Genomic DNA, 140,062 nt, shown 5'->3' with positions numbered 1-140,062 from the left:
GCCGAGTAATTGGCTTTTCATATCACATGATCACATTTCATTCATATGACAAGCCCTATGAATTATTATCCCGTTTGCAGATGAGGCAAGTAGGGCTCCTAGGAATTAAATCCTTCAACACTAACTTGTACTGCTTCATACTAAATGTGCCTCTCTGACCATCTCTGCCAAGGTTTCTGAGAAGCGCCCTTTATTTCTGTTGTTTTTGTTTCTCTGCAACTCTATCACGTTATCTTAGCTCATGAATTCCTTGACCATCTCTGGGAGACACAGAGTTTATGGAAATATTGAGAGAACAAAAGTGAATTTTCTGGCTGGGCACGGTGGCTCACGCCTGTAAGTCCAGCACTTTGGGAAGCTGAGGCAGGCAGGTCACTTGAGGTCAGGAGTTCAAGATATATACTTCAACTCACACATACATATGTGTAGAGATTTTAGTCTTAGTAGAGCTTTTCAACTTTTTCATTCATTCCCCAGATATATTTAGCACAGTATCCGAGGTGCTTAGGGAATATGTGTGAGCAAAACTGATGGCCCTGCCTCATGGAGAGTATATTCTAGAGTGGGATAAGGAAGAAAACGAACAGGCCTGGCGCAGTGGCTCAAGTCTGTAATTCCAGCACTTTGGGAGGCTGAGCTGGGCGGATCACTTGAGGTCAGGAGTTTGAGACCAGCCTGGCCGATATGGTGAAATCCCATTTCTACCAAAAAAAAAAAAAAAAATACAAAAATTAGTCAAGCATGGTGGTGCACACCTGTAATCCCAGCTACTTGGGAGGCTGAGGCAGAATTGCTTGAACCTGGGAGGTGGAGGTTGCAGTGAACAGAGATTGTGCCACTGCACTCCAGCCTGAGTGACAGAGACTCTGTCTCAGGAAAAAAAAAAAAAAAAGTAATTCTCTTCAAATAAATTTTAAGCATTGGGATCCATATTTAAATTTGCTGCTCTCTGCTGGAATTTTTTTGGGAAAAATCTCTTTCCTGGATAGACAGTTAAACATTCACCCTTTATATTAATAGATCTTTATGAGTCTAAAAATTACAGTGTAAGGAGAGGCAGAAACTGTTCTTACTTTTTAGTTGACAGTTTCCAGAATTCACCAAAAATATGCTAAATTATTATTTTGAGATGAAGTCTCGCTCTGTTGCTCAGGCTGGAGTGCAGTGGCACACTATCAGCTCACTGCAACCTCCACCTCCCAGGTTCAAGCAATTCTCCTGTCTCAGCCACCCAAGTAGCTGGGATTACAGGCATGTGCCACCACGCCCAGCTAATTTTTGTATTTTTAGTAGAGATGTGGTTTCACCGTGTTGGTCAGGCTGGTCTCAAACTCCTGACCTCAGGTGATCCACTGGGCTCAGCCTCCCAAAGTGCTGGGATTACAAGTGTGAGCCAGTTCGCCCAGACTATGCTAAATTATTAATAGGGTGACAGAAGACTTGCTTCAGTGATCAGCCTTTTTTTTTTTTTCTTGCTATAAAACTTTCTTTTTTTTTTTGAGACAGGGTCTCACAGGGTCACCCAGGGTGGAGTGCAGTGGTGCAGACTCGACTTCCTGGGCTCAAGCAATCCTCTTGCCTCAGCCTTCCAAGTACCTGGTACTACAGATGTGTGCCACCAGCCTGGCTAATTTTTTTTTTTTTTTTTTTGTAGTGATGGAGTCCTACTATATTTCCCAGGCTGGTTTTGAACTCCTAGGCTCAAGCAATCCTCCTGCCTTGGCCTCCCAAAGTGCCGGAATCACAGGCGTGAGCCACCATGCCCGGCTAATAAACTTCGGATGGACATTTCCCCTCCTCAGGGTCCAGGTTTTGAATGTGAAATATGAGGAGATTGGACAGGATCCTCTGTAAGGCCCTTCCAGCCCTAACACTCTGTGATGTGTGACTCAAAGTTTGTGGGGTTCATGTGAGCTCTACAAATATGAGCAAAGGAGAAAACATGCTTCCTCAGTCAACATCTTGACTGAAGAATCACCAGAACGTTAGATAAATAGTTAGAGATGGGGCTTTCATTGTAATCTTACAATGCTTTAGGGAAATAAGCATTGCATACCTACTGCAGCTTTGGGGAACTTGGGCTTTAAATTATCATATAGCATGTTCACAAAACATCACAAAACATTAGTAAAGAGAAAAGAATTCAGATAAAACTGAACCTTATTTTTTTTCAGCCTAACTCTTGTTTTCTTTGCTGGAATACTAGTAATGCTGAAGTATTTATTTGTATTCAGTTACAAATTACATGTTACAATTAATGATGTAGGAATATTTTGTGCTTATGTAGCAATTTCTAACAAAATGTTTTCTATTGCAGTAGTGCCTTGGTAAAGTTTTTATAAATGAGTTTTTACAAAGGTATGTATTATGGAACTAGGGAAAATAAAGTCCTGAGACTTGAAATAATTTACTCCAAACCACAAGAGATAGGAGTCAGATTAAATACCTACAATGACAGTTGTCTCTTTTATTCTAGGTTCTTCCTCAGCCTGTTATTGGCTCTAGTTAACAGGGAAAGGGAAGTCCTAGAAAAGTCATTTATTGAATTTGTAGTCCTATGGCAAGGTTACTAATGTAACAAGAAAAAAAAAAGAATTTACCCTACTTTTAACAACCCCAAAGGGCAGCTAGGACTCGGCAGTTGAACAACCTTCTTTAAAACAAGCGTTTTTGTTTTGTTTTGTTTTGTTTTGAGACAGAGTCTCGCTGTGTTGCCCAGGCTGGAGTGCAATGGTGCTATCTTGGCTCACTGCAACCTCCACCTCCCGGGTTCAAGTGATTCTCCTGCCTCAGCCTCCAGAGGTGGGATTATAGGCACCCACCACCACGCCCAGCTAAGTTTTGTATTTTTAGTAGAGATAGGGTTTCACCATGTAGGCCAGCCTGGTCTCAAACTCCTGACCTCAGGTGATCTGCCTGCCTCGGCCTCCCAAACAGCTGGGATTACAGGCATGAGCCACCTGCGCCCAGCCTACAATAAGCATTTTTTAAGATTTATGCATTTCAGCCAGGTGAGGTGGCTCATTTCTGTCATCTCAACACTTTGGGGGCCAGGGTGGGCAGATTGCTTAAGTCCAGGAGTTCGAGACCAGCCTGGGGCAACATGGCAAAACCCTGTCTCTGCGAAAATTTTAAAAAAATTAGCTGGACATGGTGGTGTGTGCCTGTTGTCCAGCTATTTGGAAGGCTTTAGTGGGAGGATCACTTGAGCCTGGGAGGCTGAGGCTGCAGTAAGCCAAGATCTTGCAACTGCACTCCAGCCTGGGGGGAAAACTGAGACCCTGTTCCACCCAAAATAAATAAAATTATGTATTTTAAGGCAGTTTGTTTTTTCTCCTTTCTTACGCCTTGTACGTACAGAATAGCAGGACATTATTTTCTAGGTAACATGTTATTTTCTTTTATGGGATAAACAGTCCTTGGATCCTTTAACTTTTACTTATTTCTCTTTTATCCCACAAATGTTTGCTGTCTTTACAACTTTCCTACAAATTCTTTAGAAGTTCTCTTCCTCCCTGATCTGAGCTGTGTTTTGGATGACTTCCCCTTTGGCATGGATTAGTATGTGAAATGCTAGCTCCGTTCTGGGAGGTTACCATAGAAGATTGACTTTCATCTCTGAAATTACACATTTTCTTTCCACTGAGATTTGACTTGTTCTGATCTGCTTTACATTTCCTAAAAATAAAGTGCTGTGGCACTGCCTCCTCGGTGACTAACTGAAACAACTGAACTGGTTCCTTTGCCCTGTATTCCCACCCTGTATCCCTACACCCACGACTTCTTACTCAAGCTCTTGCTAATCATTATTTCCTGGAACTAACCACCATTCCCTTGCCCCCTTCCCCCATTCCCTTAGGATACACAGATAAAATTCTCTTGGAGGAAATTAAAAGGAACTACTCATATTCTTCAATTGTCTACAGTATTATTCTAATAAGTGGACTATATCATAGAGTCTGAAAAACTTTTCTATTTATAGTAACATTAATACATTTATTCATGTACTGAAAAAGCACTTGGGCAGCCCAAAGTGGAAGACCCCTGAAGGTTTTCTTTCCCTGTGACTAACTTCTTGCCACCAAGCAAGACAATGGGGAATCTGTTTAGGGACTGTGAATCTCAGGATAATATTTTCCCTTTTACTTTTCTGTATCTCCACCTGCCTCCTCCTGCTCCCAGGACACACAGCCAGCCATTATAAAGTACACTAAGTAATTTTTTTTGTACATAATTAAGGCAATAAAATCTGAATACTAGAGAATATCAGTGCATAAATTACAGTTAGGAAACTCAGAGGTAAAACCGGTCTCTTTTTACTCATGTACAGCCGTGTGTCACGTAACAACCAAGATCTGTTCTAAGAAATGCATCCTAGGCAATTTCTTCATTGTGGGAACATCACAGAGTATACATATGCAAACTTAGCTTATTGCTCCAAAGCTAGAAACTTGTGCAGCCTGTTACTGTACTAAATACTTAGGCAATTGTAACTAGATGGTAAGTATTTGTATCTAGGTTGGGCATGGTGGCTCACGCCTGTAATCCCAGCACTTTGGGAGGTTGAGGCAGGCAGATCACTTGAGGTCAGGCGTTTGAGACCAGCCTGGCCTACATGGTGAAACCCCAACTCTATTAAAAATACAAAAATTAGCCAGGTGTGGTGGTGTGTACCTATAATCCCAGCTACTCAAGTGTCTGAGGCACAAGAATCGCTTGAACCCAGGAGGCAGAGGTTGCAGTGAGCCGAGATTGCACCACAGCATTCCAGCCTAGGCGACACAGTGAGACTCCGTCTCAAAACCTATAGTAAAAATACGGTATAAAAGATAAAAGATGGCACACCTATGTAGGGCACTTACCATGAATGGAACTTGCAGGACTGGAAGTTGCTTAGTGAGTCGGTGGTAAGTGAATGTGAAGGTCTAGGACATTTTTAAAAATGTTTCATTTTTGGCTGGGCGCAGTGGCTCACACCTGTAATCCCAGCACTTTGGGAGGCCAAGGCGGGCGGATCGCCTGAGGTCGGGAGTTGGAGACCAGCTTGACCAACACGGAGAAACCCCCTCTCTACTAAAAATACAAAAAAGTTAGCCGGGCGTGGTGGCACATGCCTGTAATCCCAGCTACTCGGGAGGCTGAGGCAGGAGAATTGTTTGAACCTAGGAGGTGGAGGTTGTGGTGAGCCAAGAGTGTGCCATTGCACTCCAGACTGGGCAACAAGAGCAAAACTCTGTCTCAAAAAAAAAAAAAAAAAGAAAAATTCATTTTTGAATTATTTATTTATAGCCAGGCACGATAGCTCATGCCTGTAATCCTAGCACTTTAGGAGGCCAAGGTGCGCTGATCACCTGAGGTCAGGAGTTCAAGACCAGCCTGACCAACATGGTGAAACCCCATCTCTACTAAAAACACAAAAATTAGCCAGGCGTGGTGGTGCACACCTGTAATCCCAGCTACTTGGGAGGCTGAAGCAGGAGAATCGCTTGAACTAGGGAGGTGGAGGTTGCAGTGTGCCCATATCACACCAGTTCACTCCAGCCTGGGCAACAGACTGAGAGTATCTCAAAAAGAAAACAAAAAACAAAACATAAATAGATAATTTTTATAAAAACAGGGTCTCACTCTGTTGCCCAGGCTGCTCACAAACTCCTGGGCTCAAGTGATGCTCCCTCCCTGGCCTCCCAAAGTGCTGGAATTATAGGTGGGAGCCATTGCACCCAGCTGACCTAGGGCATTATTGTATACTACTGTAGACTTTATAAACACTGACACTTAGGCTGCATTAAACTTGAAAACATGTTTCCTTCTTCAATAATTAACTTTAGCTTACTGTAGCTTTAAAAATTTGTAAGGCCAGGTGCTGTGGCTCATGCCTATAATCCTAGCACTTTGGGAGGCTGAGGCGGGCGGATCACTTGAGGTCAGGAGTTCACAATCAGCCTGGCCAACATGGTGAGATCCTGTCTCTACTAAACAGACAAAAGATTAGCCAGACGTGGTGGTGCATGCCTGTAATCTCAGCTACTCAGGAGGCTGAGGCAGGAGAAAAGCTGGAACCTGGGAGGTGGAGGCTGCAGTGAGCCAAGATTGCACCACTGCACTCCAGCCTGGGCAATAGAGTGAGATTCCACTCAAGGAAAAAAAAAAAATTGTAAACTTTATTTTTTTAAACTTTTTGACCCTTGTAATAACACAGCTTAAAACACAAACACATTGTACAGCTGTACAACATTTTTTTTGAAACAGGGTGTCCCTCTGTCACCCAGGCTGGGGTGCACTGGCGTGATCACGACTCACTGTAGCCTCAACTTCCCAGGCTCAGGCAATCCTCTCGCTTCAGCTTCCCGAATGTCTGAGGTTACCGTGTGCGCCACCGTGCTTGGCTAATTTTTTGTATTTTTTTGTAGAGAGAGGGTCTTGCTATGTTGTCCAGGCTGTCTTGAACTCCTGGCCTTGAGCAATCCTCCCGCCTTGGCCTCCCAAAGTGCTGGAATTACAAGCTTAAGCCACCTTGCCTGGCCTGCAACCATAAAATTAAAAAAAAAAAAAAGGCCTCCTCCCAACCCCTTTTCTCAGCCCCTCCACTGCTAGTACCAGTATCTGCATGCTAGGTGTTTATCCCCGGACTGAGGAGTTTAAATGCTTTAACTTATTTATTCTTCATGATAACCCTATGAGGTAGACACTATTGTTACCTCCATTTTACAGGAGAGGAAATGGAGACTGCCTGGTTTTGGAAACTGCCCGGCTTTGGAAACTGCCCTGAGGTCACACAGAAGCCCATGCTGCCTTCAGTCCAGCCGTCTTCTCTGGAATCCCAACCCTTCCCTCAGGAGGTTGGCTTTAAGGCCTTCATTTCTAAACCACTGTCTTTTTTTTTTTTTTTTTTTTGAGATGGAGTGGCTTGATCTGGACTCACTGCAACCTCTGTCCCCTGGGTTCAAGTGATTCTCTTGTCTCAGACTCCCGAGTAGCTGGGATTATAGGCGCCTACCACCATGCCCAGCTAATTTTTGTGTTTTTAGTAGAGACAGGGTTTCATCATATTGGCCAGGCTGGTCTCGAACTCCTGACTTCAGAATCCACCCACCTTGGCCTCCCAAAGTGCTAGGATTACAGGCGTGAGCCACCACTCCTGGCCTAAATTACTGTCTTCTCTCCAAAAACATTAATATAGAACCACTTTTATATCTACAACTTTAATTACATGTTTATTTCCCCAAATCATCAAAATCTGCAGTGGTCCCCAAACCCCTCAGGAGATGCAGTGAAGGAGGGAGGCTGGAATAGGGTTCTAACAGATAAGGGTCTGCACTTGCAGGCCTCCGTTTTTACAACACTTTGCTGTTTTGATCCTCTAGTCCATACACTTTTTTCCTTACCCTCCAGCATATTTTGTTCCAGTGTAGTCAGGAATATAAGCCATTTAGAACCCCTGAAAGGTCTTTGTGTGTTTCTGGTAAAGTTTTCCTCATTTTAAAGTACACAGTTCTCTGTTTTGCTCAGTTGCAGTCCCCACTGACCTTGTAAATGGGTGATATGGAACAGCCTGTAACTACAAAATCAGCTTCTTATCCGGTTCCCTCAGCTGCTCCATTTATTTGTACAGAACCCAAGGGATAGAGCTGGGTTCACACACTGTGGAAAAGAAAAAAAAGAAATAATTTTTGTTCAAAATAAAGAAACAAATTTTAAATTCACGCTGTTCTTTCTCTTTACTCTGCATGAAATGACTGATAATAAACCAAAGTTGTTTCAGAGGGAAAAAAATTATCCTGGAATAGAGATCACCTGACAAGCTACACAGCCTGTTTCCCTGATGCTTACTTGTTCAATTGCATTGGGGGGTTTCATGGCCTTTGCTGAAGGCCAGGAGGGCCTAACCCCAAGCACCCTAGTTTATTTTAGTGTTGTTCATTTGTTCGTTTTTGAGACAGGGTCTCACTCTGTCACCCAGGCTGGAGTGCAGTGGCACCATTGTAGCTCACTTTAGCGTCAACGTCCCAGGCTCAGGTGATCCTCCCACCTCGGCCTCCCAAGTAGCTGGGACTACAGGCACGTGCCACCACACCCACCGGCCTCAGACTCCCCAAATGCTGGGAATACAGATGTCAGCCACCACGCCCTAGCGCCAAGCACATTGCTATGGAAGCCTAAGAAGATAAATCTGACTAGGCGTGGTAGCTCACGCCTGTAATCCTAGCACTTTGGGAGACTGAGGCCGGCGGATCACGTGATGTCAGGAGTTCAAGACCAGCCTGGCCAACATAGTGAAACCCCGTCTCTAATAAAAATATAAAAATCAGCCAGGCATGGTGGCAGGTGCCTGTAATCCCAGCTACTCCAGAGGCTGAGACACGAGAATCGCTTGAACCTGGGAGGCTGAGATTGCACCACTGCACTCCAGCCTGGGTGATAGAGTGAGACTGTCTTGAAAAAAAAAAAAGAAAAAAGATGAATCTACTGGGTAGAGTGGTTCATGCCTGTAATTCCAGCACTTTGGAAGACCAAGGTGGGTGGATCACTTCAGTCCAGAGGTTTGAGACCAGTCTGAGCAACATAGCAAGATCTCTATCAAAGAAATATATATATATTTAAAAAAAAAAAAAAAACTTCAGCTGCTGGGGAAAGTGGTAGTTGGTTTCTTAGCAAGCAACAGAATCATTTTGACCTTTAAAGACAAGGACAAGATAAAACACAAAGGGAAAAGCACTGCAGGGTAAGGAAAGATTAGAATAACAAAATACTGAATTAGAGACTATTCACTGTAAACTCTCAGAGCCATTATAATTACTAGGAATTCTGGCTTATAGTGTGATTAAATAGAGTAAGCTTTGGCAAGGTCCCTAGCTGTATTTTGGGTGAGTTTCTCCACCTGCATTTGGTATGAGGATAAGGCTTGCTCTAAAACAACCTGAGAGGCCAGGTGCGGTGGCTCAAGCCTGTAATCCCAGCACTTTGGGAGGCTGAAGTGGTAGGATCACTTGAACTCAGGAGTTTGAGACCATCCTGGGCAACACAGAGGGACCCCACTTCTACTTAAAAAATAAAAGAAAAAGAAATATATGTATTTTGCCTCTGCACCAAGTTCCTGACACAGAGTTCCTAAATCCCTTGGAACTTCTGGATGATGGAAACATCTTTTGTACTAACAAGGGTCTCTCGGTGGCTTGCTGGATAGCTTCAGGATAGGGTCTGGTCACCAGAAAGACAACGTCATGATTAGAAGCTTGAAAATTTAGCCACATCCCCCATCCTCCAGGGAGGGGAGAAGGACTAGCGATTGAGTTAAAAATTGATCATGCCTACGTGATGAAACCTCCATAAAAATCCCTAAATTACCGGGTTCCCAGAGTTCCCAGGTGGTAAACAAGAACATATCCACTTGCCAGGAGGGTGGTGCACCCCAGCTCCACTATACTACACTCAAAGGACAGAAGCTGCTGCACTCAGGAGCCTTCCAGACCTCACCCTATCTATCTACTCATGTGGCAATTCATTCACTTTTTTTTTTTTTTTTTGAGATGCAGCTCACTCTGTCACCCAGACTAGAGTGCAGTGGCGTGATCTCGGTTCAATGCAGCTTCCACTTCCCAAGTTCAAGTGATTCTCTGCCTCAGTCTCCTGAGTAGCTGGGATTACAGGCGTGCACCACGACACTCAGCTAATTTTTTTTTTTTTCTTGAGATGGAGTTTCGCTTTTGTTGCCCAGGCCGGAGGGCAATGGCATGATCTTGGCTCACTGCAACCTCCGGCTCCCAGGTTCAAGCAATTTTCCTGCTTCGGCTTCCCGAGTAGCTGGGATTACAGGCATGCACCACCATGCCTGGCTAATTTGGTATTTTTAGTAGAGACAGGGTTTCTCCATATTGGTCAGGCTGGTATCGAACTCTCGACCTCAGGTGATCTGCCTGCTTCGGCCTCCCAAAGTGCTGGGATTACTGGCGTGAGTCACCACACCCGGCTCCCCTTCCTGCTTTTACCCTCCCTTCTATCTCTGTAGGGCTCCCCGTCCCTGATTTTATTAATACTAGTCCTATCCACCTGTGCCCAGTTCTGTATTCCTGCTCACAGTCTCTGGGATCTTGCTTCATAATTTAACCCTTTTTCTTGACTTTTTTTTTTTTTTTTTGTATTTTTAATAGAGACCGGGTTTCACCGTGTTAGCCAGGATTGGTCTCGATCTCCTGACCTCATGATCCACCCGCCTTGACCTCTCAAAGTGCTGGGATTACAGGCTTGAGCCACCGCACCCGGCCCACTTTCTTTTGTTTAGACAAATTGGGACTGAACTCTACTTTCAGTACCAGTTTGAGTTACTGTTCAAATAAAATTATAGGCCTCTTTGGGAGGCAGAGGCAGGCAGATCGCTTGAATCCAGGAATTCAAGACCAGCCTGGACGACATAGTGAGACCCTCTCTCTACAAAAAAATTTAAAATTAGCATGGTGTGGTGGTACATACCTGTAGTCCCAGCTACTGGGGAGGCTGAGGTGGGAGGATCGCTTGAGCCCAAGAGTTCAAGTGAGCCGTGTTGGTGCCACTGCACTCCAGCCTGGGCAAGAGTGAAACCCCCTCTCAAAAATAAAATGAATAGCCCTTCCCCATGCCCCTTCCTTTCATGATTTTAATTTTAAGCATCCCACAATCCAACCACAACCTCCCACTTTTTAGCTCTAGGAAACCAATACCCACAACCCTTCTACCTAACTGGGACTTACAAGACATTACACTCCTACGTGTGCACTGTCCTCTATTCCGCTACATCCTCAGGTCTCCTTCCATAGCTTCCACCGTAGCTTATGCCTACCAACTCTCATGCTTTATTTTCTTGTTTGTGCTCACTTAGCAAAACCGAATAACCTGATTAAATCTACCTCTGCCTACTCCATGCCTGCAGGCATGGCTGTGGTATGCTGACAGTTCCATTTAAAATTCATAACTACTAACCTCCAGTGGGCTTATATTGCTCAGCAGTCATCCGGAATTTCCCTTAATTTTTCATTTTCCCACTCTCCTAAAAGTCTTTTTTGTTTATTTGTTTGTTTTGTTTTTAAGACAGGGTCTGGCTCTGCTGCCCAGGCTGGAGTGCAGTGGTGCTGCCATCTCGGCTCACTGCAACCTCCATCTCCTGGATTCAAGGAATTCTCCTGCCTCAGCCTCCCAAAGTGGCTGGGAGTACAGAGGCCCACCACACTTGACTAATTTTTGTTTTTGTTTTTGTTTTGAGATGGAGTTTCACTCTTGTTGCCCCAGGCTGGAGTGCAATGGCATGATCTTGGCTCACCGCAACCTCTGCCTCCCAGGTTCAAATGATTCTCCTACCTCAGCCTCCCAAGTAGCTGGGACTACAGGCGCCTGCCACCACGCCCGGCTAACCTTTTGTATTTTTTTAGTAGAGACAGGGTTTCATCATGTTAGCAAGGATGGTCTCGATTTCCTGACCTAGTGATCCACCTGCCTCGGCCTCCCAAGGTGCTGAGATTGCAGGCGTGAGCCACTGCGCCCGGCCAATTTTTGTATTTTTAGTAGAGATGGGGTTTCACCATGTTGGCCAGGCTCTAAAAGTCATTTTGTAATATCTTCTTCACTACCCTCAACTTCCCCTAAACCTTCTCCTTATTCTCACTCTCAGTTCATGACTTTTCACCCTTATTCACTGAGAAAATAGAAACAGTCAGAAAAGAATGTCCCCAAGTCCCTACTGCTATGTTTTCCTTGTTAAAATATAATTTTGAAAAAGTTAAGATTATGACTGTCATACAAATATAGAATAAACACCAAGTTTTATTAACTAAAGGAAGCAGTAAAATGGTCAAGCTGGTGAAAAGAGCACTTGAAGAGCAGGAGGAAAGACACTTAAAACTTTATTAGAATAAAATTTCTAGGCCGGGCGCGGTGGCTCACGCCTGTAATCCCAGCACTTTGGGAGGCCGAGGCGGGCGGATCACAAGGTCAGGAGATCGAGACCATGGTGAAACCCCGTCTCTACAAAAAATAGAAAAAATTAGCCGGGCGCGGTGGCAGGCGCCTGTAGTCCCAGCTACTTGGGAGGCTGAGGCAGGAGAATGGCGTGAACCCGGGAGGCGGAGCTTGCAGTGAGCCGAGATTGCGCCACTGCACTCCAGCCTGGGCGACAGAGCGAGACTCCGTCTCAAAAAAAAAAAAAAAAAAAAAAAAAGAATAAAATTTCTAGGTAGGTACAAAACTGGTTAATGCCTTACAGAGCAAAAACATCCTAACCTGTGCATCTAGTTTCTGCCACCTAGCATCATATTCTGGAGTTTAATCTATATGGTAGCATGCATCCATACTTCATTCCTTCTTACTGCTGAACAGTATTGCATTGTATGGAGATAGCATATTTTATTTATCCATTCACCAGCTGACAGACTCAGAATGTTTGCTGTTGGTTTTTCTTGGAAGCCCTTTTTCTGGTTAAGGATATTCCCTTCTATTCCTAGTTCGTTGAGATTTTATCATGAATGGGTTGGATTTTGTCAAATGTTTTTTCTGCATCAATTGAGATGATCATGTAGCTTTTGTCCTTTATTACTATTGTATATTACATTAATTGATTTTAGAATTTAAATCAACCATGCATCCTTGGAATAAATACAGCTTGGTCATGATTTACAATCTTTTTTTTTTTTAATACCGAGTCTTGCTCTGTCGCCCAAGCTAAAGTGCAGTGGTGCCATCTCAGCTCACTACAACCTCCACCTCTTGGGCTCAAGCGATTCTCCTGCCCCAATCTCCAAAGTGGCTGTGATTAAAGGTGCCTGCCACCACCCAGCTAATTTTTGTATTTTTAGCAGAGACAGGGGTTTCACAATGTTGGCCAGGCTAGTCTTGAACTGCTCACCTCAAGTGATCCATCCGTCTCGGCCTCCCAAAGTGCTGGGATTACAAGGTGAGCCACCAGGCCTGCCCTATAATCTCTTTTATATGTTGCTGGATTTGGTTTGCAGAGGACTTTTGCATCAATATTTATAAGGATATTGATATACGCTTTTCTTTACAGTGTCTTTATCTGGTTTTAGTATCAGAATAATATTGAATTTATAGAATAAATTGGGAAGTGTTCCTCCTCTATTTTCTGAAATAATTTGTTGAATATTTGTATTGTTGGTTCTTTAAATATTTAATGGAATTTACCAATGAAGCCATCTGGGCTGGGCTCTTGTGGGAAGATTATTAGATTGTTTTGGTTTGCTTATTTATTTGTTTTTGAGACAGGGTCTCACTCTGTTGCCTCAGGCTGGAGTGCAGTGGTACAATCTTAGCTCACTGCAACCTCCACCTCCCTGGTTCAAGTAATTGTCCTACCTCAGCCTCCCAAGTAGCTGGGACTACAGGTGTGTGCCACCTCACCTGGGTAATTTTTGTACATTTTGGTAGAGATGGAGGTTTCGCCATAATGCCCAGGCTGGTCTTGAACTCCTGACCTCAAGTGATCTACCTGCCTTGGCCTCCCAAAGTGCTGGGATTACAGGTGTTAGCCACCATGCCTAGCTGGAAGATTGTTTTTTAAATTCATTTTTTTAAACCACTTGATATAGGTATGTTTGGATATCCTATTTCTTCTTGAGTTGGTCTTGATAATTTGTGCCTTTCTAGGGATTTTTCATTTCATTAAATTGCCTAATTTACTGGTATAAAGTTTTTTATATTATACTTTTTGTGTGTGTATGGTAGAGATGGGGTTTCACTGTTACCCAGGCTGTTCTGGAACTCCTGGGCTCAAGCAGTCTGCCCACCTCAGCCTCCCAAAGTGTTGGGATTATAGTCATGAGCCACCACGCCTGGCCCCATAATATAGTTTTATACTTTTTAACTTTTGTAGGGCAGAGATTGATGTCCTCTCTTTCATTCTAGATATTGGTAATTTGTGTCTTCTTTTTCTTTAAAAAAATTTACTACTATTATTTTTTGAGATGGAGTTTCACTCTGTCGCCCAGGTTGCAGTGCAGTGGCACGATCTTGGCTCACTGCAACCTTCCACCTCCTAGGTTCAAGTGATTCTCCCACCTCAGCCTCCTGAGTAACTGGGATTACAGGCGCCCGCCACCACACCCAGCTAATTTTTGTATTTGTAGTAGAGATGGGGTTTCACCACGTTGGGCCAGGCTGGTCTCAAACTCCTGACCTCAAGTGATCCACCTACCTCGGCCTCCCAAAGTGTTGGAATTACAGGCATGAACCACCATGCCCGGCCTTTTTTTAAAAATTTTTTTCCCTTGGTTAATCTTTTTTTTTTTTTTTTTTTTTTTGGAGACAGTGTCTTGCTGTATTGCCTGCCAGAGTGCAGTGGCGTGACCTCAGCTCACTGCAGCCTCAACCTCTCAGGCTCAAGCAATTCTCCTATCTCATGAGCATCCTCACCCAAGTAGCTGGGGCTACAGGCATGTGCCACCTTGACTAGCTAATTTTTGTATTTTTTTGGTAGAGACGGTGTTCACCATGTTCCCCAGGCTGGTCTCCAACTCCTGGGCTCAAGTGATCCACCTGCCTCTGCTTCCCAAAGTGCTAGGATTGTAGGTATGAGCCACCACGCCCAGCCATTGTTATTTTTTCAAAGAAACAACTTTTTGTTCCTTGGTTTTCTATATTGCTGTTTTCTGTTTCATTGATTTCTGCTCTAATCTTTATTTCCTCTTTTTTGCACACCTTGGGTTTAGTTTGATCTTTTATTTATTTATTTATTTATTTAGAGACAGAGTTTCCCTCTTGTTGACCAGGCTGGAGTGCAGTGGCGTGATCTCAGCTCACCACTGTCAGGCCTCTGAGCCTAAGCTAAGCCTTCATATCCCCAGCGACCTGCACGAATACATCCAGATGGCCTGAAGCAACTGAAGATCCACAGAAGTGAAAATAGCTTAACTGACATTCCACCATTGTGATTTGTTTCTGCCCCACCTTAACTGATCAATGTTCTTTATAATCTCCCCCACCCTTAAGAAGTTTCTTTGTAATTCTCCCCACCCTTGAGAATGTACTTTGTGAGATCCACTGCCTATCCCAAAACCTATAAGAACTAATGATAATCCCACCACCCTTTGCTGACTCAGCCCGCCTGCACCCAGGTGAAATAAACAGCCACGTTCCTCACACAGAGCCTGTTTGGTGATATCTTCACATGGACACGTGAAACAACCACAACCTCTGCCTCCCGGGTTCAAGCGATTCTCCTGCCTCCACCTCCCGAGTACCTGGGATTACAGGCATGCGCCACCACACCCGGCTAATTTTGTATTTTTACTAGAGACGGGGTTTGTCTATGTTGGTCAGGCTGGTCTCAAACTCCCAACATCAGGTGATCGGCCTGCCACGGCCTCCCTAAGTGCTGGGATTACAGGTATAGGCCACCGAGCCCAGCCTTCTTTATATTTTCTTAAGGTAGAAGCTTAATTTGATTTGAGACCTTTCTTTTCTTCTTATATACCTGTGTTCCTCTGAGCACTTCTAGCTGCTTCCCATAAATTCTGATATGTTGTATTTTCATTTTTACTCAGTTCAAAATATTTTAAGATTTCCCTTGTGATATGGTTTTTGACCTGTAGGCTATTTAGAAGTCTGTTTTATTTCCAAATACATAGGGATTTCCCAGATTTCTTTCTGTTGTTGATTTTTAACTTTTTTTTTTTTTTTTTTGAGACAGAGTTTCACTGTTGTTGCCCAGGCTGAAGTGCAATGACCTGGTCTCAGCTCACTGTAAGCTCTGCCTCCCGGGTTTGAGTGATTCTCCTGCCTCAGCCTCCTGAGTAGCTGGGATTACAGGTGCCTGCCACCACGTGCAGCTAATTTTTTTTTTTTTTTTTTTTTTTGAGACGGAGTCTTGCTCTGTCGCCCAGGCTGGAGTGCAGTGGCAGGATCTCGGTTCACTGCACACTCCGCCTGCCTGGTTCACGCCATTCTCCTACCTCAGCCTCCCGAGTAGCTGGGACTACAGGCGGCCGCCATCTAGCCCGGCTAGTTTTTTGTATTTTTTAGTGGAGACAGGGTTTCACCGTGTTAGCCAGGATGGTCTCGATCTCCTGACCTCGTGATCCGCCCGTCTCGGCCGCCCAAAGTGCTGGGATTACAGGCTTGAGCCACCGCGCCCGGCCTTTTGTATTTTTAATAGAGACGGGTTTCACCTTGTTGGCCAGGCTGGTTTTGAACTCCTGACCTCAGATGATCTGCTGGCCTCAGTCTCCTAAAGTGCTGGGATTATAGGCGTGAGCCACTTTCTTTTTCTTTCTTTTTTTTTTTTTTTGAGACGGAGTCTTGCTCTGTCGCCCAGACTGGAGTGCAGTGGCATGATCTCGGCTCACTGCAAGCTCCGCCTCCCGGGTTCACGCCATTCTCCTGGCTCAGCCTCCCGAGTAGCTGGGACTACAAGCGCCCGCCACCTCGCCCGGCTAGTTTTTTGTATTTTTTAGTAGAGACGGGGTTTCACCGTGTTAGCCAGGATGGTCTCGATCTCCTGACCTCGTGATCCGCCCGTCTCGGCCTCCCAAAGTGCTGGGATTACAGGCTTGAGCCACCGCGCCCGGCCGCCACTTTCTTTTTCTTTCTTTCTTTTTTTTTATTTTTTATTTTGAGATGGAGTCTTGCTATGTCACCAGGCTGGAGTGTAGTGGCTCTATCTTGGCTCACTGCAACCTCTGCCTCCCAGGTTCAAGCAGTTCTCTTGCCTCAGCCTCTCGGATAGCTGGGACTACAGGTGTGTGCCACCACACCTGGCCAATTTTTTGTATTTTAGTAGAGATGGAGTTTCACCATGTTGGCCAGGATGGTCTCGATCTCCTGCCTACCTCAGCGTCCCAAACTGCTGGGATTACAAGCGTAAGCCACTGCACCTAGCTCTGATTTTACTTTCTTTCTTTCTTTCTTTTTTCTTTTCTTTTTTTTTTTTTTTTTTTTTGAGACGGAGTCTTGTTCTGTCACCCAGGCTGGAGTGCAGTGTCAGGATCTTGGCTCACTGCAACCTCCACCTCCTGGGGTCAAGCAATTCTCCTTCCTCAGCCTCCTGAGTAGCTGGGATTACAGGTGCACACCACCATGCCCGGCTAATTTTTTTGTATTTTAGTAGAGACGAGGTTTCACCATGCTGGCCAGGCTGGTCTTGAACTCCTGACCTCGTGATCTGCCTGCCTTGGCCTCCCAGAGTGCTGGGATTACAGGCGTGAGCCACCGTGCCTAGCCGATTTTACTTTCTAAAGCCTGTTTTTTGCTTTGTTTGTGGGTTTGTCTTTGTTTTTGTTTTGTTTTGTTTTGAGACAGAGTCTTGCTTTGTTGCCCAGGCTGGAGTGCAGTGGTTTGATCTCTGCTCACTGCAACCTCCACCTCCCATGTTCAAGCACCTCTCCTGTGTCAGCCTCTTGAGTACATTTGATCTTAGCCAAAAGGCTGAGAAGCGATCAACCTCCTGAGTAACTGGGTCTACAGGTGCATGCCACCACGCTCAGCTAATTTTTGTATTTTTAGTAGAAACGGGATTTCACCATATTGGTCAGGCTGATCTTGAGCTCCTGACCTCAGGTGATCCACCCACCTCAGCCCCCCAAAGTGCTGGGATTACAGGCGTGAGCCACCAAGTCCGGCGGGTTTGTCTTTCTTTAGAGACTTGCCTGGGTTAAATCTATGAGCTCTGTCTCCCCCCTCCCCACACACTCTGAGGTGTGTAGCTGCTGATCTCTCTGCTCAGTTTCTTTTTCTCTTACTTTTTTTTTTTTCGAGATGGAGTCTCACTCTGTCGCCCAGGCTGGAGTGCAGTGGCACGATCTCAGTTCACTGTAACCTCTGTCTCCTGGGTTCATGCAGTTCTCCTGTGTCAGCCTCCCAAGTAGCTTAGATTACAGGTGCCCACCACCAGGCCCAGCTAATTTTTGTATTTTTAGTAGAGACGGGGTTTCACCATATTGGTCAGGCTGGTCTCGACCTCCTGACCTCAGGTGATCCACCCACGTCGGCCTCCCAAAGTGCTGGGCCACTGTGAGCCACTGTGCCCGGCCTTGTTTTATTTTTTAAGTCTGGCTTTCTAGGAGTTGCCCCCTGTGTCTGAGTAGCCTTTCCTGGTTGACCAATGATGGGGCAGAAATTGTCCTGAAACACCATAAGCCAGTTGGCCTTCCGTCTACTGGTAATGCATTTCTGCATATTTTAGGAAGCACCCAATTCAAAGTTCAGGCCATTTTCTTTTTTTTTTGAAACGGTGTCTCACTCCGTCGCCCAGGCTGGAGTGCAGTGGCGCAATCTTGGCTCTCTGCAAGCTCTGCCTCCCGGGTTCATGCCATCTCCTGGCTCAGCCTCCTGAGTAGCTGGGACTACAGGCACCCGCCACTACACCTGGCTAATTTTTTGTATATTTAGTAGAGATGGGGTTTCACCGTGTTAGCCAGGATGGTCTCGATCTCCTGACCTCATGATCCGCCCACCTCAGCCTCCCAAAGTGCTGGGATTACAGGCGCGAGCCACCGCGCCCGGCCAAGTTCAGGCCATTTTCAATTCTGTCTGGGCTTTTACTTTTATTCGCTGTTGGGTTTTTCCATCACGTTTTCTCTAGGCAGGCTGCCCAGGGTCAGGCAGAAGCATGTGGCAATTAGGCCAGGTGCAGTGGCTCATGCCTGTAATCCTATCACTTTGGGAGGCTGAGGTGGGCAGATATTTGAGATCAGGAATTTGAAACCAGCCTAGCCAACATGGTGAAATCCCGTCTCTACTAAAAAATACAAAAATTAGGTGGGCGTGGTGGTGCGTGCCTGTAGTCCCGGCTACTTGGGAGGCTGAGGTTGCGGGTAGCTGAGATTGCGCCACTGCACTCCAGCCTGGGCGCCAGAGTGAGATTCCATCTCAGAAAGAAAAAAAAAAGAAGTATGTGGCAATCTTAGGCCCTCTGTCTTCTGCTGTAAATGTGTAGAAGTTTAGCCAGGAAGATGCTTGCCCCAGCCAGAACCGTAACCTCAGGTTAGTAGAACCTTTGGTCTTGCCCTGCTCCACACCAAGTAGGCCCTCTTGGAGTGTAGCTGCAAAGCTGGTTGTTATAGCAGTCCCCACTCTGGCAAATTCCCCTTGCTGATGGAGCTGAGGGGACAGCTGAGAATGGCAGCATCCCCAGGCAAGATGCCACAGATTCCCACTGTTATTACAAAAGTTCAACAGTTACTCAAACATAAACGCTTCTCAGATTTTTTTTCATCCAGGTTGGGGTGCAGTGATCAGAGCTCAATTCAGCTTCAAATTCCTAGCCTCAAATAATCCTTCTACCTTAGCCTCCTGAGTAGCTGTGACTACAGGCATGTGCCACCACTGCCTGGCCAATATTTTAATTTTTATTTTTTGTAAAGATGGGAGTCTCACTATGTTGCCCAGGCTGGACTCAGACTCCTGGCCTCAAGTGATCCTCCCACCTTGGCCTCCCAAAGTGCTGGGATTACAGGTGTCAGCCACCACGCCTGGCTGTTTCTCAGATTATTACATGCCTCTGGTCAATTTTCAGAGTGCTGGAAATGGTCATTTTTGTCAAGTTTTTCCACCTTTGTAATTTTTTTTTAGGGAAAGAATTTGCCCATGTCTTCACATTGCCATAGCTGGACGTTTCACCCTCCTCAATAAACATGTGATGAATAAGTGAATAAACCCCTTGTAATTTGTGTTCTGTCTTGACCACTGTACTGAAACTGTCTTATCAAACATTATCAGTTACTTCCCAGGCACTAAAACAGGCTCTGAGTAAGACAGACCTGGGTTGAATTATAGCTCTGCCACTTAGTCATTGTGTACTTGACAAGTATATTTATCTTCTCCAAGTCTTGTTTTTTTCTGTTAAATAGCTAAAATAATAGCTATGGTGTTATTATAAAGTTATTATAAGGAAGGTGTGGTCTGAGCAAGCGTCTGGGAGGATGCTTCAGAGTCCTTTCCCAACATGGTATTTGTCAGGAGGTCTGAGCTCCTGTTCAGACTGTGAGTCTGGGATGGCCCTCGACCTCGTTTTCCATCCTTACACACAGTGGAGACATGACTGGTGGGAATGCAGGGATAAGATCATGAAAACTCTTTGATATTATATCCATTAGACACAAGTATAAGGTATTATTATGCCTTATGATGATGTTCTTTGTGAACTTTAAAGAATCCCCTCTCTGGGATCGCGCCATTGGACTCCAACCTAGGCAACAAGAATGAAACTCCATCTCGGAAAAAAAAAAAAAAAAAACCTCTCTGGGAAAATTTGGTTATAATAGAATTTCTAAAAATAGGGAAGCTACTCAAATTACTTCCCTTAACTTCCTTCTTCCCTGGGCATTTTAACCATTATACTGTAGATATCTTCAAAAGACCAGGACTATAAACGTAAATTCTTCTTAATCACAAGTTTTCCCATTTGTAGATGTTTCTTCGAAGAAGACACAGTCTCCCAAATCAGAAGGGAAACATTCATTTTGTGGTAAAAGATGAAGAAGGAGAAACATGACCAAACAATGTGTGAAATTTGAAAATGAAAATACTGTGGTGAGTGGTGAGGTCATTTAGAGCCCCATTTAGGGCCTTGCTGAAAATTCAGCTGTTTCTGCAGACAATACATGTTTTAAAACAGATTTTTTTTTCTTTGTTTTTTGTTTGTTTGTTTGTTTGTTTGTTTTGAGACAGAGTGTCGTTCTGTCACCAAGGCTGGAGTGCAGTGGCACAATCTGGCTAATTTTTTTTTTTTTTTTAAGATTCTCACTCTCGCTCAGGCTGGAGTGCAGTGCGCGATCTCGGCTCACTGCAACCTCTGCCTCCCGGGTTCAAGCGATTCTCCTGCCTCAGCCTCCTGAGTAGCTGGGACTGCAGGTGTGCACCACCATGCCTGGCTAATTTTTTGTATTTTTAATAGAGACGGTGTTTCACCATGTTGGCCAGGATGGTCTCAATCTCCTGACCTCGTGACCCGCCCACCTTGGCCTCCCAAAGTGCTGGGATTACAGGCATGAGCCACTAGCACCTGGCCCCACATTTTTGTATTTTTAGTAGAGACGGTGTTTCACCATGTTGGCCAGACTGGTCTCAAACTCCTGACCTTAGATGATCTGCCCACCTCGGCCTCCCAAAGTGCTGGGATTATAGGCATGAGTCACTGTGCCTGGCCTAGAACAGCGTTTTAAAAATTGCCCTTTCTCTGTTCTACAGTTCTTCCTCAGTGTCCTTCCTCTATGCACTATTCATGCACGATTCATCTTTCACTATTGTTACTTGTGTGTCCTGTGTCAGTGAGACCACCCGCTCTTTGAGAGCAGGCATGGAACCACCATCCATTCTCTTCATGCTGATACTGTTCCTTGCTATCACCTCAGCCAGCAATTGTGTCCCCCACCCCCTTTTTTTTGAGACAGGGTCTCGCTCCTGTCACCCAGGCTGGAGTGCAGTAGCATGATCATAGCTCACTGCAGCCTCGACTTCCTGGGCTCAAGTGATCCCACCTCAGCCACTCAAGTAGCTAAAACTACAGGTGCATGCCACCACACTCAGCTAATTTTTAAATTATTTGTAGATACAGGATCTCGCTGTGTTGCCCAGACTGGTCTTGACATCCTGACACAAGAGATCCTCCCATCTTGGTCTCCCAAACTCTGGGATTATAGGCATGAGCCACCACGCCTGGCCGAAAGCTTTTCTTTTAATGAGATAGTATTACAGGTCTCACTTTCCAGGTTCTAAACCACCAAATGTACCCTTTCCTTAAAGGGATCTGCCTGAGAATGGTTTGCAATGAGCTGATTTTTCTTTTCCAGCCTCCCCTTCCCAAGTCCTCTTAGCCTTCACAGCAAAAAGATTGAGGCTGTAGTGAACCATGATTGCACCACTGCACTCCTGCCTGGGCAATAGAGCAAGACTCTGTCTCAAAATAAATAAATATATAAAATAATAAAAATCAACAACAAAAAGCTATCCCTCAATCATCCTGAACTATATGTGCTATGTTCCCAAGCAAAGGGATAACTGGAGAAGCATCATGACTGACGGAGGATCTCCTGAGAGCCAAGTAAGAAACACCCACAGGGTAGCACCTGATTTCTTTTTTTTTGGAGTTGGAGTCACACTCTGTCACCCAGGCTGCCAGGCTGTAGGGTAGTGGCATGATCTTGGCTCACTACAACCTCTGTCTCCCAGGTTCAAGCAATTCTCCCGCCTCAGTTTGGCGAGTAGCTGGGTCTACAGGCCTGTGCCACCAGCTATTTTTTGTATTTTTAGTAGAGATGGGATTTTCCCCATGTTGGCCAGGCTGGTCTTGAACTCCCGACCTCAGGTGATCTGCCCACCTCGACCTCCCAAAGTGCTGGGATTACAGGCATGAGCCACTGCACCCGGCCCTCACCCTATTTCATCTTAACAAATTCATGGCAAGCTTCTTAGAACTGGAAGTCACAACCGGGCATGGTGGCTCACACCTATAATCCCAGCACTTCCAGAGGCTGAGGCAGGCAGATCACTTGAGCTAGGAGTTCGAGACCAGCCTGAGCAACATAGCAAAAACCCTGTCTCTATTAAAAATACAAAAATTAGCTGGGCATGGTGGTGCATGCACCTTTAGTCCTAGCTACTCAGGCCACTAAGGTGGGAGGATCAGCTTGAACCTGGAAGGCAGAGGTTGCAATGAGCCGAGATCACACCATTGCACTCCAGCCTGGGCAACAAGAGTAAGACCCAGTCTCAAAACAACAATAACAACAAAACAATTAGAAGTCACAGATAAGCCAGGCGCAGTAGTTCATACGTGTATTCCCAGCACTTTGGGAGGCTGAGGCAGGTGGATTGCTTGAGTCTAGGAGTTTGAGACCAGCCTGGGCAACACAGCGAGACCCTGTCTGTATAAATAACAGCAACAACAAAAAATTAGCTGGAAATTAGCTGGGTGTGATGGTGTGCACCTTCAGTCCCAGCTACTCGGGAGGCTGAGGTGGGAGGATTGCTTGAACCTGGGGAGTTGAGGCTGCAGTGAGCTAGGATTGTGCCACTGCACTCCAGCCTGAGTGACAGAGCAAGACCCCATCTCAAAACAAAATAAAACAACACAAAAACACACAACACAAAACAAAAAAACAAAATAACTCCATTTGACTGCTTGGTTTGGCCATGGGGACTGGTTTTGCTAGTTAAGTGATATTCTCTACAAATGGAATGCACTAGATCTGTGGCTCCAAACCACATTTTTTTCCTCATGCCACCTTGTCTAAGAAGGCTGTAAACTTTTGGCCAGGTGCGGTGGCTCATACCTGTAATCCCAGCACTTTGGGAGGCTGAGACAGGTGGATTGCTTGAGGCCAGGAGTTCAAAACCAGCCTGGCCAACATGGTGAAACCTCATCTCTACCAAAAATACAAAAAATTAGCCAGGTGTGGTGGCAGGCGCCTGTAATCCCAGCTACTCGGGAGGCTGAGGTGGAAGAATTGCTTGAATCTGGGAGGTGGAGGTTGCAGTGAGCTGAGATCACGCCACTGCACTCCAGCAACTGGGCAACAAGAGTGAAACTCTGTCTCAAAAAAAAAAAAAAAAAAGAAAAAGAAAAAGAAAAAAAAGAAAGAAAGAAGGCTCTAAGTTTTGATGAAAATATGTGTAAAGGCTGGGCACGGTGGCTCACACCTGTAATCCTAGCACTTTGGGAGGCTGAGGTGGGCGGATTGCCTGAGCTCAGGAGTTCGCGACCAGCCTGGGTAACACGGTAAAACCCCATCTCTACTAAAATACAAAAAATTAGCCGGGCACCTCGCTGTGCACCTGTAGTCCCAGCTACTCGGGAGGCTGAGGCAGGAGAATTGCTTGAATCCGGGAGGCAGAGGTTGCAGTGAGCTGAGATTGCGTCTTTGTACTTCTAGCCTGGGCGCAGAGCGAGATGAAGGAAGGAAGGAAGGGGAAGGGGAGGAAGGAAGGGGTAAAGCATTTATCGTACACCAGAAATTGCATCAATTGTAACTATTTCAAGTTCTGATGACCACTACCTTAAACTCACACTCACATCATAATCACCCCATCTTACCTCCTGTCAGTCCCTTCAGGCTGAAGCAAACCACATTCATGCTCCTTGTCACTCTTCCAGGTCTATACCTTTGTATGTGGTCCTGCCAGTTCCTCCAATGGAAACACCTTTCCCTCCCATCTCAGTGTTGAATCCTACCTAACATTTGCCTGGTCTGAGGCACTAGTTAGCCACTGGGGGTGCAAAATGAACATGATAATCTTGGCCCCATTCTCATAAAATTTAAGTGTCTGGTATGGAAGACACAGATAAATCATATTATATATGGTATTATAAGAGCTATGATGGGGCCAGGCATGGTGGCTCACGCCTGTAATCCTAGCACTTTGGGAGGCCAAGGCGGGCAGTTCACCTGAGGTCAGTAGTTCAAGACCAGCCTGGCCAACATGATGAAGCCCTGTCTCTACTAAAAATACAAAAATTTGCTGGCGTGGTGGTGCATGCCTGTAGTCCTAGCTACTTGGGAGGCTAAGGCGGGAGAATTGCTTGAACCGGGGAGGCAGAGGTTGCAGTAAGCTGAAATCTCACCACTGCCCTCCAGCCTGGGTGACCGAGTGAGACTCCATCTCAAAAAGAAAAAAAGAGCTATGATGGGCTGGGTGCAGTGGCTAATGCCTGTAATCTCAACACTTTGTGAGGCTGAGGTGGGAGGACCGCTTGAACCCAGGAGTTTAAGACCAGCCTGGACAATGTGGTGAGAGTCCATCTCTACAAAAAAATAATTTAAAAAATTAGTCCAGTGTGGTGGTGCACACCTGTAGTCCCAGCTACTGAGAAGACTGAGGCGGAAGGATCACTTGATCCCAGGAGGTCGAAGTTGCAGTGAGCAGTGTTCGCACCACTGCACTCAAGCATGGGTGACAGAGAGAGACCCTGTCTCAAAAATAAATAAGTAGATAAAAGAGCCAAAATGGGTGCTGCCAACTCACAGCAGGGGCACCCTGTGGGGGTCCAGGAAGTGGCCAGAAAGCCACAACCCTCTGATGAGCCTGACATTTTGTGGAGACAGGAGAGAAGAGGACTGATCTATACTGAAAAAACAAAAATCAGTTGAATTGATATATATATTTATTTTATTTTATTTTATTTTATTTTTTGAGACGGAGTCTCACTTTGTCGCCCAGGCAGGAGTGCAGTGGCGCGATCTCGGCTCACTGCAAGCTCTGCCTCCCGGGTTCACGCCATTCTCCTGCCTCAGACTCCCAAGTAGCTGGAACTACAGGCGCCCATCACCACGCCCGGCTAATTTTTTTGTATGTTTAGTAGAGACGGGGTCTCACTGTGTTAGCCAGGATGGTCTCAATCTCTTGACCTTGTGATCCACCTGCCTCAGTCTCCCAAAGTGCTGGGATTACAGGTGTGAGCCACTGCACCCAGCCAAATTGATATTTTTAAGGCAGTTCCTCTGTGGAATCAGGATTTCAACGTGAGGAACACACTTAACTCTAGGGTCCAGATAGAAACTACTGAATTTAATGTTTCTTGCTTTTTTTTTTTTTTTTTTTTCCCAAAGAATGGTCACATATTCTCAAAAGCCCAATTATAGAACAAGCTGAAAGTCAAGGGAGAGGTCATCTCCAGAAAAATTTTCCCCTTGTTTTTTGCCAAACATAAATATTTGAATCCTGAGCTCAACTGCCAGGGGAGTGGGCAGCCTTTTTATATTGGCTTCACCAAAAATAGTGCTCAGAGAATGCTCTTGGGATGTCTGTGAGGAAAAAGGCAGGTAGAGTGTGTGTGTGTGTGTGTGTGTGTGTGTGTGTGTGTGTGTGTGGCTGTGCTCTGAGGGTGGAGGCACCCTCCTAGCAAACAAGTAACTGAAATAAGCAGAACAACAAGAGAAAACAGCTTCAAGGAATTGCCTTGTGCCACACAAGTGGAAGATCCCACTGCTCCACTTCCCATCCTGGTCCTGTCTCAAGCCAGAGGCCCTCAAAAAACCTTTGCTGAGAGATGCTCGAGTCTGTACTTAATGCCAATATTCAGTGCTGATTTGTTATCAAGCTATTTATTTATTTATTTAGAGATACCATCTCTCTATGTTGCCAGGGCTGGACTCCCAGCTCCTGGGCTCGCCCGATCCTCCTGACTCAGCCTCCCGAGTAGCTGGGACTACAGGAGTAGGCAGCTACATCCAGCTTCAGTCGATTTATTTCTTTTTTTTTCTTTTTGAGACAGAGTCTCACTCTGTCGCCCAGGATGGAGTGCAGTGGTGCAATCTCAGTTCACTGCAACCTCCACCTCACGGGTTCAAGTGATTCTTCTGCCTCAGCCTCCTGAGTAGCTGGGATTACAGGTGCATGCCACCACACCTGGCTAATTTTTGTATTTTTAGTAGAGATGGGGTTTCACCATGTTGGCCAGGCTGGTCTCAAACTCCTGACCTCAGGTGATCTGCCCACTTCAGCCTCCCAAAGTGCTGGGATTACAGGCATGAGCCACCGCATGTGGCTGACTCTACAAATATTAATACATTATGTGACATTATGATGTATATATTTTGGTTTTCCTCCACTATTCCTGGCTTTCAGCTTCTGTAAGCCTTGTCATTTCCTAAGTGACTAGAGCAGTATCTTTTATTAAAGGCCTTTTGTCCTGAGTCTTAAAGCAGTTCAGGAAAAGCTTGAGTAATAAAGGTGGAAGACAGACAATCTTTTGTTATTTTTACCAAACTCTTCAAGACACCTGAGTTTAGGTTAATGAGGTGAAAATCAGGATGGCTACAGGATGGGGATCTGGCTGGCAGGGGAACCAGCCACACTCCCAGAGGGCTGAAACTTCCAGGGAGGGGAGAGGGGCTGAAGGTTAAGCTGATCATCAAATGGACAACGGTTTAATCAATCATTCCTATGTAATGAAGCCTCAGTAAAAAAACAAAAGGGCAGAGTTCAGAGAGCTTCTGAATGGCTGAATGCGTAGAGGTTCCTGGAGAGTGGTGTGCCCAGGGACGGCATGGACGCTTGGTGCCCCTTCCTCCGTACCTTGCCCTATGCCTCTATCTGCTTGTTTATTTGCATCCTTGAAAATAGCCTTTGTAGCCAGGTGTGGTGGCTCATGCTTGAGCCCAGGAGTTCAATACCAGCCTGGGTAACACAGTGAGACCTTGTCTGTAAATACATTATTTATTTATTTATTTATTTATTTATTTATTTATTTATTTGAGACGGAATCTTGGTCTGTCACCCGCGCTGGAGTGCAGTGGCCGGATCTCAGCTCACTGCAAACTCCGCCTCCCGGGTTTACGCCATTCTCCTGCCTCAGCCTCCTGAGTAGCTGGGACTACAGGCGCCCGCCACCTCGCCCGGCTAGTTTTTTGTATTTTTTAGTAGAGACAGGGTTTCACCGTGTTAGCCAGGATGGTCTCGATCTCCTGACCTCGTGATCCGCCCGTCTCGGCCTCCCAAAGTGCTGGGATTACAGGCTTGAGCCACCACGCCCGGCCAACCATTTTTTTAAATATAAAAATAAGAAAAAAAATTAAAAATGAATATCCTTTGTAATAAACCGGTAAACATAAATAAGTGCTTCCTTGAGTTGTGTGAGCCATTCTAGCAAACTAATTGACCCCAAAGAGGAGGTTGTGGGAACCCTCATTTATAGCCGGTAAAAACCACCTGGGGGTTGCAATCAGCATCCTAAGCGGGGCTCAGTCTTGTGGGACTGGGATCAGAGGCTCTCCAGGTAGTGTGAGAATTGAATTAGAGAACACCCAGCTACTATCCTTTGCAGAAAAGAACTGATTGATTGTTGGTGGGGAAAAATTCCCGCACACATTTTGGTGACCAGAGGTCACGGAAGTATTCTGTGTTGATTGTTGAGTGACAGTACAGGAGAAACTAAATTAGTTTTTTCTTATATATTCTCACATTAGCAGAATTGTGGGATATAATAGATGTTACACTAGCCATCAGTATTTCCTATACTAGTCACAATTCGGTACCCAATAACTTCATCTTACTAGTTTTCTGATACAGTCCACTCATGAATTGCCAGAGTGAATTTTTTTTTTTTTTTTTTGAGATGGAATCTCACTCTGTCACCCAGGCTGGAGTGCAGTGGCATAATCTCGGCTTACTGCAACCTCTGCCTCCCAGGCTCAAGCTATTCTCCCGCCTCAGCCTCTTGAGTAGCTGGGATTACAGGCGCCCACCACCATGCCCAGCTAATTTTTGGATTTTTAGTAGAGACGAGTTTTCACAGAGTTGGCCAGGCTGGTCTCAAACTCCTGACCTCAAGTAATCCACATGCTTCAGCCTCCCAAAGTGCTGGGATTATAGGTGTGAGTCACCACATCCAGCCCAAGTTGGATTTTTATCTTATTTTTCTTTCTTCTTTTCTTTCTCTTTCTCTTTCTCTCTCTCTCTCTCTCCCCCTCCTCTCTCTCTCTCTCTCTCTCTCTCTCTCTCCCCTCTTTCTTTCCAGGTGTGAGCCACCACACCCAGCCCAGGTTGGATCTCCCCCTCCCCCTCCCCCTCCCCCTCCCCCTCCCCCTCCCCCTCCCCTCCCCCTCCCCTCCCCCTCCCCTCCCCTCCCCCTCTCCTACCCCTCCCCCTTCCCCCATCCCCTCCCCCGTCCCCTCCCCCCTCCCCCTTCCCTCCCCTCCCCTCCCCCCTCCCCTCCCCCTTCCCTCCCCCTTCCCTCCCCTCCCCTTCCCTTCTTTCCACGAGTTTCGCTCGTTCCCCAGGCTGGAGGGCAATGGCGCGATCTCAACTCACCACAACCTCCACTCCCAGGTTCAAGCAATTCTTCCGCCTCAGCCTCCCGAGTAGCTGGGATAACCGGCACTCGCCACCACTCCCGGCTAATTTTGTATTTTCAGTAGAGATGGAGTTTCTCCATGTTGGTTAGGCTGATATTAAACTCCTGGCCTCAAGTAATCCACCCGCCTCGGCCTCCCAAAGTGCTGGGATTACTGGTGTGAGCCACAACGCCTGGCCCGGATTTTTGTCTTATTTTTCATCTCGTTTTGTTAGTTGTCTATCTTCTTCAAGCACCCATCTAGAAAGTTAACATTTTCTCTATGATCAGCATCATGGTAGAATCAGCAGGTATCATTCACGAGGGCTTAGTTATTGAAGTACCAAAGGATGTCCTTATAAAATATTGACTATACAGTCATGCTTTGCATAATGATGTTTCAGTCAATCGTGGACCTCATTAATGATGGTGGTTCCATAAGATTATATCATAATCTGTACTGTATCAAATACTGTACCTTTTCTGTTTAGCTATGTTTAGATACACGAATACTTATCATGGTGTTAGAATTGCCTACAGTATTCAGTACAGTCACATGCTACATAGTTTTGAAGCCTAGGAGCAATAGGCTATGTTATATAGCCTAGGAGTGTAGAAGACACTACCATTTAGGTTTGTGTATGTGCACTCTATGATGTTTGCACAGTGATGAAATTGCCTAAGGATGCATTTCTCAGAAAGTATCAGTCACTAAATGACACATGACTTATGGGGCAGTCACAGGACATGGACCTCAAGGACTACATAATCAGTGAGGCTCCAGTAGGCTACACTGCTGATAAAGCTATTTCATCTCTTTCAGGAAAACCATCATAATTCATCTCTGAATACAACATTCAGTTTTGTTGGAAAGTAACTATTAAGCTTTGCTGGGTCAGAACTATGCTTGATAACGTTTCCATTACAAATGCTTTCTATCCCTCATACTATATTTTTCCAGGCGGGTGGGCCAACTGCAATCTGCTCTAAAATTCTGCTTTCTACCAGTTCTCCAAACGTTTTCTGATTATGGGCTTTAACAAAGTGCAGTACTGGGGAATGCAGGCTCATGCTGAAGTATGTGTATAAATGTGTTTGCTAATGGGTTTAGACCCTCATGTGGAAAGGGCCCAAAGTCTTCTAAATAGAAAAATCTTCAACTGAATCAGAACTGACTGAGGAGTTTGGAAAATGTTGGCAGGGCTTCGTGATCTTATATCAAACCATGGCAAGGCCACATTTTAACATCTCCCTACTCCCAGATTAATTTCATTTCTGTCACCCTCTTCACCTTGGAAACTCCTCCCATTCAGCAAAATCAGAAGCATTCAGAATAAGTACATTGTGATTTCTGTCCCTGAAACCCGCTGTGTGCACTGATGGAAAGCATAGTTTTAGTTTGTAGTCCTGTGCCCCTGGGCTGGTGGAGGAAATGAAATGAGTTGAGTCTCAGGTTTTCCTCAGAGACCACCAATGTAGCAAATGACGACTCACTGAAGCCCCAGGGCTCCTCAACACAGGCCACTTTCTTGCAGAGAGTCAGGCTGGTCTCTTTATTATTATTATTATTATTATTATTATTATTATTATTAGAGACAGAGTCTCGCTCTGTCGCTCAGGCTGGAGTGCAACTTTCGCCTCCCAGGTTCAAGCAATTCTCTTGCCTCAGCCTCCTGAGTAGCTGGGATTACAGGCGCACACCACCACGCCCAGCTAATTTTTGTATTTTTAGTAGAGACGGGGTTTCACCATGTTGGTCAGGCTGGTCTCAAACTCCTGACTTCCGGTGATCCACTTGCCTTGGCCTCCCAAAGTGCTGGGATTACAGGCGTGAGCCACTGCGCCCAGCTTGGTCCAGCCAAGGTAGCTTATGAATGCTACCTTGGGGCCAAAGAGTCTCTCCTGGACAAAAAATGGGGCCGTCACCTGCAACCCTGACACCTTCCCAGAAAGGGTCTTGCAGCGGCGCGGCGCGTCCAGCAGATGGCGCCCCAGCTGAATTTTCGCGAGCTGTCCTCCAAGCCTGTAGAAAAATCTGGAATAAACAGGAAGGGGATTCTTTTTTTTTTTCCAGCATCCTAATTTTCAACCTATACTGCCTTTTTGTCTTGTCAGAGGCCCTTTTTATTCGAATAAGTTGAAATGCATTTCAGATGTCTAAAAAACTTTTTGATTACGCAATCCCAAATTAATTTTTTTCTTTTTTTTTTTTTTGGCCGGGCGCGGTGGCTCGTCCCTGCAATCCCAGCACTTTGGGACGCCGAGGCGCGCGGATTACGAGGACAGGAATTCGAGACCAGCCTGGCCAAGATGGTGAAACCCCGTCTTTCCTAAAAATACAAAAATTAGCTGGGCGTAGTGGCGGGCGCTTGTAATCCCAAGGCAGGAGAATCGCTTGAACCTGGGAGGCAGAGGTTGCAGTGAGCCGAGATCGCGCCACTGCACTCCAGCCTGGGTAACAAAAGCAAAACTCCGTCTCTCCACCCAAGAGGGAGGTTTTCAAACAGCATTAATTGTCACAAGAGCACAAGAGTTCAGAAACTTTCGCGGGCAGCGCCGTGTGAAGAAACCTCGCTTCTAAACAGCAGGGCGTGGCGGGGACGCGCTCGCGGGGCCGCGGCGGAAGTGGCCTTCGTGGCGGGCTGGGCGGCGGCCGCGGCCCGAAGACAACGCCGCCTGCTGGTCACCGGGGACAGAGCCCTCGGGGCTCGCCAGGGCTGCGGCGCCACGCGGGTGGGAGCCCAGGCCCAGGACCTGGCGCTGTACGTCACCGCCCTAACCAAGGAAGCAAAGTCATGGACACAGCCACAGCCTCCTTTCTGCTCTGCAGAGATACCTGGAGGCCTGCTTTGGTTTGGAGAGCAGTGTTTCAACGAGCTTAACGGTTTTTAACGCTTGCCACAGCTAAACAGGGTGGACTTGATTTTTAGGGTGTCCTTGTTATTTAAGACAATCCTAAAGGAGAATGAAAATTAGAACCTGGTAGGAGACTGCTTTCATTGATTCTATCCTGCTTTAATGGGATTTACAACATATTAAAAGCAGTTATCAGAGGCGAATTGGATAAATGGGCTAGGGGTTGTGTTTCAAGGTGGAGGCGTTTGTCATTTCTGACTGTGGCCCCTTGTTTTTATTCCAGGATCGTTGCAGTGCCATTTCTAAGTCCCTCCTCCTCTCCCTACTTCCCTTTTCTCTGCACCCATTTGACAGGAGCCTCTGCAATCGTCTGCTTATTGCGCGTCACCGTCATCCACTGGGAAAGCCTTGTGGTACCACCTTTCTCCACCTATGGCTGCGGCCCGCAAGAAGATGACGGGTTGCGCTTCTACTCTGGAGCCAGCCCTGTTACCGGGAACTGCAGCCCGCAAGATGATGTCAGAGCGCAGCTTCCCTCTTTTTATGTTGCAGAGTTTATGCTGCCCTGCACTGAGCAGACTCTTTCTCTTACGCAGCCCTGCCTTTCACCTTGCCCAGTGACTCCGGAATAACCTTCCGGACCCTCCCATTTGCAGAGGTTCACTGCTTCAAGCGTCATAATCATTCATCTCCGTTTTTCCTCTAGTGATGAAGGCTCGTGGACGGACCACGGTTCACTCGGTCTAGGAGTCACCCTGTTGATCAGGTTCCTGTTGTCAGACATCAAAATTCCCATCTCCCATCAGGGCACAGCTATGGGGCTCTGGGTCAAAACAGGGCCTTCTCTTTTGTCTGGTAGCACCAGAAACACGGTAATTGGGAATCCATCAGGAATGGAAGGCTCCTTGAAGGCCTGGAGATGGAAGGTTGGGCCCCCAAGTCCTGAAAGGGACCAGTGGGGCTGTAACCTTCACAATCTGGATCCAGCCAGAAGAGCACTGAGAGCTCAGTGTTTGGAGGACAGAAAAGGGCAATGGATGTACAGTAACTTAGTGAATCAGGGACCGGATCCAGGAAGATGCCTGACATTTGTTTATCAGCAGAGAAACAGAAGTAAAGGAGGGGAACGTCCTCCTAAGTGTTACTGTGTCATGAAAGTGTCCTTCAGGGAGAGGCGACATGAACAGGGCAGCTGATAACATTGATACTGTGCAGGCACACATCTCCCCACATTCCCCGGGCTGCTGAACCAAGTGTACCAAATTAATCGCAAGGACACAGCTTTGAGCCTCCCTTGCGGCAGTCCCTGGAGGGAGTCCGCTCAGACAAAGCAAAGCGCGCTCCCGGGGGGAGGGGTGGCCACTTTCTCTTTGTTCTCCCTTGGAAAATGGGCTGTCTCTCAAGTCTCGTAAACCAGCTGCTTTCACTTCTTGTAGAGGGTCAAAGTAAATTAATCACCAATCGTGTTTGGACAGCATAGTTTTGAAGCCCTGAACTCTCTGAAATGCAGGGTCAAACTATTTTTAGATTAAGTTCGTATTCTGAGTTACCCAGCAAAAATTTCAGAAATGTGCCCCACTTTGAAAAAATAAAATAAAATAAAATAAAATAAAAAGAACACCTCCAGAAAAAAAGGTGGTAGAGACAGAGTGTTTGAAATTGTACTTAACCCAAAATCAGCAAGTCATACACATTACACTTAGGGATCGCTTTTTCACAGGGGTATAATTTACTGAGCAGATATCTTTGCCTGCTAAGAAGCCTGTTCAGCAGTAAAAGGGAGAGCTCTCTGAGAAACCTCAACTTTCCACATTATAAGTGATATTTTTTTCTCATAAGAAGGATTTAACATAGCTCCTTTTTAAAAATTCAGAATTGCCTATCCCTGATTTAAGTGGGAGATCAAGACAAAGGGTGCCTGACTTCTGTATCAGGAATAGGCGTGCCACTCCCCAAGCACTCGGAGCATCTGCTGCCCGGGCTGATTCTTAAACGGAAATCCACACGTGGCTTGACAGCTGAAGTGGCCTTTTATGTCCAGTTGGAATTTCATGTTGGGCAGGCTGCACTGAGTTCACGTCCAAACAGAAAATGGGTTCTGTGGGTCAGAGAAAGCTTACTGTGCTGAGAAGGACTAGGTGGACATTTTGTAAATACTATAGGTTTATTTCCTGGGAATTTATCCACAAAAATAAGATTGTTTCATTCCCTTCACACAGCTTCCTCAGGCCCTTTCAGACAGTTTCTACTCTTTGGATTTAATCTGCCTTCTAAATATCTGCTCCTGTTGTGTCCAGAACAAGGGACTGTCTGCACGTTACTGTGGAAGCAAGCTTTGGGTAGCCCGGAGGGCAGCTCCTCCCAATCAGTTCTTGTCTTCCTTCTCTCAGGCTCTCAGGAGGAAGTGAGAGCCACCCCCAGCCAGGAAACCAGCCTAGCATTAGCGTTTAGGGACAGATGATCTAATGGCTCAGGTTCTATAGGTGGACCTTCAGGCAAGCTTCTACAATAATTCTGAAGCTAGACACAGAACATATGAGCAGGTGTCCAAGAATTATAGATGCCTCTGAAAGTAACAGAAGGCCAGGCGCAGTGGTGCACGCCTGTAATCGTAGCCCTTCAGGAGGCTGAGATGGGAGGATCAATTAAGGCCAGGAGTTCAAGACCAGCCTAGTCAACATAGCGAGACTCCATCTATATGTCTATATCTATATCTATATCTATCTATATTTAATGTAGCAGAAATTTAAAGAAAAATAGCCATGGCACGTATGTTCACAGTACTACACTGTGTTCTCTCCAGTGTTAAGGAGATTACATTTAAAATTTGTAAGCACTTTGAGGGCAAGAGCCTGTTTCGCACTTCCTTTATATTTCTCACAGTGCCCAGTAAGGTATTACACATGCAGTGGTCACTCAGGGAATACTTACTTAAAAAAGAAATTAGTGCTGGCTCACACCTGTAATCCCAGCACTTTGGGAGGCTAAGGCGGAAGGATTGCTTGAGCTCAGGAGTTGGAGACCAGTTTGGGCAACACAAGATCCTACATCTACAAAAAATTATTAAAAATTAGCTGGGAGTGGTGGTGCATGCCTGTAGTTAGTCCCAGCTCCTTGGGAGGGTGAGACAGCAGGATCACTTGCGCCCAGGAGTTTGAGGCTGCAGTGAGCTATAATTGCACCACTGCACTCCAGCCTGGGCAACAGAGTGAGACCCTGCCTATAAAAAATAACAATTAAAAAATAATTATGGGCCGGGTGCGGTGGCTCAAGCCTGTAATCCCAGCACTTTGGGAGGCCGAGACAGGCGGATCACGAGGTCAGGAGATCGAGACCATCCTGGCTAACATGGTGAAACCCCATCTCTACTAAAAAATACAAAAAAACTAGCCGGGCGTGGTGGCGGGCGCCTGTAGTCCCAGCTACTGGGGAGGCTGAGGCAGGAGAATGGCGTGAACCCGGGAGGCGGAGCTTGCAGTGAGCCAAGATGGCGCCACTGCACTCCAGAATGGGCGACAGAGCGAGACTCCGTCTCAAAAAAAAAAAAAAATAATAATAATAATAATTATGGACTAACGGAACAACAAACAGCTGTGCTCTGAGATTAAGCCTGTTTTTACTGTCACTTCTGAGGAAACTAGACAGTGATACTTTATAGCCAGAAAATGAAAGTGGGGATAGTGCAACTTTTCTAAATAATAATGACAGCAGCTGACCTTCCTCTATACCAGAAACTATACTAAGTTCTTTTCATACATTATCTCATTTACACCTGACCACACCCCATAGACTTAAGTATTACTATTAGGATTACCCTTATTTTCCAGATGACAAAACATTACCCAAGTCACACCGGTAGTTAAGTATCCACATCAGGACTTGAGTCCAGCTCTCAGTCAGTTTCCAGTGCTTTCAGGCACAGTCCTGCACCAGAACATCTCAAGATGACTTCCATAGCTCCATTTGTTAACCACCCTGCTTTGAGCCTTGCAACCTAATATCTGAAGTGAGAGGGATAGTCCTTCAGAGCAAATGAGCTCAAATAAAATTTAAAAAGCAATACATGATTTGAGAGGGAGAGGGAAAAGGGTCAGCACAGGCACAATTCATAACGGAACATGTCGCAATATGCCTGGGCTTGATGTCTTCTCCTGCACATTTTCTAGTTTAATCCCCCTGGCACCCTGTGGAGTATGTTATTGTTATCTCATGTATAAGGAATAAATGTCTGGAGAACAGCTGGGTTCAAGAAAAAGGTAAACGCTCAAATATTCAGAGGCAGAGAGGGAACGAATCTACTGATAACACTGTACCTGCCCCAGGCCTCTCACTTAGGCTCACAGTGCTGGTGTGGGCGTGTCTCACCTTTCCTTCTTCTCCTATGTTGTTAGTAACACTCCAGCCAGCCAGAAAGCTTGCGCCTGTCTCTACCTGCCCCATAAGTACAAATAGGGTTAAATGTCGACTTGTATGCCATTAAACCATTTCAAAAGCACAGATGAGGTAGAGAGAAAACAGTACAAGTCATGATTCATGAAATGCTGTGTAAGAGTTAAATATAATGAATTAGATTTTAGCATACTGCCAGGTAAAGATTTCCACAAGGCATAGACTGTTCTAAAAAATAAAATAAAATAAAATAAAATAAAATAAAATAAAATAAAATAAAATAAAATAAAAGGCCAGGCATAGTGGCTCACGCCTGTAATCCCAACACTTTGGGAGGCCAAGGCAGGCAGATCACGAGGTCAGGAGTTTGAGACCAGCCTGGCCAACATGGTGAAACCCTGTCTCTACTAAAAATACAAAAGTTAGCAGGGTATGGTGGCACGTGCCTATAGTCCCCGCTACTAGGGAGGCTGAGGCAGGAGAATCGCTTGAACCCAGGCGGCAGAGGTTGCAGTGAGCCTATACTGTGCCATTGCAGTCTGGGCGACAGAGCAAGACTCCATCTCAAAAAATAAAATAAAAAAATAAAATAAATAAAGAAATAAAAAAAGCAAGAATAGAAAACACAACATGGCACAATTTATTCTAAAAAGTCACACAAAACAATGTAATGTGGACACACACATACACCTCTATGCAAACAGGTAGGAAATAGTTGGTTACACCCCAAATTGTTAACAGGTGTTTCTCTGGGGAGAAGACTGGGTTTGGGGTGAAGCGAGCAGTACTGGCAGACTCTTCCTTTGTCTTTTTACAAGATAATTTATTCATATAATGGGTATGTAAAGAAAAAAAGGACAGAAAAGAAACAAGTGATGCTGTTAGAAAATATACCGGGTCCAGTGGCTCACATCTGTAATCCCAGCAGTTTGGGAGCCCGAGGCGGGCGGATCACCTGAGGTCAGAGTTCAAGATCAGCCTGGCCAAGATGGTGAAACCCTGTCTCTACTAAAAATACAAAAATTAGCAGGTCATGATGGTGCACAGCTGTAATCCCAGCTACTCAGGAGGCTGAGGCAGAGAATTGCTTGAACCCGTGAGGCAGAGGTTGCAGTGAGCTGAGATTATGCCACTGCACTCCAGTCTGGGCAACAGGGCAAGACTCTGTGTCAAAAAAAAAAAAAAAAGATAAAGGTTCGCAACATGCAGTAAAGTGGGGAAAGTGATACAAATACACCAAGCTGGCGGGGCGCAGTGGCTCACGCCTGTAATCCCAGCACTTTGGGAGGCCGAGGCGGGAGGATCACGAGGTCAGGAGATCGAGACCACCCTGGCTAACACGGTGAAACCCTGTCTCTACTAAAAATACAAAAAATTAGCCGGGTGTGCTGGCGGGCGCCTGTAGTCCCAGCTACTCGGGAGGCTGTGGCAGGAGAATGGCATGAACCCAGGAGGCGGAGCTTGCAGTGAGCCGAGACTGCGCCTCTGCACTCCAGTCTGGGTGACAGAGCGAGACTCCGTCCTCCCTCCCAAAAAAAAAAAAAAAAAAAAAAAAAACAAATACACCAAGCTGAAATCCATCGCCTCCTTCATGTCCAGGGAAGGCCAATAGATTAGAGGAGTGTCCCCGTGTTGACATTATTAATACTTTAATGATTTTTAAAAATTTAATGTCTCCTGTGTCTACCAGAAATATATTCCTGAGAAGTTCAATAGACTTGGAAGCAGACCACCTGGGTTCAAGGCCCGACTGCCTTTCTCTGTAACCTTGGGCTACTTTCTCAGGGCCTTAGTTTCCTTATCTGCAGAGTGGAGAGGATAGTAACACACTTCACAGGGTGCCCTGAGGATTAAATGAGATAATGCTTAGGAAAGACCATCCAAACCTGGGGGACAGAGACTTGTAAACTGCAGATTGTGTTAGCGCCTACTCTCTTCCCATTCTCTCCATCCCACTTCACAGAATTGTTTTTCCTCACACCTTTAAGATGTCTGAGTATCCCACACTGAAGTAGAGTAGAATTAGTAAACCATTAGTCTTTAGTATAATATTTGCTGATAATAGGCCTCTGTAATTTGAGACTTCAGATTCTGCAGATGCATGGTTTTTAAGCTTCAATAGCCTGTATTCATGCATTTATTTTAAGGGATATGCTCATTTGATTCCATTTATAAAATATGCCTCTTCCCTGTGCAACCCACTTTTGATTCAAAAACTAAAATATCCAAATCAGAGGCCATTTAAAGTATAAGACAAAAATATAATTAACGTGTATTGTATCTTAAAATATGTTTATTTGTGGTCCTAATAAAACTTCAGGCTGCTCTGAAATTTCAAGATTCCAATAATAAGCCTTATAATGAAAAGAATTGCAGAAATAATAAGATAAACACTAATGCCACCAATATAATTAAACATGAAACAAGAAATAGGAACACATTCATAAATATCAGTTGCATGCACACAGTACCATGTCCAAGCCATGCATGATGAAACTATTTACATTACATTACTATTCCAGCCTTACCTTTGAATCACAGCCAGGTTCTCCTCTGCTTTTGCTGAATGTGCATGTGTTAAAAGGCGTAGGGAGCTGAAGAGTCCTGGTGAAGTAAATAAGAATCCAGTTAGAGATGTGCAGTTGGAGTTCAGAAAGGATCCATTTGAAGGATCTAATTCCAAGCACACAAAGCACTCATCCTTCCCGAGCTCCTCCACCCCATTGAACAGGCTGTCATTTTAGAGCTGGGCGCCCATTGTTCACTTTCTTCTACTCTAATTAGATTTGACAGATTGCTCTTTCTGGCTAGACTGGCTGTTGCCAAGAACAGAGAGAAGAGATGAGGCTGACCTTGTCATTGTGCCCTTGGGATCAGGTCCCTGCCCCCTCCTCCATCCAAGTCCACAGATCACTGAAATTGCTCCTTAGCAGCTTCACATCTACTCCTCTTCTCCTCCAGCCTAAGACTGGCAGTCTTAGCACCTCTGAGTTTTCTTACTCTCAATACTATGAGCTTCAAAGCCTAGGTAGGCTGTGGGAGTAGAATAAGTGGTGCTGTTGTATTTTTCATAACAATACTCTGACCCTGGTGTTTTTCTTTTTGAGACAGAGTCTTGCTCTGTTGCCCAGGCTGGAGCACCATGGCAAGATCTCGGCTCATTGCAACCTCCGCATCCCGGGTTCAAGCGATTCTCCTGCCTGAGCCCCCTGAGTAGCTGGGATTACAGGCATGTGCCACCACGCCCAGCTAATTTTTGTATTTTTAGCAGAGACGGGGCTTCACCATGTTGACAACTGGTCTCGAACTCCTGACCTCAGGTCATCCGCCTGCCTTGGCCTTCCAAAGTGCTAGGATTACAGGCATGAGCCACCGCACCCGGCCAGCCTTGGTTTTTTTCTGCAGGCCTATTGGGAAAAACAGACCAGCTTTTCCAAAGGGAAATGTAGCTGCAGTTCCACCCAGGAGCCCGGAAATATTGATCACTTAATGAAGCAGAGCTCAGCAAGGATCCACGGATCTGAAGCAAACCCCGTGCCCCGCTGCCCTGTTTCCTGTCTGTGAAATGTCGCCAAGAACTCCTGAACCTTCACTGTCTCAAACACACATTATATTGGTATTAGGTAAGAACCAGACAATGAAATGATAGAATGGGAAGTGATCTTAGAGATCATCTAGTCTAATAACTTTTCTTGGAAGATTAAAAAACACAGATGAAAAGTGAGAAGTGACATGACAGTGTCATGAAATTAGCTAATAGATGTTTAACACCTGGCACTATACAAATGGCTTCTGATGAGTTTTGTCACAAACCTGCCTTTCTCTAATTTATCCTATGCTTGATAATTAACTATATTGGCCAGGAAAGTACTCTCTTTCTCTGAGGAAAGAATTTTCCTCACCCAAGGACTGTATTTTTATTTTTATTTTTCTTATTTTTTTGAGGTAGAGTCTCACTCTGTTGCCCAGGCTGGAGTGCAGTGGCTCCATCTCGGCTCACTGCAACCTCCACCTCCCAGGTTCAAGCGATTCTCCTGCCTCAACCTCCTGGGTAGCTGGGACTTCAGGTGCCCACCACCATACCCGGCTAATTTTTGTATTTTTAGTAGAGACAGGGTTTCATCATGTTGACCAGGCTGGTCTTGAACTCCTAACCTAAGGTGATCTGCTCACCTCAGCCTCCCAAAGTGCTGGGATTACAGGCGTGAGCCCCCATGCCCAGCCAAAGGACCATATGTTTAGAAATGCTTCCCTGAATTTACTGAGTTTACTGAAAACTCAGTGGCCTTGTACTAGAAACTGAGTCACCAAATGCCACACAACTGTCATAGAAGCACAGGATGGACCTCAACAGGCTGGACGCCTAGGCCCTGCTCTTACACAGGAGTGGCCCTGTCCTTGACCCAGTCCTGGCCACGCCCATGGCCTCAAGAGCTGTGAGCAGGAGCAACCGGTAGGAAGTTCTCCGTGGAACAAATTTAGTGTTTACCGGGTTGTAATATAAACCCATTCATGTACAGTTCGTTCAACTGCTCAAAAGCATTTATTAAAAGCTCATTATTTGCTAAACCCCTGTGGGCTGATAAGCCTACTCCAACGAGTAAGACACCGCCTCAAGGAGCCAGCAGTGTCAACACTTAACATGCAGGGGAGCACTGTGGGGCCACAGTGGGAGGAGGAAATACTGTTTTCCTTAGTTGAGATTCAAGGAATCAGAAAAATGTCAAAGGAAGTGATTCTTGGCTGGGCACAGTGGCTCACGGTTGTAATCCCAGCACTTTGGGAGGCCAAGGTGGGTGGATCACAAGGTTAGAAGTTTGAGACCAGCCTGGGTAAAACCCTGTCTCTACTAAAAATACAAAATATTAGCCGGGTGTGGTGGTGGGCGCCTGTAATCCCAGCTACTCGGGAGGCTGAAGCAGGAGAATCGCTTGAACCAGGGAAGCGGAGCTTGCAGTGAGACAAGATCACGCTATTGCACTCCAGCCTGGGTGACAGTACAAGACAGTGTCTAAAAAAAAAAGGAAGTAAGTAAGTGATTCCTGAGTTGAGCTTTGAGAAATAAGGGATATTTTCCAGGGATGGGAGGAAGGATGCAAGTACATGGCATTGAGATAGATAGTGAGCCTGGTGTTTGCTGGAAAAAAAGGAAGTTTGGGGCTTGCATAGCACCAAAGATGAGATTGGGAATTTAAGTAGAGATCAATGGAAAAACTGTGTGACAAGGGGAGAAAGCTGGATTTTCTCTTGGTAGCTCATGGGAACCACCAAAAAGTTCCAAGACGGGAAATAAAATGATCCAAACTGCATTTTAGAAAGATGGCCTGTAAGCTGGGCGCAGTGGCTCACGCCTGTAATCCCAGCACTTTGGGAGGCTGAGGTGGGATGATTCCTTCCACCCAGGAGTTCAAGACTAGCCTGGACAATGGAGCAAGACCCCATCTCAATTAAAAAAAAAAAAGAAAGAGAGAGAGAAAGAAAAGAAAGAAACAAGGAAGGAAGAAAAGAAAAGGGTCGGGCACAATGGCTCAGCCCTGTAATCCCAGCAATTTGGGAGGCCGAGGCAGGCGGATCATGAGGTCAGGAGATCGAGACCATCCTGGCTAACACAGTGAAACCCCATCTCTACTAAAAATACAAAAAAATTAGCCGGGCATGGTGGCGGGCACCTATGATCCCAGCTACTTGGGAGGCTGAGGCAGGAGAATGGCGTGAACCCGGGAGGTGGAGCTTGCAGTGAGCCGGGATCGCGCCACTGCACTCCAGCCTGGGAGACAGAGCAAGACTGTGTCTCAAAAAAAAAAAAAAAAAAAAAAAGAAAAAGAAAAAGAAAAAAAGAAAGGAAAGGAAAGGGAAAAGAAAAGAAAAAGACGGCTCTGGCTAGGCACGGGGCTCATGCCTGTGATCCCAGTGCTTTGGGAAGCTGAGGCAGGAAGATTACTTGAGCCCAGGAGTTTGAGATCAGCCTGGGCAATACAGTAAGACTCCATCTCTACAAAAATTGTTTTTTAATTAGGTGGGCATGGTGCACCTGTAGTCCCAGCTACTCAGAGGCTAAGGTGGGAAGATTACTTGAGCCCAGGAGGTTGAGGCTACGGTGAACCATGAGTGTACCACTGCACTCCAGCCTTGGCAACAGAGCGAGATCCCTCCTTAGAAAGACAGAAAGAAAGAAAGAAAGAAAGAAAGAAAGAAAGAAAGAAGAAAGAAAGAAAGAAAGAAAGAAAGAAAGAGAGAGAGAGAGAGAGAGAGAGAGAGAGAGAGAGAGAAAGAAAGAAAGAAAGAAAGAAAGAAAGAAAGAAAGAGAGAGAGAGAGAGAGAGAGAGGAGGGAGGGAGGGAGGGAGGGAGGGAGGGAAGGAAGGTGGCTCTGATGGCAGCATGGAAGATAGTTTGGAGGACAGGTGGGAAGGATTCAGCTTGGGGCCATGTATTCTAGGAAATCTTTCCTAAGCTCTCGGGCAGAGCTGTCGGTGCCTTGTCTGGACCTCTGCAGCACCCATCCTCTGACACTTAGCCTATTTGATTTGTTTATATGTCTGCCTCCCTCATTAAAGTACAAATTTCCCAAAGACCAAGACTTATTTCTTTTACATATTTATGTAAAATGCACCTACCATAGCATATGACCCTAGATATGCTTTTATTTATTTATCTTCTATTTTTTGAGACCAGGTCTCACTCTGTTGCCCAGGCTGGAGTGCAGTGCTGCAATCACAGCTCACTGCAGCCTCGACCTCCCAGGCTCAGGAGATCCTCCCACCTCAGCTTCCTGAGTAGTTGGGACTACAGGCACCTGTCACCTCACCCAGATTTTTAAAAATTTTTTGTAGTGACAGGGTCTTGCTGTGTTACCCAGGCTGGTCTTCCTTTCTTTTCTTCTTTAACTGCATTTTTATATGCTATGTTATATGGTTTCTTATGTAATATCCTCACTCTAGTCCTACTGAATTGCAGTGGACATTGTTCCTTGTCACCCCCCAGTTTCTCTCCCTGTACTCTGACAATAGGCCTAATTTTTTTCTGGGAATTCTCTGCTTTTGGTCTTTGCGATCTAATTAGGGCTTCCCCAACCTCTAGCCCCAGGGTGAAGGACAAGCCTTAGGCCTAAATTAGCCAGTCTATCCTAACTAATTGGTTTGAGGTAAGCATGTGCTCTAAACCTTCCTAATCAGATTAAATCTAGAGACTTTCTCCAGAGTTACTGGAGGAGTAGTGTCTCTCTCTCTCTCTCTCTCTCTCTCTCTCTCTCTCTCTGTCTTCCTCCTGGACATGGAGTTAATTAATTAATTGGTGACAGGGCTGCTGCAGCCATTTTGACACCAAAGGGATAAGCCTGTTTGAGAATGAAGCCAATACATTGAGGAAAACCCAGAAAAGTGGAGAGAGACAGAGTCCCAGGGGATGGGAGCAGAGCTCCTCTCTCATCAGCAACTCTCCCTGCTAGTTCGGACACTGTATATTTGGTAATGGTGAGTGTTAATTCATTTACACCTGTGAGGTTTCTTTGTTTTTTCCTTTGTTTTTCTTTTTGTTTTCTGTTTTGGAGACAGGGTCTCACTCTGTTGCCCAGGCTGGAGTGGGGTGGCATAATCACAGCTCATTGCAAGCCTCCACCTGCTGGGTTTAAGTCATCCTCCTGCCTCAGCCTCCTGAGTGACTGGGGCTATAGGCATGCACCATCTTGCCTGGTTATTTATTTATCTATTTTTTGTAGAGACAAGGTCTTACTATTTTGTACAGAATGATCTCAAACTCTTGAGCTCAACCAATCCCAATCCTCTTGCCTTGACCTCCCAAAGTGCTAGAATTACAAGCGTGAGCCATGAGGCCGGCTTATGTTTTGGGTGGAGGCTAAGCTTCGCTCCCTGTCCCCTTTTTTGAGAAGATGTGTGGCAGCTAAAAACAGATAACAAGGTATAGGAACAACGGATTGCTAGTACTAAAGGAGAAAGATCAAAATGTCTGCATTTCCCATGTGAGTGAAAGTTAGGGAGGGAGCTCTAGACTCTTTTTAAAGAATGTGTCTCTTCCCATCTTGTTCAAAGCTTTCAGTAAGCACTCTTTTGTTATATAAAACTCAACCACGTCTATCCAAGCAGTCTCACAAGTTAGGAATTTGACCAGCTGTCCATGAGGAAGTGGGCTAAAAAAATGCCAAGCATTCCTCTCTCCCTCACTCACACACACACTCTCTCTGTCACACACACACTCTCTCTCACACACACACACACACTCTCACACACACACTCTCACCACACTCTCTCACACTCTCTCTCACACACACTCTCTCTCATACACACTCTCTCACACACACACACACTCACTTTCTCTCACACACACACTCTCACACACACACTCTCTCTCACACACTCTCACACACACTCTCTCACACTCTCTCACACACTCTCTCTCACACACACACTCTTACACACACACACACTCTTTCCCCTCACACACTCTCACACACAATCTCTCCCTCACACACTCACACACACTCTCTCCCTCACTCTCACACACACACTCCCTCACTCTCTCACACACACTCTCCCTCACACTCTCACACACACACTCTCTCACACTCTCACACACTCTCACACTCTCTCACACACTCACACACTCTCACACACTCACACACACACACACTCTCACATTCACACACGCACTCTCACACACTCTCACATTCACACACGCACTCTCACACACACTATCACACTCACACACACTCTCTCACACTCACACACTCTCACACACACTCTCACACACTCTCACACACTCACACACACTCACACACTCACACACACACACTCTCACACACACACTCTCTCTGATTTCAGTGCTTAGCAGTACACCACATACATGCTATTTATTCACATAGCTTGTTCCTTATTTTCAGTTATTTGTGTCCTCTCTAAAGTGGGAAGCATTAAGGAAAGCAAACTTCCTAGTTCTTTTTCTTTTTCTTTTTTTTTTTTTTTTTGAGACGGAGTTTCATTCTTGTTGCCCAGGCTGGAGTGCAATGACGTGATCTTGGTTCACTACAACCTCCACCTCCTGGGTTCAAGCAATTCTCCTGCTTCAGCCTCCCAAGTAGCTAGGATTACAGGCACCTGCCACCACGCTTAGGTAATTTTTTGTATTTTTAGTGGAGACAGCGTTTTACCATGCTGGCCAGTCTGGTCTCAAACTCCTGACCTCAGGCAGTTCGCCCGCCTCAGCCTCAGCCTCAGCCTCCCAAAGTGCTGTGATTACAGGCTTGAGCCACCGGGCCAGCCTAGAGTCTTTATTCTTATACTAGCATCCTGCCTCACTGTTTTCCAAATATTTACTATTATTTCCTACTAATATATTTGCAAATGTGTAGTTTAACCATTGGTTATTTAATAACAAAATTATGGACTTGCAAAATCTAGTAGTTATTAGAGAAGCCAGTCACAAAAGATCACATATTGTATGATTCCATTTATATAAAATGTCCAAAAAAGGAAAGTCCTTAGTGACAGAAGTAGATGAGTAGTTACCAGGAGCTAGGAGGAAGGAATAGAAATGGGTACAGGATTTCTTTTGGGAGTGATGAAATCGATTGTGATGATGGCTGTGAAACTCTCTGAATATACTAAAAATAGTTGAATTGTATACTTTCAATAGGTGAATCGCTATAGTATGTGATTTTTACCTCAACAAAGCTATTTAAAAATCTAGTGCTCACTTCCACTTCTTACTGGATTTTGAAAGAGAATTACAAATTCTGGCCAGGTACAGTGGCTCACACCTGTAATCCCAGCATTTTGGGAGGTGGAGGCAGGTGGATCACTCAAGTTCAGGAGTTCAAGACTAGCTTAGACAATGTGGTGAAACCCCATCTCTACAAAAAATACAAAAATTAACCAGGCAGGGTGGTGCACACCTGTAGACCCAGCTACTCAGAGGCTGAGGTGGGAAGATGGCTTGAGCCTGGAAAGTTGAGGCTGCAGTGAGCTGAGATTGCACCACTACCCTCCAGCCTGGTCAACAGAACGAAAGACACTGTCTCAAAGTAAAAATAAAAAATTCACTTCCCCATTTGCCAACATTTCTCTAAAGCAGGTCAGTAGTCTTCAGCTGGGCCCTCTCCCTAACTTAGTTCTCCCTACTTGGGTCCATTTCCCTGCTCTCTGCACCGCCATCAAGAGTTCAATCTGCCCAGAGCTCAACCCTGCAAGTCAGGATTTTCCTCCCTGCACCACCAGACTCTGTGCCTTTGCCAAGATGGTCCCTTCCATTGAACCTGTGTGTTCAGGGCCCTGATTGCATGTCACCTCTTCAAGGGCCTTTTACTTTCCACTTCACTGGGAGTGGTCTGCCATCCAGGGTACAAGAAGTGACATTTCGACCAAATGTTTTGATACCACATAGCAAGGCGTCATCAGTGTTCTAGTCTGGATTCTTTGGGTCTGCATCACCCACCAGTGACCCTTGTCACTAAGTTAATGCCACATTTAATTTTCCTTATTCCAACATCAAAGTCTATATTTTATTTTGTTTGTTTGCTTTTGCTTTCTTCTGCCCATTATTTGATCCTTCCCTTCTTCTTTTTCCCGTCTCCTCACTTCCATTCCCCCCTCAAGCCCTTCCCTTGGTACCTGGGTAATTCTTGCTAAATATTCAGGACTCTGGAAAAATGTCATCTCTTCCAGGAAGGTTACTCTGACACCTCCCCTCACCCTTAGGATGGTGGCTGAACTGAAGTAATGGCAAGAGAAATGTAGAGAAAGAAACAAATTGGAAAAATATTAAGGAGGAAGATTTGGCAGAACTTGCTAATGTGAAATAAAGCCTAAAGATCAAACAAAATCAGCAGTTAATTTGAGATAACAATTTAGAATCATTTCATGTTTTTTCAAGCTTTGTGTCATCTACAATTTTTTTTTTTTTTTTTTTTTTTTTGGAGACAGATTCTTGCTCCGTCATCCAGGCTGGAGTGCAGTGCAGTGGTGTGATCTTGGCTCACTGCAACCTCTGCCTCCCGGGTTCCAGTAATTCTGCTGCTCAGCCTCCCGAGTAGCTGAGACTACAGGCGCGTGCCGCCACGCCTGGCTAATTTTTGTATTTTTAGTAGAGACGGAGTTTCACCATATTGGCCAGGCTGGTCTCGAGCTCCTGACCTCGTGATCTGCCTGCCACGGCCTCCCAAAGTGCTGGGATTACAGGCGTGAGCCACCGCACCTGGCTGTCATCTACAATTTTAATAAGAAAGATAGATCCTCCTGCCAAGCATGTCTTCCTTAAACATTGGTTATAATTTTGCTTTATTGATGGAGGGCCCTTCATGAGTCTTTCTCAGCCTAAATTCTGTCTTGTTTTAAAAGCCTTCCTAGTTGGTCCATCCCTTCCCATCAGCTCCACCCAGCTGTGGTCAGGCTGGCTGCTCCATCCTCCAGGATAAAGTCTTGCTCACTCCTGCTTGTAATGCTTTTGCCACCACCTCACCTGCAGCAGTGCATTCCCTATGCACATCTAAGGGGCCATTTAAGGCTCAACTTCAAGGTTATTCCTCATGAAAGGCTGCTTGCCTGGTCCACGCCTTCCTGTGCCCTCTGAACTTCTGAAGCATTCAATTTAGCACTTAATTATATATGCTCATTTTACATAATATACTGTTGCTTTCATGTGTGTTAGTCATATTTCCCTCAACCAGATTATAAATTTGTTGAGTGCAGGAACCATAATTTATACTTCTTTTTTTTTTTTTTTTTTTTTTTTGAGACGGAGTTTCGCTCTTATTGCCCAGGCTGGAGTGCAATGGCGTGATCTCGGCTCACCACAACCTCCGCCTCCCAGGTTTGAGCGATTCTCCTGCCTCAGCCTCCAGAGTAGCTAGGATTACAGGCATGTGCCACCACGCCTGGCTAATTTTGTATTTTTAGTAGAGACGGGGTTTCTCCATGTTGGTCAGGATGGTCACAAACTCCCAACCTCAGGTGATCTGCCCACCTCAGCCTCCCAAAGTGCTGGGATTACAGGCATGAGCCACCTTGCCTGGCCAATTTATACTTCTTTAAGATCATACGTTCTGGAATCAGACTATGCTCAAATTCTGGCTCTCCTACTTGCTAACTATGTGGCACTGGGCAAATGGTTTAACTTCTCTATGTCTTAGTTCCTAATTCTTTCTTTCTTTCTTTCTTTCTTTCTTTCTTTCTTTCTTTCTTTCTTTCTTTCTTTCTTTCTCTCTCTCTTTCTTTCTTTCTTTCTTTCCTTCCTTCCTTCCTTCTTTCTCTTTCTTTCTTTCCTTCTTTCTTTCTTTCTTTTTTCTTTCTTTCTTTCTTTCTTTCTTTCTTTCTTTCTTTCTTTCTTTCTCTCTCTCTCTCTTTCTTTCTCTTTCTTTCTTTCTTTCTTTCTTTCTTTCTTTCTTTCTTTCTTTCTTTCTTTCTTTCTTTCTTTCTTTCTTTCTTTCTTTCTTTCTTTCTTTCTTTCTTTCTTTCTTTCTTTCTTTCTTTCTTTTTTGAGACAGATTCTTGCTCTGTTGCCCAGGCTGGAGTGCAGTGGTGCAATCTCGGTTCACTGCAAGCTCCGCCTCCTGGGTTCACGCCATTCCCCTGCCTCAGCCTCCCAAGTAGCTGGGACTACAGGCGCCCGCCACCACGCCCGGCTAATTTTTTGTATTTTTAGTAGAGATGGGGTTTCACCATGTTAGCCAGGATGGTCTCGATCTCCTGACCTCCTGATCCGCCTGTCTCGGCCTCCCAAAGAGCTGGGATTACAGGCGTGAGCCACCACGCCCAGTCAACAATAATAATTTTTAAATGTTTATTAGGACAATTTTACTTCCCAATTTTTGAGGAGCATCTCACCATTGCCCCCATGTCTTCACCTGCCTCCTGGAGCCCAGGTGAGGAATCAAGAGGATTGTCTCTCTCACTTCATAAAGACACCAGGAATGAGCATTAGAAAGCAAAATATGAGGCAGAAGGATGACTTGAGGCCAGGAGTTTGAGGTCAGCCTGGGCAACGTAGTGAAACCCCATCTCTACAAAAAATAAAAATAAAAAAAATTAACCAACTATAGTGGCCCACGCCTGCAATCCTAGATACTCTGGAGGCTGAGACTGGAGGATCAGTCCTCCTATCTGCAATGCTAGATACTCAGGAGTCTGAGGTTACAGTGAGCTATGACTGCATCACTGCACTCCAGCCTGAGTGGCAGAGCAAAACCCTGTCTCAAAACAACCAAAAATCCTCTTTTATGTAGTTTTCTGTTTTTGAATGCACGTACCTCAAAATAACAAACATAAATTACTGTACTGGCCTATTGGTAGTTGAGGCAACAAGATGTCTAGCAGAGTACAAGACAAAAATAAAGGAGAGAAGAAGGTAATTAAAGACCCAAGGCCATACTCTAGATGCACACTATTATTATATTTTATATTCTACCAATTACCACGCTTGCCCCTCCCCCTACTCTACAAACTAACCGTCATCAACCAGCTTATCTGGAAGAGCTAAAGCTTTGAGTCCCATGTGGTCCCTGGACTGCATCCTGGCAAAATCCTTATTGCTCAAGTTTCTATGGAGAAAACAAATTATTGTTGTCAGGGAGGAATATGAGACTGCAGAAGCTGACACTACCTGCATGGCCATGGGAGGTATGTGGGATCTACGCCAACATAAAAGATTGTAGAGTCCAGGCACGTTGGCTCACAACTGTAATCCTAGCACTCTATGAGGCCAAGGCGGGCGAATCACCTGAGGTCAGAAGTTCAAGACCAGCTTGGCCAGCATGGTGAAACCCCGTGTCTATTAAAATACAAAAAATTAGCCGGGCATGATAGTAGGTGCCTGTAATCCCAGCTACTCAGGAGGCTGAGACGGGAGAATCGCTTGAACCCAGGTGACGGTGGTTGCAGTGAGCCGAGATCGCACCACTGCACTCCAGCCTGGGTGGCTGAATAAGACTCCATCTCAAAAAAAAAAAAAAAAAAGTTGTAGAATGTGAATTGTTCTGAAAAGAAATTCTATGGGAATATTTCTCCCCTGTTACATTTAAATATTATATTTTCCAAATGAAAGACTGAAAAATAAGAGCTTTTTGGAAAATTGAATTGATTTATTGTCTTAGGATGTGAAGATACAAGACCTGGAGGCTAGAAGGCATTTGCGCAAATTGCAATCCTACCTGCTTTATGGGCCCTTTGTCCACAGCCTCTGAAAGTGAAGGACTAAGGACAAAGGGCCACAGTCATTAGACCAGGTGGGATGCGAGGTGAGATCACGGAGGCCAGGGGTGTCATGAGAAGAATGAGCTTACCTGGTTTCCAGGGTGGTTCCGCCACCACCTGGCTCTGCTTCTTTGGCCTGGTCACTCCACTTTCTGGTCTAAGGTTCCTTGTCAGTAGGATGATCAGTGAGGGACAGGGATGCCATCTCTCAAGCTCTTTCCACACTGGCATTTCATGACTCTGTTGAGTCTAACAAAATCTATGCATTGTTCTGGGCTTTAGGTTACTATTTCCCTCAAAAATCACTCTTTCCCCCTCTTTTCCTTCTCTCCCCCGTGTATGCATACCCTGTCCCTCTCTCCCTCTGACTTTCAGCTCAGAATCTGAAAAATCTTCCCAAGTCTAAATATATTGGTTACAATAATGTGCTTCTTACATATTTTAACCTGGAGGTCTCTGGTAGCCATTTGCTGAAAGCTTGAATTTAAATCTATAGTTGCAAAAAAACAAGGAGGATGATAACACTGAATGTATGGCCATGTAGAGTGATTTCAAGGCAGTTTCCCTAAACAAATTGAACAGTACTTCTGCACAGAGCTGATGAATATACTGCTTCTCTATTTCCTTTCAAATTGCTCCCTAGAATGAGGATCACTCTAAAGTCTCCATAATTGTTCTAAACCACACTGGGTGTTTCCATGCGGTCCTCTGCTGTCATTTCTTAGCAAGCAGTCAGCATAAAAAAGGACTGGGTCAGCTCTCTGTGTGTCACTGCTTGGCAGCACAGCTCCCCTGGGATGTGTCTCCTGGCACTTACCCAGCCTAGCTATCAACAATAAAAGCTTCTCTTTGTGCTTCCAGTAAGTCATAAATAAATTTCTTCAATCCCACCTGCTTTCCGAGAAGAGCTTTTTAACCATGTCCTTTACTTTGGGGTAAAAAAGACAGACAGGGTTGCCGCTTTAGGAGTATAGTTTTAAAATGTCTACTAAGCAATCGCTCCCTTTCATTGTTTCTGACTTCCAACATTTAGATGTGTAATTTGAGTTACAGTCCCTTTAGCTGCCAGGTTCTGAAACTGGACTGCTTTCCCACTTTGTGCTAATCGCCTTTTGAAGCTGTCCAGCCCTAAGTAATCCTCCTGTACAGAAAGTGTTAGCTGAGCAAGGAAGGGTTGATTCTTTGAGCAGCAGGGAAGGCATACCCTCCCCGGAACAGCACCCCTCAAGGGGTGGGGGCAGTGACCTGCCTGAATATGGCTTCAGGAACTCTAATAACTATCCCCAAAAGACGAGAGGGCTAGGATTTTGGCCCCTGGGGGAGTACCAGGCACAAGACCAGCACTAAAAGAAGAACAAGGCTAGTCGTGGTGGCTCATGCCTGTAATCTCAGCACTTTGGGAGACTGAGGTGGGCGGATCGCTTGAGCCCAGGAGTTCGAGACCAGCCTGGGCAACATGGTAAAACGCTGTCTCTACTAAAAATACAAAAATTAGGCCAGGTGAGGTGGCTCACACCTGTAATCCCAGCACTTTGGGAGGCTGAGTCGGGTTAATCACGAGGTCAGTAGTTCAAGACCAGCCTGGCCAAGATAGTGAAACCCCGTCTCTACTAAAAAATACAAAAAAATTAGCCAGGCCTGGTGGCGGCGCCTGTAATCCCAGCTATTCGGGAGGCTGAGGCAGAGAATTGCTTGAACCCCAGAGGTGGAGGTTGCAGTGAGCCAAGATGGCACCACTGCACTCCAGCCTGGGCGACAGAGCGAGACTTCATCTCAAAAAAAAAAATTAGCCAGATGTGGTGGCATGAGCCTATAGTCCCAGCTACCTTGGAGGCAAAGGTGGGAGGATCCCTTGAGCCTGGGAGGTCAAGGCTCCAGTGAGCTGAGATAATGCCACTGCACTCCAGCCTGGGCGACAGAGCAAAACTCAAAAACAAAAAAACAAACAAAAAAACCCTCAAAAAACCAAACAAACAAAAAACCCGGCAAAATAGAGTCCCTATTTAGCCAAAGAAGAAAATAGTTAACCTTGATTGCAGTCCAAACAGGTTGGATTTCTTAAACACCACTCATCAAAAATATCTGAAACATCAGGCCTCATATGACTGTTCTGAGGTAAACATTAATCTTATTTTCCAGCAAGCTGTAGAATGAGGTCAAGCACATTTATTTTCTACCGCAGTCAGTGTTGGAATTAAAGAAATCAGCTGAATCCATTCTCAAAATTACATAAATGAGTTACTTCAGCTGATTCATCATTGAGTTCATATGAGCAACTTGTTTCCTGGGGCATTAAATATTGAAGTACGAATTTTTGCCTCTTACATGCCATGGGCCATGAAGGAGGCCCAGAAGGACTAGATATGAATATTACCAAATAGTCCCCCTTCTGAACTCTGGTCCCTGTAAAAGGAAATAGATTCTCATGTTTGTCTATACTTCCCCTCTCTTGTAATGCCAAACTCTGCAAGAGAACTTTGTGCATATTCCCACAATTCAGATGAGTTTTCTACATTTTAAAAAAATTATAAGCCAGGCATGGTGGCTCCCATCTGTAATCTCAGCACTTTGGGAGGCTGAGGCTAGAGGAGTTCTTGAGCCCAGGAGGTCAAAGGCTGCAGTGAGCCATAACTGTGCCACTACACTCCTGCTGGGCAACAGAAAGAAACCCTGTCTCTAAATATATATATGAATATAAATAATGTAAAAATTTTAAATCATAATTACAGGACCAATATCCATGAACTTCCCATCCCCTTAAGAACTAAAGCATCGGGAACCACATTGTGATGCAGGATTCTTGATGGAGCTCCCCATGCTCCCACCCAGACAGTAGCCCTTTCCTCCCACGCGGAAGAATCAGTGCTTATTCTCTTGCTTTTCTGGATGGTTTTGGTACATTTGTGTGCATGATTGGACAAAGTGTTTAGTTTTGCTTGCCATCTGTATTAGTTTGATATGGCTGCTAGAACAAAGTACCACAAACTGTGTGCCTTAAACAACAGAAATTTATTGTCTCAGTCCTGGAGCCTAGAAGTACAAAAGCAAGGTGTTAGCAGGACTGGTTTGTTCCGAGTGCCGTGAGGGAAGGATCTGTTCCAGGCCTCTCTCTGTGGCTTTTCCGTGGCCGCCTTCCGCCTGTGTCTGTCTACCTTCTGTGCAGGTCTGTATCTCTGTTCAACTTTCCTCTTTATGAGGACACCAGTCATAGTGGATCGAGGCCCACTCTAATGACCTCATTTTAACTTGATTACAGCTCCCTGAAGCTGAGGAAGTCTCTGCAGGGGCCGACTGCTGCGGGCATCTGCCAACAACTCTCCAGTAGCAGGGACAAGTCCCTTAGTAAAGGGGGATCGGGGCAGTGCATCATGGTATCCACAACACTGGCGGTGGTGTCTGCAAAAATGGAGTCTTGCGACTGGGCGCGGTGGCTCACGCCTGTAATCCCAGCACTTTGGAAGGCCGAGGCAGGCGGATCACGAGGTCAGGAGATTGAGATCATCTTTGCTAGCACGGTGAGACCCTGTCTCTACTAAAAATACGCAACATTAGCCCGGCGTGGCGGCGGGTGCCTGTAATCCCAGCTACTCAGGAGGCTGAGGCAGGAGAATGGCGTGAACCCTGGAGGTGGAGCGTGCAGGGAGCCGAGATCACGCCACTGCACTCTAGCCTGGGCGACAGAGACAGACTCTGTCTTTAAAAAAAAAAAAAAAAAAAAATGGAGTCTTGTATGTCTTCTGCAACTTGTTTAAAAAAAAAAATTTTTTTTTAGACGGAATTCCGCTTTCGTTGCCCAGGCTGGAGTGCAGTTGCGTGATCTCGGCTCACTGCAACCGCTGCCTCCTGGGTTCATGTGATTCTCCTGTCTCAGCCTCCCGAGTAGCTGGGATTACAGGCGCCCGCCACCATGCCCAGCTAATTTTTTGTATTTTTAAAAGTAGAGATGGGGTTTCATCATGTTGGCTGGTCTCGAACTCCTGACCTCAGGTGATCCACCACCTCGGCCTCCCAAAGTGCTGGGATTACAGATGTGAGCCATCTCACCCAGTCTTAATCTTTTCTTTTCTTCTCTTCTCTTCTCTTCTCTTCTCTTCTCTTCTCTTCTCTTCTCTTCTCTTCTCTTCTCTTCTCTTCTCTTCTCTTCTCTTCTCTTCTCTTCTCTTCTCTTCTCCTTTCTTTCTTTCTTTCTTTCTTTCTTTCTTTCTTTCTTTCTTTCTTTCTTTCTTTCTTTCTTTCTTTCTTTCCTTCTTTCTCTTTCTTTCTTTCTTTCTTTCTTTTGAGACAGAGCCTCACTGTGGATTGAGTGCAATAGTGAGATCTCGGCTCACTTCAACCTCTGCCTGCGGGGTTCAAGTGATTCTCCTGCCTTAGCTTTCCAAGTATCTGGGATTACAGGTACGCACCATCATGCCTGGCTAATTTTTTTTTTTTGTATTTTTAGTAGAGATGGGGTTTCACCATGTTGGCCAGGCTGGTCTCGAAATCCTGATCTCAGGTGATCTGCCCACCTCGGCCTCCCAAAGTGCTGGGATTACAGGCATGAGCCACCACACTGGCCCCCAATTTTTAAAAAATTAATTAATTAATTAATTAATTAATTTATTTTTGAGACAGGATCTTGCTGTGTTGCCCAAGCTGGGGCACAACGGTGCGATCTTGGCTCACTGCAACCTCTGTCTCCCAGGCTCAAACGATGCTCCAACATCACCATTCCGAGAAGTTGGGATTACAGGCATGCACCATCACACCCAGCTAGTTTTTGTATTTTTTTGTAGAGACAGGATTTCACCATTTTGCCCAGGCTGGTCTCGAACTCCTGGACTCAAAGGAGTCCACTCGCCTCAGCCTCCCAAAGTACTGGGATTACAGGCATGAGCCACCGTGCCCAGCCTCAAACTTTATTAATACTTTCAAACACATTCAAAAGTAGAGAGAAATAATATAACCTGTCTCATTGTTATTATTATTATTATAGTTTTGAATCAGACTTCATATCATTTCACCCTACATTCTTGAGTACCTATCGCCTACAAATATGGACATTTTCTTACATAACCTGAATATAATTGTCATACCTAATAAATTAACAATTTCGTGCTCCATATTCAAATTTCCCTGATTACCTCAAAATAAATTATTTTATAATTGTTTTGTTTGAAAAAGTATCCAAATGAGGAGAACGCTTTTTTTTTTTTTAGACGGAGTCTCTTTATCGCCCAGGCTGGAGTGCAGTGGCGTGATCTTGGCTCACTGCAAGCTCCGCCTCCCGGGTTCACGCTATTCTCCTGCCTCAGCCTCCCGAGTAGCTGAGACTACAGGCGACTGCCACCGCGCCTAAGTTTTTGTACTTTTAGTAGAGATGGGGTTTCACCATGTTAGCCAAGATGGTCTCAATCTCCTGACCTCGTGATCCACCTGCCTTGGCCTCCCAAAGTGCTGGGATTACAGGCATGAGCCACCGCGCCCGGCCTATTTATTTATTTTCAAACAGAATCTCACTGTGTCACTCAGGCTGGAGTGCAATGGCGTGATCTTGGCTCACTGCAACTTCTGCCTCCTGGGTTCAAGTGATTCTCCTGCCTCAGCCTCCTGAGCAGCTGGGACTACAGGTGGGCCCCACCACAGCCCAGCCAATTTTTGCATTTTTAGTAGAGACTAGGTTTCACCATGTTGCTCAGGCTGGTCTCAAACTCCTGACCTCAAGTGGTTTGCCCACCTCGGCTGCCCAAAGTGCTGGGATTACAGGTGTGAGCCATCAAGCCCGGCCTCTTGTCTTTTAATCTAAAGCCATTCCTCTTCCCTTTTTTTAAACCCCCATGCCATTGTCCTGTTGAATAAACTGGGTCAGTTGTTGATATAGTTTGGATATTTGTCCCTGCCCAAATCTCATTCTGTGTTCTCACTTTTAAGTGGGAGCTAAAAGATAAGAACACATGGACACATAGAGGGGAACCATATACACTGGGGCCTACTGGAGGGTGGAGGGTGGGAGGAGGGAGACGATCATGAAAAATAACTAATGGATACTAGGCCTAATATCTGGGCGATGAACTCATCTGTACCACAAACCCCCATGACACATGTTTACCTACGCAACAAACCTGGACGTCCTGCACACGTTCCCCTGCACTTAAAATACAAGTTACAAAATCATCATAATAGCCAGGCACGGTGGCTCTTGCCTGTAATCCTAACACTTTGGGATGCCAAGGCAGGTGGGTCACTTGAGATCAGGGGTTCGATACCAGCCTGGCCAACATGGTGAAACCTCATCTCTACTAAAAATACAAAAATTAGCTGGGTGTGGCAGTGCACATCTGTAATACCAGCTACCCAGGAGGCTGAGGCAGGAGAATTGCTTAAGCCTAGGAAGCGGAGGTTACAGTGAGCCAAAATCTTGCCACTAGCCTCCAGCCTGGGCAAGAGAGTAAGACCCTGTCTCAAATAATAATAATAATAATAATAATAATAATAATAATAATAGGCCAGGCACAGTGCCTCACGCCTGTAATCCCAGCACTTTGGGAGACCGAGGTGGGCGGATCACCTCAGATTGGGAGTTTGAGACCAGCCTGACCAACATGGAGAAACCCGATCTCTACTAAAAATACAAAATTAGCCAGGTGTGGTGGCGCATTCCCGTAATCCCAGCTACTCGAGGGCTGAAGCAAGAGAATCGCTTGAACCCAGGAGGCGGATATTTTGGTGAGCCGGAGATCCCGCCATTGCACTCCAGCCTGGGCAACAAGAGCAAAACTCTGTCTCAAATAAATAAATAAATACAATAATGATAAATAATAATTTAAAAATTAAAAACAAAAATAAAATCTAGGGCAGACATGGTGGCTCATGCCTGTAATCCCAGCACTTTGGGAGGCTGAGGCATCTGGCTAATGTTTTTTGTGTTTTTTTGTTTGTTTGTTTTTTGTTTTTTAGTAGAGATGGGGTTTTACCATGTTGGTCAGGCTTGCCTCGAACTCCTGCCTCAGCCTCACAAAGTGCTGGGATTACAGGCATGAGTTTCTTTCTTTCCTTCCTTCCTTCCTTCCTTCCTTCCTTCCTTCCTTCCTTCCTTCCTTCCTTCCTTCCTTCCTTCCTTCTTTCTTTCCTTCTTTCTTTCCTTCCTTCCTTCCTTCCCTTTCCTTTCTCCTTCCTTCCTTCTTCCTCTCTCTTTGGATCTCAGCTCACTGCAAGCTCCAGCTCCCGGGTTTACGCCATTCTCCTGCCTCAGCCTTCCGAGTAGCTGGGACTACAGGCGCCCGCCACCTCGCCCGGCTAGTTTTTTGTATTTTTTTTAGTAGAGACGGGGTTTCACTGTGTTAGCCAGGATGGTCTCAATCTCCTGACCTCGTGATCTGCCCGTCTCGGCCTCCCAAAGTGCTGGGATTACAGGCTTGAGCCACCGCACCTGGCCTCTTTTCTTTTCTTTTCTTTTCTTTTTTCTTTTCTTTTCTTTTCTTTCTTTCCTTTCCTTCCTTCCCTCCTTCCTTCCTTCCTTTCTTTCTTTTTTTTTGTTTCCTTCTTTCTTTCTTTTCTCTTAGTGAGTTGTGACCAACTTTTAAAAAGTGAAATAAAATAGAATTTTAAAATTAGAGTTCATTGTGTATAACAAGAGTAAGTATTATTTCATTAGGGATACAATATGAATGCAAAATATACTTTTAACAATAGATCAATGGTCAACAAATTTGGAAAAACACTGAACTAGTGGACAGTATATGATCTGTTTTAAAAAATCACTAGAAAAATCTAAATGTGAGTTTAAATCTATATTTAGCATAAAAAATAATACCAGAAGTCCTTAATTAGGATTAGAAGGATTCAAATTTATGCTGCTTGTGTTTGAACTCTGGCTTTATTTACTTGGTGACATTTGGCAAATTACTTAAACTTTTTGTACCTCAATTTTGTCATCTGTAAAATGGGATTAATTATAATATCTATCCCTGAAAGTTATGGTGAAGAATAAATGAGTTGATACAAATGTAATACCTAGAACACAGCCCGGCACATAGTCATAACTTTAAAAATGTTAGTTATTACTATAGATGTTCTCAGTTCATTTAGCAATACAAGTCAAGATTTTAAAATCCTATTTTTCTAATAATTACCATTTAAAGTCAGATCGTAAGGCTTCTCACATGTTGTAACTAAACCAATCATCTACAGATTTCAATAAAGATCCTTTAGGTAATCATCTCAGAATTGAAAAGCTAACTACAAACACTGTAATGAGAAAACTGTGCTATTCCCGCAACCTGCTTTGTGCCTTTTTTTTGTAGGCAATCTGGATATATCCAACCCTATATAGCCTGTCCTGTGTTAGATGGTGAACATAATTTCTAGCAAGTCTTGTGTTTGAGGGCGCTTGCAATACTCCCCCATTTAACGAAAGTTGTATTAGCACACATCACTGAGCAAATGACTTCTTTCATTTATGATTTGAGAAGTCCAGCAAGATGATGCCAGGTGACACAAGGATGAACTATGCTTCACTGAAGTTACACTGATGACATGTTGCTTTTCTTATTTATTTATTTATTTATTTTGAGACAGATCTCTCTGTCTTGCCAAGGCTGGAGTGTAGTGGCACGATCATGGCTCACTGCAGCCTCAACTTCCTGGGCTCAAGGGATCCTCCCATCTCAGCCTCCAGAGGAGCTGGGATTACAGGCACATTGCTCTTTAAGAACTCCTCTCCTAGTGGTTTTCTGGTAAAATGTTTATTTATTTTATTTATTTATTTTGAAATGGAGTCTTGCTCTGTCGCCCAGGCTGGAGTGCAGCAGTGCGATCTTGGCTTACTGCAACCTCCACCTCCCTGGTTCAAGCAATTCCCCTGACTCAGCTTCCCGAGTAGCTGGGATTACAAGCTTGCACAACCATGCCTGGCTATTTTTTTTTTCTTGTATTTTTAGTAGAGAGACGGGGTTTCACCATGTTGGCCAGACTGGTCTCTAACTCCTGACCTCAGCCAGTCTGCCGTCCTTGGCCTGCCAAAGTGCTGGGATTATAGGCGTGAGACACTGCACTAGGCCTTCTGGTAAAATGTTAACTGGCACTGAGAGAGAAAGAAAGGAAAAAGACTTGATTTGTAGCATTTGCCAATTTCCATGATGTAAATGCTTCTGTCATGGCCCATTTCAGCCACCAATGTGATGTCACTGAACACCAAATTGGGAACGGGTGTATACACTTGGTTCTCAGGAGTCTTCCAGGCAGGCGCCAGGACACCACCTGCACGTGACTGTTTCATGTTTTGTGCTCAGTGTGTATGTAAGAAGAAATACATTTTAAAATGGAAAAATATATATATATGTATTAAATATTTCTTTGTTCTAAGAATACCAATTCAATGGATTTTTTGATTTTGCAAAGGGAAAACTAAGATTTTCTTCTGAAATGAACATGTTGAGACAATATGGCTCCAAGGCACTGAACCACGCCTTGAAGAATGTGAAATGCTGCAGTCCCCTAGACAGTTCTTCTAAACACATTATTTTCTAAATTAGAATTCAGGCCACACATGGTCCCTAAAATGGATCTCCTGCTCTTACTAGATAAGAAAAGGAGGGGAGAAGATCAGATGAATGCAGGAAGGCTCTAGGGACAAGTCTTTGCCTCACACTGAAAAAGAACTATCAGGTTGACTGGACTGGCATCACAGAGCCCAGTGGGAACTATCCATCTAAAGACCTCCCCATGGAGGTCTTCTGGATTGAAGCACCTAGAGTTGAGGAAATCCAAGGCTGGGGAATTGTTAGTTCTAGATGATCATCCAGGTAGGGCCCTGTGGGAAGGCCCAGCCCCAGAGTGAACAGGCATTCTGAGTCACCTTTATCCTGTAAGGGGACAGAGGGACTCTAGAGTCTGTGCTCCTCACCTGACACAATACTGTACTGCACATTTAATTCCATGTAGAAAGCTTTCTCTGATACACACAATATGTAAAATAATGGTTAAGGGATGTTGAGAGGTTTATTTAAAACAAATAATAATAATAGGCCAGGCTCAGTGGCTCACGCCTGTAATCCCAGCACTTTGGGAGGCCGAGGTGGGTGGACTACTTGAGGTCAGGTGTGCAAAACCAGCATGGTGCAACCCTGTCTCTACTAAAAATACAAAAATTAGCTGGGCATGGTGGCATGAGTCTGTAGTCCCAGCTACTCCAGAGGTTGAGGCAGAAGAATCGCTTGAATCAGAGAGGCAGAGGTTGCAGTGAGCCAAGATTGCACCATTACACTCCAGCCTGTATTATAGAGTGAGACTCCATCTCATAAATAAATAAATAAATAAATAAATAAATGGTTGAGAGTCAAACACTAAAGCCAGATAGACCTAGGTTTGATTTTTCATTTTGTTACTTATCAGCTATAAGAGATCTTGCTTGGATATACTATTTAATTAATTTATTTATTTAGAGATAGACTTTTGCTCTTGTTGCCCAGGCTGGAGTGCAATGGCACGATCTTAGCTCACAGCAACCTCTGCCTCCTGGGTTCAAGCAATTCTTCTGCCTCAGCCTCCAGAGTAGCTGGGATTACAGGCATGCACCACTTTGCCCAGCCAATTTTGTATTTTTAGTAGAGATGGGGTTTCTCCATGTGGTCAGGCTGGTCTTCAACTCCTGACCTCAGGTGATCCTCCCGTCTTGGCCTCTCAAAGTTCTGGGATTACAGGCGTGAGCCACTACGCCTGGCCATACTATTTAAATTTAAACCTCAGCTTCCTCAACTGAGAAAAATAGTGAATATAACTGTATCTACCTCCTAGAATTATTTTGAGGATAAAATAAATGATTAAATTACATAATAAATATACAGTACTTATGAAGCAGCTATGTGGTCTGGGGTATATACCCTGCGGTACACCCATACCCTAACTGTCTGCCTAAGTGATTTTTTCTTAACTCCTGTATTACTTATAGCCTTCATTAGGTGCTGTAATCACAATAATAAATATCTCAGCTGGACATGGTGGCTCACACCTGTAACCCCAGCACTTTGGGAGGCTGAGGGAGGAGGATCACTTGAGGTCAGGAGTTTAAGACTAGCCTGGGCAACATGGTGAAACTCCAATTCTACTAAAAATACAAGAAATTTGCTGAGCATGGTGGTGCGTGCCTGTAGTCCCAGCTACTCAGGGGTGTTGAGGTCGGAGGATCACTGGAGCCCGGGAAGTTGAGGCTGCAGTGAGCCCTGATTGTGCCACTATACTCTAGTCTGGGCAACAGAGTCTCAATACATACATAAGTAAATATCTCTTCAGATACTTTTTTGGGGTATAGGTACCTGACAGAAGTACATATTTATGTCATCTCAACATTAATCTTTTTTAAATTTCAGCTCAGATTTGCAATTCTTTTCTATTTCAGAGCTGTAACTATCTACCTCTGGGTAGAAAACACACAGGAAACAAAACAAAGTCTGCATTTGTACAGGATGGCATAAGTAAGTTGTATTGATTTGGGGTTCATGTAAGACCCAAAAAATTGAGTTTTGAGAGATGATGTCAGTCGTTTCTGGGGATGACACTGATGTGGATCTTTAATCAGAATATTCTAGACTCTTCTGTGGAAATAGTACCATCATTTGTACCATGGATCTGTGAACACAAAGGTGATCTCAAGTTGTCAGCAAGTGTTGATGCCTTAGAAGTCACCTAATACTGGTGAAATCTTTCTTTTCTCTGCTCTTCATCTGATTTATTTCATTTTAATTATTTTTATTATTTTTATTATTTATTTATTTATTTAATTTTGCGACGGAGTTTCACTCTTATTGCCCAGGCTGGAGTGCAATGGCGTGATCTCAGCTCACCGCAACCTCTGCCTCCTAGGTTCAAGTGATTCTCCTGCCCCCGCCTCCCGAGTAGCTGGGATTACAGGCATGTTCCACCATGCCTGGTTAATTTTGTATTTTTAGTAGATATGGGGTTTTTCCATGTTAGGCTGACCTCAGGTGATCCACCTGCCAAACTCCTGACCTCAGGTGATCCACCTGCCTCAGCCTCCCAAAGTGCTGGGATTACAGGTGTGAGCCACTGTGCCCGGCTGTCTGATTTATTTATTTATTTATTATTTTATTGGTTAAAGCTGATGATGCTAGGATATAAATCTTATTTTAATTAAACCATCACAATGTCCACTCTGCACGGAAAGACTGGCATTCATGAAGAGGAAACTGAAGATGGGCTCTGTGTGAAGCCTCCATTTTACACAGATTTTCACTGAACACAAGATGAACCGTTTGCTGTAAAACCATTGGGGATGACGTGCGCTGGATTTTTTGCAACGATTTTTATCTCTGGTGTTTCTGGCACTGACTAAGGTTTCAGGCAGACAGAGGCACGGAGGACCTAGTGACAATCACTAGGGAGCTTCCTGGTTGCTAGCAACAGTAAATACCATGGAGACACAATGACACAAAGACTCAACCTTTCACATACACACAATGAGACCTGGAGCCTGGTTTCTTATTTCAGATACACAGTCCTTGAGATAGAGCACAAAGGCTGCTTCTCTCTCCCCTTTGTATTAAACGTTTTAAATTGTGTGCAGAAACACATACTGCCCAAGAGCCTGTATGACCATCTTGCTTCTCAGTTTGTCTAAGAACACTTGTATTCTAACCTTCCTCTGTCATTTTTTTACTATTTTGAGGGAGAAACAGAAGAAAATAAGCTTGTTTATCTGACTTGGGGATTTTAAATTATGTGTGACTTTGAAAAACTAATTTGTAAATGCCTGTCTTCTGTAAGAGTTATAATTGATTTCCACTCTTCTGAAAGTATTCAGAAAAACTATCTGAAAGATCTTCTTCTCCAAGCTTTTTCTCTAATTTGTTTTTAGAAAAGGTAGAACCATACCGAATATGAAATACAGCACTGGCAATTTAAGGTTTTTCCATGACTCATTCAAGGAAATTGCATAATAGCCTTTCCCTGCCAAGTTCAGAGACTCTTCTCAAATACCTTGCAATTTTCCTTATTCTATTCCTTTATTCCTCACCCTCATCTCTCTTTCCTTCTTTTCTATGTGCCATTAACTTTTTTCTCTTTTCTCTAAAGCTGTAAAACTCTCTAGGCTATAGTCATGTGATACGCAAGGTGACAACGGAAATTTGAAATACCCCCAACCTTGCTAGTCTGTCTCCTAGCAACTGTATAATACGTTGCTTAGTAACATGGGGGTGAGAGTGAAGTCGCTCTTACAAGTCTAAAAATACTGAAATCATTTAAAAAAGATTAATAGTGGGCTTATTTATTAAAATATACTAAATCTATAAATAGTCTTGCCATGTAAGGGACTTATTTCAGGCTATGCTATCTTGAGTGAACCTCTACATCTCTTATAATCTGTAGACAGTACTAGAATAACAGATTGCTGTTCACATAAGCAGATGAAGGAAAAAATCCACAGTGTTCTCTGACCCTTTCTCTTCTACACATGTATAATCAAAGTTTACATCCACAGGGAAATGGAGAAATGTTTCCTAAATGATCTTTTAGGCTAGGCAGATGAAGAAAAATGCAGCTTTTTCTAACTTCTCTTTTGCCTGTGCATAATCGATTTCTAAATCTAAAGGAAGGAGGATCCAGCATTATCTCCAGATAAGTTTAAAAAAAAAAAAAGAAAATATTTTAAAAAGGGAATATGGAGAGATGTTTCTTAAAATGCTCTTTGAGGCTAGGCTTCACTAGGAGTTGTGTCTTTAGGGTTAACAACCATAAATAAAGTAATTCTCAGTAAATGTATCGAGGGGATATCAGAATTTAGAAATAGCTGAACCACATCAAACATACTAAAATTGTTTAGCTCAGAAATGATACATTATTAATTCTAGGAGAGTATTATTTACTGAATTGGACCTACTGAATCAGACTCTCTGGTGGGGGAACTGGGAATCCATATTTTAACTAGCACCCCAATTACTTCAGCACATTTAGGAAACACTGGTGTACATGATCATTCCAACATATTACAGGGGGATATATTCTATTTTGGTCTTAGATTTATGCTTGTAACACTTGAAGAGGGAGGTTCAAAGCCCGACCTAAATATTCTGCCACGTCCTCCCCTTGATCTAGGCCCTTTGGCTAATAAGACTGGTCAAGGCCGGGCACGGTGGCTCATGCCTGTAATTCCAGCACTTTGGGAGGCCGAGGTGGGTGGATCACCTCAGGTCAGGAGTTCGAGACCAGCCTGGCCAATATGGTAAAACCCCGTCTCTACTAGAAATACAGAAATTAGCTTGGTGTGGTAGTGCACACTTGTATTCCCAGCTACTCCAAAGGCTGAGGCAGGAGAACCGCTTGCACCTGGGAGGCAGAGGTTGCAGTGAGCTGAGATCGTGCCATTGCACTCCAGTCTGGGTGACAGAGTGAGACTCCATCTCCAAAAAAAAAAAAAAAAGACTGGTAAAGCTTCAGAAGGCTCCTCAATTGTTCATTCTGCATACATTTACTAAGACAATTTTGAATTGTAATTGACAGAATTTAGTGATCAGTTAGGATTAACTTAAATGGATTAAAGTACTTAGAATAGTGCCTGGAACACAGTGTTATATGAGGTTATCATGATTATTTATTATTATTATATATATATATATATTTTTTTTTTTAGACAGAGTCTTACTCTGTCACCCAGGCTGGAGTGCAGTGGTGCGATCTCGGGTCATAGCAACCTCTACCTCCCAGGTTGAAGTGATTCTCATGCCTCAGCCTCCCTAATAGCTGAGATTATAGGTGTGAGCCACCACACCGAGCTCATTTTTGTATTTTTTTGTAGAATGGGGGTTTCACCATGTTGGCCAGGCTGGTTTTGAATATCTGACCTCAAGTGATCCACCCACCTCGGCCTCCCAAAGTGCTGGGATTACAAGCATGAGCCACTGCGCCTGGCCGGACGTTATCACTTTAATCTAGCTTCGTAGACCAGAAAGATGGTGACAATGAACTAATATTAAGAACACAGGATCATTGAGAATATAAAATACTGAGGAGAGTGATGGAGAAAAATAACAAATTCCATTTAGATGTACTGAATTTGAGATATCTGCAGGTTATCTGGGGATAAAATCAGTATGAAATATAAGTCTCAAAGATGGAGGTGTATTGTATAAGACATTTTAAAAGTGAATTCTGGGCCGGGCGCGGTGGCTCAAGCCTGTAATCCCAGCACTTTGGGAGGCTGAGACGGGCAGATCACGAGGTCAGGAGATCGAGACCATCCTGGCTATCCTGGTGAAACCCCCGTCTCTACTAAAAAATACAAAAAAAAAAAAAAAAAAAAAAAACTAGCCAGGCGAGGTGGCTGGCGCCTGTAGTCCCACCTACTCGGGAGACTGAGGCAGGAGAATGGCATAAACCCAGGAGGCGGAGCTTGCAGTGAGCTGAGATCTGGCCACTGCACTCCAGCCTGGGCAACAGAGCGAGACTCCATCTCAAAAAAAAAAAAAAAAAAAAAAAGTGAATTCTGACTTGTGTGTGACAAGCTGTATCTAAAATGGATCAGTTCTAATTCCTCAGTGTTTTGATTCGGACAAGACCAATGCATCTGTAAACTTTTGGAGGCACTAAATGGTTTTTTGTTCACTAGTAAATCATTCTCATTTTGGTTTATCTACAGCATGGAATTGAGACAGGGATTTGAGAGAAAAGAGAGAAACCCACATTTGGAAGGTTGGGGGAAGGGACTCTGGAGCCTCTTTTGATTACAATTGAATCCCTGTAGCCTGTGCACCATGGCAACCTTCCCAGTCGGCCACCTCATTTCCATCTGCTTTGGAGAAGGAAGGGGGCGGGACAGAGGTGGTTCGATGTGCATTCTTGTGAGTAGGTGTGAAATGCAACCGAATTATAAATTGTGCTTCATGAAAACTGACATACTCCGTTGTCTTCTCTGTTTCCTTCTCTTTCTTGTCTTCTCCAGATGCCTTTTAGCCTCTTCAAATTTTGTCCCCTTTCCTCAAATGTCAGATTTCATCAGTACGCGTGGCTAAATTACCACTCCAATGTACCACAGCAAAATTACAAATTAAAAAGTGTATCTCAGGACATAAATATTTTGTTTAAAAGAGTGGTCCAGAGGCCGGGCGTGGTGGCTCCTGCCTGAAATCCCAGCACTTTGGGAGGCTGAGGCCGGCTGATTGCTTGAGCCCAGGTGTTCCAGGCCAGCCTGGGCAACATGGAGAAACCCTGTTTCTACAAAGAATACAAAAATTAGCTAGGCATGGTGGTGTGCGCCTGTAGTCCCACCTACTCAGAGGCTGAGGTGTGAGGATGGCTTGAGCCCAGGAGGTCAAGGCTGCAGTGAGCCGTGATCATACCACTGCACTCCAGCCTGGGCAACAAGTTAGACTCTGACACATAAAAAAAAGACGGCTCCAGTAAATAAATGAACATTAATGAGCTACCTCAAAGCATTGTATTCCAATGCCAGAGATTTTTTTTTTTTTTAAATATTACAGGGTTCAGGTATTTATTGTGTTATTTTGTAAGTCTTACTTCTGGAATAGAAATTCATTAATATTTATCTCTGCTATACACACAAAAATCCTTCCCCAAATAGATAAAACTCAGTTACCAGAATGACCACAGATAATTCTTACCATAGTTATCCAGAAAAAAACTATTATTTAGTAATACTGCATTGTTGACCAGATCCTGAGAAAAAGAATGTTAAGCTTTAAATGAAATTCTGAATTCTAGATGTGGAACCATATTCTTACCTAAATTGTTAGCGTTGGAATTTGGCCAAGGTAAATTCAATGGATAGTCTTTGTCTGGATAGCCACACGTAGTAACAGCCAGTTCATTCAGTATATTGATCCATACTAAACCCTAAAATGAAGATAAACTTAAATTCCGTGTATCATTATAATCATGTCCATTCCATTGTTTACGTTTGGAGTTCGAAGTGTGTTTAGCGAGAGAATTTAAGGGAAACTTGATTGCTTGAATATATCCATTTACAATCCAACACGCACCAAGAAGGCAGTGTGCCATGGACAGGTATGCTTATTTCACAAAAGATGCAGAGGCAGTGATGTGGCGTGAGACAGGTGATACCACAGGGAAGTGAGGTTAGGAAATGTGAACTAACAGCACATGGAAAACTGGACCACCAGCTTCCTCTCTGTGTCCGTGTGGCAGCTCCTAGGCTGAACTCTATCTCACAGCACTCGTCACACTGTAATAACAGTTTCTTTCCTTGCACCTTGAGCTCCTCTGGGGCAGGAAACATTTTTTTTTTTTTTTGTCTTTTATGCCAAGCCCTTGCTTTATACTGATTTCCTTGTCACTAAATCCAATGAGCACTCTTCTGTCCTTATTTAACGACTCCTCTGCAGTATTTGGTATTACTCAGCACTCTCTTGACACTCACTCCTTCCTTTGTTTCTGTGACATCAACGTGTTCTGCTTTACAGCCTCCTTCTTTGTTTCCTCTTCTGACACTTCTTTCTCTGGCAGTTCTTTACTGTTTTTATTTTTATTATTGTTTATTATTATTATTATATTTTCTTGGAGACGGAGTCTCGCTCTGTCACCCATGCTGGAGTGCAGTGGTGCGATTTTGGCTTACTACAACCTCCACCTCCTGGGTTCAAGTGATTCTCCTGCCTCAGCCTCCTGAGTAGCTGGGACTACAGGCGCACGCAGCCATGCCCGGCTAGTTTTTTATATTTTAGTAGAGATGGGATTTCACTTTGTTGCCCAGGTTGGTCTCAAACTCCTGAGCTCAGGCAATCCACCTGTCTCGGCCTCCCAAAGTGCTGGGATTACAAGCGTGAGCCATGGTGCCTGGCCTATTATTATTATTATTATTAATTTTTTTTTTTGAGACAAGATCTCGCTCTGTCACCCAGGCTGGAGTGCAGTGGCACCATCACAGCTCACGGCAACCTAGACCTCCTGGGCTCAAGCGATCCTCCCACCTCAGCCTCCTAAGTAGCTGGGACAACAGGCGTGCACCACCACGCCCAGTTAATTTCTTTCTTTTTGGTGGAGATGGGGGTCTTGCTATGTTGCCCAGGTTGTTCTTGAACTCCTGGGCTCAAGCGATCCTTTTGACTCAGCCTCCCAAAGTGCTGAGATTATAGGCATGAGCCACCTCACCCAGCTTATTGTTTTTAATAAATTTTTTTTTTTTTTTTTTTTTTTTGAGACAGAGTCTTGCTCTGTCACCCATGCTGGAGTGCAGTAGCGTGATCTTGGCTCACTGCAAGCTCCGCCTCTCGGGTTCAAGCAATCCTCCTGCCTCAGCCTCTCGAGTAGCTGGGATTACAGGCACTTGCCACCACGCCTGGCTAATGTTTGTATTTTTAGTAGAGACAGGGTTTCACCATGTTGACCAGGCTGGTCTCAAACTCCTGACCTCAGATGATCTACTCACCTTGACCTCCAAAGTGCTGGGATTACAGGCGTGAGCCACCATGCACGACCCCGTTTTTAATTTATTAAATCTGTTTGCAAACCTGGTAAGTCAGCCTGCTAAATATCCCTAAAAGTCCCCAAATCTATCTCATTCCCATTCAGTGACATAACTTGAAATTATGGGTTACAGTTGGAGAATTCTGTTCTCATACTATACCACCAGCTTTATAACCATGCTGTTGTCATTAGACGCCAAATACACATCTCCATCCCCTTCAGTCCTGACCTTTCCCTAAGCAGTCCCAATCTCAGATTCCCAGCAGCCTCTAAGACTTCTGCCCTCAATTCCTTTATCACCTAAATGGTGTAACATTCAGCTTGTTAGATCACATCGACTGAAGTTTCCTGCCCTCAACACCCTCTGCCTCGCACACACACAAATGCATTTTCTGCTTAGACTTGCATCCCTTCTCAACTTCCCTATTCTGTTAACAGCACCACTACCATTTCATTCTCTGAGTCTTCCAGGCTAAAAACTTTAAAGGTTAGGCAGGGCACAGTGGCTCACGCCTGTGATCCCAGCACTTTCAGAGACTGGGGTAGGAGCACTGCTTGAGGCCAAGAGTTTGAGACCAGCCTGAGCAAGAAAAGTGAGATCCCGTCTCTACAAAAAAAACCAAGTGTGGTGGTGTGGGCCTGTAGTCCCAGCTACACAGGAGGCTGAGGTGGGAGGATCACTTGAACCCAGAAGTTTGAGACTGCTGTGAACTATGATTATGCCACTGCTCTCCAGCCTGGGCCCCGCCTCTAAAGAAAGAAAAAAGAACAAAAACACTTTAAGGGCTGATTTTGACTCCTTCCTTTTTACCACATGTCCAACCAATCACCACAAGGATTCTTCCTTCGAATGATGTCTTCTCTTACCCCTTTCTATCCCTTATGATGGCCTGAGACTTTCTGCTTAGATTATTGCAATAACAGTATTGGTCTCCTTCTCCAGTCTCTTTTCCTACTCCAAAAACCAGTCACATTAATTTTATGAAAATGCTGTTCCCTTCATAAATTTTTCACTTTTTTTTTTTTTTTACTTGGTGACAGGGTCTCTCTCACTCTGTTGCCCAAGCTGGAATGCAGTGGCACAATCATCACAGCTCATTGCAGCCTTGACCTCCCAGGGTCAAGCAATCTTCCTGCCTCAGCCTCTCAAGTACCTAGAACCACAGGTGCATGCCACCTTACCCAGCTAATTTTTAAAATTTTTTGTAGAAATGGGGTCTCTCTATGTTGCCCAGACTGGTCTCGAACTCCTGGGCTCAAGCAAGCCTCATGCCTTGGCCTCCCAAAGTGCTGGGAGGCATATATATACATATATATACACACATATATGTATATATATGTATGTATAAAGGCTTCATACTGTGTATGGACTTAATCCCAAACTCCTTCAGACTGAAATTCAAAACATTTTATTAACTAGTTCCACCCTCCCCATATAACACATCACTTACCCACCCTCGAATGCCTTAATCAAGCCAATTTCTTTGTCCTCCCTTATCCAGGCAACAGTTCATTATTATATTGTATCTTTCCTAATGTTATTTTTCCTATTTAGAGTATTTATTCCACTCCCATTCTATTCAAGAGCCACCATTTCTAATAAAATCTTCCATTATAAACATTATACAGGCTCATGCCTGTAATCCTAACACTTTGGGAGGCCAAGGTGGGGGGATTGCCTGAGTTCAGCAGCTCGAGACCAGCCTGGACAACACGGTGAAACCCCATCTCTACTAAAATACAAAAAATTAGCCAGGCATGGCAGTATGTGCCTGTAATCCCAGCTACTCGGGAAGCTGAGGCAGGAGAATCACTTGAACCCAGGAGGCAGAGGTTGCAATGAGCCAAGATAGCGCCATTGCACTCCAGCCTGGGCAACAGCAAGACTCTGTCTCTAAATAAATAAATAAATAAATAAATAAATAAATAAACATTGGTTCAATTTGAGATACCTGAGGAAACAAGATAGAGACTGGAAATTGACTATATGATCTGAGGCTAGGAAGAGATATCAGGAAGTCATCAGGCCGGGCAAGGTGGCTCACACCTGTAATCCCAGTACCTTGGGAGGCAAAAGCAGGTGGATCACCTGAGGTCAGGAATTCAAGACCAGTCTGGCCAGCATGGTGAAACCCAGTCTCTACTAAAAATACAAAAATTAACTGGGCGTGGTGGTGGCACCTGTAATCCCAGCTACTCCGGAGGCTGAGGCAGAAGAATCGCTTGAACCTGGGAGGCAGATTTGCAGTGAGCGGAGATTATGCTATTGCACTCCAGCCTGGGTGACAAGAGTGAAACTCCATCTCAAAAAAAAAAAAAAAAAAAAAAAAGGAAGTCATCAGCAGCAGGCACAGTGGCTCCTACCTGTAATCCCAGCTACTGGGGAGGCTGAGGTAGGAGGATCACGTGAGGCCAGGAGTTTGAGACCAGCCTAGGCAATATAGCAAGACCCTGTCTCTAAAAAAAAATTAAAAGTAAATAAATAAATAAAAGAAGTCATCGGCATATAGGAAGGATTTGAAGCCTTGGGAATGAATGCACTTGCCATCCACTAAAAATGTATGAGACCACATAGAATAAAATGAGGAAAAGGTCTAGAACTGAAGCTTGAGGAATTCCAACATTTGAAGATTAGGGAAAGGAGGACGATCCAGCAGAGACTGACTGGAAACAAAAATGTGGGAGAGAAACCCAGAAAATGTAGAGTTTTTGAGGCTAAGGGAAGAAAGTGTCTTGAAGGAGATAATAATCAACTGTGACAAAGCCTGTCACAGGTCAACAAGAACTACAATGTGTCCAGTGAATTTAACAACTAAGATAGACCAGCCACGGTGGCTCACGCCTGTAATCTCAGCACTTTGGGAGGCTGAGGCAAATTGGTCACTTGAGGCCAGGAGTTCGAGACCAGCCTGGTCAACACGGGGTAACCCTGTCTCTACTAAAAATACAAAAATTAGCTGGGCATGGTGGTGGGCACCTGTAATCCCCGCTACTTGAGAGGCTGAGGCAGGAGAATCATTTGAACCCAGGAGGCAGAGGCTGCAGTGAGCCCATATCACGACACTGCACTTGAGCGAGACTCCATCTCAAAAACAAACAAAAAACAAACATGGAGGCAATTTAGTTTAAAGGAGTGATAGGAGCAGAATCCAGTTTGAAATGGATTTAGGGATGAATAGGAGGTGAAGATGTAAAAAAAAAATGTTCAACAATTCTTGTTTCCCTCATAAGTTATGATACATGGAGTCATGAAATAGATCCTCTCTACTGGGATCTATTGCATGGTCCCTCTCCAAACACACACACGTTCATGTCATTCTCAAACCTATAGGAATGTACGTGTCTTAATTATTCCAATAAATTGGAAGATTCTAGAGAAAAGAGACCATGTTATTACCTCTAGAATCTTCACCACCTAAGATGGTCTTGGGTTTACTCAGTAAATGCTTGCTGATTATAAATGGTAAAATACTTAATTAAATATCTTCTTTTTTAAGACAGAGTCTCATTCTATCACTCAGGCTGGAGTGCAGCAGTATGATCTCAGTTCACTGCAACCTCCGCCTCCCAAGTTCAAGTGATTCTTATGCCTCAGCCTCCACAATAGCTGGGATTACAGGCACGAGCCACCACACCTGGCTGGTGTTTTGTTTTGTTTTGTTTTAGTAGAGGTGGGGTTTCACCATGTTGGCCAGGCTGGTCTCAAACTCCTGACCTCAAATAATCCCCTGCCTCAGCCTCCCAAAGTGCTGGGATTACAGGTGTGAGCCACCGCACCCAAGCTATTTTTTTTTTTTTTTTTTTTGAGACGGAGTCTTGCTCTGTCGCCCAGGCTAGGGTGCAGTGGCCAGATCTCAGCTCACTGCAAGCTCCGCCTCCCGGGTTTACGCCATTCTCCTGCCTCAGCCTCCCGAGTAGCTGGGACTACAGGCGCCCGCCACCCCGCCCGGCTAGTTTTTTGTATTTTTTAGTAGAGATGGGGTTTCACCGTGTTAGCCAGGATGGTCTCGATCTCCTGACCTCATGATCCACCCATCTCGGCCTCCCAAAGTGCTGGGATTACCGAGCTAATTTTTATATTTTTGATAGAGACAGGGTTTCACCATGTTTTCCAGGCTGGTCTCAAACTCCTAAACCTCAGGTGGTCCACCCACCTTGGCCTCCCAAAGTGCTGGGATTACAGGAGTAAACCACCGCTCTGGCTAATATCTTTACATTACTAAGCATGATAATAGGTAATGAAAATCTGCAAAGGCTGGGCACCGTGGCTCACACCTATAATCCCAGCACTTTAGGAGGCTGAGGCAGGTGGATAACCTGAAGTCAGGAATTCAAGACCAGACTGGCCAACATGGCGAAACCCCATCTCTACTAAAAACACAAAAATTAGCCGGGTGTGGTGGCCAGCACCTGTAATCCCAGCTACTCAGGAGGTTGAGGCAGGAGAATCACTTGAATTTGGGAAGCAGAGGTTGCAGTGAGCCGAGATCGTGCCACTGCACTCCAGCCTGGGCGACAGAATGAGACTCCATTTCAAAAAAAAGAAAGAAAGAAAGAGAGAGAGAGAGAGAGAGAGAAAGAAGGAAGGAAGGAAGGAATGAAGGAAGGAAACTGCACAGAGAGCTATTCATTTAACTGAACAAACGTGGAGTATAACATCTACTGTAGTTAGGACTTACATTTTAATGGAGGAGAAATGTAGACATGTAAATAAATGATTAAAATTCTATAAATACTATGAAAAAAGAATGTTTTATGCTAATCTTACTGTGTACAAGAATGAATCCATTAGCAGAATATTTGTACATGTATATTGATGTCAAGTTTTTTTAAAAGGCAATAAAAATAAGAGGTGAACTAGTAAAGAAAAATAGTTCTGCTTTCCACAGTTTGTGTGCTATTAAATCAGATAATAAGGAACAAAAATTATAGATTAGTTAAATCCCCTGATCTTTTGTTTATATATTTGAGATTATCAGTGCTCAAATAGTCTATTTCTGACCTAGGTCCTGTTATATATGCTCAAGCAGAAGGAATAACCCTCATTTACATAAGGAGCAGAATGGCTCTGAGATAGAATTACAAAGAATCAACCACGTGAACCCTCCTCTCTTTTATTTAATCTTGGGAAATTGCATAAAGAAATGAGACTATTGGGTAAATAACATATTTCTTAATTAATCTTTTTATATTGTAAAGAAAATAATATTCAAAGCTCTGCTTCTCATTCCAAAAAGACTTGTACATGTTGCTATGGTCCAATAGTGTCTGATATATTTTATGATTAAAATTGTGAAAGTATTTTGAATGAGCTACTTATTAATCCTTAGGCTTCCTTATGCCATTTAATTCTTATTTTTGTTAAATATATTTCTGGGTTCTGAAAGAAGCATTCAAATACCTAATCCTCCTGTCTCTTCTGAAATTTTCTTTGTGTTTTTTTTTTGTTTTTGTTTTTGTTTTTTTTTTTGCTAAAGAAGTGGAGATAAGATGATGTTGAATATTATTTTTTCCTAGGAAATATGTAACAAGTAGATAAAATGATTTTTGCATTTTGGATATTATTTTTTTCCAGAAAATATTACTGAAGCAAAATTGAACAAGTAAAGCAGAACTGTGGATGGCAGGCTAGAAAAATTCATGGTCGCCATTGTCACACCACAACCTGCAGCAGCTGTATTCTCAAGTCCCTCCCTCCCACGCCCTGCTCAGCCTGCCAGCCTGGCAGGAATGAATGGGCTCCGCAGAGTGCTGTGTGAGTAGTTGCTGCCCACCCTGAAAAATCTGCCGCTGAAAACCAAAAGGAAAAATTATTTGTAAAAAATAAATTTCCAACTTTAGTGGCCAAACTTACTTACCTCTGAAATTTCATCACCAACATCCAGTGGTACGAAATCCAGTGACTCACTCTGCATAGCCCATCGTTGCTGAGAATGGAGCCTTTCTAAATAGCAAGACAATGTTACTCCAATTTATTTCCTAGGGGTGAAAGCAAAGCCTTTTTGTCCCAAGGGGCAACTGAGCAACCACCAGAGTCTCTAGTTGAATAGCAAGGGTGTGAGGCTGGCTAAAATTCCCACAGTCAGAAGCCCACTCGCAGGAGGATATTTACCAAATTGACATAAGAACTGCATAAAAAGGAAATGCAGTTATTGAGCTGATGTTTCACAGTTGTCTGTAGATGGAGGCAACATTGCAAAATAGTCTTCTTTTTACATTATATTATTCTCTTCTTTTTAATTTGGTGTCTTGGTTATTACTATTATTTTGCTTGTTACTTTCCAGACAAAAGTCCAGTGCAGATATGTAACTGCACACATGTAGTACTAACTTCTGAGCTCAATTATTTCTCCTTGTATTTTCCCAATTTTATATCAGGAAAGATGATTCATTCCAAAGGACAATGCACCACACAAAATGTGTTACATAGACTTCTCATAAAGGAATACCTCTAGTAAACTATTATAACTACTCTACGTGCACTTGCTGTTGATTATTGCCATGTTAGAACTATTTGTTCGCTTCTTTATTTAGTATGGTTATTATTTCCATCTTCCAGTTTTATTTAGCTATTCGGGTGTGCGTGTGCCTGCAAAAGAAGCTCTGAAAATAAGTTAGTTGAACCTGAGAAACCATTTTGAATGACTGTATGACTAAATCTTTTTTTTTTAATTAAAAAAAATCACAATTACCCAGACCGTTTTGAGCATTACGCCCATTTTCTCTCCCACTTTATTTTTAAAGCAATTAGAGATGTTGAACCCTAACAAAATGTAGTCGAGTTTAATATACTGCGAGGGAGGGGCTGGCAGTAATTTTCCTTTAAATATTTAATCTGAACATAAATCTGTTATTAAGGGTAGGGGGAAAAAAACCTCACATAGATAATTTTAACTGCATTTTGAGATTTAAGCAACATAAAGTCTTCCAACCCCAGTCCCCTTTCTTCTTCCGCCCCTCCCCGACCCCACCCCATAATGGATGCTCGGCAGAATGCTTCTGCACGGTCTCTTTGTCTAAAGGATGCAAACAGTCTACGGATGCTAGAGAAAAAGGGGTGGGGGAGAGATTACCTCATCCCACGTCGTTTGCACCAATCACCAGTCTCCTGTCCTGGCTTCTCTGGGCAGATTGGGGGTCTGGACCAACAGGAACAGGCCCCGGCCCATCCCCATGGTGACCGAGTTGTATATATGGAGCCGCATCCGCCCATGTGCCGCAGGTTCTCTTACATCGACCGCCTAAGAGTCGCGCTGTAAGAAGCAACAACCTTCTCCTCCTCGTCTCCGCCATCTGCTCGGCAGTCGCGAAGCAGCAACCATGGTGAGAATCGGCTTTGGCTCTTTGTGGCCGTTGGGTGGAGTCAGCGCCCCCAGGCTCTACTTGGAAAACCTTTAAGCTCTTTTCTTTCGTAAGCTCTCTGGGCGAGGGTGGTGGTGTGTTTTGTGAGGTTTAGCTTTACCCCAAATCCTCCAGCTCCACCGCCGCCGCAGTGCGGGTGCAGGAACCCGGCCAGGACTGCGCCCAGGGCGCAGCAGAGCGCTGGGGAGGAACAAAGGCGGCGCCTGGGCGCCTGTGTTGTCCGACAGCCTTTCGGGGTCGCGGGCAGCCCGTCTGCGGCGACCGAGGGGTCTGGGGCGTCCCGGCTGGGTCCAGTGTCTGTGCGCACGGTTTCACAGACGCCGAGGGGCCCCTTTCTGTCTCGCCTCGTTCTCTGGGGACCGGGAGAGGAGGAGGCACCCAAAAAGAGCGGGGGCGTTGGGCGAGCTGGGGGATGTGGGAGGGGGAACGGGAACAAAGCGCAGCCTGGGGTTAGCGTGGGAAGACCCCTCGCGGTCGTTGGCGTTTTGGAAAGATACCCACACATTCCCGGGGAAACATGGTGAGTTTCTACTGGAGCCCCCGGCAGCGGGTGTCAGGGCGGCGTAGGGGCGGGGTTGTTTGTTTCTGGCTTCTATGGCGTTGGAGCCACTGGGCGGGGTTCGCCCTCACTGAACCTCCTCTGTCAGGAGCTGACTTAAAAAAAAACTTTTCATCATTGCGGAACTGTAGGCTCCAAAAGGGTTTTCTTCGCTATTATAATTAAGATGACCTTTTTTTTTTCTCTTGAGCAAAATCACAATTCACTTGACAAACTCTTTAATGTCTGGTCTGAAGTGTGTGTGTGTGTGTGTGTGTGTGTGTGTGCGTGCGTGCTGCTCGTTCAGCGAGGGAGAAAGCCCACTTTGTGAGCCCCAGGGTACCCTGATGGTCGTGTGTGTGTGTGTGTGTGTGCGCGCGCGCGCGCTGCTCGTTCAGCGAGGGAGAAAGCCCACTTTGTGAGCCCCAGGGTACCCTGATGGTCAGGACCAGGGAAACGCCCTTCCCCGCCGCCCCCTCCGCCCCGCCCCCACCACATCAGCGAATAGACAATGAAAGTGGTAGCGCTAAAGACCACAGAGAAGAAAACCTCTATTGGATGCAAAGAATATGAATATTATGTGGTGGGTAGAGAATCTCAGGATTAAAATACTATTTTGTTGTTTTAAATAAATATTTCACTATCGTTCCACTGGGCTTTTATTTTTTGGTACCTTTTCATGTGATGCTTGTTTCTAACTTAGGAACCTGTGTGTGTGTGTGTGTGTGTGTGTGTGTGTTTTAAGATACGGATAATTTTTCAGCTTTTACAGTGGAGAAGATCTGGAAAAACCTTTTTTTTTAAAAAAAGGAATGAAATTGCTACAGACAAAGAAGAATTATACTCCGCATCCCGTTGTCTTTTGTTCTAGTGCATCTTCATTAATTCATTTCAATTCAGGCACATGGTCCCGGGCGGGGTCAGAGGAGGAAAACTGGCAAAACAGCACAATGAGATCATGTAGGCAGTTGCTGGAAATAGAGCTTGCTCTGTTAAATAATGTAGCAGACAGTACAGGCTAGCACCAGGCACAGCAAATACAGCAATGCAGCAATGCAGAAGGCAGAAGCAGACCTTGTCTAAACCCCTTGTATTGATGGATTCTGCAGACAGACTGCAGAAGGGTGTGGCTTCTTGCCTCAGCTGCAGTACAGATGTCCATGTTATAATATCAAGTCAGTCCTATTCAGAAGAAACTTTCATCTTTATTTAAAAGGGAAGAAAGCAGTAAAATTAATCCCAATTAAGTCATAATTGGATTTACTTCATTTTACAAAATTTGTGCTTTGAATACTGAATACTTTTTAAATATGAAAAGTCTTCTATTCAAGCATGGTAGTAGGCATAATGGGCTGGTACCATGTGCTGAACAGGGCCAAGGCGACATCATTATTCAGACCACACCCATATGCAGCATTTGCAGCAGGTCATTTTCCTTAATCTTTGTATCGTGCTAGGGATATGACCTCAAATAATTTTGAAAAATATCTGTATATTATTAGAAATATTTTTAAAAGTTTACTAAAAGTTTGAAATGCTAATACGCCTTAATTTTACAATTTTTTCACTTTTCCTTCCCACAGCGTGAGTGCATCTCCATCCATGTTGGCCAGGCTGGTGTCCAGATTGGCAATGCCTGCTGGGAGCTCTACTGCCTGGAACATGGCATCCAGCCCGATGGTCAGATGCCAAGTGACAAGACCATTGGGGGAGGAGATGATTCCTTCAACACCTTCTTCAGTGAGACTGGCGCTGGCAAGCATGTGCCCCGGGCCGTGTTTGTAGACTTGGAACCCACGGTCATTGGTGAGTTGACCTCAGTAACCCAAGTGAGATCCCAGGATGCTGGGACAGGAGGTCTGTCCTGGGGGCTCCGCTGGTCACTCACCCACTCCCTCCGTCCTTCTCTCCCTCCTTCTCCAGATGAAGTTCGCACTGGCACCTACCGCCAGCTCTTCCACCCTGAGCAGCTCATCACAGGCAAGGAAGATGCTGCCAATAACTATGCCCGAGGGCACTACACCATTGGCAAGGAGATCATTGACCTTGTGTTGGACCGAATTCGTAAGCTGGTATGTTTCTTTTCAAGAATAAAGTAAATTAATGAGCCTAAAGAACACATTTGAAATACTGCTTTTTTTTTTTCAAACACAGAATTGAACTGTTATTTTAATAAAGAGTGGAATGAGTCATTCTTTTGGGGTTTTTATCAGTTAAAATGAACTATTTGGTGTCATTTTGTAAATGTTAATGAGAATTTTTAAAAAAGCATTTGTCAAAATAAGATATAAATCCTGGGAGATGTATGAAAAGTGAAAATATATTTCCTATGATTGTACTACAAAGAACAAAAACTTAACCTTTCCTCTGTTTCTCTCTTTTGTAATAGGCTGACCAGTGCACCGGTCTTCAGGGCTTCTTGGTTTTCCACAGCTTTGGTGGGGGAACTGGTTCTGGGTTCACCTCCCTGCTCATGGAACGTCTCTCAGTTGATTATGGCAAGAAGTCCAAGCTGGAGTTCTCCATTTACCCAGCGCCCCAGGTTTCCACAGCTGTAGTTGAGCCCTACAACTCCATCCTCACCACCCACACCACCCTGGAGCACTCTGATTGTGCCTTCATGGTAGACAATGAGGCCATCTATGACATCTGTCGTAGAAACCTTGATATTGAGCGTCCAACCTATACTAACCTGAATAGGTTAATAGGTCAAATTGTGTCCTCCATCACTGCTTCCCTGAGATTTGATGGAGCCCTGAATGTTGACCTGACAGAATTCCAGACCAACCTGGTACCCTACCCCCGCATCCACTTCCCTCTGGCCACATACGCCCCTGTCATCTCTGCTGAGAAAGCCTACCATGAACAGCTTTCTGTAGCAGAGATCACCAATGCTTGCTTTGAGCCAGCCAACCAGATGGTGAAATGTGACCCTCGCCATGGTAAATACATGGCTTGCTGCCTGTTGTACCGTGGTGATGTGGTTCCCAAAGATGTCAATGCTGCCATTGCCACCATCAAGACCAAGCGTACCATCCAGTTTGTGGATTGGTGCCCCACTGGCTTCAAGGTTGGCATCAACTACCAGCCTCCCACTGTGGTGCCTGGTGGAGACCTGGCCAAGGTACAGAGAGCTGTGTGCATGCTGAGCAACACCACAGCCATTGCTGAGGCCTGGGCTCGCCTGGACCACAAGTTTGACCTGATGTATGCCAAGCGTGCCTTTGTTCACTGGTATGTGGGTGAGGGGATGGAGGAAGGCGAGTTTTCAGAGGCCCGTGAAGACATGGCTGCCCTTGAGAAGGATTATGAGGAGGTTGGTGTGGATTCTGTTGAAGGAGAGGGTGAGGAAGAAGGAGAGGAATACTAAAGTTAAAATGTCACAAAGGTGCTGCTTTTACAGGGAAGCTTATTCTGTTTTAAACGTTGAAAAGTTGTGGTCTGATCAGTTAATTTGTATGTAGCAGTGTATGCTCTTATATACAATTACTGACCTATGCTCTAAAACATGAATGCTTTGTTACAGACCCAAGCTGTCCATTTCTGTGATGGGTTTTGAATAAAGTATTCCCTGTCTTAAATGAATTCAGTCCTGTGTTTTCTATCTGGGTGTCTGAAATTTTATTTAGTGCATTGAGAATAAAGAATAAGTGTTGCCTGTGGTTTATACATATCCTATGACGTGACGTTTGTGTTTTAAAGTATCTTAGTAATTTAAAACTTTTATTTGTGAAACATAAAATGTATATCTAAAGATTACCATCACAGAGCATCATGTACTTTTTTTTTTTTTTTTTTTTTTCGTGAGATGGAGTCTTGCTCTGTTGCCCAGGCTGGAGTGCAGTGGTGTGATCTGGGCTCACTGCAACCTCCATCTCCTGGGTTCAAGAGCTTCTCCTGCCTCAGCCTCCCAAGTAGCTGGGATTATAGGCATCCACCACCACATCTAATTTTTGTATTTTTAGTGGAGACTGGGTTTCACCATGATGGTCAGGCTGGTCTCAAACTCCTGACTTCCAGTGACCCGCTCGCCTCGGCCTCCCAAAGTGCTGGGATTACAGGTGTGAACCACTGTTCCCGGCTCATACTATTCTTAAGTTTTTACCTCATTATTATAATAAAGTTATTTAAACTGCCAGTACTTTTTAGAGTTGAAAGTTGGTAACACATAACCAAAATCTGGTTGGCTGCTGGATCTTATGTAGCTAACATAAAATGGTGAATATTCCAAATGCATCACCTTTTCTTGTGCCCTCTGCTCCTTGGTATGTGTCTACTGCCATTATGCCTCCTCTGCCCAGGGTTTCCAAAACAAATCTCTCCAAGCAAGCAGCCCTATGCTAGACTTAGTTCTTTACCTTCTTTCCAAACCTATTTTAGGCTGAATGTCTTGTTGGAAAAGCCTGATACATTTATTCACTCTAATGTGTTAATTAAATATCTGAAAGTTAATTCTCCAAGTTAATATGGGCCAATAACTTCAAATAATAAAACACTAATAGTGCAATTGCATGCATCAGCGCCAACACATAAAATGTTTTGAACTTAGGATTTGTCCAACAATAGAGCTCTGCTCTAGTCCGACTGACCAAAAGTCTATCTGTTCCCAAGGACAGTAAATTGTTTTCCTACTCTCACATTTTCTGGTTCTGGGATATGTATTAGTTCATTTTCACGTTGCTATGAAGAAATACCTGAGACTGGACAGGGCACCGTGGCTCATGCCTGTAATCCCAGCACTTTGGGAGGCCGAGGCGGGCGGATCATGAGGTCAGGAGATCGGGACCATCCTGGCTAACACTGTGAAACCCTGTCTCTACTAAAAATACAAATTAGCAGGGCATAGTGGTGGGCGCCTGTAGTCCCAGCTACTCAGGAGGCTGAGGCAGGAGAATGGCGTGAACCCGGGAGGCAGAGCTTGCAGTGAGCTGAGATGGCGCCACTGCACTCCAGCCTGGGTGACAGGGCAAGACTCTGCCTCAAAAAAAAAAAAAAGAAAGAAAGAAAGAAAGAAAAAAGAAAAAGGAAATATATGCACCAGGCAAGGTGGCTCACACCTATAATCCCAGCACTTTGGGAGGCTGAAGCAGACAGATCCCCTGAGCTCAGTAGTTCAAGACCAGCTTGGGCAACATAGGGAGACCCCGTCTCAATTCAAAGAAAAAATTTAAAAAAAGAAAACACAAAATATGGAGTATGGTGGCATGTCGCTGTGGTCTTAGCTACTCACAGAGCTGAGGCAGGAGGATCAAGAGTTCAAGCCCAGCCTGGGCAAAATATTGAAACTTTGTCTTCCCCTCCAAAGAAAAACAGTATGGTAGTTCCTCAAAAAATAAAACATAGGATGACCATATGATCCAGCAATTCCACTTCTACATATATACCCCAAAGAACTGAAAGCAGAGACTCAAATAAATATTTGTACACCCATGTTCATGGTAGCATTATTCACAGTAGCCAAAATGTAGAAACAGCCCTATCAATGGACAAATGAATAAACCAAATATGGTATATATTTGCAATGGAATATTGTTCAGCTTTTAAAAAGAATTAAATCCTGACACATATACAACATAAATGAACCTTGAAAACATTATGCTAAATGAAATAAGTCAGAAACAAAAGGATAAATATTGTATGATTCCACTTATATGACATACCTAGATAAGTCGAATTCATAGACAAAAAGCAGAATAGTGATTACCAGAGGTAAGGAGGAAGGAGGTAATAAAGAGTTATGGTTTGTTGTTATTGTTGTTTGAGATGGAGTCCTGCACTGTCACCCAGTGGCATGAGCTCGGCTTACTGCAAACTTCATCTCCTGGGTTCAAGCAATTCTCCTGCCTCAGCCTCCAGAGTAGCTGGGATTACAGGCGCCTGCCACCACGCCTAGCTAATTTTTGTATCTTTACTAGAGAGAGGTTTTGCCATGTTGCCCAGGCTGGTCTCAAACTCCTGACCTCAGGCGATCTGCCCACCTTGGCCTCCCAAAGTGCTGAGATTACAGGCATGAGCCACCAAGCCCAGCAGATAATAATTGTTTAATGGTTACAGAGTTTTTATTTGGGATAATGAAAAAGTTCTGGAGACAGCTAATAGTGACGCTTGCACAACAATCCAAATGTACTTTATGCTGCTACTGAATTATACACTTAAAAATTGCTAAAATGGGCCGGGTGCGGTGGCTCACGCCTGTAATCCCAGCACTCTGGGAGGCCGAGGCAGGCGGATCATGAGGTCAGGAGATCGAGATCATCCTGGCTAACATGGTGAAACCCCTTCTCCACCAAAAATACAAAAAAATTAGCTGGGCGTGGTGGCGGGCGCCTGTAGTCCCAGCTACTGGGGAGGCTGAGGCAGGAGAATGGCGTGAACCCAGGAGGCAGAGCTTGTACTGAGCCGAGATCATGCCACTACACTCCAGCCTGGGTGACAGAGGGAGACTCTGTCTCAATTTAAAAAAAAAAAATTGCTAAAATGGTGCCAGGTGTGATGGTGCCAGACTGTATTATCAGCTACTCCAGCAGGAGGATTGCTTGAGTCCCACTTAAGACCAGGATTTTGAGGCTGTAATGTGCTTTAATTGTGCCTGTGAATAGCTACTGCACTCCAGACTGGGCAACATAGTGAGACACTGACGACTGATTCTAAAAAATATTGTTAAGCCAGGCATGGTGGCTCATGCCTGTAATCCCAGCACTTTGGGAGGCCAAGGTGGGGGGATCACAAGGTCAGGAGTTTGAGACCAGCCTGGCTAATATGGTGAAACCCTGTCTCTACTAAAATAAATAAATAAATAAGCCAGGTGTGGTGGCGGGTGCCTGAAGTCCCAGGACTTGGGAGGCTGAGGCAGGAGAATCACTTGAACTCCAGAGGCAGAGGCTGCAATGAGCCAAGATCGCGCCACTGCACTCCAGCCTGGGTGACAGAGCAAGACTCCGTCTCAAAAAAAACACATTATGTTATAATGGGAACTGTTATTTTTTTAATATATATATATATATATATATATTTTTTTTTTTTTTTGAGACAGGGTCTCACTCTGTCACCCAGGTTGGAGTGCAGTGGCATGATCTCAGCTCACTGCAACCTCAGGCTCAAGTGATCCACCTCAGCCTCCCAAGTAGCTGGGACCATGCCACCATGCCCAGCTAATGTTTTTGTATATTTTCTAGAGGCAGGGTCTCACTGTGTTGCCCAGGCTCGTCTCCAACTCCTGGACTCAAGTGATCCTCCTGCCTCAACCTCCAAAGTGCTAGGATGACAGGTGTGAGCCACCACGCCCAGCCTATTATATACATATCTTACCACAATTGTAGAAACAAACAATGGAAGCATAAATCAAGCACTAAGAAAAATGATTGCCAATGGGGAGAGAACATGATCTAACTGCACTTCTTCTGATGCATTTGTGGTATCATTTAACTATAGAAACGTAACCGTGTTATACAAGACAGAATTAAGTTAAGGTGGAAAAAAACCCTTAAAAATGGAAAACAAGGCCGGGCTCGGTGGCTCAAGCCTGTAATCCCAGCACTTTGGGAGGCCGAGACGGGCGGATCACGAGGTCAAGAGATCGAGACCATCCTGGCTAAGCCGGTGAAACCCCGTCTCTACTAAAAAATACAAAAAAAACCTAGCCGGGCAAGGTGGCGGGCGCCTGTAGTCCCAGCTACTTGGGAGGCTGAGGCTGGAGAATGGCGTAAACCCGGGAGGCGGAGCTTGCAGTGAGCTGAGATCCGGCCACCGCACTCCAGCCTGGGCTACAGAGCGAGACTCCGTCTCAAAAAAAAAAAAAAAAAAAAAAAAAAAATGGAAAACAAAATGAAACAAATATTTAACCAAATATCAGGTTGGTGTCTTAACTACAGAAAGGGGAATTCTCTCTTTCTTTTTTTTCTTTCTTTTTTTTTTTTTTTTGAGACAGGGTCTTACTCTGTTGCCCAGGCTGCAGTGGCATGATCTGGCTCACTGCAACTTCTGCCTCCCAGGTTCAAGCAATCCTCCTGCCTCAGCTTCCAGAGTAGCCAGGACCACAGATCTATGAGCCACCATGCCTGGCTAATTTTTGTATTTTTGTAGAGACAGAGTTTTGCCATGTTGCCCAGGCTGGTCTCCATCTCCTGAGCTCAAGTGATCCTCCCACCTCAGTCTCCCAAAATGTTGGATTACAGGCGTGAGCAAGTGCACCAGCCACCCTAACAATTCTTGAAGTGTGCAGTTCAGTATTGCTAAATATATTCACTTGTTGTGCAACCAATCTCCAGAATGCTTTCATCTTACAAAACTTAAACTCTATACCTGTCAAACAACTTATCATTCTCCCTCTCCACAGCCCCTGGCAAACACCATTCTACTTTGTCTCTATGAATTTCACTATTCTAGGTACCTTACATAAGTAGAATCATACAGTATTTGTCTTTTTTGTGACTGGCTTATTTCACTTAGCACAATGTCCTCGAAGTTCATCCATGTTGTAGTATGTGTCAGAATTTACTTCCTTTTTAAAGCTGAATAATATTATATTGTGTGTATACACAAGATTTTTTTTTTTTTTTTTTTTTTTTTTTTTTTTTACTCATTCATTCATCCATGGACATGGAATTGCTTCCACCTTTTGACTTTTGCGAATAATGCTGCTATGAATATGGGTATACAATGATCTCTTCCAGATCCTGTTTTCAGCTCTTTTGTGTATGTACACAGAAGTAGAATTGCTAGATTTTATTTTCTGAGTGTGTGTGTGGTTTTCTTAAGAAATGAAGTCTCACTCTGTTAGCCAGGCTGGAGTGCAGTGGTGAGATCATAGCTGACTGTAACCTCTAACTGCAGGGCTCAGGTGATCCTCCTGCCTCAGCCTCCTGAGTAGTTTGGACTCCAAGCATGCCACCACACCAGGCTAAGTTTTGCATTTTTTGTAGAGACAGGGTCTTGCTATGTTCCCCAGGTTTATTATTTATTTATTTATTTTTTATAGAAGCCATTCTAATATGAAGTGGTTGTAGTTTTAATTTGCATTTCCCTAATGATTAGTAATGTTGACCATCTTTTTGTTTGCTTATTAGCCATTTGTATATCTTCTTTGGAGAAATGCCTTTTCAAGTTCTCTGCCCATTTTTAAATTGGATTGCTAATATTAAAACACTTTTTTTTTTTTTTTTTTGAGACGGAGTTTTGCTATTGTCGCCCAGGCTGGAGTACAACGGCACAATCTCAGTTCACTGCAACCTCTGCCTCCCGGGTTCAAGTGATTCTCCTGCCTCAGCCTACTGAGTAGCTGGGATTACAGGTGCCCACCACCACGCCCAGCTAATTTTTGTATTTTTAGTAGAGATGGGGTTTCACCATGTTGGCAAGGCTGGTCTCAAACTCCTGACCTCAGGTGATCCACCCGCCTCGACCTCCCAAAGAAATGGGATTATAGAGGTGAGCTACCACACCCGGCCAAAACACTTTATTTTTATATATTTTTTTGAGACAGAGTCTCATTCTGTTGCTTAGGCTAGAGTGCAGTGGTGCTATTTCAGTTGACTGCAGACTTCCCAGGCTCAAGTGATCCTCCCATTTCATCCTCCCAAGTAGCTGGGACTACAGGATCATGCCACCACTCCCAGCTAATTTGTTGTTGTTGTTGTTATTGTTGTTTCTTGTAGAGACAGGGGGTCACCATGTTTCCCAGCCTGTTCTCGAACTCCTGGGCTCAAGCAATTTGCCTGTCTTAGCCTCCCAAAGTGCTAGGATTACAGGTGTGAGGCACCATGACCGGCCAATGTTAAAACATTTTTATCCCACCATTTAATCCATGAGGATACAAGAATACTGAAATTGGTCAGACACGGTGGCTCACGCCTATAATCCCAGCATTTTGGGAGGCTGAGGTGGGTGAATGACCTGAGGTCAGGAGTTCGAGACCAGCCTCGACAATATGGTGAAACTCCATTTCTACTAAAAATACAGAAAAAATTAGTCAGGTGTGGTGGTGGGTGCCTGTAATCCCAACTACTCAGGAGACTGAGACAGAAGAATAGCTTGAACCTGGGAGGCAGAAGTTGCAGTGAGCCGAGATCACACTACTGCACTCCAGCCTAGGCAACAAGAGTGAAACTCTGTCTCAAAAAAGAAAAAAGAAATACAAAAATTAGCCGGGCATAGTGGCGCGTGCCTGTAATCCCAGTTACTCTGGAGGCTGAAGCAGGAGAATCGCTGGAACCTGGGAGGCAGAGGTTGCAGTGAGCCGAGGTTGTACCACTGCAATCCAGCCTGGGCAACAACGCAAGGTTCCATCTCAAGAAAAGAAAAGAAAAAAAAAAAAGAATAGTGGAATAATTAAAATGTAAAAAAATTAACTGCAAAAATTATTTTATCCTAAGACCATTGTAAGTTTTATTTCTCATGTGTACATTATTTCCTTCATATTCAAAAATACAACAACAAATAATGCTGGCTATGGTGCTCATCCTATCCTTTATTATACCTTTAATTGGAATGTAGTTTTTGCCCTTGAGATCCATGTTTTATAAATTTTTTCTGGGCCAGATGTGGGATTACAGGTGTGAGCCTATAATCCCATCACTTTGGGAGGTTGAAGTGGGAGGATCGCTTGAGCCTGGGAGGTTGAGGCTGCAGTGAGCCATGAGTGCACCACTGCACTCCAGCCTGGGCAACAGAGCAAGACCCTGTCTCTAAACAAATATATAAATAAATATTTTTTCTCAATATATGGAAAGTATCTCAATACGAGAATATTTACATTATTTCTATATTATTACAATTTTTAATCAGAACAGATGGTGAATTTCATTGAATGTCTTTTCAGCAATATTTGGAGATTAACATATGACTTTTCCCCTCAACATACTATAATGAGTTATTTTAAAAGATTTCCTAATATTGAATGCTCATTGCATGTCTAATATAAAAAACTTGGGGTTGGGCATGGTGGCTCACGCCTGTAATCCCAGCACTTTGGGAGGCTGAAGTGGGTGGAACGCTTGAGGCTAGAAGTTCAAGACCAGCCTGGGCAACATAGGCAGACCCCAACTCTATTTAAAAAAAATTAGGCCAGGTGTGGTGGCTCACGCCTGTATTCCCAACACTTCGGGAGGCTGAGGAGGCAGATCACCAGGTCAAGAGATTGAGACCATCCTGGACAACATGGTGAGACCCCGTCTCTACTAAAAATACAAAAATTAGCTGAGTGAGGTGGTGTGCGCCTGTTGTCCCAGCTATTCAGGAAGCCAAGGCAGGAGAATCACTTGAATTCAGGAGGTAGAGGTTGCAGTGAACCAAGACTGTGACACTGCACTCCAGCCTGGCGACAGAGCGAGACTCCATCTCAAAAAAAAAAAAAAAAAAAAATAGGGCAGATGCTGTGGCTCACGTCTGGAGGCCAAGGCAGGTGGATCACCTGAGGTCAGGAGTTCGAGAACAGCCTGGCCAACATGGTGAAGCCCCCATCTCTACTAAAGATACAAAAATTAGCCAAGCATGGTGGCACGCACCTGTAATTCCAGTTACTCAGGAGACTGAGACAGGAGAATCGCTTGAACCTGGGAGGTGGAGGTTGCAGTGAGCTGAGATCACACCATCGCACTTCAGCCTGGGTGACATAGCAAGACTCCATCTCAAAAAAAAAAAAAAATTAGCTGGGTGTGGTGGTGCGTACCTGTAGTCTCAGCTACTTGGGAGGCTGAGGCACTAGAATTGCTTGAACCCAGGTGGCCAAGGTTGCAGTGAGCCCAGATCGCGTCATTGCACACCAGCCTGAGTGACAGAGCAAGACTCTGTCTCAAAAAAAAAAAACAAAAAAAACAAACAAACTTGATCATAGTGATTATCCTTCCGATGTGCTGCCAGATTCTTTTAAAACTTTTTAAAATTATTGACTATTTGGTTGATTGATTTTGAGACTATCATAAAACAGCACCAGGTTCTATTTGATGATACAGTTTCACTCTGAACAGCAGTGTATAGGGCTAAGTTTTATACTAGTATTCAATATAGACTGTGGAAGGTACCAGAGTATATCCCATAAAAAAAAGTTATTCCACCAGAAGCCTATATAGTGCACTCCAGGCAAGTAGGCCTTTGATTATCCAACTTAATTCAGAAATAGAATTTCGAGTATCCAAAGCAGCAGTTCATTCTTAATTACTAGAGGTGATGAGAGCAGATATCTTTTACCATTAAGTATGATGTTAGCGGCCGGGCGCGGTGGCTCAAACCTGTAATCCCAGCACTTTGGGAGGCCGAGACGGGCGGATCACGAGGTCAGGAGATCGAGACCATCCTGGCTAACACGGTGAAACCCCGTCTCTACTAAAAATACAAAAAACTAGCCGGGCGAGGTGGCGGGCGCCTGTAGTCCCAGCTACTCCGGAGGCTGAGGCAGGAGAATGGCGTAAACCCGGGAGGCGGAGCTTGCAGTGAGCTGAGATCCGGCCACTGCAGTCCAGCCCGGGCTACAGAGCAAGACTCCGTCTCAAAAAAAAAAAAAAAAAAAAAAAAAAAGTATGATGTTAGCTGTCAGTTTTCACAGACACTCTATCAGATGGAGGAAGTTCTCTAGTTTCCTGGTTTGCTGAGAGGTTGGTTGGTTTGTTTTTGGTAAATGAATGTTAGATTTTGTCAAATTATTTTTCTGTGTGCATCTGTTAAAATGATTATATGAGTTTTCTCCTTTTTTCTCTTGAATATGAAACCAACCTTGCATTCCTGGGATAAACCACAATTGCTTTATAGTTTAAAACAGGGGTTCTTAACTCAGGGCTCAGAAAAGCACAGGTACTTCATAGACAGCTCTCATGGTTTGGGAACTATCCTAAAGCTGTATGCAAAATTCTGTGTGAATATGTTCAAGATAAATTTTCTCCAAAGATAGCTCCTAACCATTCCTTTCATCCCTGTAGGTATAGGCTTACTCTCCCATAGAGAGATGGAATCTGTTCCCCTTTCCTTAAACCCTAGCTGGCTTGTGATGACTTTGACAAATAGAATGTGCAAAAGTGAAGCCGTGCTAGACCCAGGTCAAGCACTTAAGAAGCCTGGCAGTCGGCCGGGCGTGGTGGCTCAAGCCTGTAATCCCAGCACTTTGGGAGGCCGAGACGGGTGGATCACGAGGTCAGGAGATCATCCTGGTTAACACGGTGAAACCCCGTCTCTACTAAAAAATACAAAAAACTAGCCCGGCGAGAAGGCGGGTGCCTGTAGTCCCAGCTACTCGGGAGGCTGAGGCAGGAGAATGGTGTAAACCCGGGAGGCGGAGCTTGCAGTGAGCCGAGATCTGGCCATTGCACTCCAGCCTGGGTGACAGAGCAAGACTCTGTCTCAAAAAAAAAAAAAAAAAAGAAGCCTAGCAGTTGTGTTGTTGTTATTGTTTTATATATATATACACAGAGAGATAGCATCTCACTATGTTAATCAGGCTGGTTTCAAACTCCTGGCCTCGAGTGATCCTCTGCCTTGGCCCCCCAAACTGCTGAGATTACAGGAGTGAGCATCAAGCCCAGCCTGTTTAAAAAAAAGCCACCATTTAATAAACTTGAGCTAGAGTAACAATGGATGAGAGACCATGTGAAGAGAAAGAGAGGACGTGTGAAAAAGAACCACCCCACCCCATCCAACAGCCAGCACAAAGGCCTCACATATGTGAGTGAAACCATCTTGGACACTCCAGACCCAGCTGGGCTCCCAGCTCAGCACACCTGCAGGAGTGAACCAGATGACATACCACATGGAATCATGAGAAATAATAAATGACAGTTTTAATTCAATCAGTTTTGGGTGGTTGGTTGTACAGCAATAGAAAACTGAAACAGGGCTTATATGCACATCTAGAGAGAGAATACTGTATACCGTTTTCTTTTCTTTTCTTTTCTTTTCTTTTTTTTTTAGACGGAGTCTTGCTTTGCGCCCAGGCTGGAGTGCAGTGGCTCTACCTTGGCTCACTGCAAGCTCCGCCTCCCAGGTTCACGCCATTCTCCTGCCTCAGCCTCCCCAGTAGCTGGGACTACAGACACCCGCCACCATGCCCCACTATTTTTTTGTATTTTTTAACAGAGATGGGGTTTCACCATGTTAGCCAGGATGGTCTTGATCTCCTGACCTCATGATCCCCCAACCTTGGCCTCCCAAAGTGCTGGGAATGCAGGCCTGAGCCACTGCGCCCAGCCTACTGTATACTGTTTTCATGAGATTATCCAAAACAATTATAACTACTAACCTAAATAAATGAAAAAATAAAAATTATTTAGGAAATCCCTCATAAATGTATTTGTTTCAGTGTTTTTTTACATTTATTTTTATTTTTTTAGAGACAAGGTCTTCTTGCTCTCTTGCCCAGGCTGGGCTGCAGTGGCAAAATCATCGCTCAATGTAACTTCAAATTTGGGACTTAAGCAATGCTCCCACTTCAGCCCACTGAGTAGCTAGGACTACAGGTGCACACACCCACACCTGGCTAATTAAAAAAAAAAAATCTTTGTAGAGATAGGGTCTAGCTATATTGCTCAGGCTGGTCTCAAATTCTTGGACTCAAGTGGTCCTCCTGCCTTGGCCTCCCAAAAGTGCAGGGATTATAGATGTGAGCCACTGTGCCTGGCTTCAGTGTGTTTTTGATAATTATCAGTACTATATTTAAGATTATATGTAAATTAGCCCAGCACAGTGGCTCACGCCTGTAATCCCAGCACTTTGGCAGGCCAAGTGTGGATCATGGGTGGATCATGAGGTCAGGAGTTCAACACCAGCCTGGTCAAGATAGTGAAACCCTGTTTTTACTGAAAATACAAAAATTAGCTGGGTGTGGTGACACATGCCTGTAGTACCAGCTACATGGGAGGCTGAGGCAGGAAAATCTCTTGAACTGGGGAGATGGAGGCTGCAGCGAGCCAAGATTGCACCACTGCACTCTAGCCTGGGCAACAGAGCAAGACTCTGCCTCCAAAAAAAAAAAAAAAAAAAAAAAAGAATTATATGTAAACAGAGTGTAGCTTTGCATTTGGCAATTAAGTGAAAGATTATATGCTTTATAGAAATATAATGGAAATGGATGCCTAAGATAAAAAATCAGATAATTTATTGGACCATCTTTCCACTGCTCTGAAGCAAGTCGGTAGATTTGAGAAGTAGGCCAAAAGTTTTCACTTAAATATATACATATGAACATGTGAAAATATACATACAAAAATTATATAAAGAAAAGTGAACAAAAGTAGATCCAAAGTTCTATATTTGGTCAAGATATAGTTTCATATGTGAACCAAGTGGATGGATTCACTTACCATAAATGGTGCAGCCATTGTGGAAGTGAGTGTGATTTGCAGCTGAGTTAGAACATAGCTGGTAGAGTGGATCAAAATTGACTGAGGCGGCCAGGCATGGTCGCTCATGCCTGTAGTCCCAGCACTTTGGGAGGCAAAGGCAGGCGGATCACCTGAGGTCGGGAGTTTGAGACCCACCTGACTATCATGGAGAAACCCTGCCTCTACTAAAAATACAAAATTAGCCAGGCGTGGTGGCACATGCCTGTAATCCTAGCTACTCAGGAGGCTGAGGAAGAAGAATCACTTGAACCTGGGAGGCAGAGGTTGCGGTGAGCCGAGATCACGCCATTGCACTCCAGCCTGGGCAATAAGAGCAAAACTCTGTCTCAAAAAAAAAAAAAAAAAAAAAAAATTGACTGAGACTGGGTGCAGTGGCTCATGCCTGTAATCCCAGCACTTTGGGAGGCCTTGTCTCAAAAAAAAAATTTTTTTTAATTGTTTTTTGTTTTTTTAAGACAGCCTCTGCCGCCAGGCTGGAATGCAGTGGTGCGATCTTGGCTCACATCAACCTCCGCCTGCTGGGTTCAAGTGATTCTCCTGGCTCAGCCTCCCAAATAGCTGGGACTACAGGCGCATGCCACCATGCCCAGCTAATTTTTGTATTTTTAGTAGAGATGATGTTTCACCATGTTGGCCAGGATGGTCTCGATCTCTTGACCTTGTGATCCACCCACCTTAGTCTCCCAAAGTGCTGGGATTACAGGCGTAAGTCACTGAGCCTGGCCTTTAATTTTATTTTAGTAGAAATGGGGTTTCACCACGTTGGCCAAGCTAGTCTCAAACTCCTGGCCTCAAGTGATTCACCTGCCTTGGCCTCCCAAAGGGCTGGTATTACAGGTGTGAGCCAATGTGCCCAGTCAAAAATATTTTTTTTTAAATTAGCTGGGTGTGGTGGCACAGCCCTGCAGTCCTAGCTACTCAGATGGCCAAGGCAGGAGGATCCCTTGAGCTCAGGAGTGCAAGGCTGCAGTGAGCCATGATCATATCACTGCACTCCAGCCTAGACGACAGAGCAAGACCCTGTCTCAAAAAAAAAAAAAAAACACAAAAAACAAAACCAAAAAAACCCTGAGACATAGGGCAGGCTTCCATCTGGTGAATGGAGTAAGGAGGTAGGAAACAGCAGTAAAAGAAAATGATACTTGCCATGGATAGTAGCACAAGCCCATAATATCAACATTTTGGGAGACTGAGGCAGGAGTATCGCTTGAGGCCAGGAGTTTGAGACCAGCCTGCACAACATATTAAGACTCAGTCTCTCTAACAAAAAAAAAAAAAAAAAAAATTTTAATTAGCTGTGTGCGGTGGCAGTGCCTGCAGTCCCAGCCACTCAGGAAGCTGAGATAGGAAGATCTATTAAGCCTGGGAGGTCAAGGTACAGTGAGCTATGATTGGCCACTGTACTCCAGCCTGGGCGACACAGCAAGATTCTGTCTCAAAAGAATAAAAAGAAAAAAAGAAAAGAAAAGAAAATGAGAATGACAGTAATATACCACCATTTCCAATCCAACATCAGAAGTAATGAATCAAAAGGTCTAGTATAAAGTTAGGCTCAGTGGCTCATACCTATAATCCCAGCATTTTGGAAAGCTGAAGTGGGAGTATCACTTGGGCCAGAAGTTCGAGACAAGCCTGGGCAACATGGCGAGACCCTATCTCTACAAAAAATAAATCAGCTGAGTGTGGTGGCCTATGCCTATAGTCCCAGCTACTCAGGAGGCTGAGGCAGGAGGAACACGTGAGCCTAAGAGGTCAAGGCTGCAGTGAGCCATGATCACATCATTGCACTCCATCTTGGGTGACAGAGAGGAGACCCTATCTTTTTTTTTTTTTTTTTTTTTTTTTTTTTTGAGACGGAGTCTCGCTCTGTCGCCCAGGCTGGAGTGCAGTGGCCAGATCTCAGCTCACTGCAAGCTCCGCCTCCCGGGTTTACGCCATTCTCCTGCCTCAGCCTCCGGAGTAGCTGGGACTACAGGCGCCCGCCACCTCGCCCGGCTAGTTTTTTGTATTTTTAGTAGAGACGGGGTTTCACCGTGTTAGCCAGGATGGTCTCGATCTCCTGACCTCGTGATCCTCCCGTCTCGGCCTCCCACAGTGCTGGGATTACAGGCTTGAGCCACCGCGCCCAGCCAGGAGACCCTATCTTTAAAAAAAATTAAACGAGGCTGGGCGCGGTGGCTCACACCTGCAATCCTAGCACTTTGGGAGGCCAAGGTGGGCAGATCACAAGGTCAGGAAATCGAGACCATCCTGGCTAACATGGTGAAACCCTGTCTCTACTAAAAATTTTTTTAAAAATCAGCTGGGCGTGGTGGCATGCGCCTGTAGTCCCAGCTACTCAAGAGACTGAGGCAGGAGAATCGCTTGAACCTGGGAGGTAGAGGTTGCAGTAAGCCAAGATCGCGCCACTGCGCTCCAGCCTAGACGGCAGAACAAAACTCCATCTCAAAAAAAAAAAAAAAAAAATTAAATGAATAAAATAAAAATTATAAGAAGGTCCAATGTAATATGGCGAAGAGGAGCTAACCCTAGAGAAAGGAGCTTAAAGAGATCAGACCAGGTATCCAAGAAATAATCAAGGGGAATACATCAGGGACCTAGGCAGAGGCCTGGTAGGCAGACTGACTGGCTCCCACGTTAGGGATTATTTAGGGAAACAACAGCTCAATGCACCTTTGGGTGTTGGGTGTCCAGGATATTGAAGGCCAGATATTTAAGGTCTTTTTGCCTGTTGGTCAGAAACCTCCCACAGTTCCTTGCCGCAAGGGCCTCTCCAAAAAGCAGCAGACAGCAACTGGCTTCCATCAGGACAAGTGAGCAAGACAGCAAAAGAGAGCTGCCAAGATGAAAGTCACAGTCTTTTTGTAATGTAATATCAGAAGTGACATCGCATCACTTTTGTTGTAGCTAATAAGAAGTGAATCATGGCTGGGCACGGTGGCTCACACCTATAATCTCAGCACTTTGGGAGGCCAAGGCAGGTGGATCACCTGAGGTCAGGAGTTCGAGACCAGTCTGGCCAACATAGTGAAACCCTGTCTCTACTAAAATGACAAAAATTAGCCAGGCATCCTGGCACATGCCTGTAATCCCAGCTACTCAGGAGTCTGAAGCAGGAGAATCACTTGAACCCGGGAGGCGGAGGTTGTAGTGAGCCGAGACTGTGCCATTGCACTCCAGTCTAGGCAACAAGAGCAAAACTCTGTATCAAAAAATAATAATAACAACAACAATAATAATAATAATTTAACCAATAAGTACACATGATTACATAGATTCTCTAATTCTTAGAAAAATCACAGATCTTGGATCTAGTTTTATCTTGTCAGGCTTGCAAATTATAAATAAATAAAAGAAGTGCCTCTAAGAGATTCATAACCAAACATAATGCCAAGTCTTGTTTTTCTACAATATATAGTATAAATCTATGTACATAAAATTATATATGTATATATGCCTAGAGAGATGTCTAACAGGATCTTTATCAAATATTAAGAGTACTGGCCAGGCTTGGTGGCTCACACCTGAATCCTAGCACTTTAGGATGCCAAAGCAGGTAGACTGCTTGAGGCCAGGAGTTTGAGACCAGCCTGGGCAACATAGCGAAACCCTGTCTCTATAAAAAATATAAAAATTAGCCAGGCATGGTAGCATGTGCCTGTAGTCCCAGCTACTAAGGAGGCTGAGGTGGGAGGATCTGTTGAGCCCGGAGGTGGAGGCTGCAGTGAGCTGTGAGTGCCACTGCACTCCAGCTTAGGCAACAGAGAAAGATTTAAAAAAAAAAAAAAAAAATGGAGCTGATTGTTTAAGAAGTTATTTTTCCCTGAAGTATTGGCATTTAAACAGGGAAGTTTTAGAAACTAAAGATTCAACATTTTTTTTTTTTTTTTTTTGAAAGGGAGTCTCGCTCTGTCACCCAGGCTGGAGCGCAGTGGCCGGATCTCAGCTCACTGCAAGCTCCGCCTCCCAGGTTTACACCATTCTCCTGCCTCAGCCTCTCGAGTAGCTGGGACTACAGGCACCCGCCACCTTGCCTGGCTAGTTTTTTGTATTTTTTAGTAGAGATGGGGTTTCGCCGTGTTAGCCAGGATGGTCTCGATCTCCTGACCTCGTGAGCCGCCCGTCTCGGCCTCCCAAAGTGCTGGGATTACAGGCTTGAGCCACCGCGCCAGGCCAAGATTCAACTTTTAAAGAAATCTCCAGGAAGAGAATTTCAAGCACCATCTGAGCAAAGATGCAATGTCACTTCTGATATTACATTACAAAAAGACTGTGACTTTCATCTAGAAACTAGTTTCTAGATTAGGCTGTGACATTATATATGTATATATGCTTAGAGAGATGTCTAATAGGATCTTTATCAAATATTAAGAGTATTGGCCAGGCATGGTGGCACACTCCTGTAGTCCCAGCTACTTGGGAGCCTGAAGTGGAAGAATCGCTTGAATCCGGGAGGTGGAGGTTGCAGTGAGCCGAGATCACACCACTGCACTCCAGCCTGGGTGACAGAAACTCCATCTCAAAAAAAATAAAAATAAAAATAAAAAAGTTTTAAAAAAGTTTTTAAAAAGTATACAATTCAATGGCTTTTAGTATATTCAGAGGTGTGTGATCACCACAATTTTAGAACATTTTCATCACCCCCTAAAAAACTCTGTAACCTAGGCAACCACTATCTCTAGGCAACCACTAATCTAGTTTCTGTCTCTATATATTTCCCTATTCCAGACATTTCATGTAGAAGGAAGCATACAATACGCAGGCATTCATAACTGGCTTCTTTCTTCTTTTCCTAATCCATTCAAGTACATCTATTTTGGAAATATTTCCATTTCAATGATCTAAATTGTTATGAGGAACACCACCAGGGCATGAAATTTTAGAATATAGCAATCTCTTTGTATTCTTAGTTGATATACATGCCATATAATATACACACCATAAAATTCACCCTTTAGTGTATAAAGTTTTTAGTATATTCATCAGCTTGTGCAATATCTGTCCTTTTAAAATTTTATATTTGTCTTTTCACTAATTCCAGAATTTAATTTCATCATTCATCAAAAGCTCAAACTCTGCACTCATTAGCAGTCACTCCCCATTATCTCCTTGCACTAGCTCATGGCAAACACAGTAATCCTCTTTCTGTCCCTATGAATTTGCTTATTCCATACATTTTATACAAATAGAATCATGTAATATAGGGCTTCTTTATCTTAACACAGTTTTATTTTTTTATTTTTATTTATTATTTTTTTGAGATGGAGTCTCGCTTTGTCACCCAGGCTGGAGTGCAATTGCACGATCTCAACTCACTGCAACCTCTGCCACTCAGCTTCAAGCAATTCTCCAACCTCAGCCTCCCAAGTAGCTGGAATTACAGGCACGTGCCACTATGCCCAGCTAATTTTTGTATTTTTCGTAGAGATGGAGTTTCACCACATTGGCCAGGCTGGTCTAGAACTACTGACCTCAGGTGATCCGCCTGCCTCGGCCTCCCAAAGTGCTAGGATCATAGGGGCCACTGTGTCGGGCTGAGCACAATGTTTTCAAGGTTCATCTATGTTGTAGAATGTATCAGTACTTCATTTCTTTTTTTGGGGGGCAGGGGCGGGGCGGGATGGAGTCTTGCTCTGTCACTCAGGCTGGAGGGCAGTGGTGGGATCTTGGCTCACTGCAACCTCCGCCTCCCGGGTTCAAGCGATTCTTCTGCCTCAGCCTCCTGAGTAGCTGGACTACAGGGCATGCACAACCATGCCAGGCTAATTTTTGAATTTTTAATAGAGACAGGCTTTCACCATATTGGCCAGGCTGGTCTCAAACTCCTGACCTTGTGATCCGCCCGCCTCTGCCTCCCAAAGTGTTGGGATTACAGGTGTGAGCCACCGCGCCTGGCCAATACTTCCTTTTATTGCCAAATAATATTCCATTATATACATATACATTTTATTAATTGATGGACTGTTTATATTTTTTAGCTATTATGAATAATATTGCTGTTAATTTTTGTGTACATGTTTTTGTGCAGTCATATGTTTTCATTTGAATATATACCTAGAAGTGGAATTGCTGGGTCTTACTACAGCTGTTTAATATTTCATGGAACTGCCAAGCTATTTTTCCAAGTGGTTATATCATTTACATTCCTACTAGTAGTGTAAGAAGGTCCAATTTTTCCACATCCTCACTAAGACTTGTTATTTTCTGTCTTCTTTTATTATAGCCATCCTAGTGGGTGTGAAGTGGTATCTCACTGGGGTTTTGATTTGCATTTTCTGATGGCTAAAGACTTGAGTATCTACTCATGTGCTTATTGGTCATTTGTGTATCTTCTTTGGAGAAGTCTATATTTAGATCCTTTGCCCATTTAAAATTTTTATTTTATGTTTTAAATAGAGATGGGATCTTGGCCGGGCGTGGTGCCTCATGTCTGTAATCCCAGAATTTTGAGAGCCCGAGGCGGGCAGATCACCTGAGGTCAGGAGTTTGAGACCAGCCTAGCCAATATGGTGAAACTCCAGTATCTACTAAAATACAAAAATCAGCCGGGCGCGGTGGCTCAAGCCTGTAATCCCAGCACTTTAGGAGGCCGAGATGGGCGGATCACGAGGTCAGAAGATCGAGACCATCCTGGCTAACACGGTGAAACCCCGTCTCTACTAAAAAATACAAAAAACTAGCCAGGCAAGGTGGCGGGCGCCTGTAGTCCCAGCTACTCGGGAGGCTGAGGCAGGAGAATGGCGTAAACCCAGGAGGCGGAGCTTGCAGTGAGCTGAGATCACGCCACTGCACTCCAGCCTGGGCAACAAAGCGAGACTCCGTCTCAAAAATAAATAAATAAATAAATTGGCCGGGCGCGGTGGCTCAAGCCTGTAATCCCAGCACTTTGGGAGGCCGAGACGGGCAGATCACGAGGTCAGGAGATCGAGACCATCCTGGCTAACACGGTGAAACCCCGTCTCTACTAAAAAATACAAAAAACTAGCCGGGCGAGGTGGCGGGCGCCTGTAGTCCCAGCTACTCGGGAGGCTGAGGCAGGAGAATGGCGGGAACCAGGGAGGCGGAGCTTGCAGTGAGCTGAGATCCGGCCACAGCACTCCAGCCTGGGCGACAGAGCGAGACTCCGTCTCAAATAAATAAATAAATAAATAAATAAATAAATAAATAAATAAAAATAAAAGACATAAATTAGCTGGGTGTGGCGGTATGCACCAGTAATCCCAGCTACTGGGGAGGCTGAGGCTCAAGAATTACTTGAGCCCAGGACCGGGAAGTTGCAGGTTGCAGTGAGCTGAGATTGCACCACTGCACTCCAGCCTGGGTGACAGAGTGAGACTCTTGTCTCCAAAACAAGCAAATAAAAAGAGATGGGGTCTCACTGTGTTGCCCTGGATGGCCTCAAACTCCTGGGCTCAAGTGATCTTCCTGCCTCAGCCTCCCAAGTGCTAGGATTAGAGACGTGAACCACTGCACCCAGCCTAAAATTTCATTATTTGTCTTTTTATTATTGAGTTGTAAGAGTTCTTTATAAGTTTTAGATACAAGTATCTTATATATGTATAGAGAAAAATCCTCTTCAAACTGTTTTTCTACTCTCAAACCACAACAATCATCAAACAGAAGATGACTTCTGTGACCAAATGTGTGTAGGATTTCCCCACACCAAGTAGCAGATACTAGCTGGGTGTCCTCTAATTCAGTTCCTATACTATCACTCAGAGATAGTGTCAGATCCCACAGGTTGAGGGTTCAGTCCCCAAGACTGCCCCACCCCCCAACTCCAACCCCACACACACCAGTCACAAGTTCAGCCTCCAGAACTTCTGACCCACTGGCTTCAAGTTGAGGCTCCCATGACCCCTTCTTTGGGTTCGATTAGTTTGTTGGAGTAGTTCACAACACTGAGGGAGACACATTTACCAGTTTATTATAAAATATATTGCAAAGGATACCAATGAAGAGGGTAGGTAGGATAAGATATGGGCGAAGGGGTATGGAGCTTCCATGCCCTCCCTGGGCCCACCACCCTCCGGTAACCTCCATGTGTTCAGCTGTCTGGAAGCTCACTGAGCCCTGTCGTCTTGGGTTTTTACAGAAGCTTAAAGATATCAGCATTGCTTCTCCCAGGTTATAGGGTGGGACCCTCTCATGGAAGGGTATTAAGACCCACAATCAGGCCAGGCGCGGTGGCTCAAGCCTGTAATCCCAGCACTTTGGGAGGCCGAGACAGGCGGATCACGAGGTCAGGAGATCGAGACCATCCTGGCTAACATGGTGAAACCCCGTCTCTACTAAAAAAAAAAAAATACAAAAAACTAGCCAGGCGAGGTGGCGGGCGCCTGTAGTCCCAGCTACTCGGGAGGCTGAGGCAGGAGAATGGCGTAAACCCAGGAGGCGGAGCTTGCAGTGAGCTGAGATCCGGCCACTGCGCTCCAGCCTGGGCGACAGAGCGAGACTCCGTCTCAAAAAAGAAAAAAAAAAAAAAGACCCACAATAAGAAAGATCGGGAAAGATTTGGCCGGACCTGGTGGCTCACACCTGTAACCCCAGCACTTTGGGAGACTGAGGTGGGCAGATCACCTGAGGCCAGGAGTTCGAGACCAGCTTGGCCAACACAGTGAAACCCCCATCTCTAATAAAAACACACACACAAAATTAGCCAGGGGTGGTGGCGCGCACCTGTAATCCCAGCTACTCAGGAGGCTGAGGCAGGATAATTGCTTGAATCCAGGAGCCAGAGGTTGCAGTGAGCCGAGATCACAACATTGCCCTCCAGTCTGGATGACAGTGAGACCCTGTCTTAAAAAAAGAAAGAAAGAAAGAAAAAATGTCAAGGAAGATTAGCATGAACGGAGGGCAGAAGCAGAAGTTCAGAGGCCTCCCCTGAGGCCCAACACACCCAACATTCTAACAAAAGACTGTAACAATGGATATGGAAGTAATGAGCCAAGAACCATGGATGAAAACCAATATATAACACCACAGATACATGATTTGCAAATATTTTCTTCCATTTTGTGGGTTGTCTTTTTACTTTCTTGATAGTGTGTCCTTTGAAGCAAAGTAGTTTTTAATTGTGATGAAGTCAAATATATCTGTTTTTTCTTTTGTTACGCATGCTTTTGGTGTCATATCTAAGAAGCCTTTGCCTAACTCAACGTCATTAAGATTTACTTCTAGGCCAGGCGTGGTGGCTCATGCCTGTAATCCCAGCACTTTGGGAGGCCAAGGCGGGCAGGTCACTTGAGGTCAGGAGTTCAAAACCAGCCTGGGCAATATGGTGAAACCCTGTCTCTACTAAAAATACAAAAATTAGCTGGGCATGGTGGTGCATGCCTGTAGTCCCAGCTACTTGGGAGGCTGAGGCTGGAGAATCACTTGAACCCAGGAGGTGTAGGTTGCAGTGAGCCGAGATTGTGCCACTGCACTCCAGCTTGAGCAGCAGAGTGAGACTTCGTCTCAAAAAAAAAAAAAAAAACCACAAAAATAAGCCAGGCATGGTGGCATGCACCTGTAATCTCAGTTACTCAGAAGGCTGAGGCAGGAGAATCACTTGAACCCAGGAGGCAGAGGCTGCAGTGAGTTAGAGATTGCGCCATTGCACTCCAACCTGGGCAACAAGAGCGAAATTCCAGTCTCAAAAAAAAAAAAAAAAAGGATCACTTTTAAAAAGAGACAGCAAGAATAGAACAGGGAGAGCAGTAAGAAGTAGATTATTTTAGTGTCTGAGAGAAAGATGCCAGACACTCAGGTTATGTTTTGTTAAGTAGAGCTGACAGGTTTTGCTCATGCATTAGATGATAAATATTAGAGCAGGAGAGTGACAGAGAGGTGTCAAGGATAACTCAGAGGTCTTTGGGCTAAGCAACCGGGTGAATAAAGGTTACATTTACTCAGATGGAGAATCCTGGGAGAAGAAAGGAGCAGTTTGTATGTGTGTGTGGAGTGGTGTGGAGTTCAAGAGTTCTGTTTTGGACATGATAAATTTAGGATGCCTATTAGGCATCCAATCGGAGATGTAGAGTAGGCATCTGGATACGTGTTTCAGACAATAGGCCTGGGTAGAAGATATAAATTTGGGAGCTACCAGTATACGGATATTTAAAGTCATGAGACTAGATGAGTGTACATATTTTCTTTTCTTTTCTTTTTTTTTTTTTGAGACGGAGTTTCACTCTGTCGCCCAGGCTGGAGTGCAGTAGTGCTATCTCGGCTCACTGCAAGTTCCACCTCCCAAGTTCACGCTATTCTCCTGCCTCAGCCTCCCGAGTAGTTGGGACTACAGGTGCCCACCACCACATCTGTTTTTTTTTTGTATTTTTAGTAGAGACGGGGTTTCACTGTGTTAGCCAGGATGGTCTCTATCTCCTGACCTCGTGATCCATCCGCCTCGGCCTCCCATAGTGCTGGGATTACAGGTATGAGGCACCGCGCCAGGCCGAGTGTACATATTTTCTTATGGAATTGGATTATGTGACCATTTCTTTTTTTTTTTTTTTCTTTAGATGGAGTCTCACTCTGTGGCCCAAGCTGGAGTGCAGTAGCTCAACCTTGGCTCACTGCAACCTCTGCCTCCCGGGTTAAAGCAATTCTCGGCCGGGCGTGGTGGCTCACGTCTGTAATCCCAGCACTTTGGGAGGCCGAGGCGGGTGGATCACGAGGTCAGGAGATTGAGACCATCCTGGCTAACATGGTGAAACCCTGTCTCTATTAAAACTGCAAAAAATTAGCTGGGCATGGTGGCGGGCGCCTGTAGTCCCAGCTACCCGGGAGGCTGAGGCAGGAGAATGGCGTGAACCCAGGAGGCAGATCTTGAAGTGAGCCGAGATCGCACCACTGCACTCCAGCCTGGGCGACTGAGCAAGACTCCGTCTCAAAAAAAAAAAGCAATTCTCCTGCCTCAGCCTCCCAAGTAGCTGGCACCTGTAGGTGCCTGCCACCATGCCTGGCTCATTTTTGTACTTTTAGTAGAGACAGGGTTTCACCATGTTGGCCAGGCTGGTCTGAAACTCCTGACCACAAATGATCCACCCACCTTGGCCTCCCAAAGTGCTGGGATTACAGGCATAAGCCACCACGCCCGGCCTATGTGACCATTTCTCTGCATCAGTGTTCTTTACATTTTTGCTTATCACCTAAAAAAAAAAAAAAAAATTCAACTATGTAAATCCAGTCATTTTTAAGTTGATATCTAAAACTCTTCAAGTTAAGTTTAAATAGGGTAAAAGCTGAGGCAGGAGGATCACTTGAGGCCAGGAGTTGAAGACCAGCTGAGACCACATCTCTACAAAACATAAGAAAAAAAGTACCTTTGCCTGTCTTCCCAACTACTCAGGAGGCTGAGGTGGGAGGACCTCTTTAGCCCAGGATATATATGTGTATATATAAATACACATATATAGTATATGTGTGGAGATATATACATATGTAGCGTTAAATAACGTAATTTTAAGCATATTGTGGCCATGCATGGTGGCTCCCACCTGTAATCCCAGCACTTTGTGAGGCCAAGGTGGTAGGATTACTTGAGCCCAGGAGTTTGAGACCAGCCTGGGCAACATAGCAAGACCCCATATCTACAAAAAAATTTAAAATTAGCTGGGCATGGTGGCATGCATCTGTAGTCCCAGCTACTCAGGAGGCTGAGGCAGGACAATCACTTGAACCCAGGGGACAGAGGTTGCAGGGAGCCGAGATCATGCCATCGCACTCCAGCCTGGGTGAAAAAGCGAGACTCCGTTTCGAAAAAAAAAAAAAAAAATTAGCTGGGCACAGTGGTGCATGCCTGTAATCTCAGCTACTCGGGAGGCTGAGGCAGCAGAATTGCTTGAACTCAGGAGGTGGAGGTTGCAGTGGGCTGAGATCGCACCACTGCACTTCAGCCTGGGCAACAAGAGTGAAAATCCGTCTAAAAAAAAACGGTTTGACTTACCATGTTTTTTCTTTTGTTGCTTGTGCTTGTGGTGTCATATCTAAAAAAGCATTGCCTAATCAAAAGTAATAAAAATTTATCTCTGCTTTCTTCTGAGTTTTATAGTTTTAGCTCATATATTTAGGTCTTTGATCCATTTTAATTTTTGTGTATGGTATGAGGTAGGAGTCTCTATTAGTTTCTTAGAGCTGCTTTTAAACCACAAATTGAGTGGCTTAAAACAAACGAAATGTACTGCCTCATAGTTCTGTAGGCTAGAAGTCTGAAATCAAGGCTTTGGCAAGTTTGGTTCCTTCTGGAGGTTCTGAGGGAGAATCCGTCCCATGCCTCTCTTCCAGCTTCTGCTGGTGCTGACAATCCTTGGCATTCCTTACTTACCTTGTAAATACCACTACAATTTCTGCCCGTGTTGTTACCAGGCATTCTCGCTGTGTCTATGTCTTCACACGGCCTTCTTATAAGGATGGTCGTTAGATTTAGGGCCCACTCTAATCCAGTATTTCCCCATTTTAACTAACTACATTTGCAAATATTCTATTTCTAAAGAGGGCCATATTCTGAGGTTGTAAATGGACACTCAATGTTGGATAGGGGGACACTATTCACACAGCAGAGTCCAACTACATTCCTTTGCATGTGAATATCCAGTTGTCCCAGCACCATTTGTAGAAAAGACTGTCCTTCGGAGCACCTTCTTATAGCCTAGCGAGGGTGGAAGTCTAGGCTCCCTACAGAAGTCTTGGTGATATAGGTAGGGGTGGGGTCACAGTTCTTTCTGTAGCACTTGGATGGAGTACAGGAGTTGTTATATAAAGTTTGCTGTCTTGCTAGATTGTCCCTTTCCTGGTTCTTTGGCTAGTGAGCAGGTTTTCATTTTTTGTCTCACCCTTTGGCATTTTTGGATTGTCAGCTTCTTCAGTTCCAAGGCTTCGAGACGTAAGGTAGAAAGAAAACCCAGGAAACTCATCACCATGTTGTTCCTTTGATCCCCAAGATCCTTAGCTTGTCTGCTGCCTTCTCTCCATCTTTCAGTCTTCTTCTTTTTTCTTTTTGAGACAGAGTCTCACTCTGCTGCCCAGGCTGGAGTGCAGCGGTGCGATCTTGGCTCATTGCAACCTCCACCTCCTGGGTTTAAGCAATTCTTCTGCCTCAGCCTCCTGAGTAGCTGGAATTACAGGCACATGCCACCACATATGGCTAATTTTTGTATTTTTAGTAGAGATGGGGTTTCACCATATTGGCCAGGCTGGTCTTTTAACTACTTACCTCAAGAGATCCACCTGCCTCAGTCTTTCAAAGTGCTGGGATTACAGGTGTGAACCATCATGCCCGGCCTTTCTTTCAGTCTTCCTATGTTTGTTTTATATACAACGTCCAGGGTTTTTAGTTGTATTTAGTGGCAGGAATTTGGGAAGTATGTCTACTCCACCTTCCCAGTGCACTGAATTTATAAGGCAATTTAAGTAGAATTAGCATCTTTGTAATCTGATACTTCCAAATACTACATGTGATATATCTCTCAATATATTAATCATAATATCTCTCAATAAAGACACTATTTTCTTGCAGATGTCTTGTTCTTTTGTTGTTGTTATTGTTGTTGGTGTTAGTGTGAAAGAAAATAGAATCTTGGGACCCCAAACTCACTATGCCAAAGGGAAGTTAAGCTTGAGAGCTGAATTACTGCATTCCTTTTGTTGCCAGATAGCTGTAATTTCACAATCCTGTGTCATAGCCTCATTTCTTCTACTCCCTTTTCATATGTAAAATGTCAATTTACTGAGGCTAATCAGAGCCTCACAAGAATGTAACCATTTGCCTCACTACCTACCCTACCTACCTTTTTCCCCCTCCTGCTTGCTCTTTCCCCTTTAAATAATGAAGTTCCCTGCCAGGTATGGTGGCTCACACCTGTAATTCCAGCACTTTGGGAGGCCAAGGTGGGCAGATCACCTGAGGTCAGGAGTTTGAGACTAGCCTGGCCAAAATGGTGAAACCCTGTCTAAAATGGGTTTTGGGAACTCTTAAATTCTAATCGTTTATATGTAAATTTTGCAGACAATTTTTGCATACATGTCATGATGTTACCAGTGGAGGGTGTCCAGGTCCTCGGCATCTTGAACAAAGAATTGGACAAAATGTACAAAGTAAGGAAAGAATGAAGCAACAAAAGCAGAGATTTGTTGAAAATGAAAGTACACTCCACAGGGTGGGAGCAGGCCGAACACAGGGGCTCAAGAGCTCAGTTACAGAATTTTCTGGGGTTTAGGGTGTGGTGGCTCACACCTGTAATCCCAGCACTTTGGGAGGTCAAGGCGGGCGGATCACCTGAGGTCGGGAATTCAAGGCCAGCCTCACCAACACAGAGAAACCCTGTCTCTACTGAAAAATACAAAAATTAGCCAGGCATGGCCCGTGGCGGGCGCCTGTAACCCTGGTTACTCAGGAGGCTGAGGCAGGAGAATCTCTTGAACCCAGGAGGCGGAGGGTGCAGTGAGATGAGATGGCACCATTGCACTCCAGCCTAGGAGTCAGAGCGAGACTGTCTCAAAAAACAACAACAACAAAAAATAAATAAATAAAAAAGAATTTTCTGGGGTTTAAATAACTCTCTAGAGGTTTCCATTGGTTACTTGGTATACACCCTATGTAAATGAAGAGGATACTTTTTGTCATAGCTGAAGTGTTTTCATTTGATTTAGTTCTACGAAGTCCTTGGGTTCCCTGCCTCTAGGCCCTATTCTCCTGCCTCAGTGAGCGGTGCAAGGTTAGAGATAAGCAGGTCGTTGCATGTTTGTGTGTTTCCACAGTGTCAGGTTTTTATTTATGCTATTGCGATCACAAAAGCCAGGAGCTACATGGAGTTCCCAAGGAGGCAATCTCCTCAGTACTGTTAGAGTAGGTAGCTAGTCAGGCATGAGCAGGGCAGGAGAGGGCTCCCTGCACCCACCAGGAATGTCAGGTGACCAATGGTCAGGCAGTTGTCACACTACCTATCTAAAATAATTGGTCACAGCCAGTACCAGGGAGAGGCAGTTTCCTAACAGATAAACACCTGAAATTGGTAATCAGCAGCTTCCATAAGATCTAAGGAACTGGGCGAGGCCTCAAGCATGCACATTAAGAGGCAAAATGGAGGCGTATGACCTTCCAGAGCATTCCACCAGAAAAGGGAAGAAAACCTCAGGTGAGTATGTTTACAACTCCAGTAAACACACTGCGCATGCTCACCTCCCAGGCGCTAGTAGGCCACCGTGCATGTGGGCAGCTCACCGTAAGGGAAGAAAAAAGGGAAAGGGGCACAAAACACTAGAAGTAGGCCAGCATATAAAATCTTAGGTCTGGACCGGGCGCAGTGGCTCATGCCTGTAATCCCAGCACTTTGGGAGGCTGAGGAGGGTGGATCATTTGAGGTCAGGAGTTCAATACCAGCCTGGCCAATATGGTAAAGCCCTATCTCTATTAAAAATATAAAAATTAGGGCCAGGCGCTGTGGCTCACGCCTGTAATCCCAGCACTTTGGGAGGCAGAGGCGAGCAGACCACGAGGTCAGGAGATGGAGACCATCCTGGCTAACACCATCTCTTTAGTAGAGAACCCCCGTCTCTACTAAAAATACAAAAAATTAGCCGGGCATGGTGGCAGGTGCCTGTAGTCCCAGCTACTCAGAAGGCTGAGGCAGGAGAATGGTGTGAACCCAGGAGGTGGAGCTTGCAGTGAGCCAACATCGTGCCACTGCACTCCAGCCTGGGCGACAGAGTGAGACTCTGTCTCGAAAAAACAAACAAACAAAAAAACAAAAATTAGGCCGGGCACGGTCTAATTCCAGCACTTTGGGAGGCCGAGGCGGGCAGATCACGAGGTCAGGAGATCGAGACCATCCTGGCTAACACGTTGGTCTCAAACTCCTGACCTCGGCCTGGGCAACAGAGCGAGACTCCGTCTCAAAATAAATAAATAAATAAAATAAAATAAAATAAAAATAAAAATATTAGCCAGGTGGTAGTGGTGTGTGCCCTGTAATCCCAGCTACTCGCAACACTGAGGCAGGAGAATCGCTTGAGCCTGGGAGGCAGAGGTTGCAGTGAGCTGAGATCGCTCCACTGCAGTCCAGTCTAGGTGACAGAGTGAGACCCTGTCTCAATAAATAAATAAATAAAAAATCCTAGGTCCAAGGTGAAATGGGGCACTTCTCCTTCAAGTTGCCCACTTGGGTCTCTTCCAAGTGTTCTTTCCTTCCTTTCGTTCCTGGTGTAAAGCTTTTTAATAAACTTTTACTCCTGCTTTAAAACTTGCCTCGGTTTCTTCTTCTGCCTTATGCCCCTCAGTAGAATTCTTTCTTCTGAGGAGGCAAGAATTAAGATTGCTTCAGGCCTGTATGGATTCGCTGCTGATGATCTGGATACCTGCCACGGCTAACAGTATTTCCTGTTCACTCAGTAGTCAGAGCTGTGTGCACACAAACCAGTCAATATTGTAAACCATATATAATAGTAAAATTAATCAATATATAAATGTTACAAGTTAAACATTCCACGATAAAGTAACATTTAACATCAAGAGGAGAAAGAGATAGGAGAAAGGGTTAAATAACCAGTCCAGGGGGAGCAAAGAAGAAAAGGAGTTCTGTTTTGGACCAGTTGGTCTGTCAGTCTTGCGAGGAAGAGTCTTTGATGTGGCAGAGCCTTCAGAAGCAGATGCCAAGTTCTTATCACGAGTGACTGACCGCGAGACAATGTCAGTTAAGATGACCATTTCAAGCTGCTGAAGTGCTGAAGGTCTCATCTTTTTTTTTTTTTTGAGACGGAGTTTTGCTCGTTGCCCATGTTGGAGTGCAATGACGCGATCTCGGCTCACTGCAACCTCTGCCTCCCGGGTTCAAGCGATTCTCCTGCCTCAGCCTCCCAAGTTGCTGGGATTACTGGGTGCCCGCCACCATGCCCGACTAATTTTTTGGATTTTGAGTAGAGACCAGGTTTTGTCATGTTGGCCAGGTTGGTCTCGAACTCCTAACTTCAGGTGATCTACTGGTCTCGGCCTCCCAAAGTGTTGGGATTACAGGCGTAAGCCACCCATGCCCGGCTATTTTATTTTATTTTATTTTGACTGAATCTCACTCTGTTGCCAGGCTGGAGTGCAGAGGCGCAATCTCGGCTCACTGTAACCTCTGTCTCCTTGGTTCAACCGATTCTTCTGCCTCAGCTTCCCGAGTAGCTGGGATTACAGGCACTTGCCACCACGTTCGGCTAATTTTTTGTATTTTTAGTAGAGACAGGGTTTCACCATGTTGGCCAGTCTGGTCTCAAACTCCTGACCTCAGGTGATCCGCCCGCCTTGGCCTCCCAAAGTGCTGGGATTACAGGCGTGAGCCATCGGGTCTGCTTTGCCTCATCTTTTATAGTCACAGAACCCTCTAGTGAGAACTGATAGTGGAAGAGCATGCTTGTGTCCTTAACTGGCTGGATGCATCTTTTAAAAAACTTTATTAAGCAAAGCATCTCATCCTTGTTGACAAAATGCCCTATGAAATATAAAATGGGCCAGGCGCGGTGGCTCAAGCCTGTAATCCCAGCACTTTGGGAGGCCGAGACGGGCGGATCACGAGGTCAGGAGATCGAGACCATCCTGGCTAACATGGTGAAACCCCGTCTCTACTAAAAAATACAAAAAACTAGCCGGGCGAGGTGGCGGGCGCCTGTAGTCCCAGCTACTCGGGAGGCTGAGGCAGGAGAATGGCATAAACCTGGCAGGCGGAGCTCACAGTGAGCTGAGATCCAGCCACTGCATTCCAGCCCGGGCGACAGAGCGAGACTCCGTCTCAAAAAAAAAAAAAAAAGAAATATAAAATGGAGGCTGGGAGCGGTGGCTCATGCCTATAATCCCAGCACTTTGGGATGCTGAGGACGTGGATTACCTGAGGTCAGGAGTTTGAGACCAGCCTGGCCAACATGGTGAACCCCCATCTCTACTAAAAATACAAAAAAAATTAGCTAGTCGTCTTTGCGGGCACCCATAATCCCAGCTACTCAGGAGGCTGAGGCAGAATTGCTTGAACCCGGGAGGCAGAGGTTGCAGTGAGCCAAGATCACGCCATTGCACTCCAGCGTGGGTGACAAAAGTGAAACTCTGTCTCAAAAAAATAAAAATAAAAAAATGAATGGCCATGTGCAATGGCTCACACCTGTAATCCCAGGACTTTGGGAGGCCGAGGCGGGCAGATCACGAGGTCAGGAGTTTGAGATCAGCCTGACCAACATGGTGAAACCCCATCTCTACTAAAAATACAAAAATTAGCCAGGCATGTGGCACGCTGTTCAAGAGGCTAAGGCAGGAGAATTGCTTGAATCCAGGAGTTGGAGGTTGCGGTGAGCTGAGATCACGCCATTGCACTCCAGCCTGGGCGACGGAGTGAGATTCTGTCTCAAAAATAAATAAATAAATAAAAATAAAAACATAAATACAAAATGGAGTATTTTTCTAAGATGACATTAGTTATGTCAAGAGTGCACTGTACCATACATAACTATTCTGTAAGGTTTTTTTTCTGACACTAAACACCAATTCTCCAATTCTCTAACACAAATTGGGTGTCAAACAATTAAATTCGATTCTCTTGGCTCAATTCCCTAAAATTGCCCCACTTTAAGTGCCAGTCACAAGTCCCTGTTTGCCACCGAACAGTTATAAATTCAAGAATACCCGCCAACCTCCCTCAGGTTCAATAATGCATTAGAACAATTCACAGAATATAGGAAAACACTTTACTTACATTTAGCAATGCGTAAAGGATATAACTCAGGAACAGCTAAGTGGAAGAGATGCACAGAGAAAAGTATGCCCTGGGTGGCGGTAGAAGGTAGAGGAAATTATGGAGTTTCCACGCCTTCTCCTGGTTGGCACCCTCCTAACACCAATTTTTTCAACAACTATGAAGCTTTCCATACTCTATTATTTAGGGGGTTTCATGGAGCTTTGTTTTCTTTTCTTTTCTTTTCTTTTTTTTGAGACGAAGTCTTGCTCTTGTCCCCCAGTCTGGGGGAGAAGATCTCAGCTCACTGCAACCTCTGCTTCCCAGGTTCAAGCAATTCTCCCGTCTCAGCCTCCCGGGTAGCTGGGATTACAGGTGCCTGACACCACACCCGGCTAATTTTTGTATTTTTAGTAGAGATGGGGTTTCACCATGTTGGCCAGGCTGGTCTCGAACTCCTGACCTCAGGTGATCTGTTGCCTTGGCCTCCCAAAGTGCTGGTACTACAGGTGTGAGTCACCGTGCCTCGCCAGACTTTTCACTATATAAGCATAATTAAGGCTTGACCTTTTGGTGATCAAACTCAATCTCCAGTCACCACTTCCCTCCCTGGAGGTCTTGGGGGATGGGGCTGAAATTTCTAACCCTCTAATCCTGGCTTGGTCTTTTCATTCTGAAGCTACTTAGGCCCTCTTCCTCCATCTCAAGCCCCTCAGAAGCCATCTCAGGCCCCTCAAAAGCCATCTCAGGGTTGGGCATGGTGGCTTACATCAGTAATCCCAGCACTTTGGGAGGCTGAGGCAGGCAGATAACTTAGGCCAGGAGTTCGAGACCAGCCTGGCCAACATGGGGAAACACTGTCTCTACCAAAAATACAAAAATTAGCCGGGCAGGTGGTGCGCACCTATAGTCCCAGCTACTCAGGAGGCTGAGGTACAATAATCACTTGAACTGGGAAGCGGAGGATGCAGTGAGCTAAGATCACTCCACTGCACTTCAGCCTGGGCAATGAGTTTCTTTTGAGATGGTAAAAAATGTTCTGGAATTAGAGTGTGATGATGGTTGCACAAGTCTATAAATGTGTTAAAAATCACTGAACTTGGCTGGGCGTGGTGGCTCACGCTTATAAACCCAGCACTTTGGGAGGCCGAGGTGGGCAGATTACGTGAGGTCAAGAGTTTGAGACCAGCCTGGTCAACATGGTGAAACCCCATCTCTACTAAAAATACAAAAATTAGTTGGGCATTGTGGCACATGCCTGCAATCCCAGCTACTTGGGAGGCTGAGGCAGGAGATTCTCTTGAACCTGGGAGGTGGAGGTTGCTGTGAGCCAAGATTGCGCCATTGCACTCCAGCCTGGGCAACAAGAGCGAGTTTCCATCTCAAATACACAAACAAAAAACAAAATAAAACAAAAAACCACTGAACTTTAGCACTGTCCTGGGTTACAGAAAAAAATTAAAAACAAAACACAAACCCTCCACTGAACTGTACACTTTAAAGGGGTAAATTTTCTTTTTTTTTTCTTCCCCAAGATGAAGTCTTGCTCTGTCACTCAGGCTGGAGTGCAGTGGTGCAACCGCGGCTTACTGCAACCTCCGTCTCTTGGGTTCAAGCAATTATCCTGCCTCAGCCTCCTGAGTAGCTGGGATTATGGGTATGTGCCACCACACCCGGCTAATTTTTTTAATTTTTAGTAGAGATGGGGTTTCACCATGTTGGCCAGGCTGGTCTTGAACTCCTGACCTTGTCATCTGCCCACCTCGGCCTTCCAAAGTGCTGGGATTACAGGTGTGAGCCATCGCGCCCGGCCTAACGGGGTAAATTTTATGTAATCTGAATTAAATCTTCATAAAGGTGTTTAAAAATAAAAACCGGTAAGTAAAGGGCAAAATGAATACTCCTATATCCTACATGAGTCTTAATTCACCATTTTACTTTAGATTGACTTTTTAAACATTAATTCTAAAAGTAATGCAAATAGATTTTTAAAAAACTGTTGGTCAGGCACAATGCCTCATGCCTGTAATTCCAGCACTGTGGGAGACCAAGGCAGTAGCCTGAGGCCAGGAATTTGTGACCAGCCTGGACAACATAGCAAGACCCCTAGCTCTACAAAAAATAATAATAATAATTAGGGCATGGTGGTGCACACTTGTAGCCCTAGCTGCTCAGAAGGATCACTTGAGTGCAGGAGATCAAGGCTACAGTGAGCCATGGTCACACCACTGCACTCTAGCCTGGGGGGACAGAGGGAGACCCTGTATTAAAACAAAGAGAGAGAGAGTGGGGTGGGTAGTGGGGAGAGAAACGAAAGAAACAAAAAGAAAGAAAGGATGGCAGGAAGGGAGGGACAGAGGAAGGGATAGAAGGAGGAAGAAAAGCATTAAATATAAAAAAATAGAGAGGGTCAGGTGCGGTGGCTCAAGCCTACAATCCCAGCACTTTGGGAGGCTGACGCAGCTGGATCACCTGAGATCAGGAGTTCGAGACCAGCCTGGACAACATGGTGAAACCCCGTCTCTACTAAAAAATGCAAAAATTAGCCAGGCGTGGTGGCGCATGCTGTAGTCCTGGCAACAAGGGAGGCTGAGGCAGGAAAATCGCTTGCACCCAGGAGGTGGAGGTTGCAGTCAGCCAAGATCTCACCATTGCACTCCAGCCTGGGTGACAGAGCGAGACTCTGTCTCAAAAAACCAACATAAAAAAAAACCCCTTCTCCTTAATCATCCTTAGTTATTACTGACACTTCATTTTCATTACTTTTCTTTCTTTCTTTATTTTTTTGAGACAAGGTCTCGCTCTGACACCCAGGTTGGGGTGCAGTGGCCCAATCTTGACTCACCGCAGACTCGACTTCATGGGCTCAAGTGATCCTCCTGCCTCAGCTTCCCAAAGTGCTGGGACTACAGACATGAGCCACTGTGTCCGACTGTTTTCATTCCTTTCAAAGTGCCTTTTCACCAGTTCTCATTTTATCCAAGGAAAATTGAGCCTTCCTTTCTTCTTTGTATAGAAATTTTAGATACTCAGATATCTAGATGAGACCTGAGTATCTGTGCAACATGGTAGCTACTAAATACATGCAGCTATTTAATTTTTTTTTTTTTTTTTTGACAGAGTCTCGCTCTGTTGCCAGGCTGCAGTGCAGCGACCTGATCTCGGCTCACTGTAACCTCCACCTCCCGGGTTCAAGCGGTTCCCCCACCTCAGTCACCCAAGCAGCTGGGACTACAGGCGTGCACCACCACACCCAGCTAATTTTTGTATATATTTGTATTATTTAATTTTAAATTAATTATAATCTAATAAAGTAAAATATTCAATTTCTTGTTCACACTAGATACATCTTTTTCTTTTTTTTTTTTTTTTTTTTTTTTGAGATGGAGTCTTGTCCTGTGGCCCACTGCATTCCAGCCTGGACGACAAAGCAAGACCCTGTCTCAAAAACAAACAAAACAAAAAAAACTTCATTGCTAAAAAATGCTAATGATCATCTGAGCCTTCAACTAGTTATAATCTTTTTGCTGGTGGAGGATCTTGCCTTGATGTTAATGGCTGCTGACTGATCAGGGTAGTGATTGCTGAAGGTTAAGGTGGATGGAGCAATTTTTTTTCTTTTTCTTTTTTTTTTGAGATGGAGTCTCACTCTTGTCGCCCATGCTGGAGTGCAATGGTGTGATCTCAGCTCACTGCAACCTCCGCCTCCCAGGTTCAAGCGATTCTCCTGTCTCAGCCTCCCAAGTAGTTGAAAGGTGTAAGCCAGTGTACCCGGTCGCAACTTTTTTTTTTTTTTTTTTTTGAGATGGAACTTCACTCTTATTGCCTAGGCTAGAGTACAATGGTGCAATCTCAGCTCACTGCAAACTCTGCCTCCCAGGTTCAAGTGATTCTTCTGCCTTGGCCTTCCAAGTAGCTGGGATTACAGGCATGTGCTACCATGGCCGGCTAATTTTTTGTATTTAGTAGACGCGGGGTTTTGCCATGTTGGCCAGGCTGGTCTCGAACTCCTGACCTCAGATGATCCACCCGCCTTGGCCTCCCAAAGTGCTAGGATTACAGGCGTGAGCCACTGCGCCTGGCCTGCAGTTTCTTAAAGACAACAGTGACGTCTGCTGCAGTGATTGACTTCCTTTCATTAAAGATTTCTCTATAGCATGTGATGCTATTTGATAGCATTTTACCCACAGTAGAACTTCTTTCAAAATTGGAGTCAATCCTCTTAAACCCTGTTGTTGTTTTATCAACTAAGTTTATGAAATATTTAAGGCCGGGCGCGGTGGCTCAAGCCTGTAATCCCAGCACTCTGGGAGGCCGAGATGGGCGGATCACGAGGTCAGGAGATTGAGACCATCCTGGTTAACATGGCGAAACCCCGCCTCTACTAAAAAATACAAAAAACTAGCCGGGGGAGGTGGCGGGCACCTGTAGTCCCAGCTATTCGGGAGGCTGAGGCAGGAGAATGGCGTAAACCTGGGAGGCGGAGCTTGCAGTGAGCTAAGATCTGGCCACTGCACTCCAGCCTGGGTGACAGAGCAAGACTCCGTCTCAAAAAAAAAAAAAAAGAAAAAGAAAAAAAAAAGAAATATTTAAAATCCTTTGTTGTTGTTTCAATAATGTTCAAGCATCTTCACCAGGAGTAGATTCCATCTCAAGAAACCACCACATGAGCGTAGTGGCTCATGCCTGTAATCCCAGCACTTTGGGAGGCCGAGGCGGGTGGATCACCTGAGGTCAGGAGTTTGAGACCAGCCTGGCCAACATAGCGAAACCCCATCTCTGCTAAAAATACAAAAACTTAGCCGGGCATGGTGGCAGGTGCCTGTAATCCCAGCTGCTTGGTAGGCTAAGGCAAAATAATTGCTTGAACCAGGGAGACAGAGGTTGTAATGAGCCAAGATCGCACCATTGCACTCCAGCCTGAGCGGCAGAGCAAGACTCTGTCTCAAAATAAATAAATAAATAAATAAATAAATAAATAAATAAATAAATAAAAATTACTCTTAGATCCATGGGCTACAGGATGGATGCTGTGTTAAGCAGTCATGAAAGTAACATTAATCTCCCTCCCTGTACGTGGCCATCAGAGCTCCTGGGTGACCAGGCGCATTGTCGATGAGAAGTAACATTTTAAAAGAATCTTTATTTCTGAACAGTAGGTCTCAACAACAGGCTGAAAATACTCAGTAAACCATGTTGTAAATAGGTATGCTGTCATCCAGGTGTTGTTGTTCCATTTATAGAGCATGGGCAGAGTAGACTTAGCATGATACTTCAGGGTCCTGGGATTTTTGGAATGGTAAATGAACACTGGCTTCAACTTAAAATCACCAGCTGCATTAGCCCCCGACAGATTCAGACTGTTCTTTGAAGTTTTGAAGGTAGGCACAGACTTCTCCTTTCTAGTTATGAAAGTCACAGATGACATCTTCTTTCAACGTGAGGTTGTTTTGTCTACATCGAAAATCTTTTTTATTGCTCATTTTTTGTTTGTTTTCTTTTGGAGACAGGGTCTTGCTCTGTTGCCCAGGCTGGAATGCAGTGGCATGATCATAGCTCACTGCAGTCTCAAAACCCTGGGCTCAGGCAATCCACTCACCTCAGCCTGCCAGGTAGCTAGGACTACAGGAAAATGCCACCACACCTGGCTAATTTTTTTATTTTTGTTAAGATTAAAAAATTGCCTTGCTATGTTGCTCAGGCTAGCCTCAAGCAATGCTCTCACCTCAGCCTCCCAAAGTGCTGGGATTAGACATTAGGCACTGTGCCTGGCCAAAAATCTGTTGTTTAGTATAGCCATCTTCATCAATGATCTGAGCTAGAGCTTCTGGATCACTTGCTGCAGCTTCTACATCAGCACTTACTGCTTCGCTTTGCACTTTTACATTATAGAGATGGCTTCTATCCTTAAACTTCACAAGCCAACCTCTGCGAGGTTCAAACTATTCTTCTGCAGCTTCCTCACCTTTCTCAGCCTTCATAGAATTGAGGAGAACTGAGGTCTTGCTCTGGATTAGGCTTTGGCTTAAGGGAATGTTGTAGCTAGTTTGATCTTCTATCCAGACTACTGAAACTTTCTCCCTATCAGCAGCAATAAGGCTGTTTCGCCTTTTTTTTTTTTTTTTTTTTTGAGACAGAGTCTCTCTTTGTTACCCAGGCTGGAATGCAGTGGCACAATCTCAGCTCACTGCAACCGTCACCTCCGGGGTTCAAGTGATTCTCTTGCCTCAGCTTCCCGAGTGGCTGGGATTACAAGTGTGCGCCACCACGCTCACCTAATTTTTGTATTTTCAGTAGAGACAGGGTTTCAACATGTTGGCCAGGCTGGTCTTGAGCTCCTGACCTCAGGTGATCCACCCACCTCAGCATCCCAAAGTGCTGGGATTACAGGCGTGAGCCACCACACCCAGCCTGTTTAGCTTTCTTATCATTTATTATCATTTATTTCTTATCATTTATGTGTTCACTGGAGTAGCACTTTTAATTTCCTTCGATAATTTTTCCTTTGCATTCACAATTTGGCTGTTTAGCACAAGAGGCTTAGCCTTTAGCCTCTCTCAGAGACTACTGTAGGGTTATTAATTGGTCAGATTTCAATGTTGTTGTGTCTAATTGAACCGGGAGGTGTAAGAAGAGGTAGATGGGAAATGGCTGGTCAGTAGAACAATCACAACGCACAAATTTATATATTAAGGTCACTGTCATATGTGATCTTATATTTGTAGCACTCCAAAACCATTACAATAGTAACATCAAAGATTACTAATCACAGATCACCATAAAAAATACAATAATTAAAAAAAAGCTTTTTTTTTTTTTTTGAGACGGAGTCTCACTTTGTCTCCCAGGCTGGAGTGCAATGGCGTGATCTTGGCTCACCGCAACCTCTGCCTTCAGGGTTCAAGCGATTCTCCTGCCTCAGACTCCCGAGTAGCTGGGATTATAGGCCTGTGTCACCACACCCAGCTAATTTTGTATTTTTAGTAGAGATGGGGTTTCACCATGTTGGCCAGGCTGGTCTTGAGTTCCTGACCTCAGGAGATCCACCTGCCTTGGCCTCCCAAAGTGCTGGGATGACAGGTGTGAGCCACCACGCCTAGCCTGTAATGAAAAAGTTTTATATATTATGAGAATTACCAAAATGTGACACAGAGACATGAAGTGAGCAAATGCTTTTGGAAAAATGGTGCTAACAGACTTGCTTGATGCAGGGTTGCCATAAACCTTCAATACGTTTTTAAAAAAAAAATAAAAGAAAGAGAAAACCCTCATCATCTCTGAAGTTCAGTAAAGTGGGCCAGACACGGTGGCTCACGCTTATAATCCCAGCTACTTGGGAACCTGAGGCAGGAGAATCCTTGAACCAGAGAGTCGGAGGTTGTGGTGAGCCAAGATTGCATCACTGCACTCCAGTCTGGGCAACAAGAGCGAAACTCTTTCAAAAAAAAAAAAAAGGCCAGGTGCGGTGGCTTAAGCCTGTAATCCCAGCACTTTGTGGGGGCCGAGGCAGGCGGATCACTTGAGGTCAGGAGTCCGAGACCAGCCTGGCCAATGTGGTTGAAACAGTGTCTCTACCAAAAATACAAAAATTCGCTGTGCGTGGTTGCAGGCACCTGTAGTCCCAGCAACTTGGGAGGCTGATGCAGGAGAATCGATTGAATCCAGGAGGTGGAGGTTGCAGTGAGCCGAGATCACACCACTGTACTCCAGCCTGGGCAAGAGCGAAACTGTCTCAAAAGAAAAAAAAAAAAGTTCAGTAAAGTGAAGTGCAATAAAGTAAGGTATGTCTGTGTATATTTTTACCTCTTCAATGTTTGAACCATGGGAATTTCACCTATTCAAAAAATATGTGTAAGTTTTGCTTTCAAGTCTACTGGTTTTATTAACTACATGTTTTTTGTTTTTTTGAGACAGTCTCGCTCTGTTGCCCAGGCTGGAGTGCAGTGGCACGATCTTGGCTCACTGCAATCTCCACCTCCCAGGTTCAAGAAATTCTCCTGCCTCAGCCTCCCAAGCAGCTGGGACTCAAGGCGCATGCCACCACGCCCGGATAATTTTTTGTATTTCAGCAGAAATGGGGTTTCACCATGTTGCCCAGGCTGGTCTCGAACTCCTGAGCTCAGGCAATCCACCACCTCAGCCTCCAGAAGTGCTAGGATTACAGGCGTGAGCCACCATGCCTGGCCAGCAATTACATGTTTTTATATATTTTTATTTATTTATTTATTTATTTTTTGAGACGAGTTTCACTCTGTCACCCAGGCTGTAGTGCAGTGGCATGATCTCGGCTCACTGCAAGCTCCGCCTCCCAGGTTCACGCCATTCTCCTGCCTCAGCCTCCCGAGTAGCTGGGACTACAGGAGCCTGCCACCACACCTGGCTAATTTTTTTGTTTTTGTATTTTTAGTAGAGACGGGGTTTCACCGTGTTAACCAAGATGGTCTCAATCTCCTGACCTCATGATCTGCCCGCCTTGGCCTCCCAAAGTGCTGGGATTACAGGCATGAGCCACCGCGCCCGGCTACATGTTTTTATAAATCCATTCAGTCAACTGTCTTCTTAGTGACTCTACAGTATATTCTTCTATTTCACAAATGGCGACACAATAGCTTTAGCAAAATATAAATCCTGGTTAAACCCAATTCACCATCAGGTTTATACCTTCTCCTGAGCAGGTAAACCTGACTAGAGAAAAAAACAACCCAGATGACTGATCTCATTTTATATTTACAACCACAGATGTCTGAATGACCTACTACATCTCCCTACTTAATTTACTCTACCATTCAGAGATAACTATTTTACACGTTCTCTCTCCACAAACCTCCCACACTCCTTCCCCAGTCCTTACATTTAGTTAATGATCTCCCCGTCCCTGTTTCACTGAAGAAGAAAAAAAAAAAAAGCATCAGAAGACAAAACTTACACAGTCCCACTACCATATCACTTATGAATTACAATCAGCTGTAAATAACAGACACAAACACACACTCAACAAAAGAAAATGAAAAATAGGCCTGGCGCGGTGGCTCAAGCCTGTAATCCCAGCACTTTGGGAGGCCGAGGCGGGTGGATCACGAGGTCAGGAGATCGAGACCATCCTGGCTAACACCGTGAAACCCCGTCTCTACTAAAAATACAAAAAACTAGCCGGGCGTGGTGGCGGGCGCCTGTAGTCCCAGCTACTCGGAGGCTGAGGCAGGAGAATGGCGTAAACCCGGGAGGCGGAGCTTGCAGTGAGCCGAGATCGCGCCACTGCACTCCAGCCTGGGTGACACAGCGAGACTCCGTCTCAAAAAAAAAAAAAAAAAAAAAAAGAAAATGAAAAATAGGAAAAAAGATTAGTGTGGCTTAAACAAAGTGTTTCATTTTCTCCCATAATAAGTCCAGGGGGAGGCAATCCAGGGCTTGTGTGACAGCTTCATGTTGTCATCAGGCACCTAGACTCTATCTTTCTCCATCCTTAGCGTATCATATGGCATAAGGTTGCTTTATTGTCATAAGAAGATTACTAGAACTCCATAGGACTCCAGCCATCTTGTCCATGTTCTAGGCAAAGAGGAAAAAAAAAAAAAGAGGCCGGGCGCGGTGGCTCAAGCCTGTAATCCCAGCACTTTGGGAGGCCGAGACGGGCGGATCACGAGGTCAGGAGATCGAGACCATCCTGGCTAACACGGTGAAACCCCGTCTCTACTAAAAACACAAAAAACTAGCCGGGCGTGGTGGTGGTCGCCTGTAGTCCCAGCTACTCGGGAGGCTGAGGCAGGAGAATGGCGTAAACCCGGGAGGCGGAGCTTGCAGTGAGCTGAGATCCGGCCACTGCACTCCAGACCGGGCGACAGAGCGAGACTCCGTCTCAAAAAAAAAAAAAAAAAAAAAAAAAAAAAAGAAAGGGCCAATGACACATACTAGCTCAATCAATCCTATCAATCCTGTTTTAGAAACTTTCTCAGAAGCCCCACCAAACAACTTCCACTAACATTTCACCAGAACTTAGTCACATGGACACCACCAGTTGGAACAGAAGCTGAGGACCCTGTTCCTAACGAAATCAGGGTTCTGTTACTAAGGAAGAGAGGGAGAATTAGGAGAGATAACCTATTTTGTTGTTCTTCTTTTTTAAAGATGAGGTTTTGCAGCCAGGCACAGTGGCTCACACCTGTAATCCCAGCACTTTCGGACGCTGAGGCAGGCAGATCACCTGAGGTTGGGAGTTCCAGACCAGCCTGACCAACATGGAGAAACCCCATCTCTACTAAAAATACAAAATTAGCCAGGCATGGTGGCACATGCCTGTAATCCCAGCTACTCGGGAGGCTGAGGCAGGAGAATCACTTGAACCTGGAGGTTGCAGTGAGCCGAGATCACGCCATGGTACTCCAGCCTGGGCAACAAGAGTGAAACTCCATCTCCAAAAAAAAAAAAAATGTTGCCCAGACTGGACTCAAACTCCTAGTCCCAAAGGATCCTCCTGCCTCAGCCTCCCGAGTTGTTGAAAGGCATCACTGTATGCCACCATCCCTGGCTGAAATTACCTATTTCCTGGTTCACTGGAGTGGAAGAGAAAAAAGGAAGTAATCAGAAGAGAAATTCTACAAGTTCCACCACTAAATCTAACTGCCAACCGATTAATCCCTCCTCGAATTCTGGCTTCCTCCTGTGTGTCAGCAGATGAACATTGTGCTCCTTTCCAAGGTGAACCCCTCCATGGTGCACTGGGCGCCTTCCCATTTCACTACTCTAAAGCTTTGCTCCTTTTCCTCACCACATGGATTTTACCTTTTGGTTTTTTTCTCATTAGCAAATAAATATGCTAAAATAGCTCCCACCTTAGAAACAAAAACAAAAACAAAACTCCTTCTTTTATTGAACATCTCTATCCAGCTCTCCTGGTTATTACTCTTCTTTCTAACCCCTTAAGGCAAAAATCCTCAAAAAAAGGTTTTAAATTCTCCTTCCTCCACTTCCTTGCCATGAATTCTCCCTTGAACTTACCCCAATAAGGCCTTAATTCATCCCTATTGCTCCACTGAAGCCACTCTTGTCCAGGTCACCACTGAAATCTAATAGCTGATTCTCAGACCCCATGTTACCCAGCCTCCCAGAAGGCAGTTCAGAAAGCATAGTTATCACCTGCTCCTGCTTGAAACACTTTCTTCATTTGGTTTCCAGAATATCAAACTCTTCATTATTTTCTTTCTTCTGTTTTTTTGGAAACACAGTCTCACTCTGTTACCCAGGCTGGAATGCAGTGGCACGATCATGACTTACTGTAACCTTCACCTCAAGGGCTCCTACGTCAGTCTCCCAAGTAACTGGTACCACAGGTGCACACCACCACGCCTGGCTAATTTTTGTATTTGTTGTAAAGAAGGGATCTCCCTATGTTGCCACAGCTGGTCTCCAACTCCTGGGCTCAAGCAATCCTCCCACCTTGGCCTCCCCAAGTGCTGGTGTTATAGGTGTGAACCACTGCACCCAGGCCATTATTATCTTCCAACATCACTGTCTGCTCCTTTTACTTTACACTACTAGATCCTCTTTCTAATTTTTATAAGCTGGAGTGCTCTGGGGTTCAGTCCTTGGACCTCTTCCTTTTTTTTTCAGACAGAGTCTCGCTCTGTTGCCCAGGCTGGAGTGCAGTGGTACAGTCTCAGCTCACCACAACCTCTGCCTCCCGGGTTCAAGCGATTCTCCTGCCTCAGCCTCCCGAGTAGCTGGGACTATAGGCGCACGCCACCATGCCCAGCTACATTTTGTAATTTTAGTAGAGACAGGGTTTCATTATGTTGGCCAGGCTTATCTTGAACTCCTGACTGTGATCCGCTCACCTAGTCTTCCCAAAGTGCTGGGATTACAGGCATGAGCCACCATGCCCAGTTGGATCTCACCTGTTCCCCAGGTGATCTTATCCACTTTCTATACTGATGACTTCTAAATTCATCTCCAACATGACCTCCCCTCTGCACTTTTTAACCAACTATTACTGCCTAATCAACATCTCTGCTTAGATTTAACTCACTGTATCTCAAACTTAACATGTCCAAAACTGAACTTATGATTATTTCCATTTCTCTATACCTCCTTTAGTATCCCCAGTATTGCTCAGACCAAAAATCTAGGGGTCATGATTGACTCCTCTCTTTCTTTCTCACAGCCAAAACTCATTAATAAATCCTGTCAGTTCTATCTTCAAAATACACTCAAAGGGCCGGACGTGGTGGCTCTTGCCTATAATCCCAGCACTTTGGGAGGCCAAGGCAGGCGGATTACGAGGTCAGGAAATCAAGAATGTCCTGGCTAACATGGTGAAACCTCACATCTACTAAAAATACCAAAAAAAAAAAAAAAAAAAACAAAAAACATTAGCTGGGTGGGGTGGCACACGCCTATAGTCCCAGCTACTTGGGAGCCTGAGGCAGGAGAATCACTTGAACCCAGGAGGCGGAGATTGCAGTGACTCCACCACTGCGCTCCAACCTGGGCGACAGAGCAAGACTTCATCTCAAAAACAAAACAAAACAAAACAACTCACATTTCCACCACTTCTTACCAACTCAACAATATCACCATGATTCAAGCCACTATCACCTCTTGTTTGCATTACTGCCCATTCCCTTCTAGTTAGTCTTCTTTCTTCCACTCTTAACCTCCTGTGGTTTACTCTCACAAAAGCCAGAGCAATGCTCTTAAAATCTAAAATAGAACATGTCACACCTTTGCTCAAAACTATCTAATAGCTTCTCATCATTTTTAGAATAAAACACAAAATCTCTCCATGCCTAATAACACTATTACATGAGCTAGACCCTGGCTACCTCTCCAATCTCATTTCATAACACTCTCCCCCTCACTCACTACTCTACTCTGGCCTCATTGACCTTCTTGTTACTGCTTTGAAAAGATATACACATCCAGTTGCCAGTCCAGCATAAAAGAAGCTTGGAAGTCACCGCTCCATGATAACAACAAGTAAAAGCTGAACAAAGTAAAAAATCAACAGCTCCCTCTTTTTTAAACTGCTTCATGCAGAGCAGGGCTAAGTCATAGGCAGTGCATCCAGAGCTGCCAACAACTCTTTATAGATCTGTAGGAGAAACTAGGTCAAAAAAGTAAAGGAGGCTGGGCGTGGTGGCTCACGCCTGTAATCCCAGCACTTTGGGAGGCTGAGGCAGGTGGATCAAGAGGTCAGGAGATCAAGACCATCCTGGCTAACAGGGTCTCTACTAAAAATACAAAAAAGTTAGCCAGGCATGGTGGTGGGCACCTGTAATCCCAGCTAATCCAGTGGCTGAGGCACGAGAATTGTTTGAACCCGGAAGGTGGAGGCTGCAGTGAGCCGAGATGGCGCCATTGCACTCCATTCTGGGTGACAGAGCAAAACTGTTTAAAAAAGAAAAAAGAAAGAAAAATCACATAATCGTATCAACAGACGTAGAAGTAGCATCTGACAAAGTCCAACACTCATTCATGATAAACTCTCTTGGTAAACTAGGACAGAGGATAATTTTCTCGACTTGATCAAGAATATCTACAAAATCCCTACAGCTAACATAATACTTAAAAGTGAGAAATTAGAAGCTTTCCCACTAAGGTCAGGAACAGGCAAGCATGTCCCTTCTCACCACGCCAGCGAGACTTATTCTATTCACTGTTATATCAACTCAACACTTATAAAGAGTACCTGCCATGATAGGCTCCCAATAAATACTTGTCCAATAAATAAATAAATAAAAATAGACACCATATTGTTTTCTATATATTTAATACAATGGACATTTTCTAGTCTTTACCCTATTTAACCTGTAGCATTTGACACTGCAGCATTTGACACTGTACTTGCTCAAAACTCTACCTGGATTGTAAAACCCCCAGTTCTTCCTCTTTGATCATTCTTTCTCAGACTCCTTTTATTTGTTTGTTTGTTTATTTTTGAGATGGAGTCTCACTGAGCCGCCCAGGCTGGAGTGCAGTGGTGCGATCTCAGCTCACTGCAACCACTGTCTCCTGGGTTCAAGTGATTCTCCAGTTTCAGCCTCTTGAGTAGCTGGGATTACAGGCACCCGCCATCATACCCGGCAGCTTTAGGAGAGATGGGGTTTCAGCATGTCAGCATGTTGGCCAGGCTGGTCTTGAACTCCTGACCTCAGGTGATCCGCCTGCCTTGGCCTCCCAAAGTGCTAGGATTATAGGCATGAGCCACTGTGCCTGGCCCAGACTTTTTTTTTTTTTTGAGATAGAGTCTTGCTCTGTTACCCAGGCTGGAGTGCAGTGGCACAATCTCGGCTCACTGCAATCTCTGCCTCCCAGGTTCAAGCAATTCTCCTGCCTCAGCCTCCTAAGTAGCAGGGACTACAAGCACACGCCACCACACCTGGCTAATTTTTGTATTTTTTTAGTAGAGATGGGGTTTCATATGTTGGTCAGGATGGTCTCGATCTCCTGATCTTGTGATCCACCTGCCTCGGCCTTCCAAAATGCTGGGATTACAGGCGTGAGCCAACGTGCCCAGCCCCAGACTCCTTTTATAAGCTCATTTTCTCTACTTTAAATGTGATCATTCTTTCAATTCCTTACTAAGGCCAGGTCCTCTATCTACTTCAGGGTTCTCTATTAAGACCACCACTTTCAGCCAGGCATGGTGGCTCATGCCTATAATCCCAGCACTTTGGAAGGCTGAGGTGGGTGGAGGGTGGATCATGAGGTCAGGAGTTCAAGACCAGCCTGGCCAACATGGTGAAACCCTGTCTCCACTAAAAATTCAAAAATTAGCTGGGCCTGATGGCAAGCACCTGTAATTCCCAGCTACTTGGGAGGCTAAGGCAGGAGAATTGCTTGAACCCAGGTGGTAGAGGTTGCAGTGAGCCAAGATTACACCACTGCACTCCAGCCTGGGTGAGAATGAGATTCCGTATCAAAAAAAAAAAAAAAAAAAAAAAAGGAAAGAGAAAGAAAGAAAGGAAGGAAGGGAGGGAGGGAGGAAGGGAAGAAAGGAAGAAAGGAAGAAAGGAAGAAAGGAAGAAAGAAAGAAAGAAAGAAAGAAAGAGAGAAAGAGAAAGAAGAAAAGAAGGAAAGAAAAAGAAAAAAGAAAGAGAAAAACACCACAAAAAAAAAGAAAGAAAGAAAAGCACCACTTTCCTAGTGCTACACATTCCCCCTGAGTTGTCTTACCCATTCCCATAGTTTAATTACCATTTTCATACTGAAGGTTCAAAATCTGTATCTCTCTCCCCTCTCCATATCTGTAAGCATGTTTGCCTGACATCTCTAAGCATATGTACTATAGACATTTAAACCTCAAAATGTGTTAAAAACTGACCTTTTCTTACTTCCCGCCCATTTCTTTCTTCAATAATTTGATCTCAGTGAAAAGCACCACGATTCACTCAGTTATTTAAATGAGAAACCTTTGCCGGGTGCAGTGGTTCACACTTGTAATCCCAGCACTTTAGGAGGCCGAGGTGGGCGGATAGCTTGAGGTCAGGAGTTCGAGAACCGCCTGGCCAACATGGTGAAACTCGGTCTCTACTAAAAATACAAAAATTAACCAGGTGTGGTGGCACACATCTGTAATCCCAGCTACCTGGGAGGCTGAGGCAGGAGAATCACTTGAACCCGGGAGGCAGAGGTTGTGGTGAGCTGAGATTGTGCCACTGCACTGCAGCCTGGGCAACAGAGTGAGACTCTGTCTCAAAAACAAATAAATAAATAAATGAGAAACCTACAAAATAACCTCCATTCCTAACTTTACCTCACATCCCATATCCAATCAATCACAAAGTTCAATATTCAACTTTTTAAAAATTACATATTAAGCACCTACTATGTGTCAGGTATTGTTCTTGTCTCTAGGGATAAAGTCTGCTTGCGTTGGCTTACATTATAAGGACATTTACTATTTCCTTTATTCATTAATATTTATTTAGTTTCCTTAATTTATTATTTAATTAATAAATGTGGAGATAAGTTGGTTTTAAGGTTGGGTCGATAGCTTCACAATATCAGACCACTGCACTGAACTGGCATCTTTATGATTCTCTTTGCATTAGACCCTCAAGGTCTTAAGTTGGCTCTAGGCATCGTATCTTCAAAGAACATTTCCAAAGCAGAAAGCAAAGGGAGAGGGGTGAAACAAAAGGGATTTCCTCAAGGGGGTAATCTCTTTTTATCAGAGAAGAAAACCATTCCCAGAAACTCCTCAGCTGACTTGCCTCTTTATGTCCCGTTGGTCAGAATCGGCTCCAATGATGAAGGAAACTGAAAAAGCAAGTATCTGGCAAAGGGAAACAAGGTTGCATTAATCTGTCCCCGGGGACCGAGCCCAGGAATACCCTTTAAACAGTGGCAGTTTAAAGGAGGTTCTCTTAGCAAGGAGGAATGGAAGAAGGTGGTTTTTGAAAGGGCAACCAAGATTGACTTCCGCAAAAAGAGACATGGAGTTTACAGAAAAGAAGAAACTTTAAACAAGTAAATAAATGTACAAACAAGGTAATATCAGATTCTGTAAGAGCTGTGAAATAAGAGTGGTGTGATAAAAAGTGGTGGCCATATTTTGAAAGTAAATTGATAACATTAACTAATGGGACTGAATGTATGAGAAAAAGGTGATTCCAAGTTGATACTGATTCCCATTCATAAATGAAGCTCGAGAAAGATAATTAAGGGTCTGAGGTCATACCACTATTAACTGACAAAGCTAGAATTGAATCTAGTCCTATCTGACACCACCAAAGTCAATTTTCTATTTCCCCCCTCCCTTTTTTTTTTGTTTGAGACAGAGTCTCACTCTGTCACCCCGGCTGGAGTGCAATAGCATGATCTCTGCTCACTGCAACCTCCACCTCCTGGGTTCAAGTGATTCTCATGCCTTGGCTTCCCAAGTAGCTGGGATTACAGGCACGTGCCACCAGGGCCAACTAATTTTTGTATTTTTAGTAGACGGGGTTTCGCCATGTTGGCCAGGCTGATCTACTACTGGCCTCAAGTGATCTACCTGCCTCGGCCTCCCAGAGTGCTGGGATTATAGGCCTGAGCCACTGCACCCATCCCAAAGTCAATTTTCTTTCCCCAATACCATCTATCTGTGGAAAAGCAGATGTAAATTTGTAACACTGGGATGAATAAGAATGAAGGTCAAGTATTTAAAAATAGTTAACACTTGGTAAATTGTTGCCATTTGTTACTTTACTTGTACAACTAGTGAAATGAACAAAATATTTTGTAAACTTCTGTGTCTAAACCACACTATGGAAACTATCAAAAACAGTTACCCACTGCTTAGAACAGTAGCAAATGGCCATGATATTATGTAGCAAAAAACGAGATTAACTCTAATTGCATCACAGGGTTTCCCACTACACCAAAGACTCAAAGTAAACAGTTACAGGCCTGAAAGAGTACAACAAAAGAAAGGCTTATATAATCAATTAAAATGTGCAGACAGACTGGGCCCAGTGGCCTGTACTGCAATCTCAGCAGTTTGGGAGGCCAAGGTGGGAGAATCGATTGAGCCCAGGAGTTCGAGACCAGCCTGGGTAACATAATGAGACTCCACCTCTACAAAAATAAAAAATTAGCCAGGCAAAGTGGTCCTTGCCTCTAGTCCCAGCTACTGAGAAGGCTGAGGTGTGAGGATCACTTGAGCCTGGGAGGTGGAGGCTGCAGTGAGCCATGATCATACCACTGTAGTCCAGCCTAGGCGACAGAGTGAGACCCTGTCTTGGGGGAGGAAAAAAAATGTCAAGACAGTAAATACAACTGTGTTTATGTTCCAGACGTAGACAACTACTATTTACTCGTGTGTGTGTGTGTGCATGTGTGTGTGTGCGTATAGGTATGTATAATAAATAGAGGCCGAGCATGGTGGCTCATGCCTATAATTAATCCCAGCACTTTGAGGCCAAGGCAGGTGGATCACTTAAGGTCAGGAGTTCAAGACCAGCCTGGCCAACATTGTGAAACCCCGTCTCTACTAAATTACAAAAATTAGCTGGGTGATGGTGGCGCACATCTGTAATTCCAGCTACTAGGGAGGCTGAGGTGGGAGAATCACTTGAACCTGGCAGGCTGAGGCTGCAGTGAGCTGAGATGGCATCACTGCACTCCAACCTGAGCGATAGAGCAAGACTCTGTCTCAAAAAGAAAAAAACAACAACAACAACAAAGGCTGGGGGCGGTGATTCACGCCTGTACTCCCAGCACTTTGGGAGGCCAAGGCGGGCGGATCACCAGGTCAGGAGTATGAGACCAGCCTGGCCAATATGGTGAAACCCCATCTCTACTAAAAATATAAAAAATAGGCTGGGCACAGTGGCTCATGCCTTTAATCTCAGCACTTTGGGAGGCCAAGGTGGGCAGATCACCTGAGGTTGGGAGTTTGAGACCAGCCTGACCAACATGGAGAAACCCTGTCTCTACTAAAAATACAAATACAAAAAGTTAGCTGGGCGTGGTGGCGCATGCCTATAATCCCAGCTACTCGGGACACTGTGGCAGGAGAATCGCTTGAACCTGGGAGGTGGAGGTTGCAGTGAGCTGAGATTACGCGCCATTGCACTCCAGCCTGGGCAACAAGAGCGAAACTCTGTCTCAAAAAAAAAAATATATATATATATAGATTGATAGACAGATAGATGTAAAATTAGTAAGGCGTGGTGGCGCATACCTGTTGTCGCAGTTACTCGCGAGGCTGAGGCAGGAGAATCACTTAAACCTGGGAGGCGGAGGTTGCAGTGAGCCGAGATCATGCTGCTGCACTCCAGCCTGGGAGACAGAGCGAGACGCTGTCTCAAACAAACAAAACAAATAGACCTATGTAGGTTAAGTATGGATTTAAAAAAAAGTCAGACTTTCCTGTCAGGTAATAAAGAGGAGGCAGACTGGGCATGGTGGCTCATGCCTATAATCCTAGCACTTTGGGAAGCCAAGGCGGGCAAATCACTTGAGGCCAGGAGTTCGAGACCAGCCGGGGCAACATGGCAAAACCCTGTTTCTACTAAAAATATAAAAAATAGCCAGGTGTCGTGGCGCATGCCTGTAATCCCAGGTACTTGGGAGGCTGAGCCACAAGAACTGCTTGAACTCATAAGGCAGAGGTTTCAGTGAACTGAGATTATCACTGCACTCCAGCCTGTGCAACAAAGCAAGGCTCTGTCTCAAAAAAGAAACCAAAAAAAAAAAAAAAACAAGAAAAAATAAAGAAAGAAAAGGAAAAAGAGGCAAAATAAATTTATCATTATTCAATATTCTTCTGGCATAAAAATGTTTACAGTTGGGTGTGATGGCTCATGCCTATAATCCCAGCACTTTGCGAGGCTGAGGCAGGCAGATTACATTGGTCCAGGAGTTTGAGACCAGCCTGGGCAATGTGGAAAAACCCCATCTCTACAAAAAAAAAGAAAAAAAAAAAAACAACCATATATATAAAACTACCCGGGTGTGGTGGCACGTCTATGGTCGCATTCACTCAAGAGGCTGAGATGGAAAGATCCCTTAAATTCCAGAGGTGGAGGCTGCAGTGAGTTGAGTTCCCACCAACGCACTCACTCCAGCCTAGGCAACAGAGCAAGAGAGACCCTGTTCCAGACAAAAAAAAAAAAAAAAAGTTAGGGAAACACAAGTATAGGGGAGCCAGGCCAGGCGCAGTGGCTCACGCCTGTAATCCCAGCACTTTGAGAAGCTGAGGTGGGCGGATCACGAGGTCAGGAGATCAAGACCATCCTGGCTAACACAGTGAAACCCCATCTCTACTAAAAATACAAAAAATTAGCCGGGTGTGGTGGCGGGCGCCTTGAGGCAGAAGAATGGCGTAAATCCAGGAGGCGGAGCTTGCAGTGAGCCGAGATTGCGCCACTGCACTCCAGCCTGGGCGACAGAGCCAGACTCCATCTCAAAAAAAAATAATAATCAATTCCATCTTAAAACTAGCAAGGTACATTTCTTGCCAGTCACGATCCATGGTCATAAGATGTTTACAGCTAAGGAAGCAGTTTTTTGGTTTTTTTTGGTTTTTTTTTTTGAGACAGAGTTTCACTCTTGTCACCCAGGCTGGAGTGCAATAGCGCGATCTCAGTTCACTGCAACCTCTACCTCCAGGGCTCAATTGATTCTCCTGCCTCAGCCTCCCAAGTAGCTGGGATTACAGGAGCCTGCCACCACACCCGATTAATTACTGTATTTTTAGTAGAGATGGGGTTTCACCATGCTAGCCAAGGTGGTCTTGAACTCCTGACCTCAGGTGATTCACCTGCCTCCGCCTCCAAAGTGCTGGGATTACAGGTGTGAGCCACCACGCCCGGCAGGAAGCAGCTTAATAATGTCTGCAAGGAGAGTTTGAGATCAATCTGGGAAACATGGCTGTCCTCTACAAAAATACAAACATTTCCTGGGCACCTGTAGTCCTAGCTACTTGGGAGGCTGAGGTAGGAGGACTGCTTCAGCCAGGAGGTCAAGGCTGCAGTGAGCTGTGATCATACCACTGCTCTCCATCTCCAACGTAGGCTACAGAGCAAGACAATGTCTCAAAAACAAAACAAAAAGACTCCTATAAAAGTAGAGTTTAGACAAGGCTTGGTAGTTCAGGCCTATAATCTCAGTACTTTGGGGGGCCAAGGCTGGAGAATCGCTCGAGGCCAGGAGTTCAGACAAGCCTGGCCAACATAGCAAGACCCCATCTGGGGAAAAAAAAAAACAGAAAAAGGAAAAAAAGCACCCTCTGAGTATCAGTTGGTTTTTACTCTTCCTAGGACTTTTGATCACTATCTTGTTATTATTAATCTTTTGCCCTTGCTTGTTTAACCTCTTGAAGTTTGTGTCTACTAGATTACAACAATCCAACATAAAGAGGATGCTGGCACAAGGCTTCCAATCCATACCAACTTCTGACCTGGGAAATAAAGACATATTGCCTTTAGGTCCCTCAGATCAGGCATCCAAAGATTTTTACTTCTTCAGTACTGGGGAGGGCTATGCCCATTGAATCATCAGAACATTGCAGGGCGTGCAGATCACAAGGTCAATAAAGACATATTGCCTTTAGGTCCCTCAGATCAGGCATCCAAAGATTTTTACTTCTTCAGTACTGGGGAGGGCTATGCCCATTGAATCATCAGAACATTGCAGGGCGTGCAGATCACAAGGTCAAGAGAACGAGATCATCCTGGCCAACAAGGTGAAACCCTGTCTCTACTACAAATACAAAAATTAGCTGGGCGTGGTGGCATGTGCCTATAGTCCCAGCTGCTCAGGAGGCTGAGAAGGGAGAATTGCTTGAACCGGGAGGCAAAGGTTGCAGTGAGCTGAGATCGCTGCCACTGCACTCCAGCATGGCGACAGAGCAAGACTCCATCTCAAAAAAACCCTAGGGCTAGGGTAACACAATTTCAAAATCAATTCCAAATTTAAACTAGCAAAGCATATTCCTTACCAGATACAACCTGTGGTCATAAGATGTTTACAGCTAAGGAAGCAGTTTAATAATGCCAGCAAGGGACCAGGCATGGTGGCTCATGCCCATAATCCCAGCGGATCATGAGGTCAAGAGATCGAGACCATCCTGGCTAACACGGCGAAACCCCGTCTCTACTAAAAATACAAAAAATTAGCCGGGTGTGGTGGCAGGTGCCTGTAGTCCCAGCTACTAGGGAGGCTAAGGCAGGAGAATGGCGTGAACCTGGGAGGCGGAGTTCGCAGTGTGCCACTGCACTCCAGCTTGGGTGACAGAGCAAGACTCCATCTCAACAACAACAACAACAACAAAAAAAAAAAAGCTGGCAAGGACAAATTCCTATGACAACAAAATGTTCAGATGTCCCAATATCACATAACAATTCCCCCCCCCTTTTTTTTTTGGAGATGGAGTTTCGGTCAAAAAAATAAAATGAAATAAAAAGAAGTTCTCTTTTAGTTTGATTACTCTCTGAAACCTGAGGTATAATCAAGACCTTAAAAAAAAAAAAAAAGAAAAAAAAAAAGGCCCTCAAATACTTCCTCATTCACAACAGGGAATACACAGATAAAAGCTAATAGTTTTAGGAAGGAAGGTATCTGGGGAGACATATAGGCCCCTGGGAGGAAATCCCTGAAGTGGTGGCTCTGATAATCTGCAGAGAGCTAGAAGGGAGGTTCTCCCCTCCCCTAGAAAAATCTATCCCAAGACCATAAACTACATTGCTAATCCTTGGAAATACATAAAGTGGTTAGGGTTAAAGGGTGGCTTCAAAATGGTTCTAGCAGAAACCTATTGCGTTACTAAACTATTCAAATCATTTGCCCAGAGATAGCTTTTCTGGATAAAATAGCTTTATCCAGAGCCTACAGCAAAATGGAGTTCAGCAGGGTGGTTCCCTAACATTCATTCTTCCCGTTAAAGCAAGCTTATGATTTTCAGATTCGTTTTAAGAATAAGAGTGGGGGTGGTCCGATGATAGTGGGTTATCAGAACTTATTAATATTAGTGTCACTAAAATTAGTATACCATCCCTCACTGCTAAAATTGACAGGCTTTTTTTTTTTTAAGAATAAGAAGAGGAACAAAATAAGTGAGAACAATATTCAAATATATTCCTGCCTCCTCTACCCAGTAGGAAAAATGTGTGCAAATTTGGATTTTGAATCAAATGCCTTTAACAAGACTACCAAAACTATCAGAAATAAACAAGAACCTCTTGGTCTGCAGGTCAGGTTCAGATGGGTGGAGACACACATATATAGACATACACATACATAACTCCTTACAACATACACTTATTAACCACATAAATTTGCTATTTGTCTGAAATTCGGTGCGAAGGATGAAGGCTGCACCAAATTTTAATAGGCTAATAACCGAATATGAACTATGAATTTTTAGTGTTTTAGGTTTAACCTTTTTGTTCCTCCTATACTGGGCAGATATTCTGAATAGTAACATCAATACGTTTCGGCTAGGACCATTTTAAAGCCACATTTTAAACCTAACCACCTTCTGCATTTCCAAGGATTAGCAATGTGGTTTATCGTCTTGAAATAGATTTTCCAGGGGCGGGGCGGAGGGAGACCTAGTCTACTCCTATAATGTGGGCCTCCAAGCACTAAGCTATAACCAATTGATGTATCTTGACACAAGGCCAAGCAGTCTTATTTACAAAACTCTTAAGTTGCACAAGGAATCTCTACTTCCTAACATCCTTCAGTGTCAATTTATTTCCTCCCTATCCAACTATTTCCTCACTTCTTCAACTCAGCTACCACCACTGAAATGTGTTTTTAAATCTCCTTTTCAAAAAGCCCCTACGACTGTTCCATAAAATTGATGGCTTAGATCTAAAATTGGGGCCTACTTTGCCCTTTTAACAGCTTCAATGTTAAATGCTTGGGCACTCTTCGAATGACTGAATATCTACTTGCTTTCAGCATTTGGTACTCTTACTTTGGAGAACAAGTCATTACAGTAAACCATGTACACCTATTCGGTTTTCTAAAGCTCGCGTTTTTCACATTATCAGGTAAGTACAGAATGCACTGCCTTAAAAGGAACTGCGAAAATAAAAAGGCAAAACTCACTGACAAACTGTGGCAACACGAAATTAATCAGCTGAGCTATCCGAACCACAACTTTCTGCATTTCACGGTGCTTCGTCTTTCAAATTGTATGGCTCGCTCAAGTCCTAGGCTTCCTCCGAATTAAGTCAAGCCTCGTCACCCATTCCCTGATCGGTGTCTTTCCGACTCGCGCCCGCCCCTCGCCAGGCCCTCGCAGCCATGCGCCGCACACTGCAGCACTGGCGCGCGCGGCCCGCAGGCGCGGCGGACCCCGCCCTGCGGCCGCGCGAAGGGAGGGGGCTCGGGGCCCGGAACCCGCCTCTGCGGCGGCCAGGCCGGGCGCCCAGTGGGCGCACGGGGCCGGAGGAGGGGCCCGCGGCCGCGACACCGCCTGTGCCCGCCCCCTCTCCAAACCCGCTACTTAAGAGGCTCCAGCGCCGGCCCCGCCCCAGTGCGTTACTTACCTCGACTCTTAGCTTGTCGGGGACGGTAACCGGGACCCGGTGTCTACTCCTGCCGCCTTCGCCTCCTAATCCCTAGCCACTATGGTGAGTGAGCCGCGCGGCTCCCGGCTGCTTTCAGGGAAGCAGGGAAAAGCGAGCCGGCGGGGCACGGGGGCCCTGTATACAGCCGGGGAGGTCTGGTTCCAGAGCCGTCCGTTTGGAGGGCGGAAAACAAGGCGAGAGGCCCGGGCGGGAGTGGTGAGACCTCGGTGTGTGTAAATAGCTGGGGCCCGGAAAGGTCGAGGGGCGCCAGGATTTCTTATCGGACTCTGGAAGGGATGAGGGGGCTCCGGCTGCCTTCTGCCGTATCCGGAGCTCTCTTTCAGCGCGTAACTCTGTACTGGGAGCGGTCCCTCGAGTCCCCGCAGTCCTTTCCAGCGCATGCCCTTCCCCCGCTTTGGGTGGACGCGCGCGCGCGCGGACTCCTAACATCTTCCAGCCTTCACTTCCTCTTGAGCGCGAAAAGCGGGGGTGGGAAGCAGCTGGAGACAAAAGCGCGCACGCGCGACCGTTACCTTCACGCCGTTCCTGGGCGGGAAACCGCCACTGCAGTCTGCGCATGCGCTCTGGGTCGCGGCGAGACTAGGGCTACAGGGCGTGTCTCCTGTTAACCTGAGTTTTCTTTTTTTAATGAAAGAAATAAGAGGAATGTGGGGAAGGGCCCTGTCAATGTACCGCTATACACCAGTGAATTAGGACAGTTCGACCACAACAGTCTGTAGAGGCCACCTGTCTCTCTGCTGCGTTAGGAATTCAGGGGAGCAGGTGGTGGCAGTGAGGGATTTTGAGGGAACGGAAATCGGATCTTGACCCAGATCTGGGCCGCCGATAATCCCCAATTTCGCTCAGACTGCTGTGGAGGTGTTAGGCCCAGCCCGAAGCCGGGGGGCAAGGGAGGATGGGCGGCCTGGGCAGCGCCTTTGCAGACGTGGCCATTTCGTGCCTCTGCGGCGCCGCCGGGGGGCGCGAGAGCGCGCGCCCTGAATTGCGCATTCATCCTGTGCCGCAGAGCCCCGCCCCTTGTCCCTGCGGACAGACATTTCTTCTGCGCTGGTCTGGCCACGTGCTTCCTGTGCTAGGGGCTGCCCGGAAATGTGGCCACCTAGTCTAAAGTGGTATTCTGGGGCCTGAGCGCTGGGTGGATGCTTACCTTCCTGTCTTGGTCCTCCAAAGGAGGAAGCTGTGACTGAGCTGTATTGGTCTGGAAGGAGGCCTTCCCAGTTTAGGATGGGAAGGTAACAGTCATTAAAAGCAATGTAGACGATAAGCTGTTCTCAGAAGAGTAGTACGTCTTATGTCGCTTTAAAAAAGGAAATTTGTTTTAAGATTACGTGAGTAGCCTAGGTAACACAGCCAGACCTCATCTCCACAAAAAAAGATGAAAAAATTAGCCAGGCGTAGTGGCCTGTGCCTGTGGTCCCATCTGCTCCAGAGGCTGGGGTCGGGGGATGACTCAAGCCCAGGAGGTTTAGGCTGGCGTGAGCCTAGATGGCATCACTGCACTCAAGCCTGGGTGACAGACCTTATCTCTAAAAAAATAAAGATTGCATGAGTATTTTGTTCCACCTGACAGCCACCAATAGATTAAATTGTGATATCTTTTTCCTTCCCACAGCGTGAGTGCATCTCCATCCACGTTGGCCAGGCTGGTGTCCAGATTGGCAATGCCTGCTGGGAGCTCTACTGCCTGGAACATGGCATCCAGCCCGATGGCCAGATGCCAAGTGACAAGACCATTGGGGGAGGAGATGATTCCTTCAACACCTTCTTCAGTGAGACTGGCGCTGGCAAGCATGTGCCCCGGGCCGTGTTTGTAGACTTGGAACCCACGGTCATTGGTGAGTTGACCTCAGTAACCCAAGTGAGATCCCAGGATGCTGGGACAGGAGGTCTGTCCTGGGGGCTCCGCTGGTCACTCACCCACTCCCTCCGTCCTTCTCTCCCTCCTTCTCCAGATGAAGTTCGCACTGGCACCTACCGCCAGCTCTTCCACCCTGAGCAGCTCATCACAGGCAAGGAAGATGCTGCCAATAACTATGCCCGAGGGCACTACACCATTGGCAAGGAGATCATTGACCTTGTGTTGGACCGAATTCGCAAGCTGGTAAGCACAATATATAAATATGCATTTAATGCGGCGAGATGGTACCAGTGCAAGTTGGGTGGAGTGACTGACATCATTCATTCTTTAGCACCTACCAAAATGTGGAATAGACAGATTACTATGTTCATTGGACTTCTGAATCAGATAGTCCCCTAGGTTCTGGACAGTTTGTGGATATGTTTGTTTTCCCATTTCCTTATGCTTATGTCAATGAGATGGTTCATAATCTAAGAATTTTAAATAGAAATTCTAAGAGAATGTGTCTTGGCATTAAAATACTATTTTTTTTATTTCCCTACAGGCTGACCAGTGTACCGGTCTTCAGGGCTTCTTGGTTTTCCACAGCTTTGGTGGGGGAACTGGTTCTGGGTTCACCTCCCTGCTCATGGAACGTCTCTCAGTTGATTATGGCAAGAAGTCCAAGCTGGAGTTCTCCATTTACCCAGCGCCCCAGGTTTCCACAGCTGTAGTTGAGCCCTACAACTCCATCCTCACCACCCACACCACCCTGGAGCACTCTGATTGTGCCTTCATGGTAGACAATGAGGCCATCTATGACATCTGTCGTAGAAACCTCGATATCGAGCGCCCAACCTACACTAACCTTAACCGCCTTATTAGCCAGATTGTGTCCTCCATCACTGCTTCCCTGAGATTTGATGGAGCCCTGAATGTTGACCTGACAGAATTCCAGACCAACCTGGTGCCCTACCCCCGCATCCACTTCCCTCTGGCCACATACGCCCCTGTCATCTCTGCTGAGAAAGCCTACCATGAACAGCTTTCTGTAGCAGAGATCACCAATGCTTGCTTTGAGCCAGCCAACCAGATGGTGAAATGTGACCCTCGCCACGGTAAATACATGGCTTGTTGCCTGTTGTATCGTGGTGATGTGGTTCCCAAAGATGTAAATGCTGCCATTGCCACCATCAAGACCAAGCGCAGCATCCAGTTTGTGGATTGGTGCCCCACTGGCTTCAAGGTTGGCATCAACTACCAGCCTCCCACTGTGGTGCCTGGTGGAGACCTGGCCAAGGTACAGAGAGCTGTGTGCATGCTGAGCAACACCACAGCCATTGCTGAGGCCTGGGCTCGCCTGGACCACAAGTTTGACTTGATGTATGCCAAGCGTGCCTTTGTTCACTGGTATGTGGGTGAGGGGATGGAGGAAGGCGAGTTTTCTGAGGCCCGTGAAGACATGGCTGCCCTTGAGAAGGATTATGAGGAGGTTGGTGTGGATTCTGTTGAAGGAGAGGGTGAGGAAGAAGGAGAGGAATACTAATTATCCATTCCTTTTGGCCCTGCAGCATGTCGTGCTCCCAGGATTTCAGCTTCAGCTTAGCTGACAGACATTAAAGCTTTCTGGTTAGATTGTTTTCACTTGGTGATCATGTCTTTTCCATGTGTACCTATAATATTTTTCCATCGTGTCTCAAAGTAAAGTCATTAACATCAAAAGCTTTGTTTCCTGTGTGTTTTCTAAAAGTGCCTTGGTTTTTGGATTCATCTATATTTGGAGTATAGAGTCTGCAATTTGCTGTTGATGTCAAGGATCCTACTTCCTGTGCAGGCACCTCTAGGGAAAAGGAAGCTCAAGGGACTAGAAAGGCAGAAGCCCTAGATTCTCAGACTAGTTTACCACCTCATCCCTTGGTGTAGGGGGCGGGGAAACTGATGAGAGTCATTCTGCTAATCTAGAGCTCATTTAGCTCCAGAGTATGACTGGGTAGTTACTAATGAGTTATGTATGGGAAGTATACGTTTTGAATATCCGCTAAGTTGCTGCTGTTTAAAGTGGCCTGCTAACCTTGTTAGTGTAAGAAATTTCAAAGTGGTCTTTGGCTGGTCATGGTGGCTCATGCCTCTAATCCCAGCACGAGGATGAGGCAGGTAGATTACTTGAGCCCAGGCATTCAAGACCAGCCTGGGCAACATGATGAAACCCAGTCTACAAGAAAATACAAAAATTTGGGCGTGGTGGTGTGTGCCTATAATCCCAGCTACTTGTGAGGCTGACGAGGTTGAGGCTGTGGTGAGCTGTGATTGTACCACTGCACTCCAGCCTTGGTGACAGACCCTGTCTTAAGAAAAAGCAGTGACCTGGGAAAACATCTGACTGTAGGAAGGTTTGAGGGTGGTGAAGTAAAGGCAGTTTCCAGCCCTATTGTGATAGGAAAAAGTAGGACCAGAATTCATGGTGGTCAATAAAAGTCATGCTAAGAAAGAAGGCTAAACAATAAGCAATATGCATGGGTGGAAGAGGACTACATTACATGAGGATAAAGTGGCAACGTTTGTAAAGGTTAGGATAAAAATGTATAGCATTTGGCATGGTTTACATCCTTTCAAATATTTTGGCTACATGTAACAGACTTGTAAGCACAGAGAATGTAAATAGAGGATTTAACTTAGGAGAAAATGTAGATTTCAAATCCGTAAAGTACAGGAAAATTGTGGCTGCTAAAGACCCTGATGGCTGCTAAAGACCAAGAAGACTGAAAGAATGCATGAGGCTTTTTTGAAAAAGCAGAAAAGAGGCCAGGCATAGTGGTTCATACCTGTAATCCAAGCGCTTTGGGAGGCGGAGGCGGGCGGATTACCTGAGGTCAGGAGTTTGAGACCAGCCTGGCCAACATGGAGAAACCCCATCTCTACTAAAAATACAAAATTAGCTGGACATGGTTGCACACCCTTGTAATCCCAGCTACTCGGGAGACTGAGGCAGGAGAATTGCTTGAACCTGGGAGGAGGAGGTTACAGTGAGCCAAGATTGCGCCATTGCACTCCAGCCTGGGCAACAAAAGCGAAACTTCATCTCAAAAAAAAAAAAGTAGGGAAGTCTACAATTTTCCCAGTTTTTTTTTTTTTTTTTAGCCCATAAATCCTACAAATTTACAAAATGTCAGCCCTCCCTATCTGTGGTTTCCATATCTAGATTTGACTAACTGGATTTAAAATACTTGGAAGCAACCGGCCCTGGTGGTTCATGCCTATAATACCAGCACTTTGGTCAAGGCAGGAGGATCACTTGAGCCCAGGAGTTTGAGACCAGCCTAGGCAACCTAGGGAGACCCTGTCATTACAAAACAAAAACCAAAACAGATTAGCCAGTGTAATTGTGCTGCTGCATTCCTGCCTGGGTGCCAGAGAAAGACCCTATTTCAAAATATATGTTTGGAAAAATGGATAGTTGTGTCTGAACTGAACATGTACTTGTCCCCTTTATTCTCTAAATGATACAACAATTATTTACATAGCATTCACATTGTATTAGGTATTATAAGTAATCTGGAAATAAAGTATACAGGAAGATGTGTGCAGGTTACATGCAAACACTAGAGCTCTCTATATAAGGAACTTGAGCATTCATGGATTTTGGTATCCTCCAGGGATACTAAGGGATGACTGTAGCTCTCAG

The 140,062-nt window shown here is 44.9% G+C and overlaps 2 protein-coding genes and 1 long non-coding RNA gene across 5 annotated transcripts; 2 read left to right on the top strand and 1 right to left on the bottom strand.

The window, feature by feature from the left end:
* The first annotated feature begins 75,757 nt into the window (after positions 1-75,757).
* Positions 75,758-80,099, top strand: TUBA1A (tubulin alpha 1a). The gene is made up of 4 exons (XM_008003128.3): positions 75,758-75,937; positions 78,098-78,320; positions 78,438-78,586; positions 78,904-80,099. The coding sequence occupies exons 1-4, from the start codon at positions 75,935-75,937 to the stop codon at positions 79,882-79,884; spliced, it is 1,356 nt and encodes a 451-aa protein (XP_008001319.1). The 5' UTR covers positions 75,758-75,934; the 3' UTR covers positions 79,885-80,099.
* An 18,980-nt stretch (positions 80,100-99,079) lies between these two features.
* Positions 99,080-134,316, bottom strand: LOC140712761 (uncharacterized). Of its 3 annotated transcripts, none has more exons than XR_012094491.1 (3): positions 134,059-134,316; positions 129,182-129,299; positions 99,080-110,608 (listed from the first exon to the last, which is right to left on the bottom strand). It is a non-coding gene; the product is annotated as an uncharacterized lncRNA (long non-coding RNA). The 3 variants fall into 3 exon arrangements; XR_012094490.1 differs by having other exon boundaries at positions 99,080-108,218; positions 134,059-134,315; XR_012094492.1 differs by lacking the exon at positions 99,080-110,608 and adding an exon at positions 113,868-117,618 and having other exon boundaries at positions 134,059-134,313.
* Positions 134,317-134,455: 139 nt separating this feature from the next.
* Positions 134,456-138,102, top strand: TUBA1B (tubulin alpha 1b). Its single transcript, XM_008003125.3, has 4 exons — positions 134,456-134,585; positions 136,156-136,378; positions 136,496-136,644; positions 136,946-138,102. Exons 1-4 carry the CDS (start codon positions 134,583-134,585, stop codon positions 137,924-137,926), a joined length of 1,356 nt encoding a protein of 451 aa, XP_008001316.2. The 5' UTR covers positions 134,456-134,582; the 3' UTR covers positions 137,927-138,102.
* Positions 138,103-140,062: the final 1,960 nt, after the last annotated feature.

This window comes from Chlorocebus sabaeus, chromosome 11 (assembly GCF_047675955.1).
Source record: "Chlorocebus sabaeus isolate Y175 chromosome 11, mChlSab1.0.hap1, whole genome shotgun sequence".
NCBI lineage: Eukaryota > Metazoa > Chordata > Mammalia > Primates > Cercopithecidae > Chlorocebus > Chlorocebus sabaeus.
This window is presented reverse-complemented; position numbering and strand designations above follow the sequence as displayed.

Bases quoted from the DNA above. Each gene is read 5' to 3' on its own strand.
- TUBA1A (XM_008003128.3), top strand. The intron at 78,321-78,437 runs GTGAGTTGACCT...CTCCTTCTCCAG, and splicing joins CTTGGAACCCACGGTCATTG to ATGAAGTTCGCACTGGCACC. The intron at 78,587-78,903 runs GTATGTTTCTTT...CTTTTGTAATAG, and splicing joins TGGACCGAATTCGTAAGCTG to GCTGACCAGTGCACCGGTCT.
- TUBA1B (XM_008003125.3), top strand. The intron at 136,379-136,495 runs GTGAGTTGACCT...CTCCTTCTCCAG, and splicing joins CTTGGAACCCACGGTCATTG to ATGAAGTTCGCACTGGCACC. The intron at 136,645-136,945 runs GTAAGCACAATA...ATTTCCCTACAG, and splicing joins TGGACCGAATTCGCAAGCTG to GCTGACCAGTGTACCGGTCT.